The sequence below is a fragment of the Vigna umbellata genome, chromosome 4 (genome assembly GCF_029865625.1).
Source record: "Vigna umbellata cultivar VRB3 chromosome 4, Vumbellata_1.0, whole genome shotgun sequence".
In the NCBI taxonomy this organism is placed as follows: domain Eukaryota; kingdom Viridiplantae; phylum Streptophyta; class Magnoliopsida; order Fabales; family Fabaceae; genus Vigna; species Vigna umbellata.
The window spans coordinates 11,096,848-11,217,528 of NC_142168.1; the positions used below are offsets into that span (position 1 = coordinate 11,096,848).

General features: G+C 31.7%; 9 protein-coding genes, 2 long non-coding RNA genes and 3 pseudogenes across 35 annotated transcripts; 4 read left to right on the plus strand and 10 right to left on the minus strand.

Moving 5' to 3' along the window:
- Nucleotides 1–3,275: 3,275 nt before the first annotated feature.
- On the minus strand, nucleotides 3,276–8,866 carry LOC124823160 (protein LONGIFOLIA 1-like). 2 transcript variants are annotated; one of them, XM_047295331.2, is made up of 6 exons: nucleotides 8,681–8,866; nucleotides 8,092–8,415; nucleotides 6,638–6,690; nucleotides 4,716–6,566; nucleotides 4,473–4,614; nucleotides 3,276–4,313 (listed from the first exon to the last, which is right to left on the minus strand). In XM_047295331.2, exons 2-6 carry the CDS (start codon nucleotides 8,243–8,245, stop codon nucleotides 3,634–3,636), a joined length of 2,880 nt encoding a protein of 959 aa, XP_047151287.1. In that variant the 5' UTR covers nucleotides 8,246–8,415; nucleotides 8,681–8,866; the 3' UTR covers nucleotides 3,276–3,633. The 2 variants fall into 2 exon arrangements, with proteins under 2 accessions (XP_047151287.1, XP_087970491.1); XM_088114365.1 differs by having other exon boundaries at nucleotides 8,668–8,866.
- An 11,545-nt stretch (nucleotides 8,867–20,411) lies between these two features.
- LOC124823170 (putative FCP1 homology domain-containing protein C1271.03c) lies at nucleotides 20,412–24,621 on the minus strand. 6 transcript variants are annotated; one of them, XM_088111573.1, is made up of 9 exons: nucleotides 24,346–24,621; nucleotides 24,169–24,240; nucleotides 23,154–23,189; nucleotides 22,727–23,049; nucleotides 22,557–22,638; nucleotides 22,353–22,419; nucleotides 21,499–21,684; nucleotides 21,317–21,377; nucleotides 20,412–20,805 (listed from the first exon to the last, which is right to left on the minus strand). In XM_088111573.1, exons 4-9 carry the CDS (start codon nucleotides 23,046–23,048, stop codon nucleotides 20,633–20,635), a joined length of 891 nt encoding a protein of 296 aa, XP_087967699.1. In that variant the 5' UTR covers nucleotide 23,049; nucleotides 23,154–23,189; nucleotides 24,169–24,240; nucleotides 24,346–24,621; the 3' UTR covers nucleotides 20,412–20,632. The 6 variants fall into 6 exon arrangements, with proteins under 6 accessions (XP_087967699.1, XP_087967698.1, XP_087967701.1 ...); XM_088111572.1 differs by having other exon boundaries at nucleotides 22,727–23,057; XM_088111575.1 differs by having other exon boundaries at nucleotides 22,727–23,034; nucleotides 24,346–24,620.
- A 13,657-nt stretch (nucleotides 24,622–38,278) lies between these two features.
- On the plus strand, nucleotides 38,279–43,529 carry LOC124823180 (putative methylesterase 11, chloroplastic). Its single transcript, XM_047295353.2, has 5 exons — nucleotides 38,279–38,866; nucleotides 40,195–40,431; nucleotides 41,349–41,492; nucleotides 41,778–41,909; nucleotides 42,643–43,529. Exons 1-5 carry the CDS (start codon nucleotides 38,552–38,554, stop codon nucleotides 42,913–42,915), a joined length of 1,101 nt encoding a protein of 366 aa, XP_047151309.1. The 5' UTR covers nucleotides 38,279–38,551; the 3' UTR covers nucleotides 42,916–43,529.
- A 1,446-nt stretch (nucleotides 43,530–44,975) lies between these two features.
- LOC124836543 (receptor-like protein kinase ANXUR2) lies at nucleotides 44,976–47,221 on the minus strand (annotated as a pseudogene). Its single transcript, XR_015786226.1, has 2 exons — nucleotides 45,859–47,221; nucleotides 44,976–45,777 (listed from the first exon to the last, which is right to left on the minus strand). The product of XR_015786226.1 is annotated as a receptor-like protein kinase ANXUR2 (transcript).
- A 2,707-nt stretch (nucleotides 47,222–49,928) lies between these two features.
- On the minus strand, nucleotides 49,929–62,308 carry LOC124848774 (receptor-like protein kinase ANXUR2). Of its 6 annotated transcripts, none has more exons than XM_088112554.1 (8): nucleotides 62,047–62,308; nucleotides 61,754–61,886; nucleotides 61,537–61,598; nucleotides 61,111–61,201; nucleotides 60,668–60,728; nucleotides 51,809–51,966; nucleotides 50,613–51,270; nucleotides 49,929–50,450 (listed from the first exon to the last, which is right to left on the minus strand). In XM_088112554.1, the coding sequence occupies exons 7-8, from the start codon at nucleotides 51,259–51,261 to the stop codon at nucleotides 50,164–50,166; spliced, it is 936 nt and encodes a 311-aa protein (XP_087968680.1). In that variant the 5' UTR covers nucleotides 51,262–51,270; nucleotides 51,809–51,966; nucleotides 60,668–60,728; nucleotides 61,111–61,201; nucleotides 61,537–61,598; nucleotides 61,754–61,886; nucleotides 62,047–62,308; the 3' UTR covers nucleotides 49,929–50,163. The 6 variants fall into 6 exon arrangements, 4 of the variants coding, with proteins under 4 accessions (XP_087968680.1, XP_087968677.1, XP_087968678.1 ...); XM_088112551.1 differs by having other exon boundaries at nucleotides 49,929–50,531; XM_088112552.1 differs by having other exon boundaries at nucleotides 49,929–50,531; nucleotides 60,668–60,741.
- On the plus strand, nucleotides 52,696–57,044 carry LOC124848773 (putative disease resistance protein At1g50180). Of its 3 annotated transcripts, none has more exons than XM_088112549.1 (4): nucleotides 52,696–52,836; nucleotides 53,465–54,493; nucleotides 54,696–56,474; nucleotides 56,748–57,044. In XM_088112549.1, exons 2-3 carry the CDS (start codon nucleotides 53,482–53,484, stop codon nucleotides 56,468–56,470), a joined length of 2,787 nt encoding a protein of 928 aa, XP_087968675.1. In that variant the 5' UTR covers nucleotides 52,696–52,836; nucleotides 53,465–53,481; the 3' UTR covers nucleotides 56,471–56,474; nucleotides 56,748–57,044. The 3 variants fall into 3 exon arrangements, with proteins under 3 accessions (XP_087968675.1, XP_087968676.1, XP_087968674.1); XM_088112550.1 differs by having other exon boundaries at nucleotides 52,710–52,836; nucleotides 53,472–54,493; XM_088112548.1 differs by lacking the exon at nucleotides 52,696–52,836 and having other exon boundaries at nucleotides 52,852–54,493.
- Nucleotides 62,309–64,876: 2,568 nt separating the features above from the next.
- Nucleotides 64,877–65,911, minus strand: LOC124847709 (receptor-like protein kinase FERONIA). Its single transcript, XM_047325257.1, has one exon. The coding sequence runs from the start codon at nucleotides 65,909–65,911 to the stop codon at nucleotides 64,877–64,879; it is 1,035 nt and encodes a 344-aa protein (XP_047181213.1).
- A 2,293-nt stretch (nucleotides 65,912–68,204) lies between these two features.
- On the minus strand, nucleotides 68,205–71,243 carry LOC124847708 (receptor-like protein kinase FERONIA pseudogene; annotated as a pseudogene).
- A 4,314-nt stretch (nucleotides 71,244–75,557) lies between these two features.
- On the minus strand, nucleotides 75,558–76,304 carry LOC124847711 (uncharacterized). The gene has a single exon (XM_047325260.2). It carries the CDS (start codon nucleotides 76,095–76,097, stop codon nucleotides 75,744–75,746), a length of 354 nt encoding a protein of 117 aa, XP_047181216.1. The 5' UTR covers nucleotides 76,098–76,304; the 3' UTR covers nucleotides 75,558–75,743.
- A 20,460-nt stretch (nucleotides 76,305–96,764) lies between these two features.
- On the plus strand, nucleotides 96,765–97,754 carry LOC124832526 (protein PLANT CADMIUM RESISTANCE 3-like). The gene is made up of 4 exons (XM_047306746.2): nucleotides 96,765–96,921; nucleotides 97,047–97,118; nucleotides 97,198–97,413; nucleotides 97,492–97,754. Exons 1-4 carry the CDS (start codon nucleotides 96,867–96,869, stop codon nucleotides 97,566–97,568), a joined length of 420 nt encoding a protein of 139 aa, XP_047162702.1. The 5' UTR covers nucleotides 96,765–96,866; the 3' UTR covers nucleotides 97,569–97,754.
- On the minus strand, nucleotides 97,456–99,852 carry LOC148199222 (uncharacterized). Its single transcript, XR_015786279.1, has 2 exons — nucleotides 98,648–99,852; nucleotides 97,456–98,413 (listed from the first exon to the last, which is right to left on the minus strand). It is a non-coding gene; the product is annotated as an uncharacterized LOC148199222 (long non-coding RNA).
- A 1,312-nt stretch (nucleotides 99,853–101,164) lies between these two features.
- On the plus strand, nucleotides 101,165–104,756 carry LOC148199223 (uncharacterized). 11 transcript variants are annotated; one of them, XR_015786334.1, is made up of 8 exons: nucleotides 101,165–101,513; nucleotides 101,900–102,713; nucleotides 102,836–102,922; nucleotides 103,015–103,098; nucleotides 103,172–103,291; nucleotides 103,377–103,485; nucleotides 103,614–104,403; nucleotides 104,524–104,756. It is a non-coding gene; the product is annotated as an uncharacterized LOC148199223 (long non-coding RNA). The 11 variants fall into 11 exon arrangements; XR_015786332.1 differs by lacking the exon at nucleotides 102,836–102,922 and having other exon boundaries at nucleotides 101,166–101,513; nucleotides 101,900–102,100; nucleotides 102,343–102,713; XR_015786331.1 differs by lacking the exon at nucleotides 102,836–102,922 and having other exon boundaries at nucleotides 101,167–101,513; nucleotides 101,900–102,100; nucleotides 102,353–102,713.
- Nucleotides 104,757–108,223: 3,467 nt separating this feature from the next.
- On the minus strand, nucleotides 108,224–111,391 carry LOC124832512 (receptor-like protein kinase FERONIA pseudogene; annotated as a pseudogene).
- Nucleotides 111,392–115,565: 4,174 nt separating this feature from the next.
- LOC124832514 (uncharacterized) lies at nucleotides 115,566–116,306 on the minus strand. The gene has a single exon (XM_047306732.2). The coding sequence runs from the start codon at nucleotides 116,178–116,180 to the stop codon at nucleotides 115,833–115,835; it is 348 nt and encodes a 115-aa protein (XP_047162688.1). The 5' UTR covers nucleotides 116,181–116,306; the 3' UTR covers nucleotides 115,566–115,832.
- Nucleotides 116,307–120,681: the final 4,375 nt, after the last annotated feature.

Genomic DNA, 120,681 nt, shown 5'->3' on the forward strand with positions numbered 1-120,681 from the left:
TACATATTTTAATCCATTTTTCCTTGTTTTAAATGTATAGTTATTCTTGCCCTAAAGTATAGTTGCTATTTTTTTTTGGATTTGCTTTTAATATTGGACATCTGTAAACCCAGCAATACGGAGTACCGAGAATAACATAAATAAGGGTAAAGTAGATTATAAGCTTTAGATGAATAATTTGGCATACAATTCAAGGTATGAAGGTAGTCAGGTTAAAGTAGTTGCTATAGAGGAGGAATAGGGCATGAATTTGCCTTCGTAAGTTTGTATATTATCATGTGAAAATGTCGAGTAAGGCTTTCCACAAGTGAGAAAAAAAGGATCAAACAGAAGATAGTTCAACTAAAATGGTACACGAGGACGCAGTAAAACATAGAGGAAATCATTAAAAACTACTTCTATCAGAGCGAGCTTATTGAAATTTGGTTCTTGTCAGAGCCCAATGACATTTTTCTTCCTATTGCTGTCTAATGTTTTATCAAGCTCTCCTGGATCAGTTGTCATATAGTTGTTCTTAAACTGTAGAACTTACACGATGCAATTTTACTGGTATCTTCGACTTCTGCTTTATATTATGCAAGGATGTTTTGAATTTATTGTTCGGAAGCTTACTTTGTGCTACATATCTATGGCTTCTGATCAAAGTTGCCATATGATATGGCCTTTTTTTTTTCAATTTTTTATTAAAATATTTTCATTTCAGATAATTTGTGGATATGAAATTCATGTTCAGCTCCAATCCTCTAACTTAGACTTCTAGATTGAAGCAATTTGCTTTTTTCAAGTGTCGTGGTAGTACTAAATTGAAATTTCAATTATCCCATTTGTTCGTACTAAGACTCATCTTTTTTCCCCATATCATTTGTGGAACAATGTGAACTGTCTATTTATCTTGTCTGTTGGATGTTCGATCTAAAGTGTGGAATTAAGGTTGGACATGAACAAACAACCCACATCTTCCCCTGGTTCTTTTTCCCACCACTTCTCATCGTTATAATTTCAATACTTCTTACAATATCTTGAAAATCTTGCTATTTGTTGTGGTATTAGATTTTTTTTTATATTTCTAAGATGTTTAATACATTTATTTTCTCAATTAATATTTTCTTTTTAGGTTGTAGTAATATTTGTACGAGGGTTTCACAGTTGTAGAAAGAAAAATGGGGCTGTTTCGGAAAAAGGACGATTTGTAGTTTGTTTACTGAATGAGAGCAATTTTCAATGGGTTTCCTCCAAATTTATCCCTATAAAATTATGAATATGGAGACTTATCCCTATAAAATTATGCCTATAAGAGACTTATAAAGTTGTACGTTTTATTCCAAGTTTATTGGATAGCAGCACTGTCTTGGCATCGATGCAGATTTTGGGCTAAAAAATCACTGTCTGTTCAGTTCATAGTCAAATTTTCTAAAAATGTTTTTTTCAGCTTAAGTTTTACTTGATTTAAAGTTGCAAACAATTTGGCCCAGTTCACTAGTTCATGAGCTCAAGTTTTTAAAAACATATAATCAATTATAGCTTTTTTGTGTGAAAAATGATTGCCAAAATGAAAAACAAATATATTATATTTTTGGTAGAACCAGGGCTTAGAATGGAATGGATATTTGGTGAAGTTAAAGGGTAAAGTGATGGATTCACAGTGAAAATCTTAAGAATTAAATGGAGTTTTACACAATAGTTTTAGGTAAGTCATTTAATATATTTAACTTGTGTGGGATTCATTCACTTGTTAAATTACTCAAATTATAGTTAACTTAAGTTGATCATATTTAGTTATTAAATCAATTTCATAAGGCTAATTAACTAGTTCGGTTTTAAATTAATATCTGAGTTAGTTCAGTTAGTTGTTATCGCTCCTAAATGCAATTATATGAAAATGGTTGTGTTGTGGATGTGCGTTTTCATTTCTCTGATGTTGGGTAGTACTGTTCAAAACTCAAATTAATGCACAGACATTTTGGTTTGCATTACTCCAATTTTTGTCTGAGATGGCTCACATGACTTAAACGTCCCAACCCAACAAGGTTCATCTTACTAAATTTATTACGATAGTGTTAGAAAAGCCCATCACCACTCAGTTATTTTGTCATTTTATTTAATGCACAGGTATGCTAATTATGATTCTGTTAAATGCTCATAAAGTAAATGAAGTGACGCAATAAAAGAACAAGCTCCTCTTCAAGCTATGTTGTTTATTCCAAAATGAAACCATTTCATTTTACAAGAGACTGTTTTAAGGAAAAAGTAGAAACATAAGAAAGAAGATTCAAATTACTCCTTATATATAATGATTTAATGCATCTTTCATTATTAATCGAGAAGTAGTTAATATTGTTTAAAAATTTAAAATTGAAAGGCAAATTAAATGTTTTTCTTTTTCAAAAGATGTCTAACTTTTAATAAATGTATTCAATTATTATGAGCGTGAGAGTGGAAATAAAAGTAACTAATACAGAGGGTAATATAACAAAAATTTATACAAACAAATAAATATACCATTTCTTGGTTAATGTCATTTTCAGATATTTAAATGAGATCTCATGTATTTTGTGTAAGGAAAAAAAGAAGTGGTTAGAAGGTGAGTAAAACTCAAAAGTACCTAAAAAGGTTTATTTTTTATTAGATTAAATATTTTATAGCAATGTTACTTAAAAATAAAACAAAGCCATAAATGCAATATAGTTCATATAGGCCAAATATAGTTATTTTGAAGAGACAACTAATTATTGTAGAAGAAAAAAAGACACTTAAAAAGGAATCAAAGTTGTAAGTGCAATAGACTTCTTATAGATAAAATATGGTAATTTTGAATTAAGTGTTGATATTTATATTTAGGGCATACATGATTAATTATGCTTCTAAAAATGGTTATTTTGTTTCACAATTGATTAACTATTATTCTCACCATTCTCGTTTATATGACAAACATTTTTTTTCCAAATACTATAAACAAATTTTACTCTAAGCACTAAAATTTTGGAGGAATATTAAATTTCCAGCACAAAAAATAATATTTGACCTTGGTTGCACTATTACAATATGTTCTCCCATTTTTTATATATAAAAACGTAGAGGATATTAAATATTTATCTAATAGCCACTTTACTATATAGCTAATCACTTAAGATAAAATTAAACTGGATAAAAATATCTGTTTATATAATTTTTAAAATGAACATTAAAAGCAATAAATTACAAGTTGTTACTAAATCTCAATATAAAATTGTTTTGTATAACATCTTTTTTCTTATTTAAATCAATAAATAAAGACATACACCACGATGTTTTCTTGTTTTATTAGGATTCAGACTAAATTTAAAAAAGAAGAAAGATTTATATGTAACAATCTGCATATTTTCAACAGCTTGTCACAGTTCACACCACTGATATAGGTTTGTCTATATTTCTTCATGTATTTATGAACAGTGACTATGCAAATACATGAAGAAAGACAGCAAAGGCAAAGGTAAACGAGGAAACAATTTATACTAAAACAAGTGAAACTGCAAATTAAGCAGTTTATTACCCATCAAACTATATATCATGTGTAGCTAGATTAGAAAGGTGAAACATGAAAACTACAGAACTAGATATATTCTCTTTTACCCTCATACTTTTTAGCTAAAATTCCTACTTGAAAAACACTAGTTTCCTGCAATGTGTGCCAGTGTGGTTTGCTACTTCACCTCTCACAACCTCGGTTATCAAATCCTTAAAGATCAAACGTTCAATATCCAACACAACATTTGGTATCTCAGTGCAGCAGTTAGTCCAAATTGCATGGTGATGCTTCAAATTTTCATCCTCATGAGCTAAACTGACATTCCCATTTTGAGGCTGCAACTGATCTATTTCTGTGCACAGCTCATCCAAAAGCTGCTGCCCTTTTGGTCTTGTGCCTGCAAAATCACTTGGTTTGGACCACAATGCTGAAGAACTATCCAATATCAGCTTTTGAACTAGAATGTCATTGACAACATCAAATATGAGTTTTCTTTGCATCTGCTCAGGATTTTTTAACCTGGCAATCTTTTTTGCATTGGCTTCAATGTTAAAATGTCTCTTCTCTGTCTTCACTTTTTCAAGTGCAAAGAACAACTTTGGATTAATCAAGTGACCCGGCGAGTGAAATATCTGGCTGGAGCTGTGGCCACTGAGCAGACCTGATGCTAACAGTATTTCTGTTATATACTTATGGTCAGGGTGCTTAGTGTAATTGAAATTCATGAATTTCTCTTCAATCCAGTCAATTTCTTGAAGTATATCCACTGAGTTCTCTTCACTATCACCATCAGTGCTTTGAGCTTCAGCTGCAGCAGAACATTTGAAAAAAACCAAAATGTAACTCAGAATTCTTCCCTGTATAATTTATGTAATACCACTAAAATGTGTATGAGTGGTAGTGATACAAGTTACTTGCAATTGATAAATGGTTTTAGATTATCCTTGACTCAATCTTTGTTGCTTACCTAAATATTTTGAGATGTCTGGTTTCTTTTTCACTGGAGATGGTGGGTCATCTCTATAGAATGCAGCATCAAGAACAGACACAGGACTTGGTTGTTCCACAGTAACCATTGTCTCAGCCTTCATCAACTCTTCAAATGCATTCTGATCAACAAAAGAATGTTAAATTCATTCTGTTCAACAAAAAAATGCTTAACCAATTGATTCAGTTGCAAAATTTTACTCTGCAAGGAAGAAATACTTACATATTGATGCATAGAACTCAGCTGGATGGAGGAACTGATGATCTTTCCAGTTTGATCAATTCGAATGACTTCAATCTCACTATGACCGATCGAGTTTCTTTTGTCGTCTAAGTTCGAAATGACATTAACATGGTGCTTAAAATTCCTCCAGTTACTACTGATCTCACTGAAACGTTCATTTATTTGCTGTAAACTGGAGAACTTATGTGTTGGTGTTGTACTTGGAGAAGACAATTCCACAGGTTGCCTATTGTGCTCTCTTGTGTTAATGCAGGAATCCGACGATGAACTGGTTGGTCGTGAACACCTCTCCAGATCAAACTTCTTTTGTAATCTGGGGCTCCCAGTCACAGTTATATAACCAGAATTGGTGGTGCATTCTTCATTTTTGTCTTGAGAAACTTCCAAGGATTGCATCAATTTTGAAGTTCTTAAGCTTTTATATGATGGACGAACCTGTTGGCCAAAAGTACCCTTGATATTTTTTGTCGAACTTATGCCTTTAGCACTACTTTTGTCAATTAATCTTCCATTTCTTGGATTACTAGGGGAACATTTGCTGACACCAGATTTTCCATGAACTGATAATTCTGTAGGAGAAGGACTATTGACTTTTCTAGTAACTTTCGCAGGTTTCATGATGACAATTGGCAATTTACTACCCCGGTTAGAATTTGACATCTCAACCGTGACAGATGCCAGGTCTTTCTGTCGTACTCGTGGGCTTTGTATGTTCGAGTTTTCATTGGAATTAGTACTGTTCCTATTGTCAGATGGAGAATTTGAAGCCTGGTCTCTAGCAATGTCTAACGAATCTTTACGTCTCTGCATTGCTTCAAGAATGTGTTTAAGGGCTCTGAGATCCTTTCCAGACTTTTTGAACTCAAGTTCTGCCACCCTTTTCTCAATTTCCCCATATACCGTGAGAGAGGTCTTTGAGGCTTTTACATCAGATTCACAATCTTTGGAAGCTTGTAATTGAGAACATTGGATTGCATCAGGTTGCCTCCAAGGATTTGATTCTAGTGCAAATCGTGAATAAGGCTTTTCATTTGTGATTGAATCAGCCTTTCTAAACCGAGGCAAGGTGAATTTTTGGTGGTGCTTATCTTCATCACTTGTGCTAGAGCAACTAGAAGTTCCAATCGGACTCCCACAAGTTTGTGTACGCTCCGGTAGGGCTTCAAGTCCCATCAACTTTGCTACAACACTGGAAGATCTTTTGGAAGTTTCTGGTTCTTGGAGTTGGTTAATCATTGTGCTAGAGCTCTTTGCATAACCCTTCTGCTGACCCTTCAACAGGTTGCGAGACTTGTTTCCTTCATTGGACCCTTCTCTGCTGTCCAAGGAAAGCCTTGGGAATTCCTTATGCTTTGTGGCAGATTTGAATGTTTCATCATAAGAGAGCCGTGGTGAGTCCCAAGGTGTTTTCTTGGACTTGGCAAGAGTATGGAATGGTTCGCCGGCAACTGTAACTCCTGCATTGACAGATTTTTGTGACCGCAGAGGCCGGGGAGAGTCTATGAGTTTCAAGGTATTAGTGTGACCCTTCTTTTCCTCTTCAGCCACAGTTCTCACAGACAATCCTTGAGCTTCTTTATGCATCGAGTCTTTGACAATATGATTGAAATGGAGGGATTGATGGCGCGAGGTATCAAGTTGCCTCTTTGCTACCTTTGAATTTGTATTTTCAGGAATTCTTGTCTGATTTCTTGATGATGATTGCATCTGAATGGTTCTGTTAAACTCAAGGGATGACATGCTAGATGAACAAGAGGATGAAGATATAGAATTTATGGATGATTCTGTGGAGAATTGTTGCTTTTCTCTAGCATCCTTCAGATTCTTTGCCTGCACCGATACAAATATTTAACAGATTTTCACTAAAATTCTGCACAAGAGTCACACTACTGCTATCTTACCTTAGTTTTCAGCGTTGTACCGTTGAGCTCTTTAATTTCGTAACTGCTTGCACCTGAGGAGTGAAGGAAGTTTTACTTAGAAGTTAGAAGGAAGTACAATGGAATATTTTGTCAAAGGTTAAGTTTTCCTAAATCCTTTTTCAAACATGCTGAAGCTCCACAAGTCACAGATCAATGATATCACTTTTTAGGATTTGAGTTCAGCAGAAATCTGGAAGTTGTGTGAGAAACAACGATGTTGGACACAAAGTTTTCAAGTATGCATCGAAAATCAAAATACACAATGATTCATTTTTGGCTTTCGGCAGAATGACGTTCTGCTTGGGATGAGATTTTGAAGCAACTTCAAGCACCCATGTTGCATTGAATGAGGAAATGGAAACAATTCCATATATTCTGCAATGCATCGCTTTAAAAAGTTTTTTTTCTATACATTAGAAAATTTTCATATAAATTTTCAACTTTCGTATATTGAGCATCTTCCATCTTAGACTTCAAAAGAGGAAAAGTACTCAGATTCTTATATTGGATGGATTATGTAACTTGCAGAAACTACAGAGGAAACTCCCTACAGAATTTTATCAGCCAAATTCAAAAATATGTAAAAAAAAGAACATATTTTTGAAAAGCATAAGAAAAAAAGCTCCAAAATTTAATTACAGTCACTTGCATTATCAAACCTGAAGTTGTCCACTAAATTTATATATTCATTGGAAGATGACATATAAGAAGTTTCACCAAAATGTGATTTTCTTAGATCAGCAACCAAACAAAAAATTCAAAGACTAGGAAACAGGATGGAAAAACAACCATGTTTTGAGTTGAAACCACTAAAAAAAACAAACTTTAACTACCCCTCAAAAGCTAAAATAAAAATGAAGAAATTAAATTAAAAAAAGAACTCTGTGCGAGGACAAGTTCCTGACAGATTGAAATACGTTAATCGTTTCTAAAAATTAATGTAGGAGAAAGCGAATTCTAATAAAAAAAATATATTGGTAATGCATACAAAAAAATTAAACATATACTCAGTACAAAACTAGAAGCAATTGAAGCAACAAACTTGCAGCATTTCTCTATCTCGATATACGAGATAGCAGAGAAGTTTTGTACGTATACCTAACACTTTCCACGTTATTAAAAATGCTAATTTGTTTGCTTAACCATTTGCCTTAATTTTAGTATGCATGTCAATCAAATTTTCTCTCACCCCAACATCTATCAAAAAGGTATCAAAATCTAAAAAGTACAAACACCCAAGTTGATAAATCTGACTGCAACATCAAGAGTTTTTCAGTTTTTAAGTTTATAACGGTAGTTGCATCAATTGTGTTTTTGCAGTTTTTCATGATATGAAGAAACGTGGAGAAAGCCTCGTTGTGGATTTAAAACCTTGCTAACATCATTATATCACTTTCAAAACTCTGAACAGAAACAAGTATATCACAGAATACCTGAAGTTGGTCTGTGCTGAATGCAGGTGCCGGAGCGTTGGCCCGTGAGGAAACGGTGGCGGTCGAAGAGCTGAAAAAATCCAGTGATGCACCCAATTTGCTTCTGCAAATCTGGGTTTTCATCCTTCAAGGATTTCAAAGACTTCCCAGACATTTTTGCTTTCACAACCTTCAACTTTGCAGACTCCGCAAGGTTATATTATGTTAAGTCGCAGCAGTACCAGCAGCAAGAATCATGTCCCTAAGAAGAGAGAGATCTTGTATTTCTATAGGATTCAGTGGAGACAAAAGGATTTGAATTGTCAAGATGACTCAGCACAGAACCTGAGCCATAAGAGTTTAAAGTTTCAAAACAAGATAGTGACAAGAATTTGCATACTGTGTGCTGAAATATGAAGACCTGGACATGCAAATTTCAGGAAAAGTTGTTTTTGTGTGTTACATGTGTGTGCATGTGTACAAAAGAGTGGGCAGAAGCAAAGGGAGAAGAATGAGATGCAGCGAAGAGAATATTATCTACTGCAGAAACAGATGGAACAAAAGAGAAGTGGAAACAAAGGAATCACAAAGTGCTACCGCTAACATCCACCTTCTAGTGGAATAACAATGCAGAAAGTGAAGAAAATTGAGGCACCCAAGAAGAGAGATGTTTTGTTAATTTTCTCTGGGTTTTCCCACAGAATAAAAGGATTGCTTTTGTTTTTTGTAATCTCAGCAGGTGCAGAAGCCAGAGTGTATTGTGTTGGGTGAGAGAGGCGTTGTAATTATTATATATGTGAGGCAAATGTTGAAAAACAGGTTGCTTAGAATATAGTATAATATAAGAAGTAGAGACAACCTTTTAATTACATTACGTAAGAGAGAGGGGAAATGGGTGGAATTTGGGGTATCAAAATCTGAGTGCCTTAAAGAGGGAGAAAGTCTTTCATACTCAAACAAAAATACTCAATTTTCTGAGTTATTTTTGAAGGAAATCGGTGTATAATAAGCCACTATTAGCACGTCTATGATATTGTATAGTTTTACGTGATTTATAGTTGAATTTTCTCAACTGGTTTATGAAAAGTATGACTAATGTCTGCATAAAAAAGATGGAATTTAATACAGAAAATCAATGGTATAATGAGTAGATTGGAAGAGCATTTTGCATAGTTGAATAGATAATGAAGTGAGTGATTTGTAAAAAGGAAAAGTAAAATGTATAATTATTAAAGAAAGAGGAAGGGTAAGTGGGATAGGCGTGTGTGAATGTGTGGGACAGGTTAATCAGGTCTGGTCTTCGGTCATTTCGTAGCACTTCCATGTGGACAAAACAACGTGGGTGGGACTGTGCCTTCAACCTCTCTCCATGACCATGTGGAGTTTGTCAGACTCAAAGAAAAAATAACATGTACAAGTAAGGAAGTGGATTTTGTACCAAAACAAAAAAGCAAATTTAAACAACAAAAGTGAATACAGATATTCAGTGAAAGCCTGCAGGATCTAAACCCCTTTGTTCAACCATTCTCATACACACAGATCCCACTTTTCACCAAATTGCCCTTCATCTCTTCTCACCTTTTTCATCATACTTGGGACCTGCCCTCAAAATGGATCTCATTTCACAGTCATTCACTTTGCCATCCAAAGTGCAAAACACCCTTAATTAAACTTTTGTTTTGCCTACCCAACTACATTTATTACATCAATGTCACACATACACATTTACCTTACTGCTGGGGAATTGCGTTGCACTTGCAAGCCACACACAGTGACATAAATGAATATCTCTGCATTCAATTCTCTGAAAGGGTTGTCACATGTTTAACCTAACACATTACACATACGCATCTTGGTGAAAATGGGAATTCAAGAAAGCTATTGTTATTGTTTCTATTCCGCCCGTTGCATTTGCTAACCTAGAAAGTAACAAGAGTGGCCACTCCCAGTGCAGTGAGTTGGGTTAGGTGCTTTTTAGTTGATACATTTCAGCACAAATGTGGTCCTGCTACAATGTGTCACAAACATTATTATGAAAACCTTGACAGTTACAAAGTCTAGGAATGTGTTTGGACCATTAGCGTTTCCAGAACCATGAATATGAGATTAGGATAAGATTTTGAGGGAGTCCTTTTGGACACTGTGTAGTGTTTCCGCCGCAAAGTTTCGGTGTGTTGCTGCTGCCACATTGCTTATATAGGACCACGTTGTTAGTCCATCATCGCTGTCATTGGTACTGCATGAGTTAGACTTCACTCAGCTGTTTGCATTTTTTTCTTTCATCAAATAAAAAGCTATTGGTCAAGCTGCACCTATTAGATTAAAGAAGAGTACTTGCAAAGAAATAGTTCAAACAGCTGATTGGGATCTTTCTATGTAGGTTTCATTAATTCCTCCCTTTCTCAAACCACTAGAAAAGACTAAAAAGTTTTCTTTCCAGTCATTTTCATCGAGGAGACCATCATCGTCATCATAAACACATTCTTAAAAACTTTAGTTATTTCATTTAATTCTCTAAGTTAAACTAATTATTTGTTATTATATATTTTAGTTCCTTGCTTAATATTCAAAGACACACATTTTTTAACTTTGTATAAATTGACAAATTACATTTTCAAGGACTTATGTAAAGTTTATTCAGTGAAACTAATGTGAATAGGTCTATTGTTGAAAGAACTCATCTCTCTAATGAATGACAGATTTCATCAGTTATCTATGTACATTTTAGAACTAAAGAAAAGTATTCGTAAAGAAAGAGTTGAAACAGGTTACTGAGACCTTTTCCTTCTGTAGGTTTCATTCGTTTGTTTTCTGAAATCAGTAAAATTTTCTTCCCTGTGCAAACTAGTAAAACCAGAAAAAAGTAATAGGTCCAACGCTTAAAGAATCCATCCCTTCTCTAACATGGATTCAATCACACCATCATGGAAATGCTAACGTGTGATTATCCATGACGATCTAAATGTGGGAAATCCCACCCATCACTTTCTAAACTCGATAGCATCTAATATGTTACGTCTTTTCTTCACCCTACTGAAAATAAAATTGGCATTAAGTGGCTCATATATATACCTAACCTAAAATAAATAAATATATATCAACCATATTAGCTCCTAATATATATAGACTACTATATATTGAAGAAAATACAAATTGATCTTTATAAACGATAGACAGATTTTATATATATATAAATATACTAGATTTGAATATCTATAATGTAAGAGATTACGTAACAACCTGCAGTTAGAGCATATATATATATAGTGTTCTTTCACATGCATCCAAGAAAATACTATATGGTTTACATGTGCGATATGCTTTTTAATAATGTAAGATACGTCCTATGCTTCACAACACAGTTGTACAATCGATGCTTCTGATATGCTGATTACAAATATATAATGCACAAGTTCTTAGACCACCACATCAATGTCTTATTCCTTTGAAATAGTTAAGAATTCAAATAGAATGTATTAGTTTTTATCATGAATTGTATTATTGATTTTTTATGTTTATTTTAAAAATTAGGTTATTTTTAATTGTAGATAACATAAAAGCTTTTACAACTAGAATATATACAACTTAAACTCTATTATTAACTTAACCAAGGACAATAATTGGAATGATTGTACAAATCAGCAAGGCTAACTTTAAACATCCACGATCTCAGGTCTTTATTAATTAGATTTCGAATCATACGTACGGGAATACAAATACAAAAGATTAATTATCATATTAAGCACTTGTTTGTGGCTAATAGTAGAAATTGTGGTCTTATAAAACATTAAGTACTGATTGGGAGATTTTTAGTAAACGATTTAGTTAGTTAAGTGAATTACACACAAAAGTTAAGTCAGAAATTTAATCATAAAAATTACTACAACTTACAAAAATACTAAGAAACTTATTTATGATTTGAATTTATAAAATACTTGTATAGGTCTACATGTATTTTCTGTTAATTGTTTCTAAAGTGGCAAAATTAGGTGTATTTCAAGTAAAACTTGTTTTAGTTAAAATGGATTCGAAGAGAATTGATTTGTGTTTGAATGTATTTTTTTTAAAACCAAGTCTTTGTATGGAAATTTTACAACTAAATAGTAACATTTTATAAAAGAAAGATAATTAACTTAACAAAAATTACTTAAAATTAATTCAACTCAACAAATTCCAAATCTAGAATCAAACTTGTATTTCAATTTAAATCATATATATAAACATCTACCTAAAAGGTTAAATATATTAATTGATATTTAAACCTCACTTAGATTATGTACGGTGAATCAAAATACACATCAATCTGTGAGCTCCCCATATGCTTATACAAGGCATATTGTATTTGGAAAGCTTATAGCTTTCCCAAATTCTGCATAGTATAGACATTATATCATCACATTAAAGCTATAGAGACAATTGCTCAAGCATCACAATGGTGCTTTTTCTATTAGAGGTAAAGTTTATCTGAGGTCTTTAAATTTTGTCGCTGAGCTAAAAGGGCTACCTGAATATTCGTCTTACGTATGTAATGGTAAATTTTGGCTAACAAAATGGTCATAATGAGGCTGCATATTGATCATTTTAGATCATTACTAGTTGCATATTCACCAAATTAACCAGTGAGCTATATGTTATAGGTTTTTGACCGAGAGGGCAACTGCTACATATATGCTAAGTTCTGTGCACCTGAGTGCTCTTCGTAAAAGAATCATATGTTACAAGTCCATGAATGGTATTTGTCCTGTATATTATAAATGCTACCACATTCATTTTATAGTATCTAGCTTTTTCTTTAGCATGGTAAATTAAATATGAGAGGGAAATGTAGTTTTCCTTTTTGAGTGGTTCAGAAAAAGTAATTTGCTTAGTTATCATCATGATTTTGCAGGTACATAATCAACGAGTAGCTTCTAGCTTAAATCAGAGAGATCTGCACACTGTATGTGAAAGCAATAAATGAGACTCCTTCACTGAAAATGCTAATAGAATTAAGGTTAAAACTTTCGGATGGTTCTCATATTTACGTGGAAATCTCAGTTGGATCTTCGTATTTGAAATTGTCTCAATTGGGTCATAATATTTGTAAAATTAAACAAATTTTACCCTATCTGTTAAGTTGTCCTAAACGGTGTTAAAATGTGATGACGTATTTATGCTGATGTGCATTATTTAATTAGGTGGATTTTTTATTTAAATTAAAAAACTATCACATGTGTCAGCCCCTTTCTTACCCAAAATTAGGGTTTCAGATTGGGGGAAAGGGGCTTCTACTATTGCACCGTCACGCATGCGAGAATAAGGTTTCGCCTCTTCTCCCCTGCCGCGCCATGGAGATTCATGGTTGTGCTTCTCTTTTTGCAATTTCATAGATGATACAGGTGAATCAAACTCATGGTGTAAATTAGGAAAGCTTGATGAATAGATTTTGCAGGGAATTTTCTACAGGGATACGAAGGTGGAGGCTTGGTGGTCAGGGTGCTTCGGTGGTGATGAGATGACTGCGCAGGGTTCGCAAGAGAATTGGAGAAAACGATATTGGGTTTTGCTGTGTAGGTATGTGCGATAGTGGAGATGAAGGAGACGAACACAGTGATAGCGGTGCATGGTCGCGACGATTTGCGATTGGGGTTTTTCTGATTGTAGGTCCGTGTTGATGGTGGGGAGAGCACGATTCTGGGTTGGTTTCTGGTGGCTTTGAGTTGCGAAAATGGTGACTTATCGTGAGCGTGGGCTGCACGATTATGGAGAATGCGATGGAAGAGGCTTGTGATTTGGCTCGCAGAGATTATGAATGTGTTCGTGGAGATTTGCGAATCGCAACGGCCATGGAGGCGTCGTTGGCGTTCCGATGATGGTCTAATGCGATGGAGAAAATTGGGTGGTGGCGTGAAGTCTTGCGTTGTTGATGGCGACTGTTGTCTGAGGCAAGGTAGGCGTTGTATGTACTGTGAAGAGGATGATGCGTTGATGGAGGAGAACGAATTAGGGTTACACGACGGCCTTGCGGCATGATGGTGGTGGCACAGTTGCGGCATGACGACAAAGTTGCGGCATGACGACAAAGTTGCGGCAATAGTGGCACGGCGACAAGGGTTATGAAATTAGGTTTTTTGTGGAGAGGATGATGAGGTGACAGTAAAAGTTATCAAATTGCACGTCATTGTTTAAAATTTATTTGTAATAAGATCATAAGATCACACATATCAGTATCACCACACAAATATTATGACTCAATATTATGACCCAATTGAGACAATTGCAAATATGAGGACCCAACTGAGATTCCCACATAAATATGAGGACTATTCGAAAGTTTAAACCTAGAATTAATTTACAATCATGATATTTAGATACCAACAAGTTCAAGGAGACCAAATAGAAAAATTTTGATTATGTAACATCATTTAATGATTTAATGAGTAAAATTGCTGTTATATAAAGAAAAATAATAGTATATTGTATGATCATATGGATCGTTCGGACGATCCATACGGTTAGACATGTCATAAGTACAACCATGCATTATTATTGAATCTGAATTATTGTGATCCACAAATCGAACAATTATCTTATAATCCGATTACATATAACACTGGTTAATTTATGAAAAATATAATTATTATTAATTGGACCACAATTAAATCATCACTAATGCAAAACTCATTTTGAAGTCTATAACAAGTTTGAGATAAGAAACGTGTGATTGCATTACACATTAACTTTTTGAATGATCGAATCTTTATTGACTTTGACATTGGAGTATCTTTTGCAAGTAACCTTTAATTATAAACCGACAAACGACTAAGACGAACGGTAACGTAAACATTCAAACCTTCAACAACTTGTAATATATTGTAAAACGTTGACTTCGACTCCACCAAAACACACCAAAGACACGACCACGAAAAAAAATCAAAAGTGAATGAGCGAATTGAAAACTAAAAATTATTGCAGTGCACAAGAGGAGAAGAAAAAAGGGTTAGATAGATGAAATCCTGTATTATGGAGGTGGGAGTGGAAGGAAAAAGTTTGTGTCTTGCGAAAGGAAACCTTATATTAGATCAATTTGGGAGATTTGATTGTCATTTTTAATTGAAACAAAAAAGGAAGAAATGAGTATGAGAAGACTGCGAGAGTTGTGAGACTTTCTTCTTTTTAGAGATTCTTTATTTTCCTTTCGAGTAAATATGTAGAAGAGTGAAAAGTTTCGAGGAAGTGTCCGCACTACATTTTAATTTTAATTTTTAATAATTAATTATTTTAAAATCCGTGTGTAAAATTTAAGTAAATTTTGTTTCACTTAGATATCTTATATCATTATATACGGATAATATTCTTCCTAAAAACTCTATTTTAGCACGTCAAAATTAGATACGAATTTTATATACAAAAGATTAGATAAAAACTTTTTTTTGACATTATTGAAAAAATCTATATATAACTCAATTTTTTATATTAGTTAGTAAAATCTGTATATAATAACTATGTATACAATAACTAATTTATATAGGGATCCAAATTCAAGTGTAATTATATTGTAAGTTCTTTCTTACAGTTAACATATATATCACTTAGTAATTTTAATAAATGGAATTGGAAAGATTAATGACAACAAAATATAAATTACAATAAGAATAAAATTTAAATGGAAATTTTCTTAGCATTTTCATATTAAAATTAAATGTGTGTGTATGCGGGATGTTTAAGGTTTTTTTTACGTAGATTAAAAATAAAAATTAATATTTTAGATTGATTACTTGTATTTCAAGTTCAAAATCGGACCAATAGATAATAATTCATTGAAAGTTTTACCAATATCCTAAATCAGTCAATTTCTACTTCAAAACCTTAGTAACAATTCTATTATCTCACTAGTTTAGCTTTTATATATTCTTAACTTTTACCAAAATTCCAACCCACCTGAAATAAAATAAATATATTAACTTTCTTTTACCTTTAATTCAACTTGAAGGAAGGAAACTAAAATTGAGCAAACTTATTGAAGTAATAACTTACTCTGAAGATATTGAATTTACAAAAGCATGTCACTTTTATAACCTAAATTAGTATATCACTACTAACCAGTAAAGGATAATATAATAAATATTTAACTAAAAGACAACTTAATATATGAAAAACTGGTAACATTTTCAAATATTTAGATAGAATATAAGAAAAAAAATAAAAAAACAATAAAATTTATAAAATAAAATACTAAAAAACTAAAATTATAATTATATATTACTTAAAATTTTAATTTTTTTTATTATTTTAAAATCATCATTAAAACAACGGAATCTTGCAACTCATGAAATGAAACACCTTGACATCAATATTTCAGTTCTTTTTCATGCATGGGGTAGAGACAATTAGGTCAATCTTTTACAGAAAATATATTTTAAGAAAATGTGTTTCTTCGGATCATAATATTTGTAACTTGAAACATATTTTGAGGTATACTTATACTACATTTGATTAGATTTCAATATTCTTTAAAATATTATAAAAATAATAATGGAGATAAAAGAAAAAGATGATAATGGACGTTATAATTGAGTTACAAAACATTCAGTTAGAAATTTCACTTCTTATCTTCTCAATATATAAATAAAAAATATAATAAAGGCTTAGCTATTCATAAGATAATTTTTTTTTAATTTCTCTTAATTTTATTTCATGTTAGAATCTATCGTTATTTCGTTGAATATAACGACAATAATGCTACCGTGATCACGTGCTAATAAATGGTAAAGTCAACAAGGAAATATATCACACTAACATAAATTAAAACAAAATTAAGGTGAGACGTCTGTAGAACTAAATAAAAAATAATTATTATAAGCACTAAAAAGTGACATTCATAAAGAGTAAAAGAAAAAGTAATATTATTTATGAGCACTAAAATAAAATAAAAGTAACATGTTTTGAGAAAAAGAAAATATGTTTTAAATGAAAAAAAAAAAAAGATTGGATTATTGGTGCATACACCTAAAGAAACGGAGGTGAAGAGAAGTAGGAGAGTTACTTTGAAAAGGGATGCACAACCACATGCAAAAAGTGGAGCATCACGAGCTACCTCTCTTTTTATTGCCCACTAAGCAATCTACATCATCTTATAATTCCAAACACAACTTTTCTCTCCCACATCATCCATGTCTCCTCCCATTAATATCCTTTTAATTCACCAAAATAATTACTTTCCATTTATTCCCACTTGTTTGTTTATAAACATTCTATAACTAATTATCTTTCAATAAAAAGTTTAAAAATTTTACAAGTAAATTTTATAAAATTGAGTTAAGTTTAAAATTTATTTTTTAATATAGTATTATAGTTTAAAGTTTATCATATATCATGTATATATCTATGGAAGAATGTATTGAAATTTTCATATCTAAAATAAGACCAAGTTAGAATATACTTTATAAATTAATTTTATAAACTAAATTTAATTTAAAATCCATTTCTTAATATATATATATATATATATATATATATATATATTAAAATATACACTTTTTAAACTTAAAGAGTCAATCATGTTTAAGAATTACATTTGATATGCATAATTGAGTTTTAAAAAAATTAAATTTAAATATCAAACTAGAAGTTTCATATTGGGATTGAAACTAATGAAGTGGATAATATATAAAAGTGAAATGGATAATACATAAAAAAAAACTCATGAATATATTTTTTTAAAGTTTGATTTAAAAGTGATGTCGTAATTCTTTTTATATGTAAAATGACTTATATTGATTTTAATTTGTAAAATTTATTTCGACTCCTTCTAGTATGAAGATTTAAAGAACTTGTTAATACTAAACTTGTTTAAGTTTACGAAATAAAAGCATTATCTCTTGATGAGAATGAGAGGAATCCTACCCTATTGTATTTTTTTATCAATGAATTGAATTCATTTGAGTAAGAAAAGTTGAGTTTTCATTTTGTTAAAGAGACTAATTAAGTAAAATTGAAATATACTTGATTTTATGTTTTTAATGAGTGGAAAAGAAGCAGTGGATGAGTTGGAAGAATAAAAGATATTGAAAAAGGGAGGCAAAGGTAGAATGTTGTTAAGAAATAAAAAAGTGAGAAAAAAGGTTGTTTAGATATTAAAAAAGGGACAGAGCAAAGAATCCTTGATTCTACCTTATCCTATTCCTACATCACTTCACATGAGAAGACAGCCTTTCAAATCTACCATGTGGAGCACATACTCATTCCAAATTGAATTGAAACTCATACTTACACCTTTCTTAGTCAATTCCAATGACTCAATCATATTGCTTTTCTTTTCAACATTTTCAAGACGTAGAAGATGAACAAGATATGAATGTGCTTCGCCATTGACAGGTGCCAAAAGAAATAGCAAAATAATCACACGTGGAAGATTGTGGACTTTGCATTTTTCTGACGAATTCTTCTTTCTCTTAAGAAAAGATGAACAACTTAAAGTTGATCTCAATAATAGGTGGTCACGTGGAGTAACTATTATTTATATTTGATTGCATATAAACAAATGTTTGACACAATATATGCTTAGTAATAAGAGTGTTGCCAATCTACACAGTTCATCACAATCAAAACCTTTCTTCTTCACATGTCCCAACCACCAAACTCAACATTTTTTGAAGATTCCATTCTGTTTTCTGCTCTTGTCGTTTCGATATTCAATGGCTCCCATAGGAAATTTAAATGAAATCGATAAATTAATAAATTAATTGTACAAAAATAAAATATGGTAATTGAAAAAAAGAGATAAATGATTAAATGTGCTTAATTTTAGGTATGCACAATAACCTTCAATATGTTTTGTTGTTGGATGAATTTTAAGGTTAATTCAAACCTAATTAAATATTGACCACGTTATTCTTCGAAAACTGAATCATAAGTCTATAATAATTGTACACACAAACGCTATAAGACTGTGAAGGACATTTGAGTTAGTATCTCAGTATACGATAATGTATATTCGGTGACATATTGTAAAGTTATGGGAAACGGTAGTAAGAAAGAAAGTGAGAGTGATGGGAATGCGCCAAAGACAATGATTTGGAAAACCGTACAAAGGCGTGCTCAAAGGAACTCATCAGTTCCTGCTACAAGTTCAAGCTGCCATCATCATGGCCAAGGAACAAAACCTTGTCCTCATTATACTACTATGATAAAATCACTCTTTAAATAGTTTATCAAAATAAATCAAAAATGGCATTCGTTTATCTTTACCTTTTTCACTGACATTTGATTTTTAACTCTCTTTTGTAAATTGATGAGAGGCTAAATGCAGAAAGTTTACCTTGTTCATACCAGATATTATTCTACGAAGCTCAGGGAAAAACATAAGAGACAACCTCACGATAAGAAAAAAAGATGTAAAAGAAAAAATTATTTGGTATTTATTTTCAATGCATTATATTTTTTTCAGAGTACTTTTTAAAAATAAATAAACTTTAAATTTAGAAGTTTACTTGACAGATTATACCGAGTGGTCTACTAGATTAAAGCTTCTAAAAATTCTTCATTTTTCTTAACTGGGGTTGATGGATTTGATTCAGTCATAAATTTTTGAATCCAATTAATTCATCGCGAATTTTGAACGCATTCGGCAATAGTTTGTAAGTTAGCTGAAAATCGAAATTTCATTCGTTCACGAAATTGCACCAAAACGACTTGGAACGTGCGACGGTGCGAGTGTCACTAGTTATTCTATTCCGTTTGATAAAAAAACTTGAGCTACTAGGTAGTGGTAGCTAGGTAGATTTGTCAGAGATGAAAAGATTTTCACGTGCAAAGTATTAATGGGAAACCAAACATCATGAAACAGAAGCATTAAGACTCATTAGTCATACTCACAATGACACTGAAGCTTGTCTCCTTTCCTAACACTGCTTTCATTTGACTAGGGAATAGCCATTACCATCATTTCGCACAGACTGATCCACATTAAATACGAAATTCCGTGCCTTCGTCCTATGATTAAATGGGCTCAACTTTTCCAATAAATTTTTGGCCCATTCCACGTGAAGTGGACCAAACAAACTTTAAGGCCAGATATGTTTCGGCCTGACGCTACATCTATACTCAGTCTCCAAGTAGTTTAGGAACAGGCATAAGGACATTTGATATAGTAAACCAATTAAAAGACTGAAAACATTAAAATATTTTAGATTTTTCTGCTCTGACTCTTTTGGTTCATTAAAAAAGTTAATAATTCCATCATAAAAATTCTACAGTAATTGATTCAGTTACCTAATAATCAAGGTTGTTGCCCTTTAAAGAGTAATCAAATATGTGTACTGATGAATAGAACATATGTTCCTATATAAATATAGCGAGTGTGTAAGAATTGAAAAACAATTAAATCAATGGTAAACAAACTACTTCAGTTTTGAAGTCTCACTCGTTCCTTTCAATTCTATAGCCCTCTTGCTGTTACAGCTGTTCTTCGATATAAAAAATGTTTTGTAAGATGTTCTAACGTTAAAGAATGGGAAAACAACTGCTGTGATGAGAAAAATTAAAGGAGAAGACTACTGATCCATTTATTTGGATTTTTTTTTCACTTTTCAGGTTGACAGGTAGAAAGACTATCGAGAACCTTGCTGTAAAAGTTCCAAGATTGACTTCTTTCATCGATAGCACTTTGACCAAATGGGTGTTGCTCCACATACTTCTGTATATTTTCAGCATTTGCCAATCCATCCAGATATTCTCGCAGATCACCTCCAGCAGCTGTCATAATTCATTGGTGATTAATTACCACTAGAAAATAGTGCTTGAAAGAGAAAACAAATGATCCATTAATGCATTTTTTGTGGTTGAAAAGTTATAATGAACCAAAAGTACTTTGTCTCATGACAAAACTTGCTTGCAGTACCTATAACATTGGTGATGTTCACCAATCACATATAGATAATTACTTTTATAATATATAATGTTTAATAAAGCATTGTTATATCACTTGTATTAAATTTTGTGGCTCGTTAAAAGCCTAATTTAAGTTAAAGGAGTATAAGGAATCGCTTGATTATGTTCTATCTATGTATGTCATAAAGATCCTAAAGTATGAGATCAAGCTCAATGTTAACCGAAAGCTGAAGAATATAAAGGTTAAGTTCAAAGGAGAATAGAGAAGCGCTACAGAACAAATAAAATCACTCAAATCCACTTAGTCCATTAGCAAAATCTAGCCAAGCCACAAGCAAATATAAATTAGAAGGTCATTTTGTAGTTTGTATGATACCTAGTGAATTGTCGCTCTGATTCTGAAAGCTGAATGTGTGCGGAAACACGGAGTTGCATGGCTAAAACAATTTATTTCACCATTCAAGATAAAGTTAGTAAAATAATGGAGGGAGATATGCAGGTGGTTTCGATTTTCTTGAATGAAAATTGAAAAAACGAAAGAAAGAATTAGTTATTTACAGGATTAAGTAATGCCTTGTATGGAGAATCATCCAACAACAATGTATTTGATTCATTATAGTATCCATTCTTCCATGGAAGACGGGAATCGTACTTCTCCCAAATTTTCCTCAAATCTTTAAAAACCAATGGCTTGTACTTGTTTTCGAGACTTTTGAAACTTGTTTTAGTGCAATAAGAAAGATCCTACAAAAGTCAATAACATTTAATGAGATGCAGAGAGTAGGCCATTATCTCAAGGTAACTCCATCAAAAACAAATAAATCAAGAACAAACGAATTCACATACCGTGCCATGATAAAATAACATTCTAAATTGGCATATGCAAATTAATGCTACATCGTGCCATGTTCAAAACAAAAACCCTAAAGAGGGGGAAGAAGAGAAAATTAATATTTAATTTTAATTTCCAGCGGGGTGGCAAGATCACCGAGGAATAGAATTGCACGATAGAAAAAACTTGTATAGTCCCTAAAGAAAAATAGTATTTTGACACCCCAATTTTTTTTATTACAACTATTTAATAATTCTAAATAATAATCAAATACTAAATTAAGTTATTTTACTAAAATCTAAATTAAATTATTAAATAAAAATGGTTGTGATATAGATGTATAAATTTTAAAGAGTTTCAAGATATCGCCTCCCTTGGCCAAATCGAAATATATATGAATATATTAACAAGTAAACAAGAAAGAAAAAAAACCAAATGAATGATAAAAGAGGGTCTCAAACATCTAAACATATAATTTATACCAAATTTACTAAAAGAGGGTCTCCACAGGACAAATTATTTGAAAATCAAGAACAAGAGGTAGCCAAATGAATTCAGAGATGACGGATAAAATACTTACCCAACAAAAAAGTAACCTTTGTTTCATATTTCCCATCAAATAATTAATGACATAATCGATCCTTTTCCTACAAAATAGTAAAATGAAAATTTAATACGGCTCAGATAAAAACATCACTAAAAGTGGCTACTGAAAAGATCATGCAGACAAAGTGAACACCAAAGTTTTTAACTGACATTTTAGAAAAAGATGGTTGATGAATACCTGGTTCTTGAAGACCATATAGCCACTTCAAACTTCTCAAAGCAGAAGTTCAGGAAGTCAAGATAAAAGGGCCTCTTGAATACTAAAACGAAGCATAACTGGATTAGTAAAGAAAGCATAAGGCACACCCTCTTAGTATGAAAAAGTAGAATAACAGAGCTATTTCTCACGTGCTTTACTTCCTACGGTTGCATCTGCTTTACGATCCTTTGGAGGAGGAGAAACAATGTCCACAAGAAGCCCATTTAGATCAAGAACAATAAGCTTTTTCTTCAAAGATACAGTTGACGGTCCAACTAAAGAAATCCGCAAAGTTTTTCGCCTTTTTTTTTTATTTCTGGTAGAAACAGAAAATTTCCTCACACGGCGAGAAACTTGTCTGCCACTGTTTGCTTCATCTAATACAGTTGACTCAGTATTCGTAGAACTTTTTATACCTTCCTTTGGCATGCCACAAACTACTATTTCGTTTTCCTTTCTGAGGGGTTTCATCCTATATATCTTTAGTTACTCAGGTAAATTAATGATGCAAGTAACACTATAATGGCAGTATAGATAACAGCAATCTTAATATACTAGCCTCCAAGGGTTGATTACCTTCTACTGTTCCACTGTCTTTTGTCCAAATGAACTCTGCAAATGTAGACATCAAAGGATTTAAATGATATATAGAATTGTATTTGCAGAAAAATGAGCCAGTTAAAACAAAAGTAATTTAATAACATAGAGTTTTGTAAAAAAAGTTATGGGTAACTAAACGGATTAAAAACAAACTAGAGAGACGATTTTCAATAGAATAAAAACTTTAATTTAATACACTAAGAATTTTAATTTAGTTTAATTCTATACTACCAATGAAACAACTAATTTGCATTAGTTATTATCTTAATGACAATATGTTATTAGATATTTATAATATAAAAAAATTATAATATCTCGAGACTTGAAAGTTATAAACATCAAGACACAACGGTATCATATGTAACAAGTTTGCTATGTTTTATAATATAATTATTTTAAAAGCTTTTGCTACTTACAATTTGAACTCCTGTTACAAACATTGACCAGAGTTTGCAATATGAATGCATATAGCATATGCTAAGCTCAGAAGGGAATGTTGGAGGTATTGTAGGGTTGGGAAAACATTTAATTAAATATACCGTCAATTTGATATGTCACACTAATCATATTTAAGGAGGAGAAGTACTCGATACATTTAAGGTTTTAGGTAGTATTGAAATTTTAGATGATAGTATTGAATTCCTTTAATATTAGGGATTTTAAATATTAGGAATTTTCTTTGTCAGGAATTTTCATTAGTAGAAATTTTAATTGTTAGGAGCTTTCAGGAATTCATATAATTAGGAGTTTTCGGTGGATAGAACTTTTAATTATATTTGATTTGGGTATAAAGAATAAAAATATCTTCACCTAATAGTATATAATACATTTCCTCACGCGAAAATTCATCACTAATTCGATCATTACCAACAGAGTATATGTCGTCAACAATTATTCAAAAAATTTCTAAACCTGTCAATAATTTTACATACGAACAAATTACCGTACAAAAATATATATATACAGGTTTTTTTTAACAGAATATACATACAATCTATACCAATCTCAGACAGTCATCCAAAACCAGATCCTCTGAAAGTACTTTGATAAGGTTCTTTGATTTCTGAAATAACAGTCCTCAGAACAACAACAATGTACATGTACACAAAATTAAACTCGTGGAAATTGCAGAAACGATTAATTGAATTCATTGTATTCTTCTACTAACCTGGCAGTTGGAGACGGTTGACGGAGCCTACAGTTTCTGTGTCCTCTGCGGCAGCGCAAGGACACCACCCTTGCTCCTCCGTTGGCCTTCGTTGTTTTGGTGGCGCTGGTGGCTTAGGTTTGTTATGGAGTTGAGATCTATTGAGTATTGGGCTCCTTGGCTTTTAGGACAAAGTGATGCAATGGCAACGCAGATGAAGTGTTTGATGAACGGAACAGCAGCGCTTCGAGAAAATTGATGTTCTTAAGATTTTAAATAACAGTATAAGTAGATCCAATGGTGACAGTCAACGCCACGTTCACTTCAAATCAAATGAACTGCTAAAGCATATTAATGAAAATAAAAAGGGCGAGTTGTCTGAGAAATTTTTTAGTGTAGTCACTAAATTGAATTCAATTTTAAAAATTGAAAAGTTGTATTTTAAAAAAAATTGTATAACATTAAATTAAATTCTCAATTATTTAAGAAAAATATCTTTCAAAAATATCATACCTAAAAAGATTTTATTATATATATATATATATATATATATATATATATATATCAAAAACTAAATATTGAAAGTATTTTTATTCCATTAATATGTTTTTTTCTTCATTTAGCGTATTAGAATATGCTAAAGGAATTTCTAATTTTTAATACAAACATAATCTAACTTCCTACCTTTCCATTGAGCACAAGTAAGTTTAATTTGTTTGCTATTTATGTTTTTTAATATATGAAAACATATTTTCATATATGTTGATTTGGTGTATAACAAGAAAAGGTTGTGAGAAAGAACATGTGCTTGAGTTTCGGAATTTACTTACTGCACCCCATCAGATTTCTTCCACACCCTATCAGTTCAGAAAATTATTTTCCAGAACATAATAAATAATTCAGGAGTTTTTTTGTTCGGAAAGCATCTTTCACTTCTATTACGGAAAAAAATTTCCAAAAAACTTCTTGATGAGGTGGATGAGAAATTTGATGGGAGTGTAGGAAGCAATAGCCTCGAGTTTCTCTTGTTCACCAGCCCAAGCCCAAACACGAGTTCAACGGTCCGTGCTAAAATGGAAAACAGACCATGTTGGGTAAGTCCAAAAACAAAATCACCTTAAATATTTAATTATCGTTTGATCATTATCAATATCAATTAAACAAAAACAAATACATTAAATTGAAAAAAAAAATAAAAAAATCACATTAAATAAATGCCACAAATATTTAGAAAAAAAAACTTATTAAACCTAAGCTTTATATATTGCAGGACGGACCACTGTTGTAAAACGACATTAATTGTATCATTAAATGCATGATTGAGTAAATATGTTATGTTGGATTAGGCAATGTGATAATTGAAGACGTTGAACCTTTAACAACAGTAGCAATTATTTGGATATTAATAATGTTTTAATTATTGGCAGTATAGGCATTTTCAAGTACGGCGTCCAGTTAAGAAGAATGAAAGTTAAAAGATACGCAGCACATGATGATAAAAATCCTTCCGTGCATTGGTTGGTGCATCCAATATTAAATCAAATAAAGCTAACTCTATTATTAATTAATGATAATTATACTTAATTCGATTGAAGTTATCTATTTTATGTATGTGTATAGAAAATAAGATCCTATTTTACTAGTTATTAAATCATTAATAATTACTGATACTTTCCGTATACTATACAGATATTATAATGTCAAGAATATGTATTTTACGTTTCCGTTATGTACTATTGAAAACCAGGTCTTGTCATTGTTAAGCAATAGTTAGTTAGAGTCTTACAAAAGGTGACTCGCCTTACGAATTAGACTAAGCCGAAATTTTTGAAAGAAAAGAAGAAGCATGATGATGATGAGATATTTACTTTGAAAAAGTTTTCTCTTAATTATGTATTGCTATATATCGATATCATCCTAACCACATAAAAATTAACGCATGGTCTGATAATATACTTATATTTAGTTATTGATATTGTAATTAGAATTGATAACGGTAGTTATCAATAAGTAAATTTAACATAGACATTTTTCTTATTAATTACTTATTTATTGAGTGCTAATAATGTTTATCTAGTGCATCTCAACTCATAAGACTCTTATCAAATTGTTGGCTTATTGCTAATAATAAACTTGTTGAAAAAATAGTTTTCAAATTTCAAACTCGTTGAGAAAATTTTGGTGATGGTGCTAGTTTCATTGAAAAATAGATAAAATTTGTTTACAATTACTTAGATAAAGTAGTAAAAAAAAGTATAAGATTGTAAAAAAATTTAAAGACATAATATTATAAAATAATCTCAATTTTATAATAATAAATTATTATAGTAGTATTCTTTTGGTGTGGATATTAAATAATACATCTTTTATGATTATTATTTTATGTTTTATTTTCTGATTTTACTATATAAAGTTTGGGAATGATATATATACTCGTTAGGATAATTTGCATATATATATCACGGAAATGAAATTTTATATTCCATTAATGTAGAATCAAGAATCTGTTTAGAAATATATAAAAAAAGTGGAGGGAATTGGTGTGGAGTTGTTAATAAAAAGAAGAAAAAGTGGTGAGAAGGGTGATGGAGGAAGATTTAGTCATTGGAATGATTAGGATGAAAATTTATTAAAGGAGGGCACTTCCCACCCACTACTTCCAAATTGCAATCAATATACGAGGAAAGCTACGGTACCTATGATCATCTAATATAATGTCACACTACCATGCCAACCGAATAACTTCCTCTATATACCACCGACATGTCCGTGAAAAAAAGTTACAACCATTTCCCAGATTCATTAACTACATAAAATTGATAAATATAATTGTAAAATAAAAATAAAAATAGTAAAAATTTTAACCTGTTATGTCTATCTCCATTGTAAAAAAGAAGATATATTATTTGTAGGTCTGTCATCTATTATCTGAAGTATGTGAATGATTGCAAGAATAATGCAAGTAGCAGTACCCAGATATCTCTATCTTCGAAGTTATAATCATATGCCATAAAAGCATTTGCCAGAAAAAAAGTGATCATATTTGTAATCTAAGGGCAGTCTTCATTGACCAGATCCTGGAAGTTAATTGGTTGCAATGAATTGTAAGCTGGTGGTTGTTACTTTGCAGAAGGTTCACTGGGATCATGTGCACATTTGATGCACGCCATGATTGTAGATTCACATGCTTAAGAAGATGCAGTGTTCATTCTACATGTTAGAGGATTCTCAGATATAAAGCTTTTTATGGTTTATGACTCTCTTGATGCATTCTTCGGCTCAAAAGTTACAAGAAAAAAGTTTGATGCAGTGGTCCTGCTTCATAAAACTATATTTAAAAGAGTGGTCCTAGTGATTTGAAATCTGAGGAAATTGAATTTATTTGTGTGTGGATTGCTGCAACCAAAGAAAATAGTATGTGCTGCTTAACAATTTCATTATGTCCTTTTGCAAAGTTTAAATGCCTTCTTTGCATATTTCTCATTATATCAACACATACTTCAGAAACATATAGATTTCTTTTTTTTTTTCAAAGAATGAGAAACATGTTATTTAACTAATTCGTTTTTTAAGATTTGCTTACTTTTTGCTATTTTTGAATACGATTCTCTTTGTAGATGTCTTTCACTAATGTTCGTTTTAGTTTTTGAGTCAGAATATTATTTACTTTTCAATATATTTCTTAAAAATAAGAATGTTTAAGATAATAAAAATTAAAATACTTTTGGTAATTTAATATCAATTTCAAAGCCTATACTCACGTTGTTTATATGTAATATAAAAAAAATTAAATAATACTGAATTTAAAAATCAAAATTATACAAAATTATTAGTATTTAAATAGTTTTTATTATTATTTAAAATTTACAATTAATTTGTGAATCAAAATCTAAATTAATTTCTTACTAAGATTTTATATTATTAATTTTTAAAAACTAATAATAGCTAAAACATTAACAACTAGGGATTAATTTAAATTCTAATTTATAAACTAGTATACAATTTTATTAATGATAAAATTAATTTAAATACTAATAATTTTTAATTTATAAAATAATAACTATATTATTTAATGTAACGATTTTTCTCTCAATTGTTATTTAATTTATAGTGATTTATAGTTATATAGAACGAGTATGTGTGTGAATATTACAAGTATTTATAATTTAATCTTTAATTATTAGTGGTGAAGGAAGTTATAATTATATCCTCAGCATTTACCTTTTATTCAATGTTATCTATATAATTATAATTTATTCAATAAATTAATTTTTGTTTAAATATATATAAAATTTATGACATTCTATTTCAATAATATTAATAATATTATAAAAGTATCACACATCTAAAAGACAACATTAACTTAAAAGAGGACATATAAAGTGTTATTAGTGTTATTCAAACAAAATTATAATACCTAATATATATGCAATATTTTATATCGAAGATTTTTCTATTATACTCATCTATAAGTACAAAACTAGAGTTTTTCAAAAGAACAAATATATAAAGGAACTAAAATTCTACTATGTCTCAACTTCATCACCATCTAGCATCTACTCAAGAGATGTTTTATCATTTGCTCACATCATTAAGATGATCATAGAAAATAAGAAACAACAAAATACAAACAAAGATGGAAGGGTAAATTAAAGAAACATACATATAATTTAGTTATGAATATAACAATTGAACACAAGTAAATCTAAATTTGATCATCTGAATACATGTATTGATGTATAACTCTAACAGGTTGTGCACTTGTGGTAACTTCTACTGCTCTACAGAGTTATTGTCAATGAGTTTTATTGTACTACACACAAGGTTAATCCGTTAACATCTTATGGACAAAGTTCCTAAACTAGGATCCTATGTTCCTCTCACCACATACATCATCTTTCTCTACTTGATATTGGATGGTTATTAGAGTGTCAGGATCTCCACTATGAAATATTTTTACATCAATACATACACAACTTGAAACCACACAAGAAACTTCTCCTTTAAATTTCTTTCACAACATACTACATATTCACAACCATGTTTACAATTCATGAAGTATCAACAATTCTAAATAAGCATGGATTGAATTCATATAAACTATTGCAAACCAAAGGGGAATAAGAAAATACAAAAAACATGCACTCGTTTCGCAACAAGGAATGCTCAAACCCAGGTCCGCTCGGCGCCAAAGCTCTCGCATTTTCTTTTGTTCAATGAAATAACATGAAAATTCCTTGTCACCGTTCAACACCATTCGCACTTTGGTTCACTCAACGATAAAGATGGTGCTCAACGCCATACCAGAAAATATGCACCTTCTTAAACTATGATATGATGAACCATGTGCTAAATCAAATGACGAAATTAGTATTCCTAGTTAACTTAGGGATTGATTCAAATACATATTTTAGTATTCAAAAGAATTCCAATTTGTTCAAATGACTATATACTTGGTTTATCTTAACACCAAACCAATCAATTAAATTAACACACAATCATTTTGAACCAACAAATTTCAACACTATTTTCAATTAACGAAGACCTCAATTTCACACATTTCATACAAACAACACATGTACACTTTCAACCAATAGACTTAACAGAAAATCCCTATAATATACTACCAATTTTAGACCAATTAAAACATGTCAAATAATAAACTATCATAAATCTCGAAAACATATTTTTAACAGTGATTCAATAAATTTGGATAATAATTCTAATCAATCACATCAAACATGCACACACAAATAAAATTAGGGTTAAATATGTTTTTCGTCCCTTAAGTATCACACGATTTTGGATTTAGTCCCTACTCGAAACTTTGATGGTTTTTAGTCCTTATAGTTTTGAAACTCTTACTATTAGTCCTTAAAATTGGACGACGTTAAATGTGGCAAACGGCAAGACCATGTCTTATGCCAGCTTGCCTCTCCACGTTGCTTTTCTTTTTACCTGGCCAATAAGAATCTGACACTCACGTAATGGTCATTCTCGTTCTTCCTCCCTCACCCTCGCTGCAACTGGAATTTCAATCGTGCAATAGGTTAGAAATCTCCCATGTTCGCATCACTGCACCAATGCAAAGTCCAAACACCGACGGGATAGATATCTCTGGATCATCCAACATCTTCATACACTCTTCCATCATTCAAACCGGTAACTAATCAACCTACATCCCTATATCACTGTTCATCATCACTTTCCATTTATTAATGAATACACATTCATCACAGGTGATGACTGCATCGCAATAAACTCGGGTACTTCCTTCTACAATATAAGTGATATTTTCTGTGGACCTGGCCACGGCATCAGGTAAGTCCAATTCCAAGTAATAAATTAATTAATTTCTTCTCACTATAATATTAAGAGTGTTTTGAATTATTTGTGGTGTGTTTGGTGAATGAAAAAAAGTATTGGGAGTCTGGGACGCAATGGAGATGATGTCTGAGTTGAGAATATAAACGTGCGGAATTGCACCTTCCTGGGAAGTACGAACGGAGTGAGATTGAAGACATGGAGGGTGAGCAACTATTAGAACAGAGGTTAAACGAGAATTAATAAATGATTAATACGATGATGTTTTTTGTTTGCAGCTTACCTCTCTTTCCAATTTTTTTTTCGTGTTTCTAACTTTCAATGAAACAGAATTCAACGTGTTAATTTCTGAGGCGCGACCCAATCATGGCGAAGGTGCAGGGGCAAGTTTCCCCAATCTGGAAAACCCTAATTTGGGGTGGAAGGGGGCTTACACATGTTAGATTCTTATTGGCCAAAGCAACGTGGCAGAGAGTGAAGAGTCAAGCTGGCATAAGACGTGGTATCGCCGTTTGCCACATTTAATGCCGTCCAATTTTAAGGACTAATAGTAAGAGTTTCAAAACTATAAGGATTAAAAACCATCAAAGTTTCGAGTAGGGACTAAATCCAAAATCGTGTGATACTTAAAGGACGAAAAACATATTTAACCCATAAAATTATTTTAGAACTTGACAATAATGATATTTAACTTTCCTTACTTATTAGAAACTCAAACCATTCTATGAAACCTAGAATGACTTTGTCAACTCAAGAAATTCTATCTACTCCTACAAACCACATAATCATGATCAAGATATAGTGTTAGCATCATTGATTAATAGAGTCTTATAAAAGACTTAAATGACACATGTGATAGAACAATACTCACATGCATGAAAAAATGCATAAACTAGAAAAAAAACATAAATTAACTTAGTCTTTTAGAAGAAATAATTGAATAAGCTTGAATATATTGCTTCATTGATTACTTAAACACTATTTGATCTTAAATAGATGAACTACAATTTAAAAAGTTAGAAAAAGAATAAAAATTATAAAAAATAAATTTTAGAGAAATAATATTTTTTAAAAAACAAAACTTTCTATTTAAAATTATATTTATATTTTAAATTTTTAATATTAAAATAAGTAAATCTCATTATTATTTCTAATATTATGTTTTCTAGATCTCACAAATTTAAATCTAACACCATTTAATTTAGTTTTTTTTTCTATCAAAGAATACCAAAATTGTCCCTCGGTACGTATAAAGTAAAAACGAAATATTTATAGATTATGTAATATAATACAAAAATAGAAAAAATATAGACTAACTATACATAAAAATAAAATAAAGTTATATATATATATATATATATATATATATATATATATATATATATATATATATATATATATATATATATATATATGTCATTACACTCGGCACAAATTCTGACGCAAAATCAGTGTAGCATTAATGGTGATAAAGATATTAAATTGTTAACGCATTAATTGTGCATGTCAAGAGAGGTGGGGGTTGGAAAAGAAAAGAAAAGAAATGTTAGATGATCTTAGAATGTAATATTAATATAGAAATGATACAAAACTTTTTTACATCGATTAAATATAATTTATTATATTAATTCTACAATTCTCATATATCTAGATGACATATAAATATAGAATACGTGGGATATTATATAATTAAAGTGTTTTTATTGTACTGGTTAAAAAAACCTGAAATAAAAAATAATTTGTATCAGGAAAATAGTTGTGTTGCAATAAAATATTTAATTATGAAAATGTTGCCTTTGGGTTTATTAAATAATTTGTATTATCTTAATATTAATCTTATTCATTTAACTCGGGAAAGATGTGAGATGGTTATATAAATTAAGGAAAAGTAAATACTTATTTTTTATAAAAATAATAAACTTTATTTATCTAATTCGATCATATATAATAAAATGGGTGGACCACAGTTTTTATTATGGGTGTGGAGCACAGTTAAACTTGCGTCCATTAATCAAACATCGACCAAATAGTATAAAATATTACCTCAATTTATAGGCTAATAAATGAAACTCTATTCTCATTAATATTTATGTAATAACAACAAAAAAATAACATTAACATTTATGTATTTGGATCAATTTGTTTGTGAGGTCACCTAATTTTGCTAGCCCTATTTATTCTGAGGAAATGGTATATATCCAATATAGTCAACCCTTCATTGTATCAAAGAAAAAATAGCTATAGTAGGTGGAAAAAGTACAGTGAGTGTGACACATGCTATTAAAAACCAATTGCTAGTATTCCTACTAATAATCGACATTTATTAAGGAATTAAAAATATAAATATTTTATCTTTTTCTATTACCAATAATGAAATACAAATATATTAATTTATCATTCACCTGTTTATAGAAGAACGAAACAGCTATTAAAATTTTTCATTACAATACAATTTAAACAAATATTTAATTAAATTATTTGCTTAATTTACATGTTTGGGAGGGATATTAACTAAAATTAAAATATATTTTAAAATGTTTAATTCAGATGTTAAATACTTTTTGCTAATTAACAAATAGTTTATTATTTCGAAAGAGTCTAAGAACTGAAAAAGAAATTAATTTCCAACAAAATCCCAAAATGAAAAATTCAATTGTTAAGCTTCTAAAACATGAAAAAAAGACTCTTTTTTTTTTTGTAAAAAATATGTAGGCTTGTTTTAAACCAATCATGCCAATTCTTCGATTTTCACTCATGAAATATTATAATAAGTTTCATTAAATTTTGTAAATATAAAGTATAATTTAATTTGATGCTTTTAAATAAGACATATAAACTTTTAATCAAATATGTATTTAATAATAAAATTAAAATTGAATATATTTTTAATTTGAGTTTAACATTAAAAACTTAATTTGTAATCACAAAGAACAAAACTGATATTTGAAAAGAAAAGAACAAACTATAGGAACAATAAATTATCATCATAGAAATCAATTCAATTTGTTTGATTCTCAGGATTTAATTCTCCATGGATGAAAAAAATAAACTAAATTAGAAAAATTTAGAGGAAATCAAAGAAACAATATAATAGAGAAAAAAGAAAGAAAAGAAAATCAAGAGACAATTCTTAAATTCCTCAAATTTAGTAATTTATGTATAAATGTGAGTTTCAATTACATTTATAAATTCAATTATAAACGTTTAAGCCAATATAGAGAAAATATAATTGGCATGGGTTCTTTTACAAAATATATTTCATCCCCATGCATTTATATTTTATTACTTTGTGATTATTTAGTATTTCTAGAAGTTAAAATGTTTATAAAAATGTATAATATAAATCGTTTACTTCATTGAAAAACTTTTATAATTAATTAAAATTATTTCTTAAAATATAGAAAAACAACAATTTGATCGAGTGTTAACCACTCTATTTTCAACTATTGTGAAATCATTTTTACCATATACATCAATTGCTTTAATAATAGATCATTCTCATACATAGTTTAATAGTAAATCATTCTCGTACGTAGCTCATTTAAAACTATACTTAAATAAGAGAATAAAAAATATTTTAAACTAAACTTATTTTATTTATGAGAAATGCATTTTTTTTATTAAATAACATAAAATGTAACATGTGGATAACTTAATGTGATAATGAAATGCTTTTAGTTTGAAGAAGCTCGATCGGTAGAAGAATTGAAATTAACTTTTAATTGAGCTAATATGATGGAAAAAAGAAAGATTCTATTATTGAAAAAGATGATGTACCAATTCAAACTATTAGGAAATCAGAAAATGAAAGGCCTCTAAAGAAATCTAATGTTAAATCCTCCAAATTCTAATAATTAATCATGAGTTCCATAGGCTTGTTTTGAAATTTTAGAGGTTGGCTAATGATAAAACTCTTAATATGTCATGGAATTTGATTGCTAAGCACTAACCAAATTTTCTTTCCTTAGCTGAACCAATGACTTCTTTTAGTTCTTAATTATCATGCTATTTATTTTATAGTTTGAACTTTAAGTTGTTGGTTGTTTCTGATTCTTTTATCGAAGTTGCTAGATTATGGTTCTTTGATAGAAGTGACTTCACATGTGATATTATTGGTCAATTTATTTCATTTGTTGTTATGGTCAAAGGTGTTAAATTACATGTTGTTGGGGTTTATTGTGCAACTACTTACACTGCTCGTTACTATTTATTGTTTTCTCTTGTTAATATTCATGATTCTTGGTGTATCCTCAAAGATTTAATGTTGTTCTTTGTGTTGAGGATGTGAATGGTGGTGTTGCCCCTAGTCTAATTTCTTGTGTTGAGTTTTCAGATTGGATCAATTCTAATAAGCTTGTTGCAATTCTATATTCTGGATTTTACTACACTTGGTCAAACTTTCAAGTAGGTATGCATCTTATTGATAAAAGACTTGATAGAGCATTTTTGTAATTTTTCTTGTCTTAAGAATGGGTTTGTGTCGTGTTAATGTTTCACCCCAAAACTGCTTGGATCGTCATCCACTACTTCTTTTTCTTTTTCATTCAGTTGAGGTTTCTAAACCATCAATCTTTTTAGTTTCTATAGATGTGGAAGACTCATATGGACTGTCATTCCCTCATCAATAACTCTTGGAATGCTTCTACTTCTAATTGTCATATGTTGATTTTGTAAAGGAAATTGCGATGTCTATTTGAAAGAGTGAAATAAAAATGTTTTTGGAAACACACATAAGTTGGTAATGGATAATCAAGGCCTTCTTTCTAATATTCAACAACAAATTTTGAATACTTCTTCATCTAATTTGGATGCTTTGCTAATTCACAAGACTAAGATAAACGATTATTTAAATTTTGCTCTGGATTGTTAGACTCTTATTGGAAGAAAAAAAACCTTGCTAAAATGAATTGGTTTAAAGACGGGACAAAAATATTGGATTTTTTCATGTTGTGGTTCGCAAGAGGCATAATGCATGAGGTATTTTTAAGTTGCGTCATGATGATCAAGTTATTTATGATCCAAATATGATTAAAGATTCTATCATTTTGTCTTTTTATACTAATTTATATGTTGCTCATACTACTCATGATGTTTTCTATTGTTTTTATGTAGTCTTTTGTTGTTTCTTATTTGTATGATCGTTTACCTATTGATTTGAAGATTAGAAAAAAGGAGTGATTTTATGCTATATTTGTTATTTATTTATATATAAATGTTGAATTTTTCTCTCATTTGTTCTTTCATTGTCCTCTTGCTATAAGGTTGTGGGTATGGTTGAAGGAAACTTTTTAGTATTTATAATTTTTTTCTTTGTATTTGGTTGTTCAGTTTATGAAATCTCCTTGTAGTCCTTTGCCTAAAATGATTGCAGTTATTTAGATGATTTGAAGGATGAGAAATTATAATAGATTTCAGGATCCAATTGTTATTCCTTTTGTTATTTTTCAAATTAAGGAGTTAGTGTGTATGACTAAAAATAAATCTAAGTATGTGAGTATTATTGTCTCTGATTTTTTTGTGCTAAAATTTTTCAATATTCAAACTAGGGACGATATAGTGGTCTCATTTATAGAAGTATGTTCCATTTGTCAATTGGCTTAAGGTGAATACGAATGGTACAACTAGAGGTTGTCTTGATTTGACTTCATATATTGATAATTTTAGAGAAAGTCGAGGTGAATATGTGAATAATTTTTTAACTCTTCTTGAAGTACAAACTTCTCTTTATGTCAAATTTGTGAGAGTTATTTATGCATTAGCATGCTTTGAGTGTGAGTATCAAAGACTTTGGTTGGAGAGTGATAATTTTTTAAGTGTCATGGTTTTTTGAATGAACAAATGATTTCTTGATGAGTGATAATTTTTGAATATGTTATGTTTTTTAATGTGTCAAATAAGTGAAATGTAAAAATTTATAATGATACCTCATGGTTTTATTTAGGCAACAAAAGAAATGATTTTTATATAGAAAATGTATAATAGCAAAAATAAAATCTGATGTCATAAATTTTAATAACGACTCTTAACGAATAAACGAATAGATTTATTTAGCATATACTTTCTCTTTAACCTTATTTTGAATATATCTTGTTTGTTTCTATAAGACTATGCTTTAATTTACACTTTCCTTAATCATGTTTTATTGAAATAAACTTTCATCTCATAAATAATAAATTCTATACTTTTTTCCTTCTCTCTTTTATCATAATTTATTTTTTAAATATTTTTAAATTTGAAATTATTCTGGTACTATTATTATTATATTCATCATCATTATCTCTCCACATGTTAATTACTGAAATTTTTTAAAGATATTATAATTACGGAGAAGTTTAATGTAAGTAACTTTCTTAGTAAGCATAAGTTAGTTATAAATATCTTATATTTAGAACATTGAAGAAGTTACATTACAATTATGAACTATATGAACTAAATTGTGACAAAAAGTTGTATATATACTTACAACTACATTTACAAATTCATACTTATTATAAATATTATTAACGTTACTATTATTAATAATAATAGTATCATAATGTTATTATTTTAATAGATAACTTAATATTTTCGTAAATTTTATTTAAAACCTGATATAAATATATGAATATATGATACAAAAAATCAAAATATGAACCTTCTTTTGCCAACCAACATTTTAAATTTAAACTGTAACAGGTGATGCACGAGGTTATTAAAACTTGTTGGTTATGCAAACAAGTAATAAATGATTGCTTAAATATTAAACTGATGTTTAAGTGATATGAGTGAAATAATAGTCACTCAAGCAATAAGTGAATGTTTAAGTAAGGGATACAAATCAATTTTGTTTTTCTATTAGACATTTAATTACGAGCACTTGAATGTCACAGTATAATATTAATGTTACTTCCGAATAAAACTTGTTTCAAATTCTTGAACCATTGCTCATACCATAGAATGTTAATTACATTAGTGTAACATGGAAGATGTAAAATTTAAAATTAATCCACATTCTATATGGTCGTGGTTTTCAACAAAAGTAATTCCACGTAACTTCGGGATCAGAGATTTTGTAAAGTGTGCAAGGACATGTCTACAGGAATCTGCATTCAGCAATGCAATAAAGAACCAAATCATTCAACCCTAATAAAGAAGCCATTTTATTACCGATAATAATAAGATTTGTATTTATTTATATATTTTAAATTGATTAATTGACGTCAAACTATGTTAAATTAAAATATTTGTATAAGTTTTATGTTATTTTTTCAACGGCAGGACACATCGATAGCAGTATAGGATCAAATCCTATTGTTGATACGAAAATCCTTGTTAATGATTATTTTATAAATATTTTGGTCACTAACTTTCGTCAAAAACATCCAAACAGCTTTATCGAGTCAAGATTACGTGTGGACAATTCTGGAAAAAAAATCTCTGGAAAGTAAAATTGGTTTTTCTTTTACCGTGAGAGAACGTTGTTTTAACTTTTGAAAAAGTGAAGAAGTTAGGTGAAGGAGAATACGTTATATTAGACAAGTTTCCGATGGGAAAAGGAAATTTGGAATTTGGAACTATCAATTCGGGAATCATAATTATTATTATTAATTTGTTAATATATTTAGTGTTGAATTTGGAAGAAACGTATTTGGAGGCGTACGTTGTCAAACAAAGAAACGTTATTTCCTGTAAACAAACAAAGTCTCCTTTTTCCTGTTGCTGCCAACTCCACACCTGACTGAAACTTCCCAAACCCCACATCACCACGCCACGCTTCGCTTCACTTTTTCCCTCTCTCTCTGTTTTTTTCTTTTTCTTTCTTTCGCTCTTTTATTGCACACTTTTATCTTCTCTTCTCTTGCATGCACCGCCGTCACCATCACGATCACCATTGAATTGATTCAATTCAATTTCGATAGTTGCAATGGGTAACATTTGCGCTCGCTTGAAGGCGAAGCCCGCGCCGCCGCACTCCACCTCCGCGAAAAAGCGCTCCGCTTCCCGCAGAGAGAGGAAGCTCGACGACGCTGCGATTCGCGAGCAGGCCATCGCCGCCGCGATTCTCTTCAAGCAGCATCAGCAGCAGCAGCAGAACTTCGATCGCTCCACTTCGCTCAGGTACCCGAATGGGGTCTCCAAGAAGAGCAGTGGGAGCAGCAACACCTTGCCGAGGAGTTCGAGTTCGAGGGCCAGGTCCCTCACCGACCCTCTCCTTCAACCTCATCAACTTCTCAATCAGGTGAACCTTCTTTATAGTTTAAACGAAAAAAAAAAATGAAGTCAAGGTTTCTAGTTATTTTTTATCGCTGGGGATGCAATTGGATCGTCACGGTTTTGATTTGTAGGTCCTTGTTGCGTTTTTTATTTTGCTTTGGCGATTATTGATATTGGTATTGTAGGAAATTTCGGCAGATTATAGCCGCGGAAATCCCGAAAGGAAAAAACCTTTACTTGAATTGCAATTCAAAACCTTTGAAGAAAAAAAGGAGTCATTGCGTGATTTTTTTGAGGAATTATTTTCTTCGGTTGATTTGGTTTGTTGTTGGACTCATATCCGCTGATTTTGGAAGTTTTTAGAATTTAGTTAATTTTGGTGGATTTGGTTTGTTGTACTCGCGTTCGGTATTTTGAAAATTTTGATGATTAAGGTAACTTTGGAGTAATGAGGTTTGTTGTTTTCTTATTAGATTTTTATTTTTGTATTTTTAAAAACCTTTTAGTGATGTGAAAGGAAACGTATGCATGTTGTCGGTTTTGATGTTTATAGTAATTTTTAAAATCCTAATTACGGTGTTGATAATTACTTAAGGGGGCATCTATGATGATGTGGTTTCTTAGAGTTAAAGTAGATGAAGATGTGGAAAGTGGAATGGAATGATGAAGAAAGCTATAGGATTTTGGATAGAATCGTCTGTAATGGTCAGTCATTTTTATCTTCTGGCCCCGAGACTTGTATCGGAACAATGTCCGGGAATAAAATAACTTGTTGGAGAGGCAATTGTGCAGACATGTGTTAAATCATCCCGGTGAATGTGCCATAGATACTAAAAATAGAATTTTGTAAAGAATAATCTGTTCTAGCCTTGACTAATGGCAGGGCGTATGAAGGAGGTGAAGTTTGTCCTTTTGAAGTGTTTTTTACTGGACGTTTGGTGTAGCTTTGAAGGGAATCTTATGTTGCCTCTTTCTTGTCACAACATAGATGTCACGGTTACTAAAGTGAGATTGAAATTCAGATGGATCTAGTACCATCTTTTCTGATTTGAAATTGCATATGTTGGTCATTTTCTTAGTAGAACATTTATATTACCCTTTCTTCTTCTGACTCTGGTATGGTGTTGCATAAAACAGGAATTCATTATTATTTATTTATTTCCTTATTTGTAACTGTAGGAAAAAAACGGCATATTTTAACACTTTCATGCCGTATTTTCCAGTTATAGGGGAAAGTGCAAGCCATTATTGTTTTTTAGTTCAAATATTAACTGTTCTTTATTTCATCCTTTCCCTGTTATATTTGTTGGTATGTTTTCTTTCGCTTATACACGCAGCTTTTCATTTCGACAGGATGTGAAAGTTGATGATCTTGAGACAAATCGTATTGTCCTTGTTCATGGAGGTGGTTTTGGGGCCTGGTGTTGGTATAAATCCATTGCACTTCTAGAAGAAAGTGGTTATAAAGTAGCTGCAATAGATTTAACTGGTTCTGGAGTGAGTTCATTTGATACAAACAGCATTACAAGTTTGTCACAATATGTGAAGCCACTCACTGACTTCCTTGAAAAACTTCCAGAAGGCGAAAAGGTACTTCCACTTTCCATTTTTTGTAAATAATAGATTGATCTATTCCATCACTGTTGTGTTGGTTTGAAGTATTAAAGAGGAGATACGATCCCTGGCTTTAGCATATATGATATTTTTCAATCATCGCCTATTTCTGGTGAAAGTCATGGTTTCATGACTTGCCACACCCATCCCCTCGAAATTCACTTTGTAGTGTAGTTATAAATTCCAAAGTAGATTAATTGTCAAGGAGATAAATAAGGAACATCGATTCCCATGGCTAAAATAAAAAATAGGACAAAGAAGAGGTGCTGAAAAGCAAAGAAATTTTACTAACAGAAAAGAAAGTTTCACAGAAGTTATTGATGCTTCGGATTGAAGTTTGCAAGTGCAATTGTAAAAACCCTAAAGCTAACAAGTTATTTCCCGACTAGTGGTGAAGTAGGGAAGGAAAAATTATGTGCTTATCTCAGTTACTTCTGTATTTGTCTAATACAGGTAATTATACTTATAACTTGAAAGTATCTTTCTGAAAAAAAAAAAATAGTACAACTTCCCTTAACCTGCGTAGGATATGTGGTGATGGTTCACATTGTTCACAGTGTTGCAATATACTTTTTTGTCTACATTTTCCGAGGGTTAGAGTGTTTATCATGACACTGATTGTATTTAGAAACAAACTCAGATTTAATTTGCGGTAATCATGCTCGTGTTACAATTTGTAGTTTTCCCCCTCTACAGTCTTAGTTTGTTCCAATTAAATTTCATTTTGTGAAATGTAAATGTTTCACCCTCACTTGCTCTTGGGAGGGCACTCAGTTTTAGGTCATTTAGCATTGTTGCTTGCTTGGATGCAATATTGGTAGCACAATATTCATATTTGAGCTCTCTAGGAATTTTCTTTCCATATATTTCTTACCTTTTGAATTCTTTTGAAGGTGATTTTGGTTGGGCATGATTTTGGAGGGGCATGTATATCACATGCAATGGAGATGTTTCCTCTTAAGATTTCCAAAGCTGTGTTTATTGCTGCAGCAATGCTGACGAATGGACAAAGCACTCTCGATATTATTTCTCAGCAGGTGTTTCATCTCCTGCTAGCTTTAAGATTGATGCTTCTTTATTTTACTCCAACTGAAGTCTGAAATCTGAGAATTTCTACCAAAAAAAATTACATAGATTTATGATATCACACTACTTAGGAGCCGAATGTTTTTATTTTACAAGGAACTAAGGTTGAAAACAGAGACAGAGAGCATCTGAATTGTTTTATAGCTTTTGCTGGTTATATATGCGATTACAATTTCTATAAATGAAGAATTCTTCTATCCTTTTAGTGATGATTTGTTTGTGGCTGTATGTTGCAGGCAGGTTCAGATGATCTTATGCAACAGTCTCAGATTTTTATATATGCTAACGGGAATGACCTTCCTCCCACTTCTTTTGATCTGAACAAGTCATTGTTGAAGGATTTGTTATTCAACCAAAGTCCCTCCAAAGTAAGTAGTTGGGTGGTGGCCAAATTTCCTCCTTTCATTTTTTGTCCAAGAGAACAAACAGAAGTCTCCCTTGCTACTGCTACATGAGCATTTTTCAAATTAGATGACAATACTTGTGAAAGTGACTCATCGTTACTTTATATCCAATCTCTTATTCAGTCTGAGTTGGTATGAAGATTCGTAAAGTATTTTTTGACACTTGATTATTATATGTAAAGTGTAAAACATATAGTTAGTTGATCTTCAGATTTATTGGGGATTCCACTCCATTCTAATCAGAGTGAGAATTATTACATAAATATATGTTGTATGATAGTTGAAATTGTGCAACTAGTTGAACTGCAGGCAACTGCTTTATCAATGCTTCGTAATTTTCAAAATGGAAAGTTTTCAGTGTTGTCTGCTGAACATATTGCATTTCAGAAAGATTTTGCTGTCTTTTATCTTTTACTTCAGATAGAGGTTTTACATATGCTTTGTGGACCTTTGCACTAAAAGTATATTTTGTAATACAGTCTTTTGTATAAATTCTTGCTGTCAGGATCTTTCCATTGCTAACAAAAATGGTCTCTAGCATCAGGGGATGCACTCGTAAATATGCTGACTACAGTATAAATATACATTTGGAACATCTGTATATGTGATTCAGAATCTAAGTTTTGTTTCTGTCCTTTTTAATAGTTTTGCCTATTTCCCCTGACCCTCCTTGTTTTTTGTTGCTTTCTTAATGCAGGATGTTGCATTGGCATCTGTCTCCATGAGGTCTGTACCATTTGCACCAGTTTTAGAGAAGCTTTCCCTTTCAGACCTGAAATATGGATCTGTAAGGCGGTTTTATATACAAACTCTTGAAGACAATGCCATACCCATTTCACTTCAGGAGAACATGATAAATGCAAATCCCCCAGAAAAGGTTTTCCGTTTGAAGGGGGCTGATCATTCTCCTTTTTTCTCAAAGCCTCAAGCTCTGCATAAGTTGTTGGTAGAAATCTCAAGGATCCTCTGAGAACATTCGTTGGTAAATTGTTTGTGAAGCCCTACCCACATGAAATAAGAATATGCATTTTGGCTTATTACTTAAGTCTACTATTCTGTGCAAGTTACAGGTTTCATTCTTTTTCCTCTTTCTGGAGTTAAATTTTGAAAGTTAGCTTGTACATCTTGTAATATGTACCAGGTGTTACTTGCAACATAAAACTCATGTTATGTTACATGTATCACTAGTTATAAGTGTCGGTACCTGCTGATTAACGTTGCAAGTTACCCTCCTAGACAATTAGAAAAGAAAAGAAAACCTGTAACTTTTCACTGATCCTATGCAACGCTGCGATCATCGTAGCAAGATATCATGACAATACAGAGGCACATTACATGGAAGGAGTTATTGGCATCAAACGTGTTTACATTCCTTTTGATGTTCCATTAGTAATGCTGGTTGATGGAGATTTACATTTTGAGAATCCTGGAAGAGCTGCTGCTGCTGCTGCTTTTCTCTAGACCTACTTTTTTGTTTTAGCCAGTTTGCTTCAATATTTTAACTTGCGACTCTAATAATAAGTGTTTTCTACCTTTATCAACACTGGTGAATAAATTCCCCGTGCTCTGCAAAATTGCAAGAAAGCTGACATGTTTTAGTGTTTTGCTTAATCACTTGCCAGTTTATGGTGATTGATGATTCTGTTGCTATCCAGCATGGATTTGGAGGAGTTAATGATAAAATTTAGTAAGAATGGTAGTTAAGTCCTGCTTGGAGTTATTGCATTTAACAAAATAAAACTAATATTGTTGTTAAATGAAAACTTATTGTTTCCTAGAAAAATATTGGAAAAGTAAACATCGAAATAGAACTTCTTTTCTGTTTTGTAATATGGTTAGCCGAAAGAAAAATAGGGGAAGAAGAAAATCTGAATTTTGAGAAAACCCAACACTAAGACATTACATCTCCATCAAACAATAATAGTTTGCTGGGGAACAAAAAGTATTTTAAGATTTAAGTGAGTTTGAATTTTAAATTGAGTTTTAGCAATGGCTGTTCTGAGTATAGAAATCGTTGGACAAAAAGTAACGTATGAACAAAGTTGTTAAAACTGTTTCAATTTTATTTGAAATCAATGACATAACATAAATTCAATAGATCATACTATGGATTTAGGGCAAAGTTTTTGATGAAAAACTTCGTAATTCAAAAAGCGAGGAGAATAATACGAAAAGTAGTTGATAATTGTTACATTAAACTCTTAAATAACATTACTAAAAAAACACGAACTTGATTATACCTTTATTTACCGTATAAATAGAGCTTCAGAATGTACGAAGATAATATGTGTTGTGATTTTTCTTCTCTCTCTGTGACAGTGTTCTTCCTCTTTGAATTTTCTGAAAACCATATTATTAACCCTTGTGTGTGTGTGTATATATATATATTCATACGTAGTCCTGAATCATTACTTATTTATTCTAGCTTTGCATGTGTTTGTCAAAAATATACCAAAAAAGTTGTTCCTAAATGCATAATTTCTATGGATGACATAATTTTGATTGAGAAATTTATAATAAAAATAAGTCAACTCTAGACTTATACATCGGAAAAAATCAGAAGTAATAAAACATAAATCATAGATTACAATTTTAGAAATTATTTGAAATAGAGAATCAACGATTTGACTCAATGTTTAGCTAATATTGGCTTTTTATGTTCAAAGCTTACCAGGTCGTCTGAAATAAGAAAAGAGGTGAGCCGTCAACTTTGACAAATAACGAGTATTTGAACGAGGAGGCTTCCATTCATGACATGTGAATAAGGGTGTATTTACAAAATTGTGGAAATAAATAAATTAAAAAATATCATACCTGATTAATTCTATTTATAGATTAGTGTTATAATGATGAGAATATTAAACATCTAAAACCAGAAAATATTATTCTAATTACTAAAAAACCAACACCGTATTTCATCTCATATTTTCATCAAAACATAACATTTTTATGGATTATATTATTTTCACAAATCTAATTTCTATGTTCTTTTCAGTATAACATTGCAATAGAGCATATTTAAGTTGCACTTCCACTTCCACCCTTTATTAATTGCTTATTGATATCAAACTACAAGGAAATCTATCTTTCTGTAATATCCCTCATACTTCCCGACTTTCTGGAACAATATTTCGTAGAGAATTGGACCAAAACATCCTGCGGGAAACCTCTGCGTTAACGTTGCTTGTTTTCCCGTCCCACATACTATTATTTTTCGAGTTCCAACGTTGTTAAAGCCATACTCATTAACTATCAGTTAACTTAGTTGGTCAAATTCTAAGGCATAAACTTACAACACTAAAAACTTTCTAGAGGCTAAGCATTTGATGACGATGATGGCAAATAACTAAATCTCATTCTTGAACTTCAATTCCTTTCCCATAATTTCCCAGTCATCTGCTACACTGAGATTGATGAATAAGGAGTTTCATTGTTATTATTGAGAACCTTGGTTCCACCATCCATAAGTTTTGTCTTCAACTAAAGATCGTGCCTAGTGCCTAATATAGTTAAGGACTAATTAATAATGGTCAGAGATGATAGGGTATAATCATCACAAGTATTTCTTACATCTGCTTCTTCCTGCAGTGACAGAGAAAGCTCAAGCATCTTTCTGTGATGTCTATAAATACTTCCCAACTCTCTGGTGCAATCTTTCCTTTAATATTTGGATCAATATACTCCTCAACAGGGTGTTTCTGCCTCTTCTCAACACTTTTTAGCTTGTCTTTGCATACCACTTCTAGTATAACTACACCGAAGGAGTAAACATCGCTTTTTTCTGTTAATGTATTGTTTTGTGAAATCTCAGGAGCCACGTAACCATATGTACCTAGAAGTGAAAGTATTATTTGGATTAGTATTCAGTAAAATTCTTTTCAATAAACACTATCAACAAAACAAAAATAAATACCTGTAAAGCCATCTTTTGTTATTATCTTTGGTGGTGGCTTTGATGCATAATGTGGTCCTGTTAAGGAAAGTCGGAAGTCTGAGAGTTTTGCCTCCATGTTGCTATCCAAAAGAATTTTATACGGTGTTATGTCACGATGAAAGATTGTTCTCTTGAGACCTGTGTGAAGGTAGTGTAGTGCCTTCGCTACTCCTATGCAGATGTTTAGCCTCTGCTTCCATGTTAGTGGCTCCTTTTTCATATCACTACAATATAGGATATCACGGAGAGATCCATTTATCATGTACTCATATACAATATTCTTCTCGTCTCTGTGGTCACAAAATCCTAACAGAGTGACCAAATTTGGATGGCGAAGCTGGCAGAGCAACTCAATTTCGTTCTTGAACTGCTTAAGTTCCTTCTCAGTAATCGCGTGTATTCGCTTGATTGCAATTGTACACTCAGTAGCACAACTGTTTCGGAGAGAGCCTTTATATACAACGCCAAGGCCTCCAATTCCAATTATTTGGTTTTCGTCAAAGTTGTTTGTCCATTTCCTAAGATCGGCTAGAGAAAATTGAGGGCATAGCTCTTCTATCACAGTTGGATACTGTCGCTGAGACGAAGCTGTGTGCTTAAAGCAGCAGAAGCTCAAACATTGTCCCATTTTAGATACCACCTGTTAGAAAAGATTATTCATTGGACAAAACTGAGAGAAAAGTACATAACTGAAATATGATTGCATACCACAAGTATTACCTAAAATGAGAGAAAATTTCTTGCTTTTCACCTTATTATACCACAAGTATTAAAAACTTACTGTCAGTTTTGATTTCATATTTCACTGTGTTTCATTTCAAAATGGAAAATTAAGGAAAGATAAGGGAAATGAATCTTTAGTTCTAATATTATGATTATTACAATCAAATAGTACATTCAGCTAAAAGTTATGATAGTTTCATAGATGGAGATTCATATCTCCCATATCAGTAAAAGTAGTCTGGCAACATACCATCCATATATTTAATGAAAAATTTAGAAAGCAAATTACATATGTAAGAGTGTACAGTAGCAATCAAGCAAATATATGAACTGCAGATGGCATATGAATTAGCTACATAGAGATTCAAGAAACAGATTTTCCTTTATATATTACTTAATCTTTTGAAATAACTTATTCGTTGAACATTCGTTTCCTTATTAAAGCATCTGGACTTTCTTTTTTCATACTCTTTTTGTTTGGGAGGGAAGGGGCGAAGCAATTGAAATTAAGGCACAAACCAAACAAGCGCTAGTATATAGATACCTAAGAAAAAAAAATACAAAAGTTAAAGGGGAGTCTGCATATTTTTAGAAATAGAGAATAAAAATATATGGAATATCACATAAAGTTTGATATTGGTTGGAGAACCTGGAAATGAAGGGAAATGCAGAAACAAGGTTGTGTTCAGGCAGGGATCCTGTTGCTTCTGTTTCTTATATTGTTCTCAAATAAGTTTGCAGAAAATCTGACCGAAGATAATTTCCTCTTGCCAATTTTCTCAGTGTTAGGTGTCTTGACATTACCCAGATTGACTTGAGATACTCAGGTGACCTACGATTAATTAAAATTTTAATTTATTTAAGAAAATTTATTAGACTTGATGGTTTAACCAACATGTTATATAGATTGGGATTTATAAGTTACTATCAATTTCTGTATTAATACTTCACTGTTTACATTTTTTTTTAAAGTAAAATAGTTAAATATATTATTATTTTTTATGTTTTATTTGATGTTTGAGCTATACAGAGAACTTTTTTTGTTTTAATTTTATAATCTCAGGAATCCTTGTACGTTTTCTTATGTTTTTCTTTCTTAATACGATTATTATGTTAGACATTTTTTCAGTTTTTATAAATTTTCAATAATTTCTTAACATTTATTTTTTAAGTATATTTGTGTATTTAGTATTTAATATAGTTTATTGGCTCTCCAATCACCAAACATATAAAATAAAACAAAAAAAATAAGTAGCGAGTCTGTGTGGTGCAATAAATCAAAATAGTCAAATTACAATTAAATTTAAATTCCCATTTTCTAAGAAAATAAATTAAAATTTTTATAATTCTAAATTTAAATAATTGAACTATACTCTTTTACATTTTCTTAAAATAATTATTAATCAGTTTGATACAAAATTTAGACTAGTAATTTTTTTTTTCAAATTTGATTTTAAATAAAAAATAATTTAAAATTAAACCTAACAGACAAATTAAAATATACATAAAATATGAGAAAACATATAAAAGTTTATTGTAATCCAAATTTAACAATATAATATGATAAAAAAATAAACAAATATAATAATATTTAGTGTAAATTTTTTTAATTGAAATCCAAACACTATTCAAGAATATTATATGAAACTTACATGCATAGGTGAATGAATTATTTATTTGAATAATATTCATTAAAAACATACAAAATATAGTTTAATAGGATATACTTTTTCATATATATATATATATATATATATATATATATATATATAATTAGAATGTTGTGATATTTTTTATGCATTATATATATTGTAACATATTTTATATCTTTGCTTAATACGAGAATAATAAAAAATAAAAATTTATATTTTTATTTTATGTTCTTATTTTTCTAGCTCTTAATGACTATATAATTTTTTCTATAATAAAAAGTTGTTGGGTTAATCCAACTTAATCAAATTTCTGAGGAAACAGGGGTGGAAGGAAGGATATGGTTAATAATTTGCATATAACATATGTTTATGTACCAAAACAAATAGGATCTAAAATTGATGATTGAAGTGTCAAACAAGTCTTCATTACTATGCTGTTCATTTTAAAGGCTATAAATTATATAATTTCAGCAATGGAAAAGTAGTAGTAAGTCATGATGTTGAATTCGAAGAAGAAACTAAATGAAATTGAAAGGTTCAAGAAGGAAAAAACTTATAATTTTCTTTCTTATCTCGGTGAAGAATGAGAAGATCAAGTAACTGCAATTCAAGATGTCAGTCGTCTTTATTCACTCCATCCATCACTTACATTTCATGTCCAAGAAGAAAGTGTGAATGAAAGGTCAAAGAAGACACAAATATATATGAAATCAATGAAAGTTACTTGTTATCTTGAATAATTATATTGTCTTTAAATAGATTGTGAGTCATTGTATTTTGAAGAGATTGTGAAAGATGTAGAGACATGTCATGGAAGAGGAAATCAATTCAATTAAAAAGAATGATAATTGAGAATTAACAAATCTTTTCAAAAGTCATGAAGCAATTGAAGTAAAATGGATGTAAAAGACTAAGAATAGAGAAGAGGTGGAAAGATACAAAATACAACTTGTAAAAGGTTACAAGAAAAAGCATGAAGTAGACTAAAATAAAGTTTAAAGTTTATGCACCAGTAGATTGGATGAATTCTTTGGCAACAGAAATGAAATGGAAAATTTATCAACTTGATGTGAAATATGCATTTGTAAATGATTATCTAGAATAAGTCCATATTAAGCAGGGCTCTACCGTTGAAGAACATGAATATAAGGTTCTAAAATTGAAGAAAACTTTGTATGGAATAAAGCAAACATCAAGAGTGTGGAACAACCACGTTGATAACTACTCTCAAGATAATAGTTTTTATTGATGTCAGTATGTTGTCTTTGTCAAAACTCATGATAATAAAGATACTTTGATTGTTTGTCTTTATGTGGACGATTTTATATTAACTGACATCAATTGCTTGTTTGAAGAATTCAAGAAGACAATGTCAAAAATGATAGACCTAGGGTTCATGTCATACTATTTGCACCTAGAGGTTAGACAGTTGAAAAAAGGTATATTCATTTATCTAGAAAGCTATGAAAAAAAGGTTTTGAAAAAAAAAGTTAAGATGTTTGATTGTAATTCAATAAACACATCCATGAAAAATATGACAAAATTATCAAAATTTGAAGATGGTAAAAAGGATAATCCTACTAAGTTCAAAAGTAATTTTAATATGTTAGGAATTTAAAATGAATTAAAAATTTCATATTGAATAAAAATGATAACATGAACAATGTATAAATAAAAAAACTCATAAATATAAGAAAATTTTGGATTGAAAGTGATATCTCCTATATTTTTTCTAAAATAAATGTCTGGCATTATTTTCTTAATTCCTTTTGCTAATAAAAAAATAATTTCCCAATCATCTGCTGTGCTGTGATTGAATAACGAGTTTCACTTGTTATTAACAAGTTCCATCATCAGTCAGTTTTTGTTTTCATCTAAAGTGGTGCCTAGTGCATACTGTAGCTGAGGATTAACTAATAATGGTCATAGATAATAGGGTATAAGCATCACAGCTATTTCTTATATCTGCTTCTTCCTGCAGTGACAGAGCAAGCTCAAGTTGAACCTCCACTTCACCCATTGATGGTCGCTCATTTGGATCAAAGTTCAAGCATCTTTGTGTGATGTTTATAAATACTTCCCAACTCTCTGGTGCAATCTTTCCTTTAATATTTGGATCAATATTCTCCTCAACAGGGTGTTTCTGCCTCTTCTCAACACTGTTTAGCTTCTCTTTGCATACCACTTCTAGTATAACTACACCAAAGGAGTAAACATCGCATTTTTCTGTTAATGTATTGTTTTCTGAAATCTCAGGAGCCTCGTAACCATACGTACCTAGAAGTGAAAGTATTATTTGGAGTAGTACTCAGTAAAATTCTTTTTCAATAAACAATACAACAAAACAAGAACAAATACCTGAAAAGCCATCTTTTGTTATTGTCTTTGGTTTTGGCTTTGATGCATGATGTGGTCCTGTTAAGCAAAGTCGGAAGTCTGAGAGTTTTGCCTCCATGTTGCTATCCAAAAGAATATTATAAGGTATTACGTTACGATGAAAGACTGTTCTCTTGAGACCTGTGTGAAGGTAGTGTAGTGCCTTCGCTACTCCTATGCAGATGTTTAGCCTCTGCTTCCATGTTAGTGGCTTCTTTTTCATATCACTACAATATAGGACATCACGGAGAGATCCATTGGTCATGTACTCATATACAATATTCTTCTCGTCTCTGTGGTCACAAAATCCTAACAGAGTGACCAAATTTGGATGGCGAAGCTGGCAGAGCAACTCAATTTCGTTCTTGAACTGCTTAAGTTCCTTCTCAGTAATCGCATGTATTCGCTTGATTGCAATTGTACACTCAGTAGCACAACTGTTTCGGAGAGAGCCTTTATATACAACGCCAAGGCCTCCAATTCCAATTATTTGGTTTTCGTCAAAGTTGTTTGTCCATTTCCTAAGTTCGGCTAGAGAAAATTGAGGGCATAGCTCTTCTATCACAGTTGGATACTGTTGCTGAGACGAAGCTGTATGCTTAAAGCAGCAGAAGCTCAAACATTGTCCCATTTTAGATACCTGTTAGAAAAGATTATTCATAGGACAAAACTGAGAGAAAAGTATATAACTGAAATGTGATTGTATACCTGAAATGAGAGAAAATTTCTTGCTTTTCACCTACCACAAGTTTTAAAAACTTAACCTGCCAGTTTTGATTTCATATTCACTGTGTTTCATTTCAAAATGGAAAATTAAGGAGAGATAAAGGGAGATGAATCTTTAATTCTAACATTTTGATTATTACCATCAAATAGTTCATTCAGCTAAAAGTGATGATAGTTTCATAGATGGAGATTCATATTTCCCATATCAGTAAAAGTAGTCTGAGAACATGCCATCCATCTATCTAAAGAAAAAAATAGAAAGCAAATTACATATGTAAAAGTGTACAGTGGCAATGAAACAAACATATGAACTGCAGATGCCATATGAATTAGCTACATAAGAGTATAAAACTAGACTAATTGTAAAGTAGATACTTGGCCAGCTTTTATACTGTAAGATGTAAAACTAACAATTAATCAATATAGATAGAACATCATATTGGTTGGAGAACCTGGAGATGAAGGGAAAGGCAGAAACAAAGTTATGTTCAGCGCAGGGATGCTGTTGCTTCAGTATCTTCTCTTGTTCAAGTTTCCCAAAAATTTGACCTCAGATAATTCCCTCTTGCCACATTAGTAATAGATAGAACCCTTTTCAGTGTTAGGTGTCCTGAAATTAAACAGAGTTGGCTTCAGATAATAAAATGAGTTAGGAATGATTGAAATTTTAATCTATTCAAACAAATTTATTTGACTTTATGGTTTAACCAACATGTTATATGGATTGGATTTATAAGCTACTATCAATTTCTTTATTAATACTTCATTATTTACATTTTTTCTTGAAGTAAAATAGTTAAATATATTTTTCTTATGTTTTATTTGATGTTTGACCTATATAGATAACTTTTTTTTTTATAATCTCCGTAATCCTTGCATGTTTTCTTATATTTTTCTCTAGATTAAATTTATATCTCCTATTTAATAATAAAATAAACATTTATTAAACTACTATTTACTAAAATTATTTATTAAAATCTGGCAATATATATCAAATAAGTTGAAATATATATTTAAAAATGTAATTACTCATTAGGTTATTATATAAAGATTTATTTAACACTTTTTTTAATATCCGCATTCGTAATCTAAAACCATGTTGAAATATTACTTAACATAATTGTAGATAGATGTTTACATATTTAATTTTATATTAAAAATTAGTTATGATCTAGAATAAGTTTTAAATTAAAATTTTATAGAAAAAAATTATTTTCAATAAAAGTAGAAAAATATCATTATTATCTTAAAATTAAAAAAAAATCATCATAGATTATTTAAATTTAAAATCAATTTTATTCAAAATTATTATTTATAATAAAAAAAAAAAACAGATTCAATTTGCTGACTTTTTTTTCTTATTAAATATGCAATAAAATAGCATGAATGGAGCTTCCAAACTCCAAAGCGTCTTCTCCCTTGCACTGCCACACCACGTATTTGGTTGAACAAGAGGCACTCCATATTCTCTGAACTGAAGGTGTATCTTCTTCTTCTACAAGTTGTTCCTTAATCTTTTTCTTTGTTCTCCAATATGGTCATCCTTGACTGGATCTCGTTGGTTATGCTCCCATAATTGATTCTATACTAATTTCCCTGTTGTACTTTTTGGCTTTAAATTTATGCTAACGACAAATTTCCTGCTGTAGAATCATGCTTCGTATGAAATTATACGCTATTAAGCATATGATATTCTTCAATAATTTATTGAGCATAATTTTTCCAAAGTCAACTGTGGTCTGCTTCTGAGAGTGTAGGGATATTTACTTTGCTGTTGAAGTAACATATGCACAAAATTACATCATAACTGGATTTTTGTGGTTTCTGGAACATGGATTGGAGGAACGTAGTATAGATTTAACTTTGTATAGAAAGTACAACAGCGTTCAACATCCTTTTCCATTTATTCTTCTTCTTGTTACTGCTTTTCAACCTTCAGTTTGTCCTTTTCTTTTCAATCTTAGCATGTTTCTAGGTTTGCCCAGTTTTGTTAAGGGATTCTATCCATCTATATAATGCCTGTTTTATAAGAGTAAAGTAGCTGTCTCATATGTGAGACTTAACGCGTATGGGATATGAAGTTTTACCTCATGATTTTGTTCTTGAAGGAGACAGAATAATCAAGATGGTTGAGGCAGTTGTGTCCTTTGCAGTTGATAGGCTTGGTGATCTATTGATTGAAGAGGCCAGATTGTTAAGCGGGGTGAGTAACAAAGTCAAAAGCATGCAAAATGAATTAAAGAGGATGCAATGTTTCCTAAGAGACGCTGAGAGCAGGCAGGATGAAAGTGATACAATAAAGAATTATATTTCGGAGGTTAGAAAATTAGCCTATGATGCAGAGGATGTGATTGAAATTTATGCTATTAAGGTTGCATTTGGCATAAGTATTGGAACTAAAAATCCACTCTCCAGAGCTAAAAATATTCACAAAGTTGGCTCTGAGCTCATAACAATCAATTCTCGAATATCTGACCTCACAAGAAGCTTACAAACTTATGGTTTGACTGCAACTAAAGACAATGAGGAAGCGTCTGAGGTCAAAAGACAATTGAGGTGGTCTTATTCTCACATTGTTGACGAGTTCATTGTTGGTTTAGATAAGGACATAAACAAAGTGGCGGAATGGCTAATAAATGAAAATCAGGACTGTCGATTTGTTTATATTTGTGGAATGGGTGGTCTTGGTAAAACTACACTTGCCAAAAGCATTTACCATTACAATACTATTAGGCGAAACTTTGATGGTTTTGCTTGGGCATATATATCTCAGCAATGCAAGAAAAGAGATGTTTGGGAGGGAATTTTACTAAAGCTAATTTCTCCTACAAAAGAAGAAAGGGATGAGATTACGAAAATGAAAGATGATGAATTGGCAAGGAAGTTGTTTAAAGTTCAACAAGAGAAGAAATGTTTGATCATCCTGGATGACATATGGAGCAATGAGGCATGGGACATTTTAAGTCCTGCCTTTCCATCACAAAATACAAGGAGTAAGATAGTTTTTACATCCCGCAATAAAGACATTTCGTTGCATGTGAATCCTGAAGGCTTGCTTCATGAACCAAGTTGCTTAAATGCAGAAGACAGTTGGGCATTGTTTAAGAAGAAAGCTTTTCCAAGACAAGATAACCCAGGTACCTAGAAATGCCTTCAGTTAGCAAACGTATTTAACTATTGATGTCCATATAGTTTGTTTCATTATTTCATATCTTATAATTTCCCAATTCTCTCATTTATCTTTCATATTTATGTGATCTCTGGAGGAAAGTGGTAAAAGAACTTGTTTATGGGACCATTGCCTTAGTTAATGTGATAATTGCCTGTTACTTTCTGCAGAATCCACAACTTCTGATGACTTTAAAAGATTAGGCAGAGAGATGGTTGCAAAGTGTGCTGGTTTGCCTTTGGCTATCATCGTTCTTGGAGGGCTTTTGGCTACAAAGGAGTCGGTGAGTGAGTGGGAAAAAATACATAGACATCTAAGTTCGTACCTAATAGGAGCAGAGGTCCGTGATAGGCGAAGATTAGATGAAGTGTTGGATTTAAGTTACCAGGACTTGCCTTGTCAACTGAAGCCATGTTTTCTGTATTTAAGTCAATTCCCTGAAGACTCTGAGATACCAAAAACTAAACTACTGCAGTTATGGGTGGCAGAAGGTGTTGTTTCATCTCAATATGAGAGTGACCGGGATGAGACAATGGAGGATGTTGCTGAACGCTATCTGGGTAACTTAATTAGCCGCTGCATGGTTCAAATTGGTCAGATGGGGTCTACTGGTAGGATAAAAACCTACAGGCTCCATGATTTAATGCGGGATCTGTGTTTGTCAAAGGCCAGAAAAGAAAATTTTCTCTACATTATCAATGGATCACAACAAAATAGTACCGTTATTGCTACTGGTTCATCTAACGTATCAGATGCAAGACAAATTAATGAAGTTCGTAGGCTTGCTGTCTACTTGGATCAACATGTTGATCAATTGATTCCACAGGACAAACAAGTGAATGAGCGTCTCAGATCCCTTGTATTTTTTCATGACAAGAAGTGTAGGATGGAAAATTGGGACCTAGTCAGAGGTGTTTTTGTGAAGTTCAAATTACTTAGAGTTCTAGATCTCGAAGGAATTAAGGGGCTGAAGGGACAGTCATTGCCTAAAGAAGTGGGAAATCTTTTATGGTTGAAGTTTCTGAGTCTAAAAAGGACTCGTATACAAGTGCTGCCATCTTCCTTGGGCAACTTGGAGAATCTGCAATTCCTAAATTTGCAAACAGTCAATAAAGTGAGCTGGGATTCAACAGTGGAAATTCCAAATGTAATCTGTAAGTTGAAACGGTTGAGGCATTTATATCTTCCAAATTGGTGTGGGAATATTGTTAACAACCTGCAATTGGACAATTTGACTAATTTACAGACACTAGTAAATTTTCCTGCCAGCAAATGTGATGTAAAAGATCTACTGAAGTTAAGGAGGCTCAGAAAGCTAGTGCTAAATGACCCAAGACATTTTCAAAAGTTTAGTGAAAGTTTCAGTCCCCCTAATAAAAGGTTGGATTGCCTTCAATCCTTGTCTTTGAGGACTGACATGCTTTCCTTCCCTGAAAATGTAGTGGATGTTGAAAAATTGGTGCTAGGCTGTCCTTTCCTGCGTAAACTGCAGGTTGAAGGGCGGATGGAAAGACTGCCAGACGCCTCACTGTTTCCTCGGCACATTTCAAAGTTGACTTTATGGGGTTGCAGACTTGTGGAAGACCCAATGGTAACATTAGAGAAGCTTCCTAACTTGAAGTTTCTAAATGGGTGGGATATGTTTGTTGGAAAGAAAATGACATGCTCACGAAATGGTTTTCTTCAACTAAAGGTTCTAGTACTTCGTGGCTTGCCTAAACTAGATGACTGGACAATAGAGAATCAAGCCATGCCTAGTCTTTACCGATTGAGCATATCTGATTGCAACAATCTAAAAACGGTTCCCGATGGGCTAAAATATATCACTAGTCTTCGGGAGCTAGAAATCAGGTGGATGCCCAAATCATTCAAGACCAGGCTTGGAACTGCTGGAGAGGATTACCCCAAAGTCCAGCATGTTCCATCTATCATATTTTTGAACTAAGGATGTAAGTTGAAAAATTTAAGTACCACTTTGAAATAATTTACTCAAAATTGTTTTTTTTTTTAGCTTTCTGTTGTACATGTTCTTTCACTATTTCATGTTTGGCTGGTTTTCATTTATATATTTATGGAAAACAAAGGGCACAGTTGATCACTTGTTCTCCAGCTGCTAAAAATTTTATGTTGTTTGAACTCTTAGTGTTCATTGAAACAGGAAGTTATTTTGTATGATTTGTTTACACAGTAATTCATGCTAACAACTTTGTGTACATTTGCAGTGAACCAACTGTCCTCCTTTACCCTCGTGCTTCCAGAATCTGAGTTTTAAAATTTGGAACTAGCTCTGTTCGTGCCTGGTATTTGTTTGCATTGTCATCTATGAATTCATTTATTTTTATTTAGTATGGCTTTTATATTTGCGAGATTGTTGATAGAATAGATTTTCGGAATATTCTGCGATTTGTAACTCCTATTAATTAGTGAAAAAGCTTGGTTGTTGTATTATCACAAACTTGTACAATGTAACAACTGTTTTATATCTTTTCAGAATGTATTACATACTTCATTTCATACAACTTTCTTCACTTAGTAATTTTTTTTTCTTAGAATTTAAATTAGGAAAAAAATAATCATAGAAAATTTTTAAGGAGAGAAATATAACCACCCGAGGATAGAAAATTTACAAACAAAATAATGTATTGTGTTCTAATGTCATGACATAGTTGACACTTGTGTGAAGAAAATAGTGCAATCCGCGTTACATGTATGTGTAAACTTGAAGTTTCGACACATAAGTGAACCAACTCTATTACTACCCTTCTGAAAGAGTAATTTTATGGTATAAATTTAATAAGCAACAATTGAAAAATCTGAAATGAGTCAAAGTTGTTAGATTTTATCGGTAAACTCGAATAGTAAACTCATGAGAGTTTATTTTAGATAAAAAAATTATATAAATAATATTTTAATTCAAATAAATCTTCAAAATTATATAATTTCAAATAAATAAAATCATAAAAATATTTTTCATATAAATATTATAAAACATAAATTAAAGCATAAATTGAAATGTAAAAAAAAAAAGTGTAATTCTATGATCCTCTAATCATGAATTTGATGTTTTTTCCAAATATGTTTTTTCATTACAAGATATGAAAACCAAGCAGTGTAATAGAGGGCTTTCTTTAGAACTTAAACACAATAACATTTTACTTAACAGAGACACAAACAAAAGGAGAGACCACTGTGAAAACAGCGTAGAGCTAAACTTAAAAACATAAGAATTGTGAGATGATAACCATGTTGAGTGCGAAACAGAGGCAAACGAAGGAGGCGTGCGACCACCACTGATAGGGAGATGGTGGGCGAAAACAAGAGAGGCGCTCGCGACAGTTCGAGCTAAGATGCAAGTGGGATCGCAAGAAGGAACGAAGAAGATGAGTCGCAAGAATGAGAGAACCAACATTGAATCGCGAGAAAGGATCGAAGAAGATGAGCTTCGTCATTGGCCCTAAATCAGAAAACCTACTCTGGTGCGCCAAAAATGACTTTGTTTTACATTTTAAAAATTTCTTCATAAACTCGCCAAATTGGAAGCAAGCTCACGATTTCAAGCGAGTCTACCAAGTCCACCAACAAGCCTACCAATTCTACACCATTTTCGAGTTTGCTTCCAAGTTAATTCGAAAGCATTGAGTGAAGTCGTAAACTCGACCGAGTTAACGAGTTAACTCGCGAATTTGATAACCATAAAATGAGTATACTCATAATGAAACAACTAAATAATCTCAACAACTAACATTCAAGTAAAAGAAAAAAATACAAAATTATAGAAGTAAGAATTAGATTAAAAATTTTATATTTTTAGTTAGTCGACAAGTCAATGAGCAAGGCATGCAATCATCTATTCATTAAGTAGAGGAAATATTTCTGGCTAGAAAGCATAGTTGCTAACAATATATGCACTTTCCTATCCTTCTGGCATTGAAAGAAGATGGTGAAAGCTTAATTATCAGTGTTATAAGTGAGAGAATGTTGAAGTTGAAAGAAATAAGTAAGGAAGCATTCCATTACGTCCACATAAATGTTTCTATAATAACGTTAAGGAGTCTTCTTACAAGTCTTCCCCTTTGTTCTTTGGGTAGTTTAATATTTATTGTCCTTTCTTTTTCTCATTAAAGAAATAAGTGTTTGTGATTTAAGTATCTATAATTAGTTAAATTTAGTGTTCCCACTTGGAATTCAACTTCTTTTAACGGAATATTTAATGATCTGAAATCTTTGATTTATTAAATAAGATGAGGTGTGGAAAATAAGGAAGAAAATAACGTTTTAATAACTACAAATGACTTATTAAGTTTAATATTCACAACTAAAATAGTCTTTAAGTAATTATTTAAACAAAAGTAAATACCAGTGAAAAATCACTTTTTATATATTTCCATCAAATTGAATAAATGAAAAGTTGTTTCTCTTTAAGTTAAATAAACGTGAATTATTTACCTAAAGCAAATAAAGAGTATAAATTTTATATAATTAACTAAAAATAGTTATTAAGATTTCAATACTTTTTGTAATTTATCACATATATAATTATCTATTTTATTTTTTTAAGTTTATAAATTTTATTTCACATGCATACCTTTATTTTGTAGAAAATACAAAAGTATATGGGTGTAATAATCAAACTATTAGCTTAATTATAGGTTTAGAAATATAGAAATAGAAAAGAGAAGTTGTATAGAGTCCTACTTCCACTACAAAAAATTAGATTTTTACCGGGGGTTATTTCCATTACCGGCGGTTTTTAAAAAATCGTCGCAATTAGCGGGAGTTTTGAAAAACCGCCGGTAGTAGTGGGGGTTTTACTAAAACCGCCGGTAGTAGTGGAGGTTTTACTAAAACCGCCGGAAATAACCGGGGTTAAGCAAAACCGCCGGTAATTTGTGAGGGTTTATGAAAACCGCCGGTACTTTTGAGGGTTTTTCAAAACCGCCAGAAATGTAAATAATTTAATTTTTATTATTCAAATTACTTGATTATCATTAATAAACCAAAATTAAATAATATGAAACCAAAATTAAATGTAAACATTAAATATAAACCAAAATATTATTATATAAATTGTAAACATTAGAAATACAATTAATGTTTCTTAAAATTTAAAATTAACATGTTATGAATAATAATTATAGTTTCGTACTTCTTCATTATTTTCATCATTTGGTACTTCTTCATTTTATCCATCATTTGATATGTTTCCTTTTTCAAATACCTACAATATAAAACAATAATTAGTTAATAATATTTTAAAAAAATTATTAGACGAATTTAAGAACTATTGATAGTTGAAAAATATTAAAATATGGTATAATAGAAACTAAATCCAAGTATATCGATGAAAACAAAAGGTTAAGCATTTTATGGAAAATAAGAGAAAAAAAAAACATAGATCTTGATCTTAATATCTTCATTTTAGCCAGATCAATAGTAAAGTTATTGTGCATAAATAATTTCACCACATTGGATACCTAACTTATTGAATGTGACAAGGAAATAGTACAACCAAAATAGTACAACCAATATAGTTCTTTCTTACTAATTAAAAATCTTTAATCTAGTCATTGGTAGAGTTATATTTTCACCTAAATATAACTGAACATTAATTATGTAAAGCTGAAAATAAAATGATGAATCACTGAAACGTTATTAACAGTGTACTTACTTATGATATGCAAACATTATCGAAGGATCAAACTTCTTCATCTCACTAACAATTTAAAATTACAGAACTAGAAATTTGAAGTATACTTAAACTAATTGCTTTGCAATTTACAATTGTATGCTCATTAGTAGGGGCACAAAATTTTAATACACGAAAAGTTCATTAAAAATTTTGAATCTCAGACTGAAGTAATAAATTAGTTAAAAAATAGTTTATTAGTTTTAATCCACAATGCACACTTTAACAATTTTACACTATCAATGAACTATAAAATGCCACCTTTTAGAATGGGGTTAAAAACTTTTACAGAAAGATCTTAATTATTACAATATATTATTTTAGTAGTGACAGAACACGGTAGTTTTACCAAGACAACATACCATACTTGAATTAACTTTTGATGCACTAGAACATTCTTATATAAAGATGTATATTTTACTTTGATCTCATTCAAGGTGTGCAAATGACAAGTACCTTTAATATCGAAGAATGCTTGTTGATTGTGCTTGTGTCTCCACCAAATAACACCTCCAAACTGGAAATATAAACTGAAATTATGCATGAGATACAAGTATAAAACAGAAGAGTTCATATGTGTATTACAGAAAAAGGAAAACAATTTATACACAGTATTAGTTTCATAACATTTAAGAATTAAACACTTCTGGTTTTGGCTATATAAATAATATAATTTAAGGTATTAAATTTTTCTTATATAAATTTTATATAAATTTATTGTTGTTAAAAATAAGAGTAACTAACCATGCTGAGTTTTTCTTATATAAATTTATTGTTGTTAAAAATAAGTACTAACGATGCTGAGTTCTTATTCACATTTGCCTTGCACGCATATGAATTTATGTCAATCAGATTATAAGGCCTTACTTGTTTGCAACTGAATAACTATCTTAATGTACCTGACTGTTTGCAGCAGTATAAGGCGTAGAGACAGTTGTATCATCCTCATCTCTAAGCAGTTGGTCCAATGTTGGCCACGGTTCTTCTTTCCTGCAATAGTAGTCATATTTAGGAGAGGAGAAAGACTATAAAGTGTGTTAGGATTGTGGAGCCCTATAATTTAATACACCTATTACGTTTTAATATCTTCAAAAATAATTCATCAATGATATCTTCATGTGAGATCCAGATCCAAGAGTAATATTCATATAGAAAATAAGGCAAGGGGAGAGATTGCGCAATGCCCTTGCAATTACAGTGTTAACTTTTTAAGAATCTCGCTTAATCATTTTAGAAAAACCAAATCCTAAATAAATAAAAATAGATATACTAGAAATACTTATATCCTTATTTGATGTATTGAAACCAAGAAGAAGCATGCATACCTTCCTTGATACTAATCTAATTGTTTGCAATGCATCCTTAGAAAATATAGCAGTCCGCAATTCTGCAACAAGTAGTTGCATCCAATAAATAAAAATTTAGCAGAACGAATAATGAAAACACATGCCTTTTTTCAAAGTAAATATTTGTTCAAGCTTAATGATATAAAAGTAAGGAGAAATGTGACGAGAATCATCATGTTACGTTCGTTGAGCTTACTTGGTTGCTAAGCCTTCAAGGTTTCCTCCATCACCAATGGTGATATAAACAGGGGCTGATTGATCTTTTATAGGAGTGCAAATGCCAAATGCAAAATGCTATTTGGCACCATTTGAAAAGGTACGGTTTCACCCTACAACAAAGTGTTCATCTATGTTAAAAACTCTATTCTTACCAACATTTGGACTGGGTAAATGCATTACACCAAATTTAAAATTTTTCATTGAGAAAAACAGAAAGAAATTTTTCAGATAGTTGAAACCAGATAAAGTGAATTGGTTTGAGAAGCTTACAATTTCTGGAGCAAAATCAATTTCATGGTTCCCTGCAGTCTAAATACATGGTTGATATGCAACATTTCTTTCCGTAAACCTTCCCCAAGTATCCCACCTCACGTTATCATGATTCGGATAGTTATCAGCATAAGAGAGGTCGCCAACAAACAGTACAGTTTCTCCTTTTCTTGGACTCAATTCATAGTGAGAAAGAGTCACATTTGAATCAAAACTCTGACCAAGATGCACATAAATAGATGAGACTGTCATTGAGAAAAAAACGTTGTTTTTATTTCTAGAATTTAATTAAATAAACACTATCTAAATAGTGTGGTCTATTTATAATTTTGTAATAGTGTGGTGATTATCATAAATAAAATATTGAGAAAAAAACTGTTTTTAGTCGTTTATTATATTTTTAAATTAATGTATTCGATGCTCTTTTTTTTAATATATTATTTTAGTTGTTCTGTATATTTAAATTTAATATGTAATGAAAGTTTTTGACTGTGACAAGATTTACAGAAGAATTGAATGAAGTTTTATGAAAGATATTTTTATACTGAAAGTGAAACCAAATTGAAATCCTTAACTGAAGAAAGCGATCCACCGTAGGCACAGTTGTAGCGTTGTTTTCAAATATCTTTCAGTGGGAGATGCTCCGCAGAACTAATGCTCCATTGTTTCATTAGCCTTTCATTTCATTGTTATCATAACTACCCTAATCAATTGCATGTGGACTTAATCTTATATGGGACATATCATATGGAATAATATCCAACATTTTCTCTTTATTAGAAAAAAATTAAATATTTGAGAAAATAATAATAATACGAAAAGTGAGTCTTATTCTCTATAATAAAAATGTTTTTGTGTGTTGTATGAAGATAACAAAAGATCTTAAATTCTCATCATTTTTTTTCTTAATACAAACTCTCTTAAGGAAGTAGCTCTAGTTAGAGATGCTGAGAACATGAAATCAAACTATTGATACTCATGATAAGAAGACGAGCCTCAAGACATCAAATTAATTAAGCTAAATATATTTTTCTACTATCTAATAAAAAAAATTACTCAAGACATGGGACCAGACTAGAGATGCTCAAGGAGATTAAGTTAAAATAAACCAAAATAATTGTTTATATGTATATTTTTTTATAATTACTTAAAAGAAAAAAACTTTATTTATAAATTAATATTAATTTGTGTATAATTAGAAAATATCTTTTTGGACTTTTATGATAAGCCCATACACAAGAAAGTATATTTCATTCATTTTATTTTTATTTTATCTTTCCCATAAGTGAAGAGTTTTTTTTTTTGGATTAATTGTTTACATAGAGAATTTAATCTAAATAGTTCTATAAAGTCAAACTTGAAAACCAAAAATATGTTTTTGTTGTGAATTTTGCAACCAGCTCAAGGAAGAAATTTTGTCCCCCAGCTTGGTTCTTCATCTACTCCAAAAAGCTCTCCAAGAGTCAAGATTGATGTTTCTACACTAAACTATTCCTAATGATAGTTGCTTAAAAGGCTAAATATAAATTATCAAATAGATTGCAAGAAAATTGCTAAATGCAAGAATTAATAATTGAAAGAAATAAATTTGGCTGATAATTGTTTCTCTTTGTGTATGGTACTAAAAGATCTCTGTCGTTGAACTCCTCTATTGGGCCTAATACCGATCCAATTAAATTTAGTTCAGTATGGTTTTGTATGAAAAAAAAAAAGTATTAGCTGATATTATTGTCGGCAACTTTTTCAGTCATTGGCAATTTCTTCCTGCACTCCATAAAACCTAATAAGGAGGAATGTTAATAATGGAAATTTTAATGAATGATAATTTGGGGTTATCAAATTTTAATCAAAATATATCTCAACATACATTAAAAAATAAATTTTAAAAATATGTATTTCAGTATTTTCAAATCCAAAAATATTTTTCAAGATTGTGTTTATATATATACATATTGGGTACGCTACTATTGGGTACAAGCCTACATACAGGAAACAAAAAAACGAGGATAAAAGTATTATTTTATCGTGTTTATGTTGGTGTAGGAAGAAAAAAAGAAAAAAAGAAAAAAAATTCAAGACAATTCACAAGTAGAGCTACCACGAGCTAGGATGACTTATTTTAATAAACTTAATTTATCAGTAGTAGTAGAATTTTATTTTTTAAAAATAACAACAAGTGCCAGTAATCTTCTAAATAAATTCATATTTTAGTTGAAATTTTGTTAAAATTATAACAAGACAAATGTATTTCAGTAAATAAGAAAGAAAAATTTATAAATTTTATATCTTTCTAAAAATTATATTAGAAAATTAGTATAAATTGAAGATTCTAAATTAAGTAAAAAAGAAATTAAGTAAATTGAATAATATATGAGAAAAAAAACACATTAAATCCAACAAAATACATGGTTACAAGTGTTTCTCATAAATTTGTGGATGAAATTAGAGAATCCTATACTTAATTTTAATATCTTTCTCGTTAAAACCTACTCTTATGCATGCCTGTTTAAATTTAAAAGTTAAAATCCCCTTTAATATTTTATATAGTTATTGACCTTCTTCTGATATTTTTAAAGTTTTAAAATAACATTTAAATTTTCTTAAAAAAGTAATCTAATTTTTCATTAATTTATTTATCTATATTTATTGTGATCGATGTAAAAGTAAGAAAAAACAACAAAATAAAAATCTTATAATTATTTTATCAGGATAACTTTAATAGTATTGATTTCTAAGTTTTAAAAAAAGAAGAAAGAAAAAGTAGTACACTGAATAAGTCACTAATTGCATAAAGTAAGGACTTCCATTAACGTTATGATGATCTTTGCGTTTAAACAGTTTGGACAAAATCAAGATTGCAGTCAACATAGGTTTGGGATTTCTGCTGCAATTGAAGCGCAAGCTCAAGCTGCATCTCCACTTCGCCCATGTTTGGTCGTTCCGTTCCTTGTTTATGCAAGCACCTCTCAGTGATGTCAATGAACGTTTTCCAACAATCTGGAGCGATTTTGGACTTAATAAACGGATCAACTATTTTTTCTGCATGTAACTCCACTGAATAATTCGGGTTCTTCACACGTTCCAAGTACAACTCTCGCGCTTGCTTTGCACTCAGAACTTCCAATAGAACCACACCAAATGAAAACACATTTGATTTCACAGTCAAGATGCCAGAGGCTGCATACTCAGGATCACAATATGCGAAAGTATCATGGTTTCTCGCAACAAGAGATGAACTTGCAACATCAACGCCTCCCCTTTTGGACAACAGCAAACCAGAAATTTTAGGCTCCCAGTTTTGATCCAAAAGGATGTACTGTGTTTTGAAAAAATTGTGTATCACAGAACACATGCCTCCTGTGTGTAGATAGTGCAATCCACGTGCCACACCTATGCAAATTCGAAGCCTCCTTTCCCAAGAAAGTGGAACAAATTTGTGATTGTTTGTATGATGAAGGTGATCATTGAGGGAACCGTTAAACATGTATTCATGTAGAAGAATCAGATGGCGGTATCTTTCAATGCAAAATCCAATTACAGGCATGATGTTGGGGTGGTGGAGTTGACAGAGGAAGAGAACCTCGTTCTTCAACTGTGATTCTGAGAGACCAGAAAGAGAACCTTTGTTGAACCACTTTATTGCAACAGCGGTAGCACCTTTGTTCAGATAACCCTTGTACACTACCCCGAATGAATCTTCTCCAATCACCAAGGATTTCTTAGCATTCGTTAACGATGACTGTATCTCTGCAAGTGAAAAGTGGTGACAATGTTCTCCCATGATGTTGAATGTTGTTGTCATGAGAAATCTGTTTACCCCTGCATCAGGTTTAGAGAAACATGAAAAAAGTGAAAGAAGACCCATTCGTGCAGTGTTGAAGAAGTCTAGGGCATAAATAAACCATCTATATCAAGGTCTGTTACTGATGTATAAGGTTGTTTCTAAATAGCTAAATTAATTAAGACTTGGTCAGACGTTATTAGGAAAAACATATTCTTGATTGTGTATATGGAAAAATAAATGTTGCATGTTGCATGTTGCATGTTGCCGAGTCTTGGTTTGTGGCAGCAAGAGTAGAAGACTAAGCCAGAGAAAGCCACATAGGTGAAGTCCTAGACTTGGTCATGATGGTTCCTTCTGTTTCAGCCTTTGGCACCATGCCTGATTAATTAACGTTTTGTCTAATAATAACATATTTCGCTTTACACACTCCAACCGTTGCGTTGAAACAACTGCATGCAAAATAATTATCAAAAAATTATTAAAAAAATATTTTAAATGTATCAATTGTCAACGTAAAAATACTTTTTTACTGTTGAAAAATGTTTTTTTAATAATTCTTTTTGACAATTTTTTTACAACAATCTATATTTATGATTGATTTATTTTAAATATATGGATTAGTGATTGTCAAAAAATTATTAAAAAAATTGCTAAAAAATATTACGGTCGTTTACTGTTTGCGGTTCATTACAAGTTCTACTTCGAAAAGGTTAATGTGTCTAGTCTAAGGTTAAATACATAAAAAGAAAAAAAAAATAGAAACTGCATATACGAGGATACTTTTATATTATAAATTGCCAAGTCTTGGCATTGAATGTGCGTGTTGAAAATGTTATTATGCTAAGCCTGATTTTTTTTTCAAAGAATGATACTCAAATATCTATGTAATATTTTTATTGAGTTCAAATTTGATATATGTTATTAGTGTTGATATTTTTCAAATCCTATATAATTATTACAAAATAAAAAAATACTCGTAAAACTATTAATCCAATGACAACATAAAAAATCTTTATATTATACATGCTAATTAAATATATTTCTTTTTCCAAATTATTACTGATTAAAGTTATTATCATAATTATTTTACTTTCTTTCTTTTATCACATTAGATTATCTATATCTTTTAACAGGTTTCATGTTTAACTTCAGCAGACGATCAAGACGTCGAACATTGAAAGGAAAATGTTCTGTTGTGAATTAGGAGAACCTAGAATGAGTTTGGATACAGGAAAACAGATAGTTCTTAGGGTTTCAGTGTTTATTTTGTCTCCATTTTTGCTTCCACTGTGCCATCTATTTTATAAGAAAAACTTCCTCAATCTCTAATAAGGAAGATTTCAATTGAATCCGTTTTAAGGGATCTTCCAAATTACGGGAGAATAAAGGCAAACAATGGAGGGAGGTAGGTGCAGAGCAGCAATGAGAGAGGAAAAAGGAACAGAAAATGTGCACACTCTCAAATTAGGATTTTAATACATTTTAATGATAGATAAAATTGAAACTTTGGAATTTATGAGGGTGTAGGGAGAAAAAAAGGGAGTTACAGGAAGAAACACTACTTTAAACAACAAAAAGCGAAAAAGGCCAATATAGGCCCAAGCTCAAAGCCCAATACCGAAGAAAAACTCAAGTTAGAGTGTTTATATTTAGCACTCCGAGCTTGGAAACAAGGCTTGAAATATGCATATTGTAGCTTTGGTGAAAACATCGACGGATTCTTCCGTGGTTCGTATAGAATGTAGATGGAAAATGTTAGCTTGTAACTAAGGACAATTTAGTCCTTTTACTGTTGTCATACTCATATAGTTGTATCTTGGTTGTACTTTGTATCTTCATCCTCTCTATTTAGGTTAATATTTGTAATCTTATTATTTTTTATTCCCACATGTCTTCGTCCTGTTTTATTGTTATCATTATCTATATAAAGGGCACTGAGTTTTTATTTTACTTATGAAAAAAATTGTATGAGTATTTATACATTAGTTTTTCTAAAATCTTCTTAATAAATATCACATTTTAAAACATTTTTTTTGTAAATTTAAACCTAAAATAACATACAATTAACCATCTAGTGTTTATAGAAATAAGAAGGATACAAAATGTTAAAAATGTTTATATTAGTTCACCTTAATTCTTGGGTTAAATTAAATATTTCTTTAAAAAAAAATAATCGATTCAACTAAATAAATTATAAATCAGTACAAGTGTACTACGTAACTTATAATTATTTTTTTTTATCTCTTCCTAAAATTAGATTACAAGTAGTTTATTGTCACTTAGTAAAAAAAACAAACCTAGAAAATCATTATCGTGGAAAGAATGTACAATGAAAGCATAATAGTTACAATACTCATTACATTTATTACAATCAAAATTTCATAAGCTATTGGTGGTTTAGTAACGTTTAATATAACCACTTCCAGAATTTTAGATTAATACCTCCGCCGAATTTAAGATTTATATCTTAAGAACAAATTTTACATGTAGCTCTATCCTAGGTATCAAACTCATCGAACTTGTGTACTGCTCCTACCTTATCGTCCCTTTGGATCCCAAATCTCAGAGAAAACATTCTCAGAGAGCAACCTGTCAGATTGCTTACTCCCATAGCTATCATCTGTATTGCCTGAGGTGTTACATCTAGTGCTATTACTATAATCTGTAAGTTCTACACTGTAATGACTACTGCTAAACATGTCCTCACTATCTTCTTCGTAACCCCCACCAGTGTCTATCATCACTATATTTTTAGCACTATCCTCCTGAAGCTGCAGAACAAGTTCCAGCATTCCAACGATGACGTTCATGGAAGGCCTTTGAGTACCATCCTCCAGCAAACAGGTCAACGCCACCTCTCCAAATTTTTGCAAACACTGAGGTGTTATCTGACCCTTCAGTGCTGGATCCACAATCTCACCCAAACACCCCTCCTTATATCTATGTTTTGCCCAATCAACGAGAGACACCTGTTGCTTCTCCGCCATACGTAGCAAAGGCGGCCTCCCACATAATACCTCCAACAGCACAACCCCAAACGAGTACACGTCAGATTTCTCCGACAAACGCTGTCGTTTATAATACTCCGGGTCTAAATACCCAACACTGCCCTTCACCTGGGTGCTCACATGGGTCATTGAAGAACTCGTGGGCCCGATTCTGGATAACCCGAAGTCTGAAACTTTGGCTACCCATTTTTCATCCAATAAAATATTGGTACTCTTCACATCACGGTGAATGATGACGTGCTTTGCACCTGTATGCAGATAGTGGAGCCCTCCTGCGGCACCTATGCAGATCTGGACCCTTTGCTTCCACGTCAAGGACTGATTGTCAGAGCCGTAGAGATGGTCGCGGAGGGTTCCGCGTTCCATGAAATCATAAATAAGTATCATCTCGCCGTTCTCGTAACAGTAACCGATGAGGGAAACAAGATGGAGATGACGAAGTTGAGAGAGCATTTCGATTTCGTTCATGAACTCCTGCATACCTTGCTGAGAACCGGGTTTGAGCCTTTTGATTGCAACAGGTACTGAACCCTCATCTACGTAGCCTTTGTACACGTTGCCGAAGCCTCCCACGCCAACCACCATTTGTTCGTCGAAGTTATTGGTGGCGGCTCTGATTTCTGCTATGGAGAAGTAGCGGCAGAGGTTGGTTGGCAGTGACGATGAGCCACCCCCGCGAGAAGTTCCGCCCTTTTTGCTGTAACCACTTTCAACGGCAATATTCCTTTTGCATTTGATGAGGAAGAAAACAACAATAGAAGAGAGCAAAAGGACACCTGCAACTGCCCCTAGTATGGCTTCTCGGTTTTTCGTGAAGACGCTACTTTTCTTGTTTGAGCTAAGGGGAACCTTGGGCTTTTGAGGAGGGGGGTTTGGGTTTTGTCCAGCTAGACTACCTGTTGAGCTGTTGATTTTGAAGACTTCAATTGCGTTGATAACCGCGTCTCTGATCCGGCTTGTAGGGCGAGGATGCAGTTTCACTGATAGATTTGTTTTGTTGAGATTACCTTGTATGGAAACTACGTAGTCTTTAACCACCGGTACGCCCTTCTGATTATCAGTCCACAGGAGAACGTCTGCCCGATCGGTAGCCAACTGATCCGCTATGATGATGTTGAAAAACAGGTCACCAATGTTGTTAACCCACGGATCAAGCTGGCAAAAGTGTAACCGTAGCATGTAGAAGAAGCCTGAATCAACTGGAAGCAGCCATGTGAGATTGAAACCCATGTTGATGGAGCCATCAGGTCCCATACTCCGAACGGTTCTGTACACTTGATCTGGTGCCGTGTAGTTATAGGTTTTAATGAACTTGAGCTTTGTATGACTCCCATAATCAACTGATTGATTATATGGAGTTTTTACGTACTTGAGGTCAGGTACCCACGTTCTTAGCATACCCGTGTCTTCTGAGGGGGGAATTTCCTTTCCAACGAGTAACCTGTACATGGTCTCCAGAGCAAATTTGTTCCCAACGACATATGGGGTCGTGGTGCCAACATTTTGCTGCTGCTCTGTGGAGTCGCCAGGATTGGTGTAGTATAGATAAGGGGGCATCGAAACAATCTCGATCCCGTTGATGAAAGCGTAGGAATATGTGGTGCTGGGAAAGAAGGTTATATTGAGCTTCTCACCGTCTCCTACGTAGACGCAATACTCTCTGAACAATATATCAGGGTGGCTAGGGTCATCATCAGCATCGGCGTTGAGGGAAGCGTTGAAATCTTGAAGGAGGGTGAAGGGGCCTGCTTTGACTGAGAAAGAGGCTTGGAAGCGAGGGAAGTTATGGTATGAAGTAGAGTAGAAGAAGAGACGAATGAACTTGGGGCCTGGTGTGACAGGGAAGGAGTAATTGAATGAGGAGTAAGAGAGACGAGCATGGGTGTAGGGACCCTGTATGGTAGATGGTGTGAGTGAAGGAGCAGCGACTGAGGGGTTTGTTGGAGAGAGGAAGGGATTGTCTGAAGTCCAATTCCGAGTGTCTTGAGTGGAGAACTTGGTGGATGAGCCACAGCTGATGCTAAAGAGATCAGTGGGACGATAAATAACGTCTGCCATGGAAATGAAAGAAAGGCACGACCACAGGAGGAGGAAGAGGATGGTTCTTAAAGCTGTTCTTGTGCAACTTGTGTCCATCGATAATCTGTAATCAGAGCAACAAAGAGAGCTCAACTCAAACACCATAAATCAACCTATGAATATATAGTTTGAGAGGTTATAGTAGCCCGGGCATTTCGATCGTGTCTTACTTTTCCGGTTTTTTTCTCCGAAGTATGCAAAAATGGATTGCAACTTCTGGGCAAAATATCTTTTTTATTTTTTATCAAATGAACAAGACGTGGTGTCTCAAGACGACTCCATATGAAAGAATAGATGAATATTTTATTTTATTTTTGTCATTTTCAATGTTGCATATTAAAAGTGTTTAAGGTATATGTAATTGTTTTAATTTTAGTTTTTTTATCTTTTGTTCAGTTTCTTTATTTGTTAAAGATATAAAAATTATCATTTATATTATTGCACTATATAAAATCTAAATACAAGATGCGTAAATATAGAAAATAACATTTATATTATTTATTTATATAAATTTATATGTAAATTATAAAAATTACCAAAACTACTTAGAGTATACCCTAAACTTTCTAGTAATCAACTACATGGTTTTGATAATCAATTACAGGGTTCTGGTAATCGATTACAAGATTGTGTAATTGCTTACGAGAGACTTCTGGTAATCGATTTTAGAAACCTTATAATTGATTACCGGATGCATATGGTAATTAATTATACAAACCATGTAATTGATTACCAAAAATCTTAGTCCTTATAAATTCAACTTATTCTCTCATTTCTTACACAATCTCTCACTCCCCTCCCTTTCCTCTAGTTGATCCTCTATTTTTGCCCACCAAGAAGCTCCAAACCCCAACCCCCCATTTTCATCTCCCTTTCAATCCTAACAACTAAAATCTCAAACTGCTTTAACATTTCTATCATTTGCACCGATTAAAAGTTCCTAAATTTTCAATGGCGGATTCATCTAAAAGACAAAGGGAAAGAAGCTCCTCTTCTTTTGATGTGGGACGTCGCCGACATTAACCCACTGAAAGCCCACCTTCACCACCATCGCCAAATCCATCACGCCCCAATCTATTACTTTATATCACTGCATAACCGAAAAGGTATTTTTCAAACTTTTTTACCATGAAATGATAGAACTAAAATACCTAGACCGAGAATATTTTGACGAATTGTTTTTTTAAGTTTTACCATATATTGACAAATATTGGTTTAGTTGATTTTGTTTGTACACAGATCACAATATTACCCTGACTTAGTTTGTGTTTTCTATAGTAACCTACGTATTTCTAACAATGGCGTCATTCATAATGAGTTCAAAAATGTGAGAATGAGCATAAATTACAACCTTTTTTATTCTCTTACCAACCTCCCATCTATAGGCTTGCGTTTTAAGGGTAATATACTTGAATGATCAGATGATTATCATACACTAGAGGCTAGGCAAATGATTTATAACCCGAATGCAAACCTTTTGGGTAGAATACTAGCAACCATGAAAGTGGAAACTCAAATACTACATTATGTTATTTGTTGTATTTTTCTTCCTCGATCATCTAACCTTGCTTAGGCTATCGAGGTAGATCTGATTTTTATTTGGGTCATCCTGACATCAAGGGAGATCAACTAGTCTCATCTCATCCAACAGGGGATGAAGAAGGCTTTGAGGGAGGGAGTCTCTTTACCGTATCTACACTTGATCATCATTTTCAATCAATATTTTGATATTCCTTTGGATGATGAGCCAATTGTGCCTATGAAAAGGTCCTTCAAAATTGTTGTCGATGTCATCTTTTCCTTTGGATTTATTAAAAACGATGATGGGTAGTGGATTCACAAAAGATCTTAAGATGCTCTGACAATTCCTCGTCAACGCTAACCGCCTCCCCTCAACAAGATACTTTCTCACTTACAAAAATAATGAATGAGATACGCGATATGCGAGCATTTGTTTGTGACAACTTCAGTAGTATGGATGCTCGAGTTGGACATCTCAAGCAAAACATGGGTGACAGAGTCGATAACATTGATATTCGAGTTGGACATCTGGAGCAAGACATCGATTATCTATATCATCATTTTGGCCTATCAGGAGGATACTCTTAGATTTTAGTTTTATTATACTCTGTTTTATTTTTATTGTTATCTTCTTGTAAGCACTTTATTATTTAATAAAATAGTTTATATTTTGTTTATCATTTTGTTTTATGGTTTTAATTTGTTTTGACTCTGAAATAATGATACTTCTTATAATTACATACCAAATTCAAAATCTATCAATTATAAAATGTGTATCTACTTTGAACAATTTAAAAAGTGTATCTACTTTGAACAATTTAAAAAGTGTATCTACTTTGAACAATTTAAAAAATTATCGACTTTAAAATTTTTCCAAAAATTATCTAAACAATAAATAAATAAAAAAGGTTCATTGCACTAAACATAAACCAACACAAAAAATGGATTAATAATTATGTCAATATATATCAATGTAATCAAGAGGGTGAAGAAATAGGGTTCATCATAAATGGCAATCACAAAAACCTTTAGCTTTAACACTTAAAAGGCTTTGATAATCAATTATCACCAACCCATAATCGATTACAGAGAGTTTTTTATCAATTACAACAATAGTAATCGATTACCAAAGAGTTTTTCTCGAATTACACTTCTTATAATTGATTACAACAAGGGTGTAATCGATTACAAATGAAGTTATGCCCTCATACACAACTTTAACACTGTGTAATCGATTACAAAAGGTCTAATAATCAATTACCAGAACTTGAAAATGTGTGGGGGTGCACGAATTCACTTTTTCTCGAGTGTCAAAGGCAAAATCATGCACCCCATGCACAACTTTTTCATATGAAGTTGTCTTGGGGGTACCAACTTGCCTATTTCCGTAAAAAAAATTGCTAGATACATAAATTGCAATCCATTTTTGCCTACTTCAGTAAAAAAACCCTACTTAGCAGGAAGGACATTTTGAGTCTATAACTATTAAGTTTATGTTTGCGTTTGGTTTTGGTTGCTTGGACTGCTTTAAACAAGTCAATGCCCTATGTATGGAAACTTCAGCCAAGGAAAAAAAGTATCCTGATTGATTTTTTATCCATAAAATTGTTACATTCACAATGTTTTTCCACCACATTTTTCTACTTGTGATCCGAACGTTTAAAACTGATGGTTATTATAAACCACGAATCCGAACGATGGGTTAAACGAAGTTAATGGAAATATATTAACGTTGTTAATATCCTCTCAGACCACAACCAATCACAACATTCAACATTCAACATTCAATAACCAATCACAACTTACAAACATCAAACATTAGCAGGATTGAAATTACATTGCAAATAGGCATTTTCTTAAATAAAACTAACCTGGTTCGATTTGCAGAGAACGAGACGACTTATTCATCCAAGCCCAGAGCTACACCAAACCTCCACCTCGCTGAACGGACCAGCGAGCCTTTCCTCAGCACTGTCGCCTCCTCACGCCAACGTCGACGAACCATGAAGCCTCTGCCAACCACCAAACCCTCGTCCCACCACGATTCAACTCTAATGGAGCTTCCTACCCACCACGATTCTGCAAGACATTGGTCAAATTAGGGGAAAACACACAAATTAAAAAGATGTTTCGTGCAAGGAATTGACAGAAAATGCGAAGGCAAACACTAACCACGTCGTCACAGAAATTACGGCAAAGCACTCGTCCAACGATTTCCTAGCTAGGATTGATGCGAAAACCAAGTCTTCGAGCAAGTGTTTCGTGCAATGGAGAAGGGTTTAGCGTTTTCGATTTTGGAGAAGGGACGAGCTGTTGGTGGGAAATGAATTACAGAGAGGGAATACGATGATTTGGGACAAAATTAATCGAAGAGATTACCGAAGGCTCTTAGGCCGTACTTTAATTCACCAACTCATTACCGAAGGCTTTAAGGTCTTCGATAAATTACCGCCGGTAATCAGCACTTTTTCTGTAGTGTACGACAATTAAATTCATGGTTTTATATTATAGTTTTGCAATTTCAAAATAAGAAATAAAAAACAGCGTCATATTCAGCATATAAATATTTCAATATAATAAGTGTATTAATATGTATGTGTAGGAAATAATTAATATTAAACTCCAAAAATAAAATTGACAGAAATAAAAGAAAAGATAAAACCTTAAATAGGTTTGTCAAATGATACGTTTTTCAGCAAAGCTTATAAAACTATACTAACCTTTTTTTTTATTAAAGACTGTTATTTGATGACATTAATTGAAACAAACAATTTAGCTTCGTCGTCAATCTTCTCAACTCGTCACTTGGCTTGGTCTTTCATTCTCTAAAAATAAATTTACCGGTAGACTGAAGAAGGTTAGAGAAATGAATAGTGGATTGATCGACTAATTGGAGATGAAATATAAAAAGAACAATTTAAGATTTTTTTTAAAAAAAAGTTAACTAAAATTTTTCAAAATTGTCTAGATATTCAAAATTTAATTAAAACATGGAAAGGATTCGTTAAAACTGATGAACTTTACTTAAAAAGGAGATCTTAATTGACCTGACAAAGCACTAAAAATGGAATAAATGGTGAAAGAGGTGAAGATTACAGGAGATTTAGATTCATTCCTCCTGAGCTTGAAGAGTACAACTAGAATTCAGCAATCCATTATTACATTAAGACAGGATTCATAGTTACAATGTTGAATGAATTTGAAAACCGTAAATTAAGCATACATATACCCACACACACAGACGAAGCATAACAACACAGTGGAGGGAGGAAAGTAAAGCATTCGAACATAATAGTTTCACCCATTCAACTGCATCTCGTTCCCCTGTTGTAGGTGCCACAATGTGCGTCCTGACCTTGAGACGCCGCCAGACATGATCTGTAGTCCTGGGCCGTCTTACACTTTATGGCGGGGTTATTAGGATCTCCAGTACCATCCGTCGGGCGATTGGATTCAGCAAGCATTCTTTGGAAGTGGGAGCTGGAGACGGTGGGAAGCTGTGAGTCCAAGTGGTGGAGGCGGAGGCAGTCCTCTACAGAGCCATTGCACACAGAAGTGGAGTCATTGGACTCCGACAATGACACAGCTGCAATTATCAGATAAACCTGAAGACAAATCATAACCCACATCAGCAAACGGGTTGATGCTTGCTTCTTCATATCTTCTTCTCACTCCTACACAATCTTATCTCACAAAAATCTACACTAAATGCAGACTCCTCTCCCGTTCCATTCTCTACTAGCAACGTCGGCAGCGGCTATTTATTATTTTATCACTACCAAAAACCAACCCTATGTTCAGTTTTTAAGTAGAGGATTTTACCATGCTTTTATGTGTCGGTGGTAGCCATTGTTTACAAAGAAGTAAGTGGCGGTTTGAAGAGATAACTTGATCAACCACTTAAACGTCGTTGGAAGGACTCCGACATGTATAATATTATAGACATCCGCCTCCCACAACGAACATTTAAGTTGCTGACAGAGTAGTTGAAGAGTTAATTTCTTCAGCCTCTTAAACGTCCGTTGAAGGGGACCGGACGTCTATAATATTATAGACATTCGGCCTCCCAGAATGGATGTTTAAGAGGCTGCTAGGGAAGTTGAAGAGTTCATTGCTTCAGCCTTTTAAACGTCCGTTAGAGGGGCCCCGACGTCTATAATATTATAGACGTCCGGCCCCCTCCAAAACGGACATCTACAGTCCCACTTATTTACGGATATGCCACCGGTCAATTATTTACATTAGTGTTTTTGTGGACGGACGTCTATTGGGTGACGTTAAAGATCAATTCTGCACTAGTGTCAATGATTGATTTTTCTTATTTTGTTATAGTGTCTATAGAAATCATTCTGATGCTCAAGACATATATGTTTATTAATGAGTTTAGCAAAGCTAGGTCATGAAAAAAGTGTGTTTTACCTTGATAACAAACCTATATTTATAAACCTTCTAATGAAAGTTAAATTAGATTCATTAATTATCCATTAATAGTTGTTATTATTTTCATTAACTAGCCATCAATGGCTCTTATCATTATTGATTACCCTTTAATTATCTCAACGGTTGTCTCCATCCTTAGTTACTAAGTTGTTAGTCGCTCGCTCGCTCGGTCCATTGGCCAGACGAGTGGCCATACAGTACACAGGCCCCCAAAGTCTAAGCAAGTTCTTTGGATAAAATCGCGCAGGGATTTAAGGAAAGGTCATGTATTTTGGGACGCGTGGATCCCCAGGATTCGTGCCGTATTTGAGACGAAAGGTCATGTATTTTGGGTTGTTGGATTAAGTAGTTATCAAGGGTCGCGATCGCCTTGCGAAAACCATTTTTTCTGCTATATATAGAGAGTGGGGTCGTTGTCATTTTCACGCCTACCATTTTCCTCTCTTCTATGATCGAGCGTTTGAGTAATTCAAATTTTTTCTTTCAAAGGTAATAATGCCATCCATAAAACTCTTCCCGTATGAGGAGTCCGTCAAGAAGGAAGGTCATGGGAATGTTGATGATGCGGCAGAGTCGTCATTGTTGGTCGATTCTTCTATTTTGGGGTCAACCGAGCGAGAAGAGTCTTCGATTGATGGCAGAGTAACGATGCACATAAATAATGAAGTTGCTCCAGCTGCGGAGAATGTAGATCTTTCTAAGGAAGAGGCAAAAGCTATGATTGAGATAGACACAGTCGGGGAATGGGATGGCATCTTGCCCTCCCCTCGTACATGACTACAACTGGACTCCTCACTTCTGTACCGGTTTGTCTTTGGAGGAGCTCGTTGGTTGGGTGTACTTGGTGGCGAGTGAGGGTTACGCGACATGTGCTTGCCATGGAAGAGAGGGTTACGCAACAAACATTTCCTACGCGTACTCTACTTTCTTTCGTGACTTAGGCGATCGTCTACCTTTCTTAGACTTCTAAATTCACGAATTGAACGTGGCTCCCATCCAACTTCATCCGAACGGGTGCACATTTATGCAGGTGTTCACTATCGTGTGTACGACCCTTGCTATCACTCTGATGCCTGTTACTTTTCTGTATTTCTTCCCATCGAAGTTGACGAAGGAGAATCTCTACCTTGGGAACAAAGTTTACAATGAACATGTTGATGGCTTTGAAAAAGGGATAACACAGTGCAACTAAGCTGTCGGATGGTGGTTGACTGTAAGTTGTCGGATGTCCCACTATCACCTGCTCCTAAGGAAGAGATCTTGCCGCTCCTTGCTAAAGAGCCTCAACGAATTGAGGTAGTTGTGGAAAATGTTGACGATGAGACCGGGGAGGGGGGAGGGGAGGAGTGAAGGGTCTATGTTTTGGTAGGTTGTTCGACCTGTGTTTTGTTTTCTTTTTATTGTCAATGTGGTGGGCCGTTCAGAAAACAAGTTTTTTGATGTTTAGGTAGTCTTGTTTTCCGCTCAGCCTCTTATGTATATGTCAGCAGCTTGAATGAAAAAATATTTCTTAGTTTCTTCATACCTGTTGTATTGTTTCTCTACGCGTTAAGTTTGAATGCTTTGTGGTACTTTAAGCTTTACGGTTAAGATTTCTCTTTCCAATATTTTTCAATGTGTTAGATCTGACAATTCACTTAAATGTTCGTCCAAAAAGAACGAAACAGGGCTTTAATAGAGCGTTCCCCCTATCAGCCATTTGTAGGAATTTACTCAAAACATTCCCTAGGAGGAAGAAGATGCAATATGGTGAGAGTTCAAGGAGAACGTTCATCACCAAATGGCTAGCTTTAGGAGTGCACTTAGAATATTCCCTTGATTAAAGAAAGACATGATATGGTGAGAGTTCACGGAGAACATTCCTCACTGATCGGCTAACTCTCGGGAATCACTTAGAATGTTCCCTAGGCTAAAGAAAGACATGATCTAGTGAGAGTTCACGAAGAACATTCCTCACTGATCGACTAGCTTAGGGAGTTCACTTAGAACATCCATAGGTTCAAGAAATACATGATTTGGTGAGAGTTCATGGAGAACGGTCCTCACCCATTGACTAGCTCTAGGAGTTCACTTAAAGTGTTCCCTAGGTTGAATATTTTCCTTGACAATTGTTATGCTTATCCGGGCTAGTGATCCATACAAAATCTCGTGCCTGAAATCTCCTCATTTTATTAACTATCAAATAGTATTACATATGATATTCAACTGAAATAAAACTTAAGATGTGACACATTCCATATGTTTGGGATGGGTTTGCCGCTCGGAAGATGAAGTCGGTATGCATCATTCTTCAAGTCTTCTAGAATTTTAAAAGGACCTTCTCAGTTAACTACTAGTTTCCTATTAGTGCGATTTTTCTGAGAGTCACAAGTCTTTGAAACAAGTCTCCTTCAAGGAATTGTCGAGGTTTTACCTTTGTGTTGTATAGGTGACCCACCACCCTTTTTTGACCTCAGCCCAAATGACCGTTGTTTCACTTCTCTCTGGCAAAATGTCTAACTCCACCCGTAGTTGCTCATCATTGAGGCTCATATCCTCCAACTTTCTCCAGATGGAGGGTTCTCTAACTTTAACCGGTAGCATTGCATTTGTTCCATACGTCAAGTTATATGAAGTTTTACCTGTGGTGCTATGTGGCATGCATCGATAACCATAGAGAACTTTTCTTAATTCATCCACCCATGTGCCTTTAGCATCTCTTAAGTGACGTTTCAACTCAGCAACGATCATTTTGTTTACTGTTTTCGCCTGACCGTTCTTTTGAGGATCCTCGATAGAGCTAGTTACATGCTTGATCTTCAAGCTCTAGTAGAAGTCGGCCTACTTTTTGTCAATAAACTATCGACTATTGTCCGTCAGAATAATCTGTGACAAGTCAAAACTTATTTTAATAATTAATAGAATTAAAATAAAAGTAGTTACTATAATTAAAATTTTGTATTAAAATTACATTTTATTATATCAAAAGTAAAATATATGAATATTTATTGTATTAAATCAATTATTTATATTTTTGGATGATTAATTATATCTTAAATATTTTATTAATATTTATGTTATTATAATGATAATAAATAAATAAATATAAAATAATAAATAAATAAATTATAATAAAAAAATTTAGTCCAACTCTTTAGATTTAAATTTTTTTGAATTATTTAAAATGATATCACTTTTCACTTTTTTTTTTCAGTCTTTCTTTTCCCTTTTATGTTTAATTACACTTTTCATAAAAAAAAAAAGTGTTCAGATTGAAATTATTCGTGGTGTAAGTCGGAATCTTCGAGGTCCGCCGAATCGAACTATATTATATAGTTAACTGTAAAAGTAAGAAAACCTTACTCCTGTTAATTACAGCTTTCTTATTTTTCAGTGTAATAATATTTTCCTTCAACCTGTCAAAGGACAATAAATTTTGAGCAATAAATGCATTATGATAATATAACAAAAATATTATTATTCTAACAATTTGATAGTAAAAAATAATTGTATTTTTTCATCATAAATGATATTGTATATTTTTTATACGTATTGTAAATAAATATTTTATATCATATACATAATATTATGAGTAAATATTATTACAAAATTTTCTAGAACTCGTTTTCGTAAAATTTTCACTCACTAAATTATAAAACAAATTTATAATTATTATTTTTACTTTTAATATTTTAAAATTTGTTGTTATCTCAAAAACCTAAAAGTTAAGAGACATTAAAAAAGACATTAATTACTTGTCCTAACTTTTATTGAATGAATAGAAAAAAATTAAGCTAATTAATAGATTTAGATTAAAAATTAAACTCATTCTAACTCAACTCTTAAATGAAATTAATTAAATTAGTTTTAATCACAATAAAATAAACAAATACTCACATAAGAAAGGGTGACCTATATCATTCGAGTCAATATACAATATTTATCACAAATAAAAAAAATTCTATTTAAACCATTTTCATGCATTATTGATCTACAATGGATACAAACACATTTTAAATAAAATAAAATTTGATAATCTTATTTATTATTGGACAAGCTTTATAGCCTATCTGCGTACTTCTTATCAAGCTTTTTAAAACAAAAAATTAACATACTTTTTCATGAATACACCAAACATGTGAACTTTGAAGTTATGTGCACATTTTAATCAAAATCATGAGCGTTTGTCTCGACCTTTACAACTTCTTTTGGTTGGTTAATATATTCTTTCTTTTTTAAGAATATTAAGAATATTACTTGATTAATAATGAATTATGATAATCTTGTTGTCCCTTCTATCCCATCAGTGTACTTCTTTTCAAGTATATTAAAAGAATTCAAGCATAATTTTTCGGAGTTATGTGCACACGTGAATGTCAATTATGAGTTTTGTCTTGACCCTCTACAGCTTCTTTTGGTTGGGCAATATTGTTTTCTTTTTCTAGGTCGTGTGAACCCTACTGGTTGATACCCTTCAACCTCTCAACTCTCTATTTTTATTTTTATCATCGTCTCAATTACATCTAAAAAATATCTATAAATGTAGAATAGAATTATATGAGTAAAAAAATTACAATTTCTAAAAAAAAAGGTTAAATAATTTTACATTTTCAATGAGTGATTTTGTTTGGAATTTGATTCTCTGATGTGTTTTTCTTTGTTATTATTCTAATGTGTCTTCAAAATATATAGGCGTGAGTTTTGATGTTTTAAAATATATTAAAAATATTTTTATCGTATCAATTTCATTGTATTTTTAATAAAGGACAACACTATAAAAAACTCAACAAAGAATCTGGACTCTGATTTTTGTTTTGAATAACTAGTATCATTTTTTCAAATTTAGAATCTAATAAATTATAAATTTGGTTTAGTTACTAAAAGATTTTATTTATAACTCATTCCAAATAAGATTATGTTATATTATGAAATTTGACATCTCAGCTAATAATCTAATGCCAACCAATAGTTTCTCATCACTTGAAAATTTAATAAAAATAAAATAAAATAAAATACGAGACTTGCACTAAACTCACTGTGGAGATAAAATATTAAATCATTTATATTATTTTCTATGAATGAAAACTAAATTAAATAGTTTTTCAGAATAATGATTTCCTCTCCAAAAACCATGATAAATTTTGAACTACATATTCCTAAAAAAAATGTAAGCACTAACAAACTAAAAAAGAATAACTCTAACCAAAGTCTAACCAAAGTCTAACCAAAGTCTATGAAAGTTCCAAAAATAGTCTTAACATAAATAAAAGTGTGTACCTTTAAAAAAGCTATAAATAAAATTACCCACATATTCAACTACTTTCTCTGAAAATACCATAACATTAATTCAATTAGGAGATGAAACTTGTCATATTACGTCCATGAATGAAATCACCATATCCTCCTTAGTTTGAATATTGAAAAATTTTAAACCAAAAAATCAAAAGGAATATTCATCATATGCTTCTTCAATTTATTTTCAATCATACTTATTAATTCCTTAATTTGAGAAATAATAAAAGGAAATGCAATTGGATCATCAAAATTACTATGATTTTTCATCTTCCAAATAATCCAAATAATTGTATTAATGACAACCACTTTAATTACTTTAAGTAAAATACTACTTAGAAACTTCATAAACTAAACAATCAAATTCAAAGAAGAAACTATAAATCTTGAAAAACTTTCTTCAACTATTCTCAAATTCGTATAATAATATATCAATGGAAAACAAATAAGAAAAAATTCAATATTATTACCACACCAAGAACAAATAGATCATAAAATTTACATTTAGAAAAGCTTAAATTTTCTCAACCTAACTCGATTTAAATTCGTGATGAGTTGGATTGACTTACAGGTACTCATTTTGACATCTTTAAGTATTATATTATGTTCTCGAATAAGTAGTTATCAGAGTAAAGGAAATTTGAAAATTTTACCTCACTATACACTTCTATTTATAGGATTACCTCATGAATTTTACACTGTTGACATATTAATCATGACTTAATTGTGTTTAATACTATTCATGCACTTTTAGTCATATAGGTGGGTATGTTCCTAATGATTGTCAAGACCCAAAGTATTCTTGTGTAAGTTTTCGATGTGAATTTATTCTTGACAACATGGTCTTGACTTTTGTCAACCATTTTGGTGTTGGCTCAACTATCTTTCACTCGTTTTCGAATTGTTTTTGGTCCCAAGGTAGTAAAGGGGCTTACTATTTTTCACCGTGTTGACTATCGATATGGTGAGAGCCTAAAATGATGTTTAAAAAAAATATCTCTTCACCTTCTTAGTGTCGTATGCTCTTTTAGCCTCTGAGCTCGAGTTATGTTGAGATGACGTAAGGCCTAAAATGATGTTTGAAAGAAAATTCTATTTCTTTACCTTCTCAGACCCCCAAGTTGAAGTCATGTCAAGATGATGTAGAGCCTCAGATGATGTTTGAAAGAAAATCTCATTTCTTTACCTTCCTAACATCATATGATTTACTTGTCCCCTAGGCTCAAGTCATGTTGAGATGACGTACAACCTAGATTCTCAAGAGTCATAATGTTAGAGCTTTAAAACAAATAATCTTTTGTTGGTGGCCATTAGATGTAAAGCGATCCAACAGTTGAGAAGTCATGTTGCTTCAGTTTTTCTCCCTTTTTCAACCTATATAAATAGGGAAGGTTGATGTGTTCCACCATGTTAGTGGTTGCATTTACTAGTGATCATTTGTCTTTTGATATGAGAGCAACATAGTGGATCATGTTTCCTTGTGAAGAAAAACCATGTCTTCTACTTCGACTTCCTTTTTTGCATTTGATAGTGTCCTCATAATGCAGTTGAGGAATTTTGAGATAATAAGTTCAAATACCTCAAAGTTGAAGCTATCAAGGACAGCTTGCTAATCGTCATAAAACTTTGTATCTAACACCCACCAGCAAAAGACTATTCATTTTAGAACTCTGACATCATGACTCTTAAGAATCTTGGTTCTACATCATCTCGACTCTTGAGAATCTTGGCTCTACTATGACATGTCTTGGGCCTTAGGGTTAGTAGACCATACTCAACCAAGGAGGTAAAGAAATGGATTTTTCTTTGACAACTCCTTATCTCCTCCTTAGTTCTTTCTTTACATTTGAAAGATCATACACTTTGTTGTTGATACCATTATCCACATCACTATCAATGATAGGTACATGTTCACGTTCTATTTTCAACATGAATTAGAGTATGATTTCATTAAGGATTAACATATGATTATGTTTTTCATTTTGCATCTATATGGGTGAAAGCATTTAGTTAGACGCAATTATTATTTGCTAGAAAATTCCTTCACAAGTTCCTTCACAATAACATTTTCCCCTCAAGCTTACATTTCGCAAAACACAAGTACCCCTTACTTGTGCCATCAATGTTCTATAACATAATTCTCCGTTAGAAGACTTTCGATATAGGAACTTGTCGGATCTGATTACCAAGACTAACACTCAACTTTAATACCATAAATAGGTCTTTCAATGAAGGATCATCAGAGAGACACAACACTCATGAAACATAAGTCCAACTCACATAAAATAATGACACTACTTCAAATCAAAAACTTAAAACAATGGAGTTATAAGTTTTCTTTTTTACATAATATTGAACTTTATCATTTTTAACTTAGATTAAGTTGAATTTCTAATATTATTACAGGTGAAGCTCAAACAAAGAAATAATCATTGATAACTACTAATATTTCTTATAAGTTGATGTAATATCGGTAATAAATAAATTTGAAATTAATTTATAATAATTCTAAATTGTATACTTATGCGAAATTGTATACTTCCTAATGACACGCTTTTGGGAAGTCCTTGCTTAAAGTTTTTTTTTTCTCACGAAGGAATGCATTAATACCCGTATTTTCTCGAGTGTGATTTGGTAAGTTTGAATGTGGGTGATTTAAAAATAACATAGATTGTGGACAAAAAACAAAAAACTTAGGATAGGTTAATGGACTATTTATTGCCATAAGAATCTACACCAGTCTTATTCAAATTCTTCAATGAGTGTGTCGGAATACTGTCAGAGGCATATGAAATTAAAAAGCAACAATGATTAATGAGTTTTGTGTATAAAATTATCAATTGGGAGTTCACAAGCACACTGTTTCTCACAATCCGCTATCACCTAACTCATATATCACCTAACCTAACTCAAGGTCCTTTAGTCCAAGCAAACAATAAGTGAAAGTGTTACACAACATATCATTTTTCACATTAATATAAATTAAGTCTAGACATATATTAACTGTTATTCTACTTTTATTGTACATCTAAATTAAATATTTTATAAATTCAGCTAGATAATGCGTTAGAAAAAGTATATCAAATAGAAAACGCATGTGCATGTACCAGCAATTATGAAGAAAATGGTAGCTTTTTATTATTTAATATTTTCCAATTTAATGCTCTTAAAATAAAATTGAAGTTTGTCTCGATAAGGAATGACTTACAAATTATATATCATCATCACTTGTATTTTTTAATTTTAATTTTCAATATATTAGCTAAATTCATATATAAATTATTAAGAATTCAATATAAGTTGAAAGTTTCGTACTAATTAAAAATAAGTAAGAAAGAGAACATATAAATAGAATGACCATAAACTTATATTATTTTAAAATTTTGTCTTACTCTTATTTGAGTTTGTTTATAGTGTTGAAACTTCTTTAACAAACTTTATCAATAATAATTGATCTTAATAATGACTTGAACCCATATGATATAATAAAATAAGTAAAATATGTCCTAAAATGTTTAAATTTTTTTATGTGAAAGATATTTTATTTTAAGAAAACGCATAATAACCCAACAACCACGTAACGACGTACCTGAGAGGAAGAGACGAAGGTAGCCAGCAACGCAATGTTTGTTTAGTAATTTAAACCGGACTATTTCCAATTTTATATAAGTGAAAAAGGAGGAATGAAAGGTAAGTTTCCAACCGATTTGTAGAGTCTAAAGCTAGGTTGGTACGTAAATTCAAAGTGGATGTAAGAGGTCTAATTTACTACAAATAACTATGAACTAGCAAATTATAAAATCTTTATACATTTATATTTACTCCATATAAATTTATAAAAATTCTTCGTTGATTAAACAAGAATAAAAATATGAAAACAAATACGAGAAAGCGTTAATAAATCCTAAATCAAGTAAAAATTATTAAAATACAATTAAATCAAGACAGTGTTGGATAAAATCTACATAATAATACCGAAAATTTAGGAACTATATGAATTGTCAATTCATGGAACAAAATTGTAAGTCAAAAGGTGTGATCACTTGTAAATAGAATCTCTCTTAAGATATATACACAATTTTGAATACTCTAATCTAACTTAAGAGATCCTCACATATTTTGATTAGAACAAGTAAGTTGAGAACTATTGAATGGTGGTGTGGTTGCATAGTTTAAAATATATTTTTGGATGATCAATGGATATGACATGATTTTCTAAAAAAATTTAAGCAATATTCATTTTCCAAATTATTTTGCTCTCATTTCTCTAATTACATTAATTATATTGTCTAGACAAAAACATCAAAATGTTGCTTGTTTTGCTACACTCGATATTATTAGGATAATTTTAAGGTAGAATAAGATATAAATCAATCAATAACAAATATTATCTCATTTGTTTTATTTTTATTTTATCTTTCCTATAAGTGAAGAAATTTATTTTATTTTTTGATTGATTGTTAACGTAGAGAATTTAAACTAAATAGTTCTATAAAGTCAAACTTTGAAAACCAAAAATATGTCTTTGCTGTGAATTTTGCAACTAGCTAACCATGAAAATGATTAGTCGATAACAATTAATTTCATTTTCAGGAAACCAGCTCAAGGAAGAAATTTTGAACCCCAGCTTTGTTCTTCGTCTACTGCAAAAAGATCTCTAAGAGTGAAGATTATGTTTCTACACTAAACTATTCCTAATGATAATTGCATTAAAGGCTAAATATAAATGATTAAATAGATTGCAAGAAAAATACTAAATGCAAGAATTGAATAATGAAAATACAAAGGCTTCATCTGATAATTGTTTCTTGTTGTGCCTGGTACTAGAAGCTCTTTGTCGTTGGACACCTCTCTCAGGCCTAATAACAATCCAATTACATTTAGTTCAGCCCAGTCAACGGTTTTATATGAAAAACTATTAGCTGATATTATTGACGACAACTTTTTCAGTACTAACGTAGTTGCCATTTAGTCATTGACAATTTCTTCCTGTACCCCCATAAAATCTAATAATGAGGGAGGTGCAAGAAGAAACAGCTAATAAGGCGAATTTTGATGAGTGATAATTTGGGATTCATAGATTTTATGGAGGTACAATTTTAATGAGTGATAATTTGGAGTTCTTAGATTGTACGGAGGTAAAGACAAAAGGGAGGTGTAAGAAGAAATTTTCTCTTACCTTCCCTTCAAACTTTATAACTTTAAGCAATGGCGGAGAGAGTTACCCACAACCTTCTATCTTACCCTTTTCCAACTTTACTAATTTACAAAATGTAGAATGATACTTTGACAACATTTTAATATCATCTATATATGATCCTGTGATTGGTCCAAAATTACTCTACATTAATAATAATAATCATAAACACCAACCTGGATTAATCACAAAATGACACGTAAATAAAATTAAAATGTTGTTAGAAAAATAAAGTATCATTATCCTTACAAAATTTAACACCGATTGAATTCTTCTCATTAAATGGCATGTAATTAGGAATGGAAAAGTTATTTTTAGATAAAATATGAAAAGAATAATTTTATTATATATGAGTAGCGAGTAGCTAATATTAGTTTATAAATGTGTTGGATGAAGTATTATATTATCCGTATTCATTATTAACAAAAAGTTAAAATTAAAATTTAATTTATATTTTATTAGATTAAATTTAATTTAAATCAAAATCAAAATTTAATTTATATAATATTTGATATTTTTTGTAATTTTATTTTAAAAATTTATAAAGTATATATTTTTTTAAATATTTATGGGTACATATGGATATTATAGATTTTAAAAATACACAAATATTTTTTAAACAAGTATTAGAAAATAACAAAACAAGTAATATGTTGAATTTTTTTAAGGTAACAAGTAGATACTGTTTATTTATGTATGACCCAACCCGTTCATTTCTATATATAATTCAACCAAATTCATTTTTTAAACCTAAATATTGGAACTGAATATTATTAACATTTGAAAGCTCAAATTGTTTACAAACAAAATTAGTCTCTCAAATATATAATAAAAACAAAGTCTACCAGTTAGTTACCTAACGAAAAGATGTTTATATTGGGTACCTAGTTCTGATGCTTAAAGAAAACTTGTTTTTGTCTGGTGTTAAGTAAACTTCTAAACCAAATCACACATCCTAATAAAAAATAGCTAACTCAATTATATTTTTTTAAAAATTTAAAGATAATACTATCCATGTATCCAGTTACCTTTATTATTAAGGACTCTTACCCTTTGTTCACTTGAATGGATTTGAGGGAGAATGATGGAATGAATTTGAGGAAGAATGATGGAATGAATTTGAGAGGATTTGAAGATAAATTTTTTTATCGTTTATTTGAGTGAATTTGGAGGTAACTGAAAATGAATTTGAAAGCAACATTTGTGAGAATTAGTGTAGGATTTGATTGATGTGACAGATTAAAAAAAATTTACTTCCAAATCCACTCTCACATACCTCCAAATTCACTCAAATAAACAACAAAAACATTTATTTTCAAATCCTCTGAAATTCGTTCAATCACTCTCCCCCAAATCTATTCAAATCTATTGAAGTGAACAGAGCCTTAAAGTTCTCTTGTACATTATTAATATAGGTTTATTTAATATCTCTAATTTTGTTGAGAAGTCTCAAATATATTCTCAATTATTTTTTTCTCAATTGGATCCCTATTTTCAAAAAATTAAAGCAATTAGGTCATTGTCGTTAGTTCCATACTAACACCGTTAAAAGAGGTGTCACGTGTCAGTTCGTGATTTTTTTTTGAATTTTTGAATTATTTTTATTTTTTATTTAATTTTAATTTTTTTAAAAAATAAAATAAAAATGTCATCTGTCAAACTGATATTGTGTCACGTCGCAATGACAGTGTGACATGACACTGACAATGTCACGTGTCATTGTCAGGCCACGTGTCATTGCATTAGTCTCAATTTGGTCCCTCTATTTTTATTTTGTCTCAATTTAGTTCTAATTTTAAAAATTAAACAATTTTTTCCCTCTCCAAGTTAAAAAAAAATATTAATTTGTATATAAGTTTTAACAAATATTTTTATTAAAATTGATATTTTTATTAATTATTTTTAACAAGATTAAGTTTTTTTTATATTTTTATTTAATTAATTATATAAATGTTAATTATGTTACTTAAATATACTTATAAGAGTTAAAAGAAAACAGTGAAGATAATTTGTTTAATGAGCTAAATCATTTCCATGGAAGATCATGAAAGAAGAAACTACCTTTAATTATCGTTTTTACAAAAAAATTCATTAATTTTTTATTTAAAAAAAGTGAAAATTCACATCAACAATTTGTTCAATAACTAAATCATTTGGAAAATTCACACCAACACGTTATGTCACTCTTTTTTAAAAATCCTTATAGATATATTTAAAGAACATAATTAAAATTTATATAATTAATTAAATAAATATATAAACAAACTTAATCTTGTTAAAAATATTTAATAAAAATATCAATTTTAATAAAAGTATTTGTTAAGATTTATATACAAATTATTTTTTTTTAATTTGGAGAGAGACAAATTGTTTAATTTTTAAAATTAGGACTAAATTGAGAAAAAATTAAAATAGAGGTACCAAATTGAGACAAAATAAAAATACAAGGATCAAATTGAGACTAATGCAATGACACATGGTCTGACAATGACACGTGGCACTGTCAATGTCATGTCATTGTCATTGCCACATGACACAATATCAGTTTGACACATGATGTAAGACCCGTCTAAATAAAATGATTTCTTACCTTAAGTATTTTATTTTGTGGTATTATATAATAAATTGTGATGAAAATCAATGTTGTGAAATATTTAAGGAAGGGAAGAAAATTAAATTAATATTGGATTCATAGTAAATTTCGAAAAAGTTGCAAGAGTATTTAAGTATAATTGTTTGCGCTATTATATCAGTGGATGGAGCTTGGTCTAGTGGTTGATGTGAATGTGCATGGGAGGGTATGTGTGCTTGGTCTCAAGTTTAGACTCTCCTAAGACCAAAAAGGCTCCTAGCTCTTTTTAATTTCCACCTTGGCATGTGGGTCCCACTATAAGTTAAGAAAGATAGAAATTGTGGTGTTATGATGAACGTGGAAGTGACATGTACAGAATGAAAACTTCATTCTCGATTCTACAAGAATTTTTATGAAAGCCTTTCATTTGCTTCTCTTCGATGGAAGTTTTATTTTCCCAGAATGTATCCTAATTTTTGGCCTAATTTTTCTTCTGATGATTGATTCAACCTCTGATCAAAAAGATATATCTTGGTTCTAGCATGAGTGCTTGAATCATTGCCTTCTTTTTTCTCCATTTTGCTTGAGTGGGCACATTTTTTTTTGGGCACATGTTTTCTAGACTTAGGAGGCTTGTAAGTGACCTTGGGGAGGTTAAAGCTTGGAGAGTGGAAAAGAGATTTTGGAGAGCAACCAAATTGGGAGAGAAAGGAAGAGCCACCCTAGCCTTGGAGTTTTTGGACATCACTTGTAGGAGACCAAGAGGAGTGGAAGCTTGTTGTCTAGTGAAGAAAGAAATCTAAGAACCTTTGGAAGCTAGCTTTGAATTGAGGTAAGGGGTTTAACTTGGGATATAACATAGTGTATGATGGGTAGAAGGTAAGGGATTTAACTTGAGATATAACATAGTGTATGATGGGTAGAAGGTAACAATATAACGTTGTTGCATGCTTTCTTCCTTGTGTGTTGGGATTAAATTTAACATGTTGAGGTATGTACTTTTCTTTTTGGTTGTAAGTTTTATGACTTTTTGGGTATAACACACAGAAGCTAAAAATGAACTTTTGTGATTTTTCCCAGATTTATTTGAGACACTTCCCGAAGTCCAAAATAGACGTATGAGTAGTCAAATTAAAGATAATTGAGTTTAGTTCCCAATAAATCAAGAATCAACTCAATTGGAGTTCGGTAGAGAGAGTAATGAGCAAAACAGTCATCAAAGGTCAAAGCTGAGCCTACCAGAGCGTGATTAAATTTTCCGATTTTTAATGATTTTACTGCAGCTAGCCCTGTAGTCCAAAAATTTCTAGTTTTATGTCCAAAGAAAGATATTTGAGTCTAGTTTCCAACAAAGCAAGAATCAACTCAATTGGAGTTCGGTAGAGGGAGTAATGAGCAAAACAGTCATCAAAGGTCAAAGCTGAACATACGAGAGCGTGATTAAATTTTCCGATTTTTAATAATTTTACTACAGCTAGCCCTGTAGTCCAAAAATTTCGAGTTTTATGTCCAAAGAAAGATATTTGAGTCTAGTTTCTAACAAAGCAATAATCAACTCAATTGGAGTTCGGTAGAGAGAGTAATGAGCAAAACAGTCATCAAAGGTCAAAGCTGAGCATACCATAGCGTGATTAAATTGTCAATTTCATTAATTTTACTGCAGCTAGCCCTGTTATCCAAAAATTACGAGTTTGGTGTCCAAAGAAAGATGTGTGAGTCTAGTTTCCATAAAAGCAATAATAAACTCAATTGGAGTTTGGTAGAGAGAGTAATGAACAAAACAATCAACAAAGGTCAAAGCTGAGAATACCAGAGTCAGATTAAATTTCCGATTTTAATAATTTTACTGCAGCTAACCCTGTTGTCCAAAAATTTAGAGTTTGGTGTCCAAAGAAAGATGTTTGAGTCTAGTTTCCAATAAAAAAGAAATCAACTCATTTGGATTTATGTACAAAGATTTATGAGAACAAGCAAAGATCAGTGTGGACATAATTCAATTTTACTCGTTGGGAGCACTTATCTACACTCTTTAACCAAGAGTGTGGGTAAGAGGGTATTAAGAATTTTCTTCCATTGTTGGAAGAGGAAAGAATGAATTATGAGAATGAGAGGAGTGAAAGAGATGTTTGGTCAGTTGGGGTACATGTGTTTTGATGAAAAACAGTAAAGAAAAATGAAAGTTTGATGTCTTGGGTAGAAGAAGAGCATGATGGAAGAAGAATAGAAGTGGAAGATGGAGATGGGCATGACTTGGTTGATGTAAAAGTGGCAACGAAAAAGAAAAAGAAAGGTGCTGGAAGAGGACCAAAGACCATGAAGGAAGAAGCTTGGGATGACCTTTGAAAGCAAAGAAAAAAAAATGAAGGAATGGATGTGGAGTTTGGAGTTATAAAGTCAAAGAGAAATAAAATAAAATGGAAGAGTTGTTGGTTACGTAAGTCATGGAGAGTGAAGAGAGAAGAAAAAAATAAATAAATAAAATGTTATGTGTAGTGTGTGGGCCGTGAACTTTAATGTAGAAAGAAGAAAAGGAAAGAAAAGAGTGGGAGAGTTGTGTGCATGGGTGTGTTACGTAGAATGAAGAGAGAAAGAGTGATTTAGGTGAGAAATGAGCAACTTAAAGTGGGACCTACTTTGAAAGTGAGAGAAAATGTAATTTAATGGTTTTGGGGTTCACTTGAAAGTATAGATATAGAAGGGAGTGTGTTTAGAGGAAAAAAATGGTGTATTAGAATTATGTTTTCTTTGATGTTGGGTATTAATTAAAAGTGAGGGGTGCACTAGAAATGTTGTTCTAGTTGATGGAAGTGTGAAATTAGTAATTTCAGATGGTGCGGTAGTAGGATAAATAATTAAATTAAGTTATTTAATTATTTGTTAGTCAATGAATTTAGTTGTCTTTATATATGATGGTGATGGTTGTGATGATAAAATTGTGAGAGCAAGCGTTCTGTCATATCCCTAGAATCTTGTTGAATCAATGGTGTTCGTATTGCGATACGATAGTGTGTTAAGTCTTTGCGGAGACTGAGGTTCGAGTGTGATGGTAAAACTGTGAGAGCAAGCGTTCTATCATTTCCTTAGAATTTTTGTCGAATCGATGGTGTTCGTATTGCGATATGACAGTGTGTTGAGTCTCTGCAGAGACTGAGATTCGAGTGTCACCCTTTCCTTGTGCGCAAGGACTAGAGAGGGTTGGATGTCTCGCCCAATGACTTCGGCTCGTGTGAGTATAGTGCTCGGTGGGTGTGCCTAACCGAAGTTTTTACTCGTAATTCCTTGAGGAGTCGGGGAGATAGGTCTGAAGTTGCGATGAAAGACGACTCGAATCGCCCTGTTTTGCGAAATAGGTTTGGTACGACAAAATTCAAGGAAACAACAAAAGCTTGTGTCAATGATTTGAGTTGTGAGTTTGAGGTACTACTATTGTGACCTTGATAGTCTGAGTGGTGATGATCTGAGTTACTAATGTTGTGACTTTGATAGTCTGAGTGGTGATGATCTGAAGTTATGAGTTGAATATTGCGTTGTAATGTAAGATTGTGATTAGGATAATCTAAGTTGAGATATTTTGATATTGAAATTATATGCTATGTTAGGTTCTTCGTTACTCACCCTGAAATGTTGTGGTTATGGTTTCCACCTACGATGATCGTACTTGTACGGGAGTAGATGGCGTTGCAGATGAGGCAGAGATGAAGTAACACGACGAGAGTTACGGGAAATACTATGGGGAACTTATCATGTTTTAAAGTAATTTTATGTCTTTGAATAATGAATTTGATATTTGTAAGGTTTTAACCTTATGTTGTAAGATGCTTAAACTTTTGATGGTTTAGTTCCGCGATGTTAATAAAAAAAAACTGGCGTAAAAGTTTGGATTTGTTATTTTCTAGTGGCAAGGGGTGTTACACATGACATTTTTATTTTATTTTTTTAAAAAAATTAAAAAAAAAATAAAAATTGAAAAATTAAAAATTAATTAAAAAATTCAAAAAAACTATGAATTGACACATGACACCTCTTTTAATGGTGTTAGTACGAAACTAACAACAAGAACCTAATAACTTTAATTTTTCAAAAATAAGGACCTAATTTAAAGAAAAACTAAAAACCTATTTGAGACTTCTCAGCAAAGCAAAATTAAGGATATCGAAAGTGATTAAACCATTAATATAAAACAGAAATATTCATATATTTAATGAAAACAAAAAGAAAAAATTAATATTTCATAAAAACTAATTTTTTTATAAAAAGACCGTCAAAGTTTTTATATTATTTTCATATTTTTTTAATAAAGCCGAGGTCTAAATTGTAAATAAGAGTGTGTGAATAGTAGTACAGTACCCTGAATGAATATTCTCCAATTACCAAATATTCCTTAAAATTCAGTGATGACTGTATGTATCTCTGCAAGTGAAAATGGTGGCAAAGTTATGTTGAAGGATGTATTTTATAATTAATTATTTTTAAGTAATTAGCTTTCTAGAAATAATTAGATTACATTCACCGTTAACTTAGAACTTTGAAATAATTTGTTAATTAACATGATTACATTATCAGTTATTTTTAAGTAATTAGCTTTCTAGAAATTGTTTTATTCCAAATGTTAACTTTTTAAAATATTCACTTTAAAACGTTTCTACTAGAAACGCTGTTCATTAGTAATATCAGGTGCTTATACTCTTACATAAATTTCTGTCGACTTTTTAAATAAAAATATTTTGTATTTAAATTCATAACTGACTATTTCTCTTTTTTATTTAAATAATTATATATCTTTTTAAATATTTATAATTCATATATATATATATATATATATATATAATAGATGAAAATGATTATTAATAATAGATAAAATAATTGTAGATTATTCAACAAGTCAATGAGCAAGACTTTAAAGTCATGCAGAAGACGAAACATGTGTGGCTAGTAACAACTAACCAGGCACAAGTTGCTTAAAATATATAATTTATATTTTCTATTCTTCTAGAAACTGAATAATAGGTGCAGTAAGTGACAAAATGTCGAAGTGGAAAAGAAAAGCATAGGATCAGAAGTAGGGACGCATTCCTTTGAGACCAAAGAAGGATGCTCTTAATTTATCCAAGCTAAAGTCTTCTAAGCAAGTCTTCGGCTTTTTTTTCTGCTGAATATTTTTACAAACATATACGTATATATAGATAGATATTTTGTCAGAATAATAGAATACATTTAAAAAAAAAACTCTTCAAACTTATAGGTTAAGTATAGTGAAACAGAAGTTTATTTCATTCTTTTTATTTTATTTGTTCTACAAATGTTTATATAGAGAATTTTATCTAAATAGATTTCTGAGGTAAAACTTTGAAAACAGTAGAAATAGAGAAGATTGTAGTCCCATTTGAACAAGTATTGTCATTTAAAATTGAGGAGCTCTATATTGATACGTAAGATTTTGATTTATTTTTGAAAATATTAATTAGAAAAGAGATTGGAGAAAAAAAAAGAAAGAGAAAGTTTGAAAAAACAAAACTTCTTCTTATTCAATGTCAATATACAAAGAGCATGCAAATGGTTATAAAGGTCATTATGTATTCCCCTAAACACACGGTGGGTTGAGTCGTTACGGGACTCGAGGTTTATGGGGTGAGTCGTAACACACTTTTGAATAAACTTCGTTTTCAAAGATTTCCAAACAAGGGGCTAAAAGAATATTAGTCTCAAAGACTATATATGTGAACATGAATATGAATAACAACGGATCAAGTCGATATTCGTTATCTAACTTATAATGAAAAAACTTTACCTGTTGTTATCTATCAGATATTCACTTAAAAATTATTCACAGGGTTTTTAAAATTTCTGAGTATCGATACTCAGATATATTTAAAAGAAGATGTTTTATAATTTTCTTTTAAAATACTTATTGATGGCTATAATTTTTATACAAGTGAATAAATGAAACTAGTTTCATGTCTTGAATTAGGTGGTTGGATACAAAAGTGTGTTCTAAACTATAAAAGAAATCAACGGTGAATTTTATGAAAGAAATTATTGTAAAAAAAGTGTGTGATATTGGTTTAGTGGGGCTAGCACAGTGAATAAACTAAAAACTGTTGGGCAATCAGATTCAGCATTTGGCAAATACATGATGGAAAATATTTATTGCTATACAACAGTTCCAGCTATGAACATTTCCCTCCACACAAAGTTCCAAACCTGCGTAAGTACAATGTTCAAGAAGAATTACAAGGTTGGATTATTCTCATCAGTTGCATGTATACTGGTCTTCGTATAATTCAAATTCCAACAATACAGATTTAAAAAAAAAAATCTCATGTTCTCTCTAGCATGTTTGATATGCTTGTATCTCCATAAACAATACAGATTAAACGTGTCATCCTTTACTTTTTTTTTAATGTTGGGCTGTTGATATTACACATTGAAATGTTATTTTTTTTTCTATCACAGATTTGCGAACTGATCAATCTTTCATAAGCAACCCAAATGAATAATTTTTCAGTGGATAAAATTTGATTTCGAATCATGTCAAAATTTATAATGGCTTTTAGATTATCCATATTTGAACAAAATCGTGTGTGTTTTTCTTTTTTTCAAGGAAAAACCTTTTTATCGTCATAAATATGGGGTATTAAAAATATGTGTGTTTATAGAAAAATAATTGCCGCAACACCACAGTCATAAATATGTGTTTAAGTATTAATTCTTTTCATAGTTTAAAAGTTATCTAAAAGAAGATTTTTGTTGTAGGAAAAATATTTTTATCATACACGTCATAATTAATATAGGGTATTAAAAATAAGTGCCCTAATACCACAGTCATAAATAAAATTTATTAAAAAAGGAGATTTGTATTTTTCCTTGGCTTCCCTGTATTTAATAGCGAGCCATTGAGGCAATGCTGCACCACAGTAGCAGTGCTTGACACTCAGATTCTCTTAAAAAATGTCTGGATCATGGTCCACTGGTTTATGCGACTGCTTCTCAGACTGCGATTCTTGTATTAACTCATTTTCCCTCTTCCATTATCTTTAACCATATCATAATACTCTTACTTATTTGCTTCATAAATATCAAACAGATTAAGCTACCTTCATTTTATGATCTTCAGTCTTTTGTCCGCAGGTTGTCTCACTTATTGTTGCCCCTGTGTTAGCTTTGGAAGGGTAGCTGAGATCCTGGACAAAGGAGAAATTTGTAAGTGTGTAGATAATAAATTACGACCCTATATCTTTTCTTAATTTCTGTTTCTGTTAAATGATTTTTGTTAGTGCAGCTTGTTGTCTTCATGGATCACTGTTCTATCTACTTGCTGGTTTTACTGTTGTGGGAGGGTGTATCTACGCGTGCTTGTACCGTGAAAAACTGAGAGAGATGTACGGGATTGAGGGAGACAATTGTACTGATTGTTTGGTCAGTTCTTGTTGCCTCCATTTATCCATTTGCCAGAACTATCGGGAGCTCAAAGCCCGTGGATTTGACATCTCTGCTGGTAATTAATTAAGTGCTAAAAAGTTGTTTAAATTTCTGATAGTTTTCCTTCATGAGTTGTTTGTGGTTGCATGCATAGGTTGGGAAGGGAATGTGGAAATGCATACACGTAGCGTTACTTCAGCACCGGGAGTGCAAGGTGGCATGAACCGTTGAGTTAGAGCATGGCGTTAAATTCTCTGGGGCTTCGTCTGAAAGTGAAAATGAAATAAACAGTGTTTGTGGTTTGTGACGTTGTTGTTTGTGTTTGTGTTTGTTGTTGTAGCAATAGATTTATATAGAGCAATGTTGTGCTGTTGTTGTGTCTGATGTTTATACAAGCAGTGTTTGTGTTTTTCAGCAGTTGATCATGTTCAATTATTTATTACCTTGTCTGTTCGATATATTCTGAAATAATGAATAATTTTAAAGATAGGATATGTTTTGATGCTTACATTGATATCATGAATAACAAGGTTTTTTTTTTTTACCGAAACAGACAGAAATGTTTTCGAATTTACGTATCTAGACATTTTTTTTACGTATCTAGACAAGTTACAAGGACAGACATTTTAGATGAAGAAGTCACGATTTCAGACTAACATTCAAATAGAGGTGAAATTATGCACCTTCAAACGTTTTTATGCTCTGCTAATTGATCACAAAACCTTATAATTGATTATACAATACCAAAGTCGTTCAAGAGGGAGATTAATGTAATCAATTACAAAAGGTGTTAATTGAGAGAAACTATATGGTAATGATAATTGTTTCTAAGAGTGAAGATTATGTTTCTACACTAAACTATTCCTAATGATAATTGCATTAAAGGCTAAATATAATAATGATCAAATAGATTGCAAGAAAAATACTAAATGCAAGAATTGATTAATTGAAAGAAATAAATCTGGCTAAGTGATCGAGGAACCTTTTACATTGAAAATTCAAAGGCTTCATCTGATAATTGTTTCTTCTTGTCCCTCGTACTAGAAGCTCTCTGTCGTTGGATTCCTCTGTTAGGCCTAATAACAATCCAATTACATTTAGTTCAGCCCAGTCAACGGTTTTGTATGAAAAACTATTAGCTAATATTATTGACGACAATTTTTTCAGAGCTAACATAGTTGCCATTTAGTAGTTGGCAATTTCTTCCTGTAACCCCATAAAATCTAATAATGAGGGAGGTGCAAGGAAAAACAGCTAAAAAGGCGAAGTATAGGAAGAAGACAAAAGGGAGGTGTAAGAAGAAACTTAACTTGTAACCCACAACCTTGTATCATACTCCCTTCCAACTTTACCACTTAACAAACCTTAAAACCTAGAGAGTTTCTCCCTGCACCACCATGTATTTCTTTCTCCACCATCTACCGAGCACGCCGTTGCCGTTGCCGCGCATCTTCCCCTCGGACCCCGAACCGCCGGCGAAGACGTGAACTCCCTATTCATCTTTGGGTCCCACTGTTGTTCTCTTCCGAGACCACCACCGACGACACTTCTTTCTTTCATTCGAAATACAGATCGAGAGTTGGCAACGACCCTGCCTCCCTAGTGTGCTCTCACGACCCTGCCTCCCTAGTGTGCTCTCTGTTCAAAATGTTTCTCTGTTTTGATTGGGTTTGTGTGTGTTGGACGAGAATGCTAGCTGGATGGAGGGGATGAAAATGATATGACCTTGAATGATTGTTCAGACAATGGTTTTGTTGGAGAAAAAAGATAAAAAAGATGTTGGAGGAAAAAGGTTGAGTATGGAATTTGTTGAAGATGATGAAGAGGTGAGAAAAAAGATGAACATGAAGGGTAAAGGTGAAGGAAAATGTATTGGTTGATGATGATGAATGGAGCATAGGGTAGAATCTGCACTGTGATTTTATTTGTGAGAAAAATGGTAGGAATGGAGATGAATGATGGGTTGTGTTGAAGGGATGCAATGATAAAGTACAAGAATGGTGCTGATGGTGGTGCATTTTTTATATTTTGAAAGAGTGAAGAAGGGGTTAGAGTGATATTAAGAAAGAATGGAGAGGAGAAGAAGATGGAAAGAGAGAGTTTAAAAAATGAAATGTGGGGTGGAGTGGGTTGCAGCGTTGGAGTGAAAGAGAAAGATATTAGGATTTAAAAAAAAAAAAGGAAAGAGTAAAGTTAAAGTAAATAATATTTATCTAAGGTTATTTTTGAAATTATGAAAAATTGGAAGAGGTGAAAGAAAAAAGGTGTGGTGGTGCAGGAAGAAACTCTCTAAAACCTATTGAATTCTTCTCATTAAATAACATTTTCAACTTTACCGCTTAACAAATCTTAACACCTATTGAATTCTTCTCATTAAATGACATAAATGTGTAATTAGGTATGGTAAAAATATACTATGTTTGCGTGTTAGATGAAATCTACAACAACGAATAATTTTATTACTGGTAAATAACAGATAATAAGTTTTCTAATATACATTTATAAAATAAGTCGGATGGGTATTATATTATCGTATATATTTATTATTCTAAAAAAAATTTAATTTATATTATATTAAATTAAATTTAATTTAATTAAAATTAAAATTTAATATATATTATATTTAATATTTTTTGTAATTTTATTTTAAAAATTTATAAAATATATTATTTTTAAATATTTGTTGGTATTTAAAGATACTATAGATTTTAAAATATTCATAAATATGTTTTAAACAAGTATTCCACCTGTATTTTTGATCGAAGTATCTGACCTGTTTATTCCTACTTATAACAAATTCTTTTTCTAAACCTAAATATTGGAACAGGATATTATTCACATTTTGAAAGCTCAAATTGTTTAAAAAAAACAGTCTCTCAAATATATAAAAACAAAGCCTACTAGTTAGTTACCAGATGTTTATATTGAGTACCTAGTTCCGATGCTTAAAGAAAACTTGTTTTTGTTTGTTGTTAAGTAAACTTCTAAACTAAATCACACATGCTAATAAAAAATAGCTAACTCAATTAACTTTTTTAAAATTTATAAATAATATTACTCATGTATCCCAACCTATATTATTAAGGACTCTTAAAGTTCTCTTGTACATTATTAATATAAAACAGACATATTCATGATATTTAATAAAAAACAAATAAAGAAAAAATTTTAATATTTCATAAAAACTAATTGTTTTTATAAAAAGACCATCAACGTTTTTATATTATTTTGATATTTTTTTAATAAAGCCGAGATCTAAATTGTAAATAAGAGTGTGTGAATAGTAGTTCTTGTTGTAAGAAAATGGACCCCTGGAAATAAATAGCTCATACTTCAATATATATTCTATCTTACTCGTCCAAAATTTAAATTTACAAGGCTTTTATTTGTAATACAAAGGGAAATTATTTATGCATTCATGTACAAGAATAAGATATACTTCGCTTTACACACAACCGTTGAACCAACTACATGCATCAATTGTCAACGTAAAAATACTCTTTTATTTGGTATTTGCGGTTCATGCCAAGTTGTACTTCGAAAAGGTTAAATACATAAAAAAAATAAAAACTGCATATATGAGGATAATTTTATATTATAAATTGCCAAGTCTTAGCATTGAATGTGCGTATTGAAAATGTTATAATGCTAAGCCTGATTTGTTTTTTCAAAGAATGATATTCAAACACTACAAAAATAATACATTTTAGGGGAGGTTATTTTCTGGCGGTTTTCAAAACCCCAAGTAATTTCCGCGGTTTTTAATAAAACCGCAGCTATGTTTTTTATTTTTTTATTTTTTAAAACTTATTTTTTATGAGTATTTTCTCAGTCCTCTTTCTTCCTTTTCTTGAACCTTCCTTTACATCTCTCAGCTTCCAAACTCATTTTCGCCAACCCTACTTCTTTCCCGCGCCGTTTATCTACGTTTCTTGAATTTCAATTCGCGTCTTGAAGCCTTCGCGTCTCGAACGTTGTTCTTCACATTTTCTGCATTTCAAACAAGACGTGGAGTTCTCGCGCAAGGAGCATGGCAAAGGAGGAGGTTTAGGTTCGGTTTTGGTAGAGAGGAAACACAAGTTTCGGCGGCTAGGCGCGACCTCCATCCTTACCGTGCGTGGTGGGTACCACGGCGGTGACGTCTTCACGGCGCGGGGATGGGCTTCGCCAAATAGGGTTCGAATCATGTTCTTTTTTTTTTTTTTTCTGATTCTTGTGATTTAGGGGTTAGGGTTTTGAAGGGGATTTTGAAAATTCGTGTTTTCTATAATTTATGAAAATTGGTGAACTTATCATTCTTCAAACCTAAACTTGTGGAGTAATAGATCTTGAAAGTAGGCAATCTATGAGTGGCAGGCTTTTTGGACAGTTGGCTGATGATTTTGATGAATGTTCTTCTACTTCTACTCGTGTTGCAGTTAAGAGGATGAATATGGGATCGATGGAGTATAGCTGTAGATTATTTTACTTACTAAAATGCTTTACGTTTTATTAAATTCTCATATATTAATTTTGTTGTCTGTTCAAGTTGGATTGACTTTAGTCTCTCTTGTTGGTTGTAGGGAGGTACATGTTTCGACCATGGTGTTTGTATGCAAGAGGAACAATTGATCACTGGAACATTATGGTGATCGAGCTTAATTAAGACAATAAAGATTTTTATCTCAACATGAAACTTTGCTCTGTTATCTTCACATGAAAGGCTTCAGAGGAATGAATGGATTTACTTTTAGAACATATTTCAATTACAATATATAGGATTCGTACGTACTTCGTTTCTTTGGTAGCACCTTGAATAATATTAAAGTCAATAGTTCTAGACAGATTTGTATTAATGTAAAGTTTCAAACTTACCCCTACTTATGATCTTGGTGTCAAAAGTTGCATCCGTAAAGCTATCTTCCCTTCTCTTTTACTTAAATATTTTTAATTCATTTTTTTAATCTCTTATTGATTAGCTCCTTCATCTTCTACCCAGAATAATTATATTATTTTTGTATGCAAGGGCTTTACAGGGAAACTAAAATGAAGTTGGTGCAAGATGTGCAAACGGTGGGTGGTAGGAAGGTTTGGGAAGCAGTGGTTGGATATCCAGGGAAACTTTAACTTCTATTATGTTTGGCATTCTTTATTTTCTTCGCAATTATTTTTCTGGCTAAACATTTTGGAGTGGGAGTTCTTGAAAACATTTTTCTACTTTTATATTGGGAATATATTACTGAAACTTGAAAATTTTATTGAATTCATTAATTTCATACTTATATCAAGTTCTTAAAGGGGTTATGATAAACAAAGATGTGGTTATGATAAACACTTTTCTGCTTTGTTTTTCAGGTAACCATTTGATTTCAGGACGCAAAATATCATTGTAGGCAGGTGTCATTTCTTTCCTTGTTTGAGAATATGATTAAGTCATGTGTTATAACTTATAATCATCTTAGTTATGGTTGAACTGTGATAATGTATTTTGAAAATTGATTGATGTTATATTGTATTAGGCTAGGCTCCTAACTACAGGTGAACTGTAGTAAACTAAAGCTACTGCAACATATAAAACTGATGAAGTGTCTGCTCTCAGATATTCAGTAATCTAGAATATAAAAATAATATTTTTCTTTTCAATTCTGAAATCATTTTTATCTATTGAGAGTAATCATTTTATTTTTTATGGTTGTAGCTTTCTTTGAAGTCTGAACCTGAATGTAACCATAACCCAACTAAAAGAAAGACAACTCCAAATGCATTTCATCTCCACAGAGAGGTTCTCTCCATAGTTTGAAACTGTAGTGTTTTTGATCTAGTTATTCTTAAACCAACATTCTTAATCATTACAGGAAAGAGGTGCCGAGAAAGAGAAGAAATTGATCATGGAACTTCTGCACAAAGAATTGGAGGAGGAAATAGCAATGATTCCCAAGGCTAATCCATACCCTTACACCACCGATTATCTTGTGGTACATAATTTTGTGGATCAACCTTTTTTTTCTTCGTTTGCTAGTTGAAAAATTTGATGAAGTGTACTCTGAATATCATTTGCAGATCCCACCAAAACCATGATAGTTAGAAATTTGCTTAACTGGTTGAATACCCAAATTTATATAAAGGTCCAAATTAATTGGTTGAGCACGATACCACGCCTTACGTATCTGTAAGTTATTTCATTTGCATTCAACTCAATTTATGCATTGATTGTTAGGATTCTAAAATGCTTTCACGGTAATAGCTCATGGGAAATGCTCTTTTTCTTTGATTTCAGTTTCAATTTTTTTCTTGCAGTTTCTATCAACCTTGTTTTCCTTCATTCTCCTCTTGCTTTTTAGTGCTGGTTTGGTATCATTCTGAGAGCAGGAAGCACTTCAACCCCAAGTTTGAAAAATGTTTATTACTGGGTTTTTCTTCTTGTTATATTAATATATGTTTTGGTTTTGAAGGTGCTTTGTTCATGTTGCATCTTAGTCTCCCCTGTCCTATTAAGGTTTACTGTTAAATTCTATTGTTGCCTTGTTAAAGTTAAAAACATAAAAGAAAGATGAATTTTATGCGTGAAAATTTTCCTATAATATTGGAAAGATGTGCAAAAATAGTTATACATAGCCTATTGAAAGAAAAATCATAAAATATAAAATATTTATATAATAAATTATGTTAAATACTAACATTAATCATTTGCAGATTTTTTGTTCCATGAAAACAGAATTATAATTTTCTAACTTAGCTTTCTCAAATATGGTACACATTCAATAATTTGTATTATTTAGCATAGTTTTACCTTTTCAAGTGATTTAACTTTAACGTAGTAGGTTGAAAAAATCATTGATTTATTCATGATGAATTATCCTTTTTCATTATTTGATTAGGTAATTTAGAGTTGATAGGTTTTATTTTGATTGGATGAATAAAAGCATGACAATTAGTAATACTATAGCAGAAACTTTGTTCAAATTTCATTGATTGCAGGGACAACATATTTGGTAGTACTAACGTGTGGTAATGGGCTACCAAGAGTTTCACTTCCCAAAATGGCAAGTCTATGATTTATTGCTAATGAATGCCACTTGGTAAAATGGTAGGTGATGGTTTAAGTTGCTATAAAATGCAAGGATGAAATGATGTTGAATATATATGATGATTAAGGAAGCAAGTTCATTTTTAAAAATTATTGATTAATTATTATTTTATATTGTAGGTATATGATAGATGAACCATATCAAATGATGATGAAAATGAAGAACAAGAATGATGATGAAAATGAAGAACAAGCATGATAATTATTATTCAGAGTATTTTTTGATTTGTTATGTAAAAGATGTTTATTTTTAATTTTTAGGATTGAACATATATTATTTCTTAAGTTGAAAAATTAATTGTTTTTAGAATTTTAGAGTTTATTTTATATTATAATAATTACTTTTGGTTTTATATTATTCTGGTTTAATATTAAATATATTTTATATTAATCACATTAATCAAATAATTTGAATAATAAAAAAATTAAATTATATTCATTACCGGCGGTTTCAAAACCCCAACTACATAAATCAGAAAATACCTGCGATTTTTTACTAGCTCACGCAAGTTCCGACGGTTTTTCTGAACCCCACAATTACCGGCGGTTTCTGTAAAAACCCAGCTAATAGCGGCGGTTTCTGAAAACCCCCGCAAAAAATGCCGGAAATTTTTGTGACGGTGATTTTCCCAGTGGTTTTGCCAACCGCGGGAAATGTATTTACTAGGGGTTAAAACCGCCGGTAATACTGAAAAAAACCCCTGGTAAAATTCCTTTTTTTTGTAGTGAAATATCTATGTAATGTTTTTATTGAGTTCAAATTTGCTATATGTTATCAGTGTTGATTTTTGTCAAATCCTATATAATTATTACAAAATATGAAAACATTCATAAAACCAATAATCCAGTGACAATATAAAAAATCTTTATAATATAAATGTTAATTAAAGATATTTCTTTTTCCAAATTATTATTGATTAAATTTATTATCATAATTATTTTACTTTGTGTACCATATAGTTCTTCCAATGTCATGTACCGAACGGCCCTCTTAAGATCGACCTTAAAGGATGTTTTTTCGGGTTGTCCTCCCAGGTCGTTTTCCTAGGATTTCCTCCTAGGTCGTCTTCTTAGGGTCGACCAATCAGACTGATCACCTAAGCCGATCGATCATCAGGTCGACCAACCATCAGGCCGATCGACCAGCAGATCGAGTGGTCGACCACCCAGGTCGACCGCATGGTTAGATTATAAACGATAATAACTCATTAAGCTCCTAATGCAGATTAACGTGTGATTGAGCCGTAATTAGACAAGCGAAAGGTAAAGGCTCATCACCAACTAGTGTAAATAAAGATCTTATGTATGACTTTAGGATCACGGTGCATAATATATACATTACTTCCTGTGTCTATAGCTCGGTTACATTATTAACTTGAGCGTCGGAGTGTCTTTGACAGATACCCGCCCCCACGGCTTAGAGAAGGAGGAGGGAGAACGAACAATATAACTTGAGGTGTGAGGATGATTAGGGAGCCCGTCTGGTCTTCATAGAGTTCGTCCGGTCTTCAAGACAACCTGAAATGCTTTGAGTAAATTTCGTTTGGTCTTCAAGACAATCTGAAATGCTCTGAGTAATGTTCGTCCGGTCTCCAAAACGACCTATAGTGCTTTGAGTAAGGACTTCAACCCTATACCCGAAACACTTTGCTTCTTTTATCACATTACGTTATCTATATCTTTTAACAGGTTTCATGGTTAACTACAGTAGGTGATGAAGACGTCAAACAGTGAAAGGAAAATGTTCTGTTCTGAATTAGGAGAACCTAGAATGAGTTTGGATACTGGAAAACAAATAGTTCTTAGGGTTTCAGTGTTTATTTTATCTCACTTTTTGCTTCCATTTTGCCATCTATTTTATAAGAAAAATTTCCTCATTCTCTAATCAGATAGATTTCAACTGAATCCGTTTTAAGGGATCTTCCAAATTAGGGGAGAATAAAGGCAACAGAAAATGTGCACACTCTCAAACTAGGATTTTAATACATTTTAATGATAGGTAAAATTTAAACTTTGTAATTTATGCGGGTGCAGGAAGATAAAAATGGAGTTACAGGAAGAAACACTACTTACTCTAAACAACAAAAAGAGAAAACAGGCCAATATAGGCCCAAGTGCAAAGCCCAATACCAAAGAAAAATTCAAGTTAGAGTGTGTATATTTAATACTCCGAGCTTGGAAACAAGGCTTGAAATATGCATATTGTAGCTTTGGTGAAAACATCGACTGATTGTTCCGTCGTTCGTAAGAAAGTAGATGGAAATTATTAGCTTGTAACTAAGGGCAATTTAGTCCTTTACTGTTATCATATCTATGTAGTTGTATCTTGATTGTGCTTTGTATCTTCTTCATCCTCTCTCTCTTTTTAGGCTAATATTTGTAATCTTATTGTTTTTTTTTTTCACATGTCTTAATCCTGTTTTATTGTTATCATTGTCTATATAAAGGGCACTGAGTTTTTATTATACTTATGAAAAAAATTGTATTAATATGCCAATGTATTAGACATTAATTTTTCTAAAATCTTCTCAATTAATTATACACATTTAAAACATTTATTTTAAATTTAAACCTAAATAACATACAATGAACTTGTAAAGTGTTTATAGAAATAAGAAGGATACAAAATGTTAAAATGTTTATATTATTCACCTTCACTCTTGGATTAAATTAAATATTTCTTTAAAAAAATTTAATCAATTCTATTAATTAAATTATAAATCAGTACACTAGAGAACTAGTGTAGTACGTAACTTATAATTTTTTTAATCTCTTCCTAAAATTAGACTACAAGTACTTTGTTGCCACTTTTAATAAAAAAAAAAACTAAAAACTTTCTCGAGGAAAGAATATACAATATTAAGAAGTGTAATCCTAAATAATATATAATATATAAGATTTGTTTTAGGACTCGCTCAAAATCTAAACAGGTAAAATCCTCATTTTATTTTTTTTTAAATTCAAAAGATTCTTTTATTACTAATATTTCTCTATTAAATTAATTATTAAATTATATTATAAAAATTCAACTTTATTCAATAATATACCACTATTAAATTAATTATAACATTAACATCATTTTTTTTATTGATAAATAAAAAAAATCATTTTTTAAATCTACTTTAAACCTTCCGAATCCTTCAACATTCCTGATTTCTTTCGCAATGAAAAACTAATTAAGAGCAGATAGAAGATAACGAGTTTGTAGATTTTGTTTTTTTGTTTTTATGTAAAAAGCTTCTTTGTACTCACTTTCTTCTTGCTTTTATATGCGTTCGAAAATGATTTTATTATAGAGCAATTTGCGTCTTGAATTGAAGGTCTAATACTAATATGATGTCTCTAATCTCGACATCCATAATTATTAGATATTATTATGTGTTTTGTCTCTTTTTATAGAAAATATAATTTCCTTTTATATTCCGATAAAATAAATATGGGACAAAAGATATAAATTATTATCAACATTACATGTTTCTTTTTGTTAAGAGTAATATAAAGAGATCTATTTATTAAGATATATTCTTTCTATGTGCATATGTGTAAAGATGGTCGCTGTAAATATGCATTTAAATGTAATAAATTTTCTTGTAAAAAAGTATGAGTGTTAAACATAAAACAAGAAATACAATCACGTTTAAAAGATAATTTTATGTATAAAAATAAGATTAATCGAATTATATACATTTATTTTATTAATGTTTAACCATTAAACGAACTACTCTTCATTTATACATAACAAATTTATATATAATAGTATATATATATATATATATATATATATATATATATATATATAAAGATAATCGAATAAAAATAATAACTACAAACTTAAAATACTTATTACATTTATTATTTATCAAGATTTTATAAGCTATTAGAGGTCTAGTAACATTTAATATAGGTTCCAGCATTTTAGATTAATATCTCCGCGGAATTTAAGATTTATCTTAAGAACAAATCTTACATATTGCTCTTATCCTAAGTCTCAAACTCAGCTTGAACTTGTGTACTGCTCCTACCTCATCGTCCCTTTGGATCCTTAATCTCAGAGAATACATTCTCAGGTAGCAACCTGTCAGATTGCTTGCTCCCATAGCTATCATCTGAAATGCCCGCGGTGTTAAATCTACTGCTATTACTATAATCTGTAAATTCTATTGCACCACTATGACTGCTGCTAAACATGTCCTCACTATCTTCGTAACCCCCACCAGTGTCCATCATCACTCCACTATTACCACTTTCATGAAGCTGCAGAACAAGCTCCAGCGTTCCAATGATGTCGTTCATGGAAGGCCTTTGGGTCCCATCCTCCAGCAAACAGGTCATTGCGACCTCTCCAAATTTTTGCAAACACTGGGGTGTGATCTTACCCTTCAGTGCTGGATCCACGATTTCACCCAAACACCCCTTCTGATATCTATGTTTTGCCCAATCAACAAGAGACACCTGTTGCTTCTCCACCATACGGAGCAAAGGCTGCCTCCCACACAATACCTCCAACAACACAACCCCAAACGAGTACACGTCAGACTTCTCCGACAACCGCTGTCGTTTATAATACTCCGGGTCTAAATACCCAATACTGCCCTTCACCTGGGTACTCACATGGGTCATTGAAGAACTCGTGGGCCCAATTCTGGATAACCCGAAGTCTGAAACTTTGGCCACCCATTTTTCATCCAATAAAATATTGGTACTCTTCACATCACGGTGAATGATGACGTGCTTTGCACCTGTATGCAGATAGTGGAGCCCTCCTGCGGCACCTATGCAGATCTGGACCCTTTGCTTCCACGTCAAGGACTGATTGTCAGAGCCGTAGAGATGGTCGCAGAGGGTTCCGCGTTCCATGAAATCATAAATAAGTATCATCTCGCCGTTCTCGTAACAGTAACCGATGAGGGAAACAAGATGGAGATGACGAAGTTGAGAGAGCATTTCGATTTCGTTCATGAACTCCTGCATACCTTGCTGAGAACCGGGTTTGAGCCTTTTGATTGCAACAGGTACTGAACCCTCATCTACGTAGCCTTTGTACACGTTGCCGAAGCCTCCGACGCCAACCACCATTTGTTCGTCGAAGTTATTGGTGGCGGCTCTGATTTCTGCTATGGAGAAGTAGCGGCAGAGGTTGGTTGGCAGCGACGAGCCACCCCCGCGAGAAGTTCCGCCTTTTTTGCTGGAACCACTTTCAAGGGTGATATTCTTTTTGCATTTGATGAGGAAGAAAACAACAATAGAAGAGAGCAAAAGGAATCCTGCAACTGCTCCTAGTATGGCTTCTCGGCTTTTCGTGATGACGCTAGTTCTCTTGTTTGAGCTAAGGGGAACCTTGGGCTTTTGTGGAGGAAGGTTTGGGTTTTGTCCAGCGAGACTACCTGTTGAGTTGTTGATTTTAAAGACTTCAATTGCGTTGATAACCGCGTCTTTGCCCCGGCTTCCAGGCAGAGGATGCAGTTTCACTGATACATTTGTTTTGTCAAGATTCCCTTGTATCGAAACTACGTAGTCTTTAACTACCGTTACACCCTTCCGATTATCAGTCCAAATGAGAACGTCTGCCCGATCGCTAGCCAACTGATCCGCTATGAAGATGTTGAAAATCAGGTCACCAGGGTAGTTAACCGCCGGATCAAGCTGGCAAAAGTGCAACCGTAGCATGTAGAAGAAGCCTGAATCAACGGGAAGCTGCCATGTAAGATTGAAACCCATGTTGATAGAGCCATTAAGTCCCATACTCCGAACGGTTTTGTACACTTGATCTGGTGCCGTGTAGTTTTTAATGAACGTCAGCTTTTCATCTTTCCTATAAGAAACTGATACTCTACTTTGAGTAGTTATGTACTTGATGTCAGGTTCCCACGTTCTGAGCATACCTGTGTCCCCTGAGGAAGGGATTTCAATTCCGGAAGCGACTAACCTGTACATGGTCTCGAGAGCAAACTTGTTCTTAATGACATATGGGGTCATGACGGTGGCAACAATTTGCGGTTGCTCCATGAAGTCGTCAGGATCGGTGTAGTAGAGATAAGAGGGCATCGAAACAATCTCGATCCCGTTGATGAAAGCGTAGGAATATCTGGTGCTAGGAAGGAAGGTTATGTTGAGCTTGTCACCATCTTGAAGGTTGATGCAATACTCTTTGAGCAAGATGTCAGGGTGGCTAGGATCATCATCAGCATCGGCGTTGAGGGAAGAATTGAAATCTTGAAGGAGGGTGTAGGGGCCTGCTTTGACTGAGAAAGAGGCTAGGGAGCGATTAAAGTTCTGGTATGAAGTTGAGTAGAAGAAGAGACGAATGAACTTGGGGCCTTGTGTGAGAGGGAATGAGTAAGTGAATGGTGAGTAGGAGAGACGAGCATGGGTGTAGGGACCCTGGATGGTAGACTGTGTGAGTGAAGGAGCAGAAACTGATAGGTTGGTTGGAGAGAGGAAGTGATTGTCTGAAGTCCAATTCCGAGTGTCGGGAGTGGAGAAGTTGGTGGATGAGCCACAGCTGACGCTGAAGAGGTCAGTGGGATGATAAATATCGTCTGCTGTGGAAAGGAAAGAGAGGCACCACAACAGGAGGAGGAGGAGGATGGTTCCTGAAGCAGTTGGCGTGCAAGCTGGATCCATGGATTATCTGTAATCAAAGCAACAAAGAGAGCTTAACTAGAACATCATCAGTCAACCTATCGTTTGAGAGGTGATAATAGCCAGGGAATGTCGTGTCTTACGTTTCATTAGCAAGCAGGACATTTCAAGTTTATAATTACCAAGTCTACGCTTGCGTTTGGTTTTTGGTTTCTTGGACTTACAAGTCAATGTCCTGTGTGTGGAAATTTCAGCCAAGAAAAAAGTATCGTGATTGATTTTTTTTTGTTTTAGAAAACTGTTACATATTCGCAACGTTTTTCCACGGCGTTTTTTTTCCTTTGTGAACCATTACTGAAGAAAAATTCAATCTATTATTTGAGGTGTCATAATTTAAGTTAACTTTTTGTAGGTGGATAACTCCACAATGAGTTAGAGTTCTATAAATTTGAGACGAAGAATATACTTAACGAGTACTCACTTCTTATTAAATATTATATAATGCAAAGTTATTAATTTGAACTTGGGAGTGAATTTTGTATGTATATTTCCATATGATTTGGACAAAGAAAATAAAAAGTGAACAACGCAATTTGGATAATGAAAGATAATAAAAAACTCATCTAATCTTCATAACAACTTGAAATATATACTTTGAGTAAAGAATATAGATCCTAACTTGAAATACGTCCTTTTCATTTTCAATGATGATATGGATTGGGGGTTGGTATATTAGAAAAAGTAACAAGCTAGCCCTCGCAACACAAAAAGTTATTATATTTTAATCACAATGTTGATATTGAAGAAAATTTCATAGATTCAAAAGATGCTAATGAATATTTAGGTGTTTAGTATGTAACTTCTTTGTTTTTGTTTTAAGTATTTTATATATGATAGTAATTATTAGAACTCTCCATTTTATCACATAGCCTATGGATTTCTGAAAGCTAAAATTAAGTTTAAAATCAAATTCAATCCTTTTCATCGATTAAGCGTTTCAGTAGAATAATTTGTTCTTCAGAGGATTTTTAAAATAATCGATCATTTATAACCAATTAAAACAGAGTTCTTACATGTTTTCATCTTTTCAACCAATTTGGATTTTTTTATTGATTAAACTTGTTTTCACAATTAGTGAGAAATGTATTTAATCAATTAAATTGTCTAACAATCAACTACTACATATAGGGACGTAATTGTTAAGATTATCAATTAACAAATAAAATAATCAATTATCATTCCATACTTATTTTCAATTTGAGTTTTTAAAATTTTAAGTATAAGATCAATATCTATCTTCCATCTTTGAGTAGGAATGACAATGAGAATTGATTTGCTCTGTTTTGGTCCGTTCCACATTTGGTAAGCAAAAAATAAGTTAGAGTCTTGTATAAGAAATGCAGACAATTTTTTCTGTATGCCTCGTATAACATTTAGTCTATAGGCTTATAGACCGGTCTGTATAAAAATTGTTAATTTTTTAATTTTGAATTAATATGCATAATGCATTGCATCTAAAGAAAAAAATATAGTTTCAACGTAATTAATAATAGGTATACATTTTGAGTCTTAGTTTTTCAAGTTGTGGCTATTAATTTTTTAATTAAAATCATGATCATTATTAATAGTTGATGTTAGGTTCATGCATTTATATCAATGCTTAATTAATAACCTTGTACACACATAATGATTATAAATTATCTTTGTTGCATCATGGAGTATTTATTTTTTATTTAATATTAATTTTTTTAATTTAAATTTTTACAAGTCACCTTGTTGTTGGACCGTGTGGGTTACGAGGTATGCAAGACCGACCGAATGGGTTAAAGGTAGGTTGACGGACTTAAGAGAGTTGCTCCCTCCATCACTCCAAGTGTTTCCTATACCTCTGCACTAATTTTTTAATTCCAAAAATACCCTATGTTAATTTAACTTTTATCATTTAATTTTATTTACCTATTTTAAAACCCTAAATCTCCCTACACTCCTTCATCCTTCACTTTTAGTTTTCTTTGATTGCACACAAATTTCTCTCTTCCTCTGTTCTTCGCACATAGAGGAAAGTTTTCCCATTTCTGTTTATAACCGAACCACATCCAAGGTTGATGAGACTATAGAACGAGCAAAAGTGGAAGGAAATCTTCCAGTATATGGCTACCATGATCCTGAAGCTTTTATTCATTCCATTCAAAATCCTAGGGTGATTATAATGACTATTGAAAGCTTCTTCCCCTCTTCACATATCCAAAGATAATATTAGAAAATATATGAAAGGAAATTGTAGTCTGTAGGCAAACAAAAATGAAGGAAAGAGACAATTACAATGGGTGTGGTGTAAATCAAAGTCAACAACACCAAATGTAATGCAAATGAAAATGCAGTCAAAACCCACCCAATCAACCCCTTCCATTCCCACACATTGCCATTCACCACATGCCTGCTCCTCCAATACAACAATACTCGCTTCAATAATAATCTCGTGGCCCTCACTCCCTAACTAAAGGTCAACGTCCTTCAGACATTGTCTTCCTGTGTTACATATCCAAAGATAATATCAGATATATTCTTAAACGGATGTCAACATTCGTAGATGGATATCGACATTTGTTTGTCCTTCAACGGATGTCGATATCCGTGTACGTATGTTGACATCCTTTTAACACATATTCACATTCGTTTAAATATTAGTGATGGGTGAAAAAGGATGTAGAAGGAGAAGAGAGCAGTGTGTGGTTGTGGAGGGAGTAACCCTCCGAACTTAAAAACTCAACCTGCCCTGCACTTTTTTGTAAGTGTGTGGACTAGCCCATGCTGCCAACAACCAATTCATAAATAAAGTGCAATATACATTAAAAATCAAAAACACTAAACTAATTTTAAATATTTGAAGGTGGTGTCAACTTCGAAGTAGAGGAGTCATCGCTGATGAGGAAGAAAATTCATCCTTACTCAAAATAATGTCATATGTACGAAAACAATTAGTCAAATGAAAGAAAATCATATACCCAAAAAATTTAATGAATTGTGAATTTATGTTAAAGGAAGCATAAGTTACCTATGGTGATTGTCGAAGTTAATTGAACATTGTTAGAAAGCTTGACTAAGCATACAAAAATAGTAAGCTAAATAATATTCATACAAAAAAAACAATTGGTCAAATGAAATAAAATCATACCTAAAGCATCAATATACAAGTATTTGCATTAAATGAAGCAAAAATTATTTTTTTGAGATCGTTGAAGTTGTTACCAAACTGCATTCAAAAGCCCTATAACAATAAGCGCATAGAAACAGTAAGCGAAATGCACATTTTTGTACTAATCTTTTAAGTGAGATAACACGATTAGATGTTGGATACCATACTTGGCGGACATCATACATCATTTACAGTTCTGATGCCCTAAGTGGTCGATGTCTAATGTGTACTCGGAATAACTTTTCACGTTGCATTTTTACTCAATAAATTAATTCCAACACATTACATCGAATCCTTGACTGGTCGATGTCTAAAGTGGTATACAAGCAAATGAAAGGTCTTTTTTGTTAAGATTTTTAACCATGACACTACAGGTTGATGTCGGATCTAACCTGGCCGACGTCTAAACTCCTTTAAACATCAGGTTCTTGAAACTTCGATGTCATATACTTTAGTTCTGTATGACCCGAGCTAATACAAGCTCGGACCATGCAAAATGTCATATGCTTTAGTTCTACATGGCCCGAGCTAACACAAGCTCAACAACTTGACATCTCAAGCTTGACAGCTCGTTAGCCAAACTCAACAGAGGTCGAAATTATATTGGATGTTGATGTTGGTGGGCTACAAAAGCCGACTTCGAACCGGGCTATGACATCGAGTGGGTTGGGTGGTCGATGTCTATTTCTTCAGTCTTTTACAAAGGTTGAACTTAACAGACAATCAACCTCATATTAGATGAAGAAGGGCTACAAAAATCGATTTGGATCCGAACTATAATGTTGGCCAAACTAGGTGATCAACGTCTATTTCATCAGTTTTTACAAAGCTCGAGCTTGGTGTGAGATTGACCTCATATTGGTTGATGGTGAGCTATCAAAGCCAACATTGAATAGAACTATGACGTTGGTTGAGCTGAGTGGCCAACATTTATTTTATCAATTTATTTATAATAATATTACCAGTCATTTTTTTATGTTAACCGTTTTACAATCTAATGTTAAACGGCAGACGTTAAAAGTCTATTTCACATTAGTGCAGTTAACTAGTTTTTTCATTATCTAAAATTAAATTTATTAGTATATTAAAGAAGGTTAGAGAAATAAAAAGTGGATTGATCTGACTAACATTGGAGATGAAAAATGAAAAGAACAATTACATAATTTAAGAATTTTTTAATAAAAGTTAATTAAAAATTCTCAAAATTTACTAGATATTTAAAATTTAATTAAAGCTTGAAAAGGATCCGTTAAAACTAATGAATTTTACATAAAAAGGAGATCTTAGTTGACCTGACAAAGCATTAATAATGGAATAAATGTTGAAAGAGGGGAAGGCTAAAGGAGATTTACATCCATTCCTCCTGAGCTTGAAGAGTACAAACTAGAATACAACAATCCATTATTACATTAAGACAGATTCACGGTTACAGTCTTTAATGAATTGAATTGAAAGCCGAAAATCAAGCATACATATATATAATTGTTCACAATCTCTATCTTTCCCGGAATTTATTCAGTTCGGGAGATGGAGTTATTCTAGATTTATATAACGAAAACATATGGCCAATAATAATAAGACGTAGAACATCAGTGGAGGGAGGAAAGAAAAGCATTCGAACATAAATAGTTTCACCCACTCAATCACAACCTTAGCATCCCTTGTTGTAGTAATTACAATTTATCCTAGTACCGTCAATTTTTGACAGACATGATGTGTACCTATCACCAGACGGACACTTGTAGAAGGGGTTATTAGGATCTGCTGTACCCGCCGTGTTCTGGCCATTGGCTCCAGAAAGTATTCTGCGAAAGTGGGAGCTGGAGACGGTGGGAAGCTGTGAGTCCAAGTGGTGGAGGCGGAGGCAGTCCTCTACAGAGCCATTGCACACAGAAGTGGAGTCATTGGACTCCGACAATGACACAGCTGCAATTATCAGATAAACCTGAAGACAAATCATAACCCACATCAGCAAACGGCTTGATGCTTGCTTCTTCATATCTGCTTCTCACTCCTACACAATCCTATCTCACAAAAATCTACACTAAATGCAGACTCCTCTCCCGTTCCGTTCTCTACTAGCAACGTCGGCAGCGGCTATTTATTATTTTATCACTACTAAAAACCAACCCTATGTTCAGTTTTTAAGTAGAGTTGTGAATTTTACCATGCTTTATGGGTCGGTGGTAGTACATTTTTTAAAAAAGTTCTTTTTACGAGTTTTATAATTTATATACTTATTATTTAACATTTATTACTTTTTAAAATCATTTCTACTAAACATAAAACAACATCCCCTCCAACATTGAAAGTATACTAATAACTTTTCCGGCAAAAATTCTTATCGTTTAGTTAATGCCCAAATATATTGCTTAAATAGTAATATAATAAAAATATGATAACCTCGTGTATTCTTGGACCACGTTATTCTATCCTATTAGCATACTTATTATAAAAACAAATAAAGCTTATTTGATCGTAAAGACACTAACATGTGAACTGAGTTCTGTGCACATGTGAATCTAAATAGTTTTGTCTTCACCTCTACGACTTCTTTTGGTTGGTTAATATATTCCTTTTATTTTTTCTTTGTCTTGTATCGTAGATGTATGCATTAATGGATGACAACGTAAGTTATATATCCCAGCGCGTCTATAATGGAGTTTATCATATTTACCTTTTTAACATGTGTTGGTATCAATTGGAAGGGTAAAAATATATGTCGATAAAATTAAAATTAAAATTTAATAAATATTATTTTTTTATTTTTAGTTTAAAAATTGATAAAATATTTATTTTAATTATATGTAAATATCCAGTATATTTGTGGATATTTTTTAAATAAATATTTGATTAGTTATTATTTTCGAGTCGAATAGTAAATAAATAATATTTATGTTCGATCAGATTCATTGTCATCTTACTCTTAATTTGTTAAATTGATAAATAAAATCATAGTGCAATGGATTAACTCAATTTTTAAAATTAAAAGTTAAAATAATAATTTTAAAAATTAATTTTTTAATATTATGCTTTTTAACAATATAAATATGTTATAATACTATAATTTAAATTATTAATATTGACAAATTAAAATTTAATTTTTAGTTATAAAAATAATCTAATATATAAATCTGCTAATTATTTTAATTTATTTAATTAAAAATATTTACTAATCAATTTAAAACTTCAAAAATATTTATTTGATTAAATATATTTCTAATATATATATATATATATATATATATATATATATATATATATATATATATATATATATATATATATATATATATAATGAGTTTAGGGGTTCTATTTAGGGTTAGGATTGATTTGTGGTTGAGATTGGAGCATGAGTTGAAGATGGAATGCAGAAGAGTGTGTGCGGATAATAAGCATGGGGCATGAGAGATTCGTTTACTTATTGTACCTAGTAAATCTTGGTTTTATTTACAAATATGTGCTTTCTTTGACATTGGTTGTTAAAAAGAGAGTGATAACTTTGACATTGATTGTTGAAAAGGGAGAAATATCCCCTTTGACATTGGTTGTTGAAAAGGGGACGACTCTCTTTAACATTGGTTGTTGAAAAGAGAGTGACATTCTCTTTGAAAAATAGTTGTAGAAAAGAAAATGATATTCGAGTGGTGAATTTTCTTTGGTGAAAGGGATAAATGTTCTGCCTTGTGTGATAGGAGAACAGGTTCGAAGCCAAAGGAAGGATGACTTAAGTGTATATGTATGGGAATCTACAAATTGGACTGTAGGAGCGACTACAGTCGATGAGTTATGGTACAAGAGTGTGACTAAGATGAGTTCATGGTTTGGTGATGCTCATGGTGTGATTCATGATTGAGATAATAATGATGGTGGTGTATCTATGATGATGATCATGGTATTTGACATGCTCCAAGTTATGTTAGTGGTGTTACCATAATGGTTATAGTAGTAGTTAACATAGGTGTTATTGAGTGGATATGCCAAAGATCTATGTGTGAGATGTTAGTAATGACATCAAGGATTAGGGATCAAGGATTAAGGATGGAAGTTTGAAGATCGGGGATAGAGAATCGAGTAATTCATTATGATTGAATTGTTTGTTAGAAGATTAGGAATCCTATTGTTATTACTTCTATGTTTGTAGTGTTTTTTTATGGTTGATATAATCAGAAAGTATGTATCTTGTTGTGTGTTTGATTATGGTTAATATAATCAAAAGATATGTATCTTGTTGTTATGATTGTTTTATCGGCAGTTTACCCTATACATGTTTGTGTTTGTGAATGATATTATTGACGATAATCATATAGTGTTATACGTGAGGAAATGATATTGTAGATGTTCTAGATACATGATAGATTTGTGAGATGACGAGGAAAATATTTGAATTTCTTTAGAAAGTTCTTTTGGTATAGACTTTTGAAACAAAGTAATTGAAGTTGTTTTATTTCCTTCATTATTTCTATTGAACAAATGTTTCTGGAACTATTATGTTTTGAATACATTATGTTAGTTAAAGGTTAAGATTTTTGAAAATAAGTTTTTTGCATTATGATAAAGTTTGGAATTTTATTGATTTATGAATAACTCGTGACACCTGAAATATATTATATATATATATATATATATATATATATATATATATATATATATATATATATATATATATATATATATATATATATATATATATATATGAACACATTTTGAAAAAAGAAAATGGTGTGACACTATCCCTTTGACTGGACAACTTTTTAAATAGTCTTCTCGTTTTCATAGTTTCAAGCATCAAAGAAGGAATATAAATTTTCTAACTGTGACTCTACTCAAACATGTGTAAAGGCATACAACGCTGATTTTATGCAATCGATATGAAGATCACAATATTAATGTTAACGTGAAGCCTAAATGCAATGGTCATATCAAAATGCCTACATAAGAATACTTAAGTCTCAAGAGAAATTAAAGAGATATGTTAAGTGTTCTTAGTTTTGGTGGAGAAAGCTAAACCTTTGTATTCTTCAATGTATGAAATTACCAATGAGCATTACATGGTTCTCTCTTTGAAAATTTATTTACCATTTTGTTTTGTGATCTTAATATCAGGAAGAGTAGCTTATGTCACTTGTAAAAATTAAAGAAGTTAATGGAATATTTTTAAGAATTTGTCTTAAGAGGAAACATGACAGAATTCAAAATAGAGTGTCTTGTTGTTATAAAGACTTTTTTTTTATCCATTTCTTCAATGCATGTAACAATATTAAATTTTCAAGATAGATATGATAACATTTGATGCAGCGATAAATAATATAAAAAGAAAAGGACCAAAATATAGATTTTTTTCAATAATTATTATATATCACATATAAAGTGTGACATATTATATATGAAAACGACACATAGTAAGTCATACCTTTTATTTCAATTGTTTTTTATAGGAAGTCATATCTTTTATATCATTTGTGATAATAATAGTTATAGAAAGTGTTATGTCAAATTATTGTTTTGATTTTAGTTTTTTCAATGCATTGTTAGAAAATAATGCACATTTTCTATATTTAATATATATATATATATATATATATATATATATATATATATATATATATATATATATTAACTTTGAAATCATCATTCCTTACACAAACAAATTAAATTAAATAAATTTTCCTTCGGACACCAAAACTTGTGTAATGTCAAGGTAAACAGTAAAAAATCATTAAAACAAATAATTTTAACGAATAAAATATAAAACTACAATATTTAAACGAAGAACACGAAAAATTAAAAACTTAATAGAATTAGATAACATGTTTTTTTTAATATGACACAAAATAAGATAAAAAAGGATATTCAAATCAAAATTTTGCTCTAAATATGAGATGATACGATCATGTCTAAGATAGAGTACAATATTTTCTACATTTGAATTCTCAAGAGACATAATAAAATAAATTGAAAAAGAATGTAAAATAAGACAAAGATGATAATGTTATAATATAGCATATTGATAAGTCCAAGTAAATATTCACCACAAAGATGTTAATCATTGATAAAAATTAGAGTTTTAATCTAAGAATCAAGAGAATCATCTCTTAAAAATGTAAATTCATATAATATGACTAAAAAATGTTTACATTAACTTTTTTTTCTTCTTCGTTTCTGAAACTGAAGTATATTAGTGAGATTATTATTAATGAGTGAAGCATGTGCTTGGTGAAGTAGCATTGTTATTTTTTAGGGTTAGGAGTGGAAGAAGGAAAAGTTGGAGGGAAGGAAGAACGTGGGGATGTGACACGATGTGACAAGGAAAAATGGGATGGGATGTGACACAATTGCACAGATTCATGCCATTAATGGCCTCAGTTCTGTAATGACCGAGGCATAAACTTCTTTCGGCACCGGTTCTGTATAAAACCGAAGCACTAAATTACGTGTCAGGCCAAAACTCAGTTTTGCAGAGACGCAGGTGACTTTTTCAGAAAGTATCAGACACCGGT

Coding starts and splice junctions, on each gene's coding strand:
- LOC124823160 (XM_047295331.2), bottom strand. CDS start 8,245: ATGTCTGGGAAGTCTTTGAAATCCTTGAAGGATGAAAACCCAGATTTG. Junction 6,567..6,637: donor GTACAACGCTGAAAACTAAG/GTAAGATAGCAG, acceptor GTATCGGTGCAG/GCAAAGAATCTGAAGGATGC. Junction 4,314..4,472: donor AGACATCTCAAAATATTTAG/GTAAGCAACAAA, acceptor GTTCTGCTGCAG/CTGAAGCTCAAAGCACTGAT.
- LOC124823170 (XM_088111570.1), bottom strand. CDS start 23,048: ATGAAACCCCTCAGAAAGGAAAACGAAATAGTAGTTTGTGGCATGCCA. Junction 22,420..22,556: donor ATATGGTCTTCAAGAACCAG/GTATTCATCAAC, acceptor ACTATTTTGTAG/GAAAAGGATCGATTATGTCA. Junction 21,378..21,498: donor ACAAGGCATTACTTAATCCT/GTAAATAACTAA, acceptor AAATTGTTTTAG/CCATGCAACTCCGTGTTTCC.
- LOC124823180 (XM_047295353.2), top strand. CDS start 38,552: ATGGGTAACATTTGCGCTCGCTTGAAGGCGAAGCCCGCGCCGCCGCAC. Junction 38,867..40,194: donor CTCATCAACTTCTCAATCAG/GTGAACCTTCTT, acceptor TCATTTCGACAG/GATGTGAAAGTTGATGATCT. Junction 41,493..41,777: donor TCGATATTATTTCTCAGCAG/GTGTTTCATCTC, acceptor TGTATGTTGCAG/GCAGGTTCAGATGATCTTAT.
- LOC124848774 (XM_088112551.1), bottom strand. CDS start 51,261: ATGGGACAATGTTTGAGCTTCTGCTGCTTTAAGCATACAGCTTCGTCT. Junction 50,532..50,612: donor AACAAAAGATGGCTTTTCAG/GTATTTGTTCTT, acceptor TTTCACTTCTAG/GTACGTATGGTTACGAGGCT.
- LOC124848773 (XM_088112548.1), top strand. CDS start 53,425: ATGGGATATGAAGTTTTACCTCATGATTTTGTTCTTGAAGGAGACAGA. Junction 54,494..54,695: donor TCCAAGACAAGATAACCCAG/GTACCTAGAAAT, acceptor TACTTTCTGCAG/AATCCACAACTTCTGATGAC.
- LOC124847709 (XM_047325257.1), bottom strand. CDS start 65,911: ATGGGTCTTCTTTCACTTTTTTCATGTTTCTCTAAACCTGATGCAGGG.
- LOC124847711 (XM_047325260.2), bottom strand. CDS start 76,097: ATGAAGAAGCAAGCATCAACCCGTTTGCTGATGTGGGTTATGATTTGT.
- LOC124832526 (XM_047306746.2), top strand. CDS start 96,867: ATGTCTGGATCATGGTCCACTGGTTTATGCGACTGCTTCTCAGACTGC. Junction 96,922..97,046: donor CTTCTCAGACTGCGATTCTT/GTATTAACTCAT, acceptor TTTTGTCCGCAG/GTTGTCTCACTTATTGTTGC. Junction 97,119..97,197: donor CCTGGACAAAGGAGAAATTT/GTAAGTGTGTAG, acceptor TTGTTAGTGCAG/CTTGTTGTCTTCATGGATCA.
- LOC124832514 (XM_047306732.2), bottom strand. CDS start 116,180: ATGAAGAAGCAAGCATCAAGCCGTTTGCTGATGTGGGTTATGATTTGT.